This window comes from Aphelocoma coerulescens, chromosome 5 (genome assembly GCF_041296385.1).
Source record: "Aphelocoma coerulescens isolate FSJ_1873_10779 chromosome 5, UR_Acoe_1.0, whole genome shotgun sequence".
NCBI lineage: Eukaryota > Metazoa > Chordata > Aves > Passeriformes > Corvidae > Aphelocoma > Aphelocoma coerulescens.
This window is the reverse complement of record NC_091019.1, coordinates 59,910,871-60,033,293: the sequence shown is the minus strand read 5'-3', so window position 1 is coordinate 60,033,293 and position 122,423 is coordinate 59,910,871. Positions and strand designations below refer to the sequence as shown.

Sequence of the window (122,423 nt, the reverse complement as noted above, 5' to 3'; positions counted from 1 at the left end):
TCAGCACTCCCCATGGGTCTCCCCAGAGGCAAAACTTGGGTTTTGCTGCTCCGCAGATTCCGAGTTTCAGCAGGCTCTCAGTGGAAGCTTGCTGGCCTGGCTGGGTTTGTGCCACAGCCCAAGCACTGCTGACCCCAGAGCTGGAGCTGCAGCAGGGGTGTGAAGGCTTGAGTTACAGCAATCCATCAGCTGCTCATCCTCTTGCAAGCCCCACTGCTCTTCTGCTATCAATCATGTGGGAGCCCAGGGTGGGTTGGCAGCCCAGTTGCTCCCAATGTGGCAGGTTAGCAGGGTGTCAGCACCACAGGGGAGCCCTGAGCCTGCGGGGCCTGAATGCAGCCACCGGAGCTGGGACCTTCCACATCCAAAACAGTCTTTGGGATGGGCATCAGGATCTGTCCCATCTCTTCCTATCATTTTTGGGGTAGTTGAGGGGCCAGCATCAGGGCAAAGCAGCCAAAATCTCATTCAAGGTTTGTGCTTAGTCATGGAAATGCTTCAGAAAACCCCATTTGCTGCAGTGAGCAACCTTTTGTCCGATATTTATGCAGTATCTGTTAGAGAGTGGGGAGAGGAGTTTGCAACAGGCTGCCAGGGAAAAAAGGGAACAGGGTTAGGCTGGTGTGGGATGTGTATGAACATTGCACAGCCTCAGGCTGGCCTCCAAAGCAGCCACCACCCTTTACATCCCCAACCATCTGATTTTGTAAGGGTAGAGACTGTCCCATCTGCAGCAGCAGCATCATGCTGAGCAGCTTTTGGGCTGCCCAGAGCCAGAGCAGAGCACAGCCAAGCCAGGTACCAGCTTTGTACCCAAAGTTCTTGCCTGCTGCATCTTCCCAGTCATGCTGCCAGCTTCATTTTTCCAAATGGCTTTATTTTGCCTCTAATGTCCTTGTTCGGAGTAATTTTTTTACTACTATTTTTTCTTTGTTTTATTGCTTTTCCACGCAGCCTGATCCCAGCCTCTCAGACGAGCACAGCCAAAATCACACCAATACATCACCATAATCAGATCTGATTGCAGGGGCTCTGTGGGAGCCAAGGCACTGAGCGAGGGCTAACAGGTTTATTGATCACAGCAGAGTGACAGCTCTCTCTAGCACAGGATTTAGCTCCTAGGTGGGCTCTAATACGTACATGTGTTTTTTCTCACTGGCAAAAGCAATGTGTAAATATTCTGCTGTTAATGATACAGGTCTGTTCCTGGTTAATAAATGGGGAACCAAAAAGATTGAAGAGAATGTCTTGCCTTCTAAAGCCTCATGACTGATCCTAATGCCCTGTCCTTTTTCTATCAATCAAGGCTGATTGGCAAAGCTTTTTAATTCAAGTCTCTAAGCAGGATGATCAGCATTTACTTAGCTTGTGTTGATTTCCACTTGACCAGGCTGCTCTGGAGTAAGGTATCACCTTATAGTGCAAACCCTCTTACAAGGGATAAAGAAACTGAGACCACCTCCATCCTCCTCATTAATGATCCTCCTGAGCAGCTCTTGGTGTGGATTGGGGAATGGGGTCCCACAGGAGGTGGGCAGGCTCCCAGTGAGGACCGTGGCTCCGAGGGCAGAGGGAAGAGCACAGGGCACTCCTGTGGCCCCAGCCCAGCTGTGGTGCTGGCTCGTGGCAGCCCAGCCCCGGCCCCCCGAATCCCCAGCGCTGGTTCCAGGCACGGTGCGTGGCCTGGGACTGAGTCCCAGAGCTGCTGCAATGTAAAACAAACCTGGCAGCAGGAGCCTGCAGCCTGTGGCACATCCCCCCTGGCTATTTTTAGCTGCTTTTCCAGAGAAACAAGGCTTATGCAACCTGCCTGCAAGTGCAGAGGCTCTGGCTACTGCTCACCACAGCTCCTCCACCTCTTGGATGGGATAGTTGCTCCAGGATGAGTTTAACAATGCTACTGGAGAGGGCAAGCCTATGGAGCTGCAACACAACACAAGCAACCCACAGAGCTGGACCATGAGCTCTGCCACTTGCAGGGTGATGAATTCCTCCCAGTGTTTCTTCTGTCACCTGTACCTGAGCACCCAGCCTGGGCTGCCCAGCAAGGAGAGCAGGGAGACAGAAACATGGAATGCAACTAGGCTAAGACTTAACAAAATGACTCATTTTTACGGACTGAAGTTGTTTGCTTACAAAATGTTGTTCTGTAAGGTCCTGTTTCTGGACCAGATGGAAGATGAGAGTGGTGGTTTGGCATTGCAGGGGTGATGCTCCCAGGGCTGGTTTTGCCTCACTGGCTTCATAAAGCACATCCAGAATGTGCAGAGAGCACTGCAGATTTTACACAGAGCATTTTTACTTGATACAAAAAAGAGGAACTTTTTTCCTCAGGTACTATATTTAGATCTTTTATGTGGAATAAGAGTTTGTGTTGTCTCTTCAAGAAAAGTAGAGACTGCTGAGCCCCTGGGAGCGGGGGAGCCTGGAGCTAGGCAGGACCACTGTAAATGTTTCAAGGGGCTCAGGACCCATCTCCAGCCAAGACTTCCATGGCATGAGGAAGCCTTCAGTGCCTGGGAAAAGTCCACAAGGCTGTTGGGGCAGTAGTCTGATGCCTTGTGACATTCCCTACTGCTACAGCCATGCTCCAGCTGCAAATATCCATCCTATTTGTAGTTCAAAACAAAAGCAAAGCTCTTGTCTGCAGGACAGCAATCAAAGGCAGCTTGGGCCATTTCTCAGCCCCTCTAGTTTTGCCAGGAAGCAGCACACACTGCTGTGAAACTCCAGACTGAGCCATAGGGGTGAGACGGGAGTTAAAGGGAGCCATCTGTGCAGGTTAGGAACCATTTCCTTCCCTTTAACCAGTTTTGGGACAGCTGGGTCGTTCTGAGATACAAGGAAGAGTGCCTGGTCTTTGTGCCACCTGGAGATGTCAAATCCCACACAGCAGCATCCAATATGGAACAGCTCAACAGTATTTCAGGTCATTAAACTGATGCAGTGCTCAGCCCTCCCACCAGCCATTTGTGCACAGATCACAGGTGCTCTAGATCCAATAAATTCTCCTAAAATTTCTGAAAAGTGAAAAGTTTCTGCTGCCAAACAATAAAAGTATTAGACAATTGTTCCAAGCTTCTGTGTACACTGATATTCCTGCTAGGCTACAAAACACATTATTAAGCACAGAAAGGGTATTGTGCTAATGCTACAAAAGGTATAAAACCAGCCTGAGTCTGAGTACTCAGAAAGCTGCTTATCTGCTCCTTTGGACTAAGAAGACTCAATGCCTTTCAGTTATTAAAAGGGCTGAATTATGTCTTGGTCTAAACTTGGAAGTCAGAGAAGCCACAGACCTCTCCAAGACCTATGAAGGAAGTAAAGCCCTGTAAATCCCAGCTCAGCTTTTCAGAAAGAGCATTTGACTCCAGGAGGGATCCCTCTTTTGTTTGTTTGCTTGTTTGTCTCCAACCAAGCTTATTCTCAAGCGATTTGCACTGACACCCAGTATGGACTTGGACTTCTCCAGAGCTTCAAGAAAGGATTGTGCCATCCCAGGTGAGGACAGATGGATGTGCAGGGAGGGACTCAATGCCAACCCCGTGCTTGATTCCCTCCCATCATCAAGCCACCAAACAGCCTTTTACAAGGGACATTGTTTTCACCTGAAAATATGGGGACTGGGAGGCTCCATCTCCAACCTAATGACCAACCTAGTGCAGCCCTGGGATCTTAGAGGTCCCAGCATCAGAGCCAATCCTTCCACTGGCAAGCTGCAAAAGCTTTGTAAATCAAGGGTGTGTTTGTGGAACACCAGCCCTGGGTAACAGCCAAGGTCCTGAAGGTAAAGGGATGATATGGAAATACAGCAGACCTCAGGGATACTGGATATATTTTCTATTTGCAGATTTATGTGCCTGTCCTGGCATGTGTTTTTTGTCATGCATGCAGCATGAGCCCTGGATTTGACACTTTAAATCGAGGAACAAAGGACTGTAACAGTAGAGGGGGCTAAATTGAATTGAATTAATTTGTTTATCCTGCAAATCAACATCTGCTCAGACGTATTTCTTTCAACTCTGAAGTTGTCATAACGGAATATTTTGCCTTCTGCTCAGTCTAATTATAGATGCATGAGCCAAAAGCTCTTAATTTTGCTCACAGCCATCAGTGGGAGCTTTTCTGTAACACAACTAAACCAAGGCTCTTTCTCAGGAAGGTGTTTTCCCCAGGGAGTTGTGTTGGTACCCATCTATGGGGACATTTTTGCACTGAATTCATTGAAAAGCTGCTTTTCAGCACTGATGGAGAAGACCATTACAGAAGAAGACACAGCATCCCAAAGGGTCAGTTCTGCTCAAGCAGGGATGGGAGGAAGTGCTTGGAGGCACACAGCTCTGTCACCATCACTCTGCAGTGCCCAGGAGGAGATGGACTTGTGTCACAGCACAAAACAGAGCACCCCCCACCTCTGAGGGCCCCAGAAAGGATCATAACTCCATAAGTGTCCAGCATGAAAACCTTTCCTCTATCCTCAGATCATCATAGGATCCTAGAATGGTTTGTGTTGGAAGGGATCTTCACGATCAACCAGTTCCAACCCCCTGCCATGGACAGGGACACCTTCCTCTAGATCAAGCTGCTCCAAGCCCTATCCAACCTGGTCTTGAACAGTTCCAGGGATATGCAGCTACAGACTTTCCTGGCAACCTGTGCTAGTGCCTCCCCACTCTCACAGGGAAGAATATGCCAGGGTAGCTCCTGCAGGATGGAGCTGCCCAGGCTGGGGCAACCATGGGGCTGGCAAATCCCCCCAGCCCACACAGACATGGCCAGATGTTCAGTGGCATCAGCCTGAGGAGCCTGAGCCAGGTGCAGCCTTGTCCCCACACCTTTGACCAGCAAGTGTGTGACCTTATGAATCACAGTTGCATTTCTGATCACTTCAAACTATATCTAACCTTTTTCTGCCACCACCTAAAGAAGTCCAGGTATTCCACTCTGTAATAATAGAGAATTGTGGTTTAATCCTTTCAGGAAATATGAGGCATCGCCACTTCAAAAGGTCTCTGAAAGCAGAGGGGAATTTTCAGCTACTCGCTGATGGAAATTACATGGTTTTATTTGCCAAATCAGGGCCAAACCAGGTTGGATGCAAATAAATACAGCTCTGTTGTTTCCAGAGAAGGGTCTCTGTTGACTTACCCTACACAGAAAGATAGAATGACTTTTCTTTGCCTTGATTGTTTTGGCACAGCTCTGGGTGCAACAGCTTACTAAGAACTGTCAACACCAAAATCCAGATCTGCTATTGACTAAAATGAGCACTCACAGTGTTTCCAGAACTTCTGGCCACAGACCCCACAAGAAAAAGGACATGAGGATAGAAATGTGAAGAGAAACTACTCTTCCCTCCCTCCAGAGCCATACCTGTCTCTGAGCTCCCTGCAGGACCTTTTTTCCGGTCAGGAGAATGTCTCCAGCATCTGTCAGTGGTTGCTCCCAGTGCAGTCCTGCCCTGAGGCTCCTCAAGATGTTGTCTGCCTGCCTATTGCTGCTGCTGCTTATCAGCAGCCCTGGCTTGAGGCTTGAGCAGTGCATGGCCATTATTTCCTCTGTAGAGTTGCAGAGTTGGGTAAAACAAGAAGCTTTTTCCAGTGTTTGATATTCACAGATGGGGATTGCAAAGTAATTAGCTCCCCTATCTGAAGTCAGCTTCAGCACACCTGGGGCTTCTTTAAGTAAGGCTTATTTAAAAAGACCATCATTAGCAGCACTGGGCCTCACACCATTTAAAGGTTTTTTCAGAGAGGCTTGAAGAGGTGAAGAGTTTTTGCCCTTAAGTCACAGATTTGAGTGTTTTTCTCTCCTCTAGAAATATGGCCTGGAAAACACAGCTGCTGAGAGCAATCCCAGTGCAGGGTCTGTATTGGCTTACACAGAGGAGGGATCAGGATGGATGTTTAACTTCTCTCCATGTGCCTACAGCACCTTCCTTACCAGCTGTCTCTGGATCCTCTGTCAGAGTGGTTGCCTCAGAGGTTTCACGCTTGGGTATGATATACTGGACCAGAACTTACAGCAAAAGTTTAATATTGCCACTTAAATATAAAGAAAACATTAAAAAAAAAATCCCCTGAAAACCAGCCCACCCATTCACACCAGGTAGCTCAGTTGCAGGTTCATCCTCCAGAAACCTTGGAAGGGCTCAAGACCCTGAGTGAGAGCAAATGCAGGAGCAGTCCAAATCCTGTAAAATGTGGAATAAGCAGCTGGAGGGCAGTTAGTGCTGTAGTTAACAATACAGCAGATTCTGCCTGGTAAATGGGCACGAGAGACCCAGGACAAAGCGACATGGAAAACCTCCTTGTTCCTCCAGACACTGGAAAATCCATTTCTCTGACCAGTGCCTGGGTGGTCTGTTCAGTTGGATTTTAAGTTCTAGTGAACAAGGATAAAAGGTATGAAGTTGAGCAGGAATGTGCCTGGTGAAACCCTGGCCTATGCCAGACAATTCACAAGTTTTTGTGGGGCCAGGATTTGGCTCTCTTCCAGCTGGCCTGTGTCTGTACTCCTGTGTTAGGAGAGTGGCAGTGGCTGGATGTAACTGGTGTGCCCCAAATATCTGCAGGACTTTCTCTGCAAGTGGCACAGGCTTTCTCCAAGATGAAAGGCTGGGGAAACCAAGGTAGCACTTAATCAGTATCCTCTCCCAGAGAGTGAGCAGGAATTTGGAGCACTTGAATAGTCCATCCTCAAAGAATCTTTTCCAGGTCTGACTCTGATCCTGGTGCATGCTGAGACAGGACTATGTGAATTCGTAATCAGTGCTGTAGACATGATTTAAGGCCCTATAATATGTATCTCACTATCACATCACAATGCTTTGCATTGAGGAGCTCCAAGTACTGTGTTTTTGTGCATATAGCCTGCATCTCAGATAACTCACTCCACTGTGAAAGAACTGTCCTTTCAAACAAGTCCTTAGCTAATCTGCATCCCCAGATAACCCAGGGGTCACCCCAGAGTATCAGCTATGTGTGTGGAACCATGGGGACAGGGTGGCAAGTATCCAGTCTCCTCCTTCCTTGAAGCCTCCACCATCCCTTCCTGCTCCCACCTCCTTCCACAAAAAGCCAACTTTTCTGCAGTCCCCATCTCCCTTCCCGTGTGCAGCAGGTGGGAGATGGCACAGCAGAGCTGACAGCATCTCAAGCTGCTCACAGTTACCTTCTGGTCCAGTTTTGTTTCTACATGTAACTGGTGCTGAGCAGGGTTCATTGCAGGGACTCCAAGGGACAGTCAGTGTGGTGGCAGACTGCAGCTGCCAGCAGCTCGTATGGGGAGGGTGGAAAGATGGGAAAAGTCACAAGCTGGGCCCTAAAACTGTGCTGAAAAACTAAATAACTAATTCTTTCTCTACTGCTCATGTTGCCCTCTCAGAACTAACTCTGTCCAGACGATCTTCCTGAGTCTTTTTTTCTTGTTTCCATTCAGAGTGCAAACAGTAAAGCCTTCCTGATGCCAATTTCCACTCCAGCCTACAGAAGCCTGGCAGAGAAACTGAGCATTTACAGGGATGCTTCCTGCAGCCAAGAGCCTAAAATTAGACTTTTAATGCCACTGCCAGCACCTGAGAGGTGACCTGGTTTTCAGAAGTGGGGGGAAATGTCAAAGCCTGGTCCATGTAAGGCTCAGTGCTCCATGACAGCAGCTGAGTCTGCAGCTGCTCCAGATCAGCTGCTTAAAGCCTGGTGTGTGCCAGTCAGACGGGCCTGCAGCACAGAAAACCCAACTGTCCTCTCCTTAGGGGACCTACCTGCAGAGCTGTGTCATCTGTGGCAGATTTATACACCCACCTTGCCTCCTCCAACCCCTTCTCACTCACAAAAATGTCCGATCATCCCTTTTAAGTTCTGCTGTTGAACAACATGGCACACACGTTTGTTCTGCTGGCGAGGTAATGGCATCATGTATTTGCAAACATCAGCTCATGGGCATTTCCCAGGCTATGGGGTCTATTTAAAACCATAAAATGTATTTCAAGACTTCCAAATGAGCCAAAGGAATAGCTCCCTGGCCAGCAGCAGTGATGCTGCTGGGTATACACAAGGCCAGCCAGCTTTGGCAAGACAGTGACACATAAAACCTCTTTTACAACAAAAAACCAGTGAGTGAATCAACCCCTCTGCACATGCTGCACCTTGGGGCCTGTGTTTGTTTTTGGCCAAGGTCATCACATGAATTATATCCTCATTGCAGGGTTTGTTAGAAAGGTCTTTGAAAGCAGATGGGATTGTGAAACACTCCTTTAATACACCTAATGCATTGCAAATAGCAGTGAAAAAACTGACAGCAGGCTGGAATGCTGAGAAAATTGCTTTGCTAAACTAAAGTGTTTAAAATAAACTTTAATGTTATTGATTTTAACCCATGTCGGGAAGCTGAAGCAAGAAACATTCTTTCTAGTGTAAATGAGTTCTGCTTCAAGTCTCTGTGAAATTGAAAAAAGCCACAACACAGGGAGTAAGAATTAATCTGTGAAAAACTGGAGATGTGTGAGCACGTCAGGAGAAAATAAACACAGGCTGGGCATCCCTTACTTGCTCTGGTTTTATTATTTTCTTTCACCAAGAAATATGAGCATCCTGGCTTATACTATGTGCCCCAGCTGGATGAGGCACGCGGGCAGCCAAAGCCCACTATCCACTGTCCTTTGGGCAGGGAGAGTTCATGTAAAGCTTGTGCCAGGCAGAACCAAAGGGCCATTGCCTGTCCTGGAACTGAGCCAGGACCCTTCCAGAAAACGCCTCGTTTGGTTTCCATTGCAAAGTCACCTCCACGTCTTTGGTAGCTCCTGTAAATGCCACAGGGAGGTGGTGTCCCATGGTTCAGTCACTGAATCTGAACTGGCACAAGCACTGTTCGCCCACCAGGGAAGGGCAATGGGAAAGGGGGGACGACGACGACGACGACGCTGTGATCACATCAAATTGTCTGTTCAAGCTGCGAAATGAGAAATCAGCACTTTCTGGAGCAATGCCTGCAGACAGCTGCTAAGCCTCTGGCCTTCATCTCATCCCCATCTCGCCGGGGATGTGGGAGTTCTCTTTGCACCACTACAGTGAGGGAGGCACAGCAGTGACAATCTCGGTCGGTGGCTGAGGTAAGTGTGGGGGTGAGGGTTAGACCGAGCTGTACCGGGGGTTCCCCAAGCCGGGAACAGCCCCGGGCCCCGGCAGGTCCAGCAGCGAACCAGGCGAGGAGGGGGCGGTGCCGGGAGCTCCCGAGGGAGGCTCAAACGCGCCGGGGAGCGGCGAACGGGCAAAACCGGACAAAAACCGGGCGAACGGCTAGCGGGCAAATGGTAAGGAATTGGGCTGATGGGAATTCGGGCATGGCACGTGGCCCAGCAGCTGGCCCCGGGGTTGGTGCGGCAGTCTGTAGGGCAGTTCGCAGGGCAGTTCGCCCAGCAGCCCGAGCACGCAGGGCAAGCCAGAAGGGCTCCTCTCTGACCACCCTGCAACAGCCAAGAGAGGCAGCAAACAGACTCCTGGTGTGGAAGGATGAGCATGCAGAGCTCCTTTCAGCCATCCCATCTCAGGGTAAGCTAGCACAGCGTAGCTGCCCCATGGATGCACGGCTGACGGCTGTGCCACGCTGGCATGAGCAGTGTGCCTGGTGGGTCAGGCCCATTGGACACCAGTCCTGCCAAGCAGAGTGGAGGGGCAGCCAGACCCATCCCTGGGCACTGGGAAACCCCCTGTGCTACCTCTCTGTGTCCTTTGGATCATCCCTCCTGCCCCAGAAGCTGGCACTGATGGAAGCTGCCAGGGCTTCTCCACCCGTGGCTGTTTCTTGTATAAGCAGGTAGTCACTTGCCTTCAGGGGTGAGAGTAGAACATAATACACTCTCCCAGGAGCTTTTCTACTTTTCGACCTTCCTCTGATCCCATACGCCCTTTCTGGCTGGGCAAGTTCCATTTCTGCTTAGGGGCTGTGTTGTGCCCATCCACCTCCATTCCATGGTGACCCAAGCTAAACACACAATGTTTGAAGAGCCAAAGAAACTCTATCAAAATGAGAGCTGGGAAATGCAGCCTCCTGCCCAGGCCATGTCACAGAGCTGGCTGGGAGTGGGGTCTTTGAAGTGACCTCGCATTTGAGGCTACAATGCTCCATCCTGCCTCATGTCCCAGTCTCCTTGCAGGGGCCCTGAACTGAGCAGAGGGTCAGATTTGAAAAGGCTGCTTGCTCGCTTCTTTTTCCTGGAAATCTCCCAGCCAGCTGCTGCTGCGGCCTTGTCTTGTTTGGCTTACAAGGTCTGATAGGATCAGAGCCCAAGATAGTACCCAGATAGGCCAAAATGACTGGTGTCATCTGCTCCTTGCTTGTAGGAACAAGCTCCCTAAGACCTGATGGTGACAGGTCTGTGGGGTCCCCCTGGCCATAACACCCTTCTCTGCAGAGGATGTTGCTGACACATCTTCTAGACCCCTCCTTTCAAAAGAGCAGAGAATAACCCTGCATTTATCTCCAGGCTTTAATAGGCATTGTAATGCAAAGCAGCTGCTCAGCCCCTGAGGGATCTGTGCTCTCCTTTTGGCTCAGTCTCGGCGCATGAAAGCAAGATAAAACCAAAATCTCCTGATGAAACATCCCTGCTGGACTGAGGAACTGGGGACCCATGATGGGAGTGCAGAACACCCAGCCCCATCTTGGGTTGGACAGCACAGTGGTGTCATCCTGTATTGTGACTTGATCTCTCTCTGCCATAACCCTACTCCACTTTCCTGCAGCAGCTGAGGCTTTGGTGCTTTGCTTTTTGCACGTATCAATACAACCCTGCTGGATAGTAAATCCTACCTCACGTCTGAGTTTTTAAAAATGCATGTGAGTGTGCATCATTTCTGTGAGTCTGTTTGAATCAGCAATGCCCCTGGTGTTGGATTACAGGGATATTTGATGGGTAAATAATAATAATAATAATAATAGTATAAAAATAAATTTGTTTAGGATAATGACTAGTCTGTGGGTGGTCACTGCAGTCAGGACCCCACGTGACAACATCCCCCCATCCTGTCCCATCCTAGGGTGTGCTGGTGGCTGTGGGACTACCTCCGTTTGGAATCAAAGTGCCAACTGTGGGCCAAAAATGGCAGAGCACAGCATAAAAAAGAGGGTGCAATTTGGCCCTGGAGATGTATTTTTAGACTTTCTATTTTGGACTACTCATCTCTAGCATAACATCTGTTGGATCATTTTATAGCTGTGATTGTTTACTGGTGACCGGCTGACACTGACACTGCAGGGATTTGATAATAGTAGCTTTTCTGTGTATCTGTGGATACGTGTTACTGGAAGACAGTGGGGATGGGTGAATGAGCTGTGCTTAAGCACCACAGCAAAGAGAATAAATTTTTAAATCAATCACTTTCTTGCTACTTCTAGGATCGTCTTGTCTGCAAAAGACAAAAGAAGGGATCTCTAGGCTTGTGTTTGCTGTTCAGAGATTACCTTGAATTTGACCCTTCTGCTCAGTTTACTCTGTTGAAGCTGCTGAAATTGTCATGTCCTAATGCCACAGAGTCAATTAATCCCAACTTCGCAGTTGCAACTCTGTCCAGGGACTCCATGGTTTCTGCACTGTCAGTTCCTGTGAAAGCCTTATCTGCAGGGCACATCACAGAAAGGAGAGTGGGGGCGTTTTAAATTATAAAATTGTGGTTTATTACAACAAAAAGGAGGGATAAAGAGAGAGAAAGGAAGAGAGGATGGGCAGTTTCCATGAGAGGAGAATCAATTCGGGCAGAATTTCCAGCAAGGCACATTTAGAGGCGGTGTGTAATTGAGATTACATTGATTTTCCTCCATTTACTGTAAGGTAACTGCGAGTGAAACTGTAACAGGAAACTTAGAAATGCTCTTCACAGAAGCTATATTTAGGCAGACACACTGACATGATACCACTGAATAAAATAAACATGCAGGAGACAACCAGTCCTGAGAGACTTTCAGCTCCATCCGCCTGACATGAGCAAGGGGAATGCATTATTCCCAAGCCATCTATGTGACCTTTACTGAAGGAACCTATAGAAGCAAGCAGGCTGCTGGGCACCTTGGGTAAACCGGGAGGCATCTCCCTTAAACACAAGGGGTTTGCCCTTCCCTGCTAAAACAAAATGCCTTCTAGCTGGCTGAAGCACAGCTCCTCTGGCTGCTGTTCCCTTTTATAACAGGATAATTTATGGCTTGTTGTCAGCAGAAAGAGCAACAATTTGTTTGCTGCGCAGGCTGGAAGAGATGAGTTTTCTCAGAAGTCTGGGTGATTTTTGGAATTAGGGGGCAGCTGCTTCTTTAAAGTCTCTGGCATGGTCTCCTGTGTGAAATTAAGCTGTGCATGAGGTACAGCCGCCTGGTCTCACTGATGCTATCAGAGTGCACACAAGGGCCTGATTTTTTGATGGGGCACCCAAAGCTTTATCCAATTGCCTATGCCAAATTCCCTATTGCTTCTCTACCCCTGGCAAGGGACACCATTTCCCAAAAAGCATGGTTCCCAAAGTTCCAGGGAAAGAGAGCAACCCTGTGCCCCAAGAGCTCTGATGGATTTTAGGTCCTGTTAGGGTCCAGACCAATCGTGGAAAAGTCACTTAACTCCCTGTAAGAAGGAGTGATGATACTTTCCCTCCTCCCAGTCTACACATGACACACACTACGTAAATATTTAGTATTTGAGCCTACTAATGCTTGCTGGAGCAGCACGAGTGAATATCAGATCTGCAAACATTAAATCCAGGAATGCAGCTGAGAACGCTGTTTATTTTTATCAGCTAAGTGCACACCTTCTCCCCTTGGCTGCAAAGACTGCTCTGTGATGGAAAGCAAAAGCATAAAATATCTGAAAAAATTTCAAGTTATTTCTCCTTGCACAATGGCCACATTGCAGTTACCTTCCACAGGCTCCTCCACGAAAACAGCTCTCAATCAATAGTCTGCTTCTGCATCTGGAGGAAAGGTGCAGCAGCAAATCCCACTGGTGATACAGCAGCCCGATCTCTGTATCCAGCATACCCACTTAGGTGGCACCAGACCCCTGGCAAGGCTATAGGGTGGCTAATGCAATTAAGGTAGAGAAATTCAGTACAAATGAAACCCCCAGGAGTACCAGCTCATCATGTGAGATAAGATGGGCAGGGTGCAAATAGCCTGGATTTCTGATTAGAACCAATTCAGCACAATGGGGCTGGTGGACTACAATAAGGACTTGCACAATCCAGATTCTGGAACCATATGTTTTATTGAGAATACAAGAAACCAGGGATAAATGCACTGACTCTCCCTACTGAGGGTATCTTCACTAACTACATAGTAACTACTTATCTACTGGTGCGGAGTAAGTGCACTATCTACATAATAACTACTAAAACATGAACTACTCCTAATACATACAGAGTATCTCATCAGGTGAGAGCCCCCACAGGCTCTGCTCTGTGTGTCGGGATTCCTCTCCAGGACTTTTCCTTGCCACAGCATTGTTTCCTTTGTCATTTGCAGTCTCACCCATGTTGCTGCTGGAGTATTTCTCCCGGCCACTGCTCACTGGCCCAAAAAAGAGGAGAAAGCACCACACCAAGAGCAGGAGCAGGACTGCAGCAGCAGCCCAGAATGGCCGCTGCTTCAAGGCATCCCAGAGCGTGACTCCCCAGGAATTCCACTCTGCTCCCGGGTTGCCTGCTCCAGCTCCCGCAGCAGCCGAATCCTCTCCCGCCCCTGGAACTTGGCATGCACTTCCATGTGCAGGTGTGTCTCCTTCTCCAGCCCATCCCTGACCACCTGCAGGTAAGGCTGTGCACAAGCCACACCAGGAAGATGATGGCCACCACGGCCTACAGGACAAGGGAAACAAGGGGCGAGGGAGGCTCTGAGGGATATAGGAGGAGGAGAGGAAGTGGGGATAGGAGCCTCAGGGAAGTGGGGGCAGGAAGGAGAGGGAGCCAGGCAGCTGGCAGGCACCAAAGCCCAACCGCTGCCACAGCCACAGCAGCAGCTGCTGTGTGCTGTGCCCAAAGAGCTCCTGTGAGGGACTGGGCACTGGGTGCCAGGGGGAAGCACTATCTCAGATGCCCAAGTTTGTGCTCCAGCTCTCATCCAGCTCAGTCTCCAGACTGTGTGCACACTCAACATTTGCCCAGGCTGGACTGGGGCAGCATTGCCTGCTGCTGCTATTATGAGCTGCCCCTCATTTTGATGTCCTTTGTGATGGCACTGGTACAAGAGACATCATAGGCTGACCAGCCCTGCCCTTTGTCCCACCCCAGCTCAGCCCCTCACAATGGCCCTGAGCAACCACAGCCTTGACACCCACAAAATGCAGAGCCACTGCTCCAGATTGGGCCCCCAGGGCTTCCCTTTACGGAACAGGACTCCCGAACTCCTGTCATGGATAAAACTGGACAACGTGACCCAGAGATGCTTTGCTCCTTTATATCCCCTGTGATGAGATGGGATCAGTTCCCTTGGTGCTGATGCCTGCGCTTGTGAGGGTGCTCTTGGGGCCTTGGGTACAAGGCCTGAGGTTTGATACAAGGCCTCATGTTTGATACAAGGCCCCAAGTTTCATACAAGCCTCAGCAAGGCCACTGGCGAAGGCAAAGAGCCATCTCAGACACCTCTTTGGGAAAGTGGTGCTGTCTGTGCAGCACCAGAAGCTTGATGCAAGGAACCCTCTGATTAGGAGCCCACAGGCATTGGTGGCACCTGGATATCTTGAAATAGGAGAAAGGGCATGCTCCAGTGGTAGCACTGTCAGGAGATGACGTGATGGGGCATGATGCTGCGGGAGGGAATTGGAGCCTGCAGAAGGGTGAAACAAGCATGAGGAGTTTCGGACACCACACAAGCCGTCGAGTGCCATCTGCTGCTGTCTGGAGATGATGTGAGCTCTGCAAAGGGCACGACACTTAGGGGTCTACCTAATATGGAAGAAAAAGCAGGAATGAGCTCAGTGGTGCTGCATCTGCTCTCCCAAGCTAAGGAGGAGGAAGGAAGGGGTCTGGCAATTGTATAGATCCACCAGCTGGCTCAGCACAGTCCCAGCGCAGACATCAGCCCTGCCCCAGCTCTGCTTAAGAACATCTTTCCTGGTGGTGTTTTTCTTGCCACCAGAGTTTAATGATGTTTTGTGAGGTTTTTGGAGACAGGTGTCTGCTGCCCTTTCTCTCCTCACTGCAGAGCTGTAGGGTGACATTTTTTGCTGCTGCCTGGCTGGCTGGTTGTCTTAGCCCTCCCCGGCACCCTGCAGGGCTTTTAGCAGTGGAGAGAGCAGAGCATTGTTGGCAAATGGCTTCCAGGTGCAAAGGAGGATCTATAGCTCCCAAAATAAGTGGATTGTGCCCTTTTAGTCCCCGTGGACCAAACCCAGATCCATACAGAGTGATTCTGAAGCTGCTTCGGCAGTGTTCACTGCTTGCACAATTCTTCTTTGCCTTCTCTGGATGGATGGAGCTGCTGCACCAGGATGTGACCTATGGGCCCCCAAGGGAACCTCAATGGAAAAAGGGCGTTTGAGACACAGATACCTTCTCTCCTCCAGCACAGCCCACAGCTCCCCAAATCATGCCTTAAATCGTGGCAGGGTTTTGCCTGAAGACAGAGGAGACATCCAGGAGCAGCCAAGCAGTGAAAATCCTCATATCCATGCCTGACTCAAGGAAATGCAACTCCTTACTTTGGTTTCCTTCCTGCTTGACCATCCCATAAGTGCAAAGTGAGGTCCAGCTCTGGTGTCCATGCCTTGACTAGGGGGCATGGTGAGCTCTACCTACAGGGCTGAGGCTGCTGGGTTACTTTACTCTCAGGCAATGCTTGATGTGCAATTTTTGAGCAAGTGCTCCAGTGATTATTTCATTACAGCATCATGTGAGTTTGGCCCCTTCTGTCATTCCCTTAAGAAAGACTGACTCAGTGAGGAGAGCAGGTTCATTTGTCAGTGGTGTAACAGCTGCAGTTAAACACAGTTCCCATTCCCACTGTGCAGCTGACCAGCTTGTTCACAGGCCTGCCCTGATCACCCAGCCACGATGCCATTGCCTGGTCTATGCAGCACCTAGCACTGAAAAGAGTGATTTCTGAAATATGGGTGCATCACAGAAACAATGTGACAGTTTCTGGATGGAAAATTCTTTGATTTCTTATGCCAGAACCCACCTTGTGCATTGCAAACACTTTTCTTCCTCATTGAGAGGGAAAGCAAACAACAAAATTGCTTTTTTTCCCACCTAGCTGGGTCTTTGGATACTGTGAGCTACTTCACGGCGTAATTTCCCTGGCCCCACCAGCAGCAGGACAGGTCTGGGCAGAATTCATCCCCAGTGCTGGGGATGGGGGATACCAGAGGAGCAGTGCTGGGGCTTGGTATGGGGGCAGGGGCGGAGGGACCGGCACGTGCCACCTCTGCCAGCAGCACCTGCTCATGTGTGAGTCAACTGCAGGGCGGGAGGCTCTTGAGAGAACATAAGAAGGAAAGCAGATATTTAAGAAATTAGTCACAAACATAATGGCCTAATCAAGAGCCTGTTGGAGGCATTTGGGTTCCATTTCACCAGAGGCTGCTCCAGCCACCTGGGCCAAGATGTGAGGATCAGGGGTCTTGTTCAACATCGTGGCTGGTTCTTGACATTCCTGCATCCCTGCACACCTCATCCTGTGCCAGCACCGGGGAAAATCCCTCCTGACACATACCTGCCCATGCAGCATGTCTGTGAGCCAGCCTAGGAAACTGATCCAGCTGGAAAATAACACAGGGAAGGAGAAAAAACCCCTACATTTTCCCCACAACCAACTCTGATCTCTGACATTGTCCTCACCAGACCCCAGTACCCTTCCAGGTGCATGACCAAGAGAATGGAGCAATTTGCAAGGAGGGAAGAGTGGGAAGGGATTTTTGGCTGAAACTCAGCATGGCCAGAGCTAATGAGCTCTGAGAGGCAGGTTGTCACACCACCCTGCACCAAGCTGATACCTGGGTCACCATGGTCATCCATGTGGGCATCACCTTGAGGCCTCCAAAGGCTCCAAAAGACACAACACAGGGGCGGCCTCCCCTCCCTTGCACTGCCTGATGCTCCTTTAGCTGCTGCTGTAGATCATAACTTCAGGTCATATTTGTCTTCATAATGATGACCTGGGTACCTTGACCAACCAAGGAAACAGAGGGATGAGATGCTGAAAACATTCGATGTTTGTGCTGTTCACATTTGGCAACTTCAGTGCAAAATGAACATTGGAGTTAAACCAAGTGCAAGCACTGAACGGGGAAGGAAGGATTATTGCATGAACAAAGAAAATTCAGAGGGAATCATGTGAACATAAGAATCCAGAAGCTGAAAGGAGTTGTAATAATAGCTGTCTACTTCATTTCAGGTTCTGTCTGGAATATATTTTAGTTATAGATAGGAACAGAGGCACACTGCTATTAGTCAATTTAGTCGAAACATTTCTGCTGAGACATTTTTGCTGTAAGTAACTAGAAATTTTACTATAAAAGAGTGTTTCTCTATTCCATAAAAGAAACTAGCTTTTCCTGAAGAGAGCCAAAATGTTTCACTGAAGCTAAAACTTCTTTTTGTCAAAAAATATCTCAGTTGGAAAAGGGCAGGAAGAGATAAGGAGAGGATTTTCTTAGTCTGCTCTAGCCATTAACCACTTTGCGGCTTCATATCTTGATTTCATGACCTCTAATAAAAAGTTAAGCTACGGAACGAGTCCCCGCATGATGAAATTATTTTTTTCTGTCTCTACAAAACGCTTCAGTAGATGTTTGGCACAATGCAGGAAGTTCTGATAAGAGATACTGCCAATAAATTCCCAGCTGCATTAGGATGTAAATATAAAAGACAAGTATTACCAAAAAAAAAACCCCAAACAAGAGTAACAATTTATGTTAAGAGCATTCAGAATAAAAAAAAAAAAAAAAAAGTAGTTGGTGTAAACAAAACTAGAGGTTTGAATTAGATCTCTAGTTTGGTTAGTCCAACTACTTCAATCTGGCTCAGGAAATAAAGGCAGAATCTGGCTTTTTCAGTGTACACCTACCATTTGATTATCAGGACTGTGAAAATGTGCTATCAAACTTAAATTGTTACTTCTCATCTGCTGCCTGAATGCAAACCCTTTGCACAAAGAAGTAAGACTATGTGGCTACATTTTCCTTGCAGTAAAACAAATGGGAACAAGGAGGGAATAAAAGCCACCAGCAAAACCTACTCCTTCTGTTTAAAATTATAGATGTAAGCAAAGAGCCCAGGGAGCAGCCCATATTAGGCAAAGTGCACTCTTTTCTTGTAAAAAGTTTGAAGAATTGAAGGTCTGCTCTCCCCACTTACGACCGTCAGCGTGCTTGTGTACTGGGAATGAAAACAAGAGGAGATGTGAGGATACGGAGTGAGAGGAGGGGCTGTCAGCTCCCGGCTGCAGGGACTGAGCGGAGGATGGGGCGATGAGACCTGCACAGGGGGAAATCATGGGGTCACCCGGGCTCCAGCATGGTCCTCATGGCTGAGCTGGCGCCAGCATCACTGCTGCACCCACTCTGCAACCAAGGGAGGACCTTCTGGCCGGGGGGGGGTGCAGGGAGAGCCCCATCCCAGGGGCTTGCCCAGGTTGCCCGCCTCTGTGCTGCTGGTGTCAGACCATGCTCAGCCCCATGCCTCACGTCGCTTTGCTTGGCAGCTCAGCAAAGAGTCCCTTGTGCTCCTGAAGCACCACCAGACAGACTGTGCCCACCCAAGACAGAGCACTCTGCCTGTGATGACAAAACCAAAGCTTGTTTTAGCTCTGGGAGCCTCACTGTACCGGACAGCACTGGGTAGCCTAGCAAGGACATGGCAAGAAATCCAACCTGTCCAAAGCACCATGTAATGCTACACCTGCATCAGGCTCCCAGGTATGATTTCTGCCAGCTCTGCAGCTGAAAATGTGCTTTCTGGTATCTGGTCTCTATCAAGCTTCAGGGATCAGATTGGTTTATGAACCTGCTTATATTAAGAGCAAACAATTTATCACTGTGGATTTTCTGTGGAGTTGACTCGCTGTTCCTCTGGTTCCACAGCTACCTACTCCTGAGAGCTCAAACCTCAACCCAAGGCTTCTGGGAGCTGTGCAGCATGTGGTGACTCTGTGGGTACCTCTCCCTCCTTCTGCCCTCAAGACACAACTCAGATCTGGCATTTTTAACCTTTCTTTTTAATTTTCTGTCATGCAAGGTGGATCACAAACATCACATAAAGGGTTCTGGTGTATAATATGAGTGAGAATGGTGCACTCTCTATGCTTTACACAATATCCTTCTTTACATGCCATGGCTTTTGGGTTGGGTACACCACTATCAATAAGGTGTGTTTTTTTCCAGATAGACTCCACATGGCATACCGTATGTTTAAAATTGCTGCATCAACAAATCAAAGTAAACAACCTTCTCTCCCTTGAGAGATGATGAAAAACATAAATTATGTAGTCTTTAAACAAATGGTAAAGAGTTTCCTTATTAGGCTTCAGGGTCCTGTGTGTGTATATGCCCATTGTAAAATCCTTGTCATTCCTGGGTCTGTAGGTCTGTATAATGTTCCTCACAGGTTCAATTGAGTGGTCAGCATACCAGACTTGGGCTGGGGGATTTGACATTGACCCACACACACACACATCCATGCACAAATATATATATATATATATATATATATATATATATATATATATATATATATATATATATGCATATATATATATGTATATATATATAAACTACAGTGAAAAGTGAAAATCTCTGCTGTTTCTTTTGCAAAAATATTATTGATGGTGAAAACTTGCCTTGCTTTCAGGAGCATTTTTTCTTCCATTTCCCTTCTGTATTATTTTCGCCATTTCTTGGCTTGCATCTTACATTTAACATTTTACTTTACCAGGTAAGAAAAACACATCATCCCTGGCTGAGGACACAACTTTGTCCTTCCCATCCATGTGAGCTCTAGTCCACCTCCATGTCCCTCAGACAATGGACACAGCCACATCCTCACCCACTGCTTTTCCCAGCCCACCACTTTTTCCTGGCCACAGCCACCAAAGCACCTGGAAATCAGGAAAGATCTTGGTTGAAAACTGAAAAAGGACATGGAAAACACTGACTAAAATTGTATCAGCTGCTTTGCTCAGTCTCCCCATGGCCAGCTGGGCTGTGGCAGATATCTGGGTGAGCTTCTGAGGGGCAGTGGATGGGTGCTGTGCTCACTTCCCCAGGCTGGCCATGGCTGTGACCATCACCTACCTGAGAGCACCTGCAAGTGTGAGAGTCACAGCACCAGCCCTTCCCTTAATAAATAATTTTGCTTAAGCAAATAGCACCAAGTTCATTGTACTCATTATGGGAATTATCTTGAATAAGGCAAATACTGAGGTTATCAGAGAGATATGTCTTATCTAAGGCAAATGGGAATTTTTAGGGGGGTCATCACTGTTGACTAATTAAACATGTTCCTGATGGGATGTCTGGCATGTACTTATCCATGGAAATGCCTCACTTTTTCTGGTTAGCCTTTGAGAACCAAAGCACGTCCTGGTCTCTTGCCCAACTTCTATTTCCCATGCAGTTACCTGTTATCTCAAAGCAAATGTGCAACAGAGGAGGAGAACCAACAAGAACTCTCCAAACTGGGGTGCTGGACCACAGCTGGGCCTCCAAGTATTGCAGCAACACAAGTAAGAATTGTGTGTAGCCAAATGGACTCAATATCTCACCATCCTGGCCATTCTCCACCTCCTTTCTACAGAAGCTTTCAGGCCACCATTCTGCCGTGTCTCATCTGAGAGGTAACTGACATTAAAGATAGAAAATCTTTCAAGTTACCTTAGCTGAGTCAATGGACAGCCATCCCAGGATCAACCCACGAAACTGCAATCTGAGGATAATTTTTTCCCCCCCTCTTACTTCTCATGGACTGGTAAGGAACAGTTTCTATCTTTAAAACTATAAATAGGACTGGAAAACCATGTACTGCACAGGTAAATCAGCAGCACTAAGGATGTCTTCAACTACATCAACACCTCAATTTTCATGACTCATTCAGACCAGTTGCTATTTGCAGTAGCTGAGCGGGTTGCCAGCTTTGAGGAGCCCACCTGCATGACTCCCTGAGAGACCTGGTGACATTACCTCTTTTGGAAAGCTGAAAAAATGAGAAACTAGGATATTAAGATTGAAATTGCTACTTCCCCAATTACTAAGAGTGCTCAGCTTGAGATTTTTCTGAATATTCCATATTTCATAGCACCAAGCAGATATTGTGGTTTGAACATAAAGACTTTGCACTGCCTGTGAGCACTCAGACATCAGGACATCTGCAGGGTGCCCTTACATCCCTGCTGAAGCACAGCCAAGTCAGTGGATATCACCCACCTCTCCCCTCTCTTCCCACCCTTAGTACACCTGTACACGCCTGTTCAGCAGACCCAGGGGGACAGGAGAGACAAGAGAGCAAAAAGCAAATGACTGATGCCCAGGGACTTCACCTCAGCTCTTCATGTGGAAGGCACTCAGATGCTACAAAGTGTGGTTGCAATGTATCACAGTAAAATAAATGAGTGTCTCATGCTGGGCATAGAGAAAATGAGGAATGCACCAAAAAAGTGCATGTGAGTAATTTGCCACATACTTTGTGCAGCTTGCATGAGGGAGGTGCAGGGAAGAGATAATTTTTCCAGCCTGGTGTTGGAACACCCTCCTCACACCATCTGTTCTCCCTCATCTAACCCACCACCTGCTTTCCTCAGCAGTCACTGAAAGAGCCCCCCAGAGCCCTGTGTGCTCCCAGTGGGTCCCCAGCCCCTCCTGGAGTGCAAAGACTGAGAGCTGGAGGGAAGTAGCACAGAGCACAGCACGTGAGGAATGTCCCACCTTCTCTTGCAGCTGGAATCACCTCGTGTCCAGGAGCAAAAGAGAAAGAAATCACCTCTGTCACTGCCACAGAGCAGGGTTTGACCCTGTACCCCATTTGGCTGCCCGTCCCCAGGCTGTGGCAGAAACCAGGGAGCACATGGCACACGGACACCAAGTTGTTCACCATGCCATAGGAACACTGGCCATGTGGGAGATATCCCAGCTGATGAATATAGCCTTGGCCAGATGGAACAGTGTCTTGATGAAAACAAGTCTTTGAGTTTAGTTAAGGAGGTTGTTTTCAATTAAATGTGCATTTCCTAAGGTGATGAGTAATTTGAAGGTGATTTTTGGCTTTGATCTCTCAGCACAAACTGCAGTTGACTTCTTTAAATCCCTGCTCTTTAAGTGCACCAAGGTAAGACTATCCACAGTTTCTTCCCTGCTTCTGGCACTATCAGTCTTTCCTGGTGCCACAAAATTTTTATCTGATTACTCCTAGTCAGATGTCCCTACCCACAGCATGGGGTTGGAACAGGATGAACTTTAAGGTCTTTTCCAACTCAAACAGTTCTGTTATTCTATGATTCTAATTTTACTTGTCCCACCTGGTGAGAATTCCCTGGAGTACCAGCCCTCATGTCCTCACCCTTGGCTTTGAAGCAGAAAGGCTAATTATCTGGAAAAGTGAAAAAACTTATTTACTGTGAAAAAACAAAGAAACAAAGCAGCTCATGCAAGGAAAGCTAGAGATAAGCATTTAAAAATCCTAAATACCTGACATTTTACCTGAGTTGAGATTTTTCTGCCTCTGCTAATTCAACACACTTTGACATAACATTAGGGACCTGACTCCTGTTCCATTTATCTCACTGAAATAAATAAAAAAGAATAAATCCATTCTATTCTGAGGAATGAAACCATTGTTAAAAGGGCTGGAGGTCACCAGTAGGCGTATCAAATCCAGGCAAATTTACATGGTGTAGGAGTCCCCAGCTTTTGAGCCACAGTGTAGCTATTAAGTGAAGGATCAGGGGTTCATTATTTTAATTTGGCACTCGGTACAAGGTAGCAGGTGACTGGGGAGCACGCTCAAGCAATCGCTGTGAGTCAGATTTAACTCATGCTTTCTTTGAGGGCTGCTTACCATTATCTCCCCCAGAAACCTTTTCAGGCATCAGGGTCGGGGGAACATGCACCACAACGCTCCCTCCCCATGGATGGAGGGATGGAGAGTGAGATGGAGCGGGACGTCGATGCCTGCACAGCCACAGCCACAGCCACAGCCACACCCAGCCGAACCAGGCTGGGCTCTGCAGGAAGCAGCCCCTCTGTGCACCAGCAGAGCTCCAAAGCCCCATTTCAGCATCTCCTACCCAGGAGGGAAACTGCTGCCCATCTCTGCCCTCCCAGGACTGCTCAGGCTGGAGCAGGACCAATAAAGAGATGCTGTTTACATCTCCACTTCGTCACTCTGAATCTCAGGAGAGTTATGGGGTATATTTTGCTTTCATGTGCTGTGTTCCTGAGGCGCATCCTACATTTCCTGCTCTTGCTTTTGCCTGTGCATGCATTGCCTCTGTGGATACTGCCTTAGCTTTATCCCAGCTAAGCTTTTTTATCTGGACTCTGCTGTTTATTGCTTAATACATCCCCATATAGTCATTTGGCTGCTGAACACAAGCCTTGTGAAAGGAAGAAAAGAAGTGGAAGGGCACTTAAAGTAGATTTAAAGACTTATTACAGTAACCAGCAGTTCGTGCCAGATACTATATAGCTAAAGCACTGAACAGGATTTCAAAACCTACCATAACCCAGAGATTTCAGGCTGATTTTTCTGTTATTTCTCTATTCACCATTACTAGCTCAAAAAAGTGCTTTTCAGTGTATAGGCCTGTATCAGTACTACTTTTGCACATGGGTTAAAAGAAAGACCCCAAGCACAAGGGCAAAAGCCTCCAGTGGAGATGTGACTTTGCAGGTCTGCCCTTCCAAGCAGGTCCCTGGCAGTGCTGGTGGCTGGAGGAAATGCTCTCCTGAATGCTCAGGGAGGAGGGGCAGCACCCATGACCTAGCAGTCTGCCACAGAGAAGAGCTGCTAATGGCATTTCTTATCCCTTGGCAAAAGCTGCTGCTGATAGTAATTTCCATTTCCACCCATTCCCACTTCCTATTAGGCCATTTTGTCTCCTGCAGCAAAGCAGAATAAAATATTTGTGCTGCTGGAACACAGTCACCTCAGCGGCCAGCAAAGCAAGCCCTGCAGTGCAACTTACTTAGAAAGCTATTGTCATGATTTAGAGATATTCTGGTATTTTTTTTTTTGCTTCTTCCTCACTCATCCTTCTTCATCGTTCTGTGTTTTGCCACCAGGACTGCTGTCATAATTTCTGGTTTCCACCACAGGCAGAGGCACCTGTAGTGACCAGCTCTATCCTGTGTGTGGCTCAGCCTGAGCTGACACCTGAACGGCTTTTGGAGAAACAACCTGCTCCATCAGGTCACAGTGCTTCCTCCACAGTCATGGGAGGACTTGGAAATAGTATAAATATTTCTGTGTCCAGTATTCAGATCTGGGAAGGGGGCTTACAATCCCAAATCAGGCACCGTACCTCTCCAAAGTGCTTTCTCAACCATCCCAGCTTGCAGACCCTGCCTTCCCAGGAGGTCCCCAGAGGGAAGCCAAGGATTTGCATTGCTTATCCTACAGATCCATGTCCATGTTGTTTGGTGTTTAGGTCAGGTGTGCCAGCTCAATGGATGGATGGAATGGTGAGAGCGTTAGGGAAGCCTTTGGGGTCATGGTGACTCTTTATGGTCACACTGTAGTCACTTCTCCTGCACTGGGTGAGCCCCAGCTCTGAATCTGGCCATGTACCATGTTTTATCTCCCAAAAGGTGTGTGCAAAAGACAGCTCTCCTGATGCAGCAGCACTGTTCCTTGCCTTCTCTTCCTGGGACAGAGGGCAGGCAGACAGGAATGGGCTGCAGAGCCAGGCTTGGAACCCCTCAGAGGGCAGTGGAGTTTAGATGTCTGTTCATTCAGTCTGCAGTGAAGGCAGAGCCTATTTGAAAACCTGGATTTCAGCAGGGCTCAAAAAGTCAAAAGTGAAGACATCCCGTGGTTTAAATAGGGCATGTCTAACTTAAATGTTCTCTCAGAAAAGAGTTTACCTTTTCATCCTTCCGCCACGAGCCAGAAGGCAAGGATCAGTCCCCTCCATTTTCCCTCTATTGTACAGCCCCCTCTGAAAGATTATTAGACCCTCAGGGATGTTTAGATACACTGGTGATGGGCACATCTTGAACTCCTCACAAAAATAAATTTGCTATGACTGTTATAAATTAGTCGGGGATTTATTATCTTTACAGCCCAAAGCTCCACCTCTTTGGTGCCTGTGTTGGTTTGAATATGACTCGGAGGCCCAGTGTCAAACCTGAGCTTTGAATAGGATCCCACAAAGCATTTGCTTCCTTCTGATCCCAAACATGATGGCAAGTGCCCAGCAAGTGAGTCAGTGAGGTTCTGTGAATCTGTTTATCAGACAGCAACAATCATTTGTGGAAGTGTCTTTGGTAGCAACAGAAGAGTCTATTTGATGGTAGCACTGACTAATGTAAATGAGGATTAATTAATGTTTTCCTGCAGTGATGTTGGCACTGATAGTGCCTTATTCATGTAATTTAATTTCTATTGACAGGCTGCTAATGGAAATGGATAGCAATGGGTGTCTCTTCCATCAGGCACGCTCTGCCACAAAAATAATTCTCTGAACTGGCAGTTGGACTCATTCATTGCTGGAAATGTGAGGCAGTAAAAGAGGATGAGTCAGAAATGGGAAACAAAGGGACTTATTGTCTAATTCACAGCAGTCCTCTCCCAGGTATCTGAACCAGGATAAATTTGGGAGTTCAGGTCTGTTTTGGGCTTAACTGCTCCTGACACTTAGCTTCAATTTAGCCCCAAAGCACGGATGTGCAGCTTCACAGTGGGAAGGAGCATATTCAGAGTGGGCAGGTGGATGTGCAGGCAGTCCCACAGCTCAGGGCACAGGAGGGGAGAGGCTCAGCTCCGGATCTCTGGCTCCCTGGCAGCCCAGCACAGGGGCCAGGGAGGAAGGGTCAAGCAGGGTTAACACTCACCAAGTCGGGTCATTCCCTCCCCCTGGAGAAATCCGAAGCAGTCCCTGCTTTGAACAGGGCCCCAGGAAAGCCACTGGTGTTATTCTAAAGCAGTAACCAGAAACAAACTGCTGTTGTTCAGTCAGGGATGGTTTGAGTTCAGCGAAAGACTCAGGCTGGGACGCCCCTATGGATGAGAAAAACATGCCAGTTTCCTTCCAGTGTTCAACTCCACATTGTCCTCAATTGCTCCCCTCAATGTTTTGAAGTTGGAGACTTGCTGCTCCTGAGAAATCATGGAAGTAGGAAAGCAGAAAGAAATACTCCTGGTGAAAAAACATCTTCCCTCTTAGCTAAGTAAGTAATGTACAAAATTTAGTTGTCCTGGGTTAAACCGTGACACACATACAATTTTTTTTCCCGGTTCTATGTAAATAATTTTGCATATTGCTTACTTTTTGAGCAAAGATACACTTTCTAAGTCTCCTTTTGCCCATGGGATGAATTTCTAAGGGACTGCAGTTTTATCCTGTATTGAGGAAGCTCCATGCAAGGATTACTGAAAGATCTCCTGGGAAACTGGGGAATTACCATCCCATCAGAGCCTGACACATGCCATCACCCCTCTCCTTGCAGAACTGAATGGCAGGGAACCATCTTTCAACATCTCTGTATCTTCAAACCCCACCAAATGTCTGACACTGAAGAAATTTTAGTTGTTGAAGGTCTTCCTATGATCACCCTGAAATATTCATGACCCCATTTTCTCACACTCTTGCTTATATCACAGTCAGTAGAAAAATACTTTGAAATATGAAATGTGCCTGTTCATAGTAAGTGGTAGGGCTGGAACAAGAGCAACACAGCAACCTGCCCCGACCAGCCTGGAAACAAGGCACAGCATCACCGCTGTGAGAGGCAGGAGCAGCCCCAGGAAGAGCCCCGTGGCCGGCAGCTGCCCCACAATTCTGCCTGTCCCCACACGAAAGGGCCTGCAGCTCTCCTTCTAATCTGATCACCCATTTACCTGCTCGCCATTAGCATTTGCTTAATCCTCATGCCTTCACTGCACTCCATCCTTGTCCTCTCAAAGCAGAGCAATAACCTCTCCCCTCGGGGCATTCTGCTGCTGCTATCCCCATTCTCTGTCCAAACCGGAGGCTTTAGTTTGATGCTTCTGCTGTGCTGTCATTGCAGCAGGAGCGAGGAGAGTCTGGCACCTTGGAAAATGAAATCTATGCCATCTAAAGTCAAGCATCCAGAAGCAGGGAATACTGAAGCTGTGAGGGGCTGTGATGCCCAATTGAATCGCAGTGGTTCCCCCTGCATCAGTGTCTGGGTCTGGGTGAGATCAGCTGGACTCAGAGCTGTGCCCTGGGTGGTGTCAGCACAGATGTGGCAGCCCAGCCTGCACAAGCCTTCCCAATGCCCTGGTAGCTGAAACCATCACTACATATAATTTACGTATAATTTATTCCCCACTGCCTTCTGGGGTCTACTTGCTGCTTTGAGCAAGGAGGCCCCAGCAGTGGGGATCAGAGTCCCTGTTTGCCACCATGGCACACTCAGATGAGGAGCCAAACCTGCTGAGAGTGCCCAGGAGGCCATCCACACCGGGCTGGGATGCAGTGGTGTTCCCCATCCCTTCTCCCACTGACGCTGAAACAATGGTAAATGTGCCAGGAGGCGGGAGTGGAAACAGCTCCCCAGCACCATGCTCAAGGCACTCCCAAGGAAAGCCCTCTGCATTTATAACTGAACAGATGTGGAAAGATTTGGGGGAATAGTGACAAGAGCACAGGGCTTTCTTCTCCCTGCCATTACACAAGGCCAGGGTTCTGTGGAAGTACAGTGACCCTCGTCAGACAAGCTCACATGGTTAGAGAAAACAGGGAAGTTTAGAGCTCTAAAATCCCTTCTTTGGGTTTGAAAGAGAAGGAGCAGTTCCAGTCTAGGTATAGCTGACCACAACTTATGGAGTTTAATTTTGTTAATTACTCAAGGTAAGTGAAAAGAAGGGTTAGCACCTGCACAGAAGGGAGGACTGTTAACAAGATGATCAGGCTAGGGGAAAAAAAAAGGCAAAAATTACTGCCTAAGGAAGGGAGAAAGGTTAGTTCAAGGTAAGACCTGAGGAAAAGTGTTAATAACAGCCTGCAGAATCCTCGGCCTTTTGCAGTCAGCAGAGCTATGGAGGCTGGCTCCCAGGCTCACCTTTGTCTCAGAGGTATTTCTCCCCTTTGCCCTCCCTTCCTACAAGCCCCTGCCTGCACAAAGTCCCGAGCGTGCCAGCTGTGACCGGACACCTATTGTGCTCCCTAAGGGGCAGAGGGGATGGCGTTTGGACCTGTCCCTCCTCTGAAGTGCTCTAATTAGGTGACTACGGAAAGTGACTTCAGTCCACCTCCTGCCCCCTCCCTGCCTGGGGCAGGGAGCCGAGCAGCAGTCCTGGCCCCTTTTAATGGGAATGCCAAATGAGGAGTGTACACTAGGTCTTCTCTTTCCTCTTTCAGCATCTTACAGCCACATGTTGCAGCTGCTGCCTGGATTGGGGTCCTCACTGCCAACAACATCCTAAACCTCCATAGTGCTCTGGCAGCAGGCAGGGGCAAGCAGGAATTCCATCCAAACTGGAGGCATGCAGGGGATGTGTGGAAGAGTGGTCTATGCATTCATGTGCTGGATTCCAGCTGTGTGCTGTAGGATGCTGGATGCCCAGTGCTCAATGCTCCCAGTCTGTGCTCTGGCCATGCCTGCACGTGCTCCTTCTCCGTGGATTTGGCTGTGCTGAGGACTCATTGGCTAATTTTACAGGGCTGCCTGAAGGTTTTGTGACAAGGTACAACAGCCATGGAACATCACTGCTTGGAGATCTTGTGCTGAGGCTGAGCATCAGCCTGCCCCTGCCCGAGCAGTGGTGGGTGCCCAGCAGCACCTCTGTGGAGGTCTTGAAAGCGGCACGGCTATGGAGGCTGGGCAGCTCTGTGGTGGGCAGAAGAGGTTTAGCTGTAGTGGTTCCTCTTATTTTTCTCACCAGTATCCCTTGCTGGACAGAGCTGACAGGGGCTCTGCAGCAGGTGATGTCCCACTGGAAGCACAGGGTTTCCCAGAGGCTGGCAGATGCCACACTGCTGGAACTGAAATGGTTGCATGGATGATGGGACATGTTTTCTGAAAGTCACTTTTGCACTGTTAGGTGGTTCTGCATTTTGGGCATTGACAATCATCTTAAAAACCACTCCCACACATTTGATCCCTGAGAGGCTGAGCACTGAGCTTCTATCTGCAAGCTCCAGCATTTTCTGCTGGGGTACCAATAATTTATTCCCCCACCTCGTGCATTTGGTGCTTGATAAGTCCACGTACTGACCTCTGTGAACATGGTCATTTAGATCATCTGTCAAGGGGATGTGACTCAGGACTCACTTTTTGCTGGATCCATCGAGAGCACGTAGCAGCGTCTGACGAGCACGCTTGCTGATTTTCTGATAATAATACCATGTCACCCTACATCTTCAACACTCCCATCCCACACAGGCTTTCCATATCTGTTTCACTTACAGAACACAATAATTATGTGTTTCACACGTGAAGTTACGATGGCAGCCCAGCATTATTCAGCTGGCGGTGTTTCAGCACTGGTTGTAGTCTACTCTCGCCGCCTGAGAGGTAAACAAACAGCCTATTTAATGAGTACCAAATTCTGTCAATGCTGGTAGTTGCTATGGTGAGAATTCCCAGCACGACGCTGCAGCCCTTGGTCACTCCAGGCAGAGAAACCTGGGCGTTTCGGATCACAACACTCTGTTTACCGAGGTAGGTCTGAAACGCATCGGAGGGCAGGGGTGGAGGCTGCTGGAGCGGGGAGCCTGCTAAGGAAACTGCCAGAAACAAACACTCATGGATGGGAAGATGCAGGAATAATCAGAAAACCAGCTCAGGTCAGCAGCACCGGATTCAGCGCTGGCTCAGAGCTGCTCAGTTGCTGTTGCATTGGTATTTTTCAGGGCAACCCAGAGCGTGCAGGGATCCAGAGCACAAAATCCCTGGGCACAGCAGTCAGCAAAGGCACCAACCAGCAGCTGCAGATGGAGGAATATCTGTGCTTTCAGCCCTTGGGGAAGGCTGTGCAGAAGAGATGAGAGAGCTGATAGCACTTAGCTTGATCTGCCTGCTGCATCCTCGCTGCTCCAGGAAGATTGCAGGCTCCAGGGCTGTCAAGCCGTCAACTTTCACTTGGTTTGACAACAAACTCACTTCACATACATGGTTACACTTAAAGAAAATAAGAGGAAGAAAAAAAGAAAGCTGTTGGAGCTAGCAATGCCCACAGATGCTTCCTAGAAGTAGAACGTTATTTTGTGATCTGGCACCAACATTTTAGCAGCCTATAAAAGGTAAAGTTGGTACTACAGCCAGCCATTTGTACTGTACAAATAAGAGCTGTGAATATATTCTGGAAGCAATGTCAAAGAGGACCAGATGGGAAATGAGCAGCATTCATTCTAATTTAACAAAGACAGCTAACCCAGAATATGCATTAACATGTAGCATTTTTCATCTGCCTCCATTCAGAACAGATTCTCAGTATCATTTCCAAGGAGAGGAAATTGAAGGAATACTTACTCCTTGGTGGATTACTGTTCTCTCATAATTGGAGAAGTTTGGCATTCGAAGCTAGGTGTAATATGTTTTCCCTGGAAATGTATGCAAGGACACAATACACCCACAAACCCCGTGTTCGGGCATGCAGCCAGCTCCGTATGTTTTGGTCCATGCTGGATGGATCCAGGGTTTCAGAGGCCTTGGGCACGTTGCTGGCCTGCAGAGAGAGTTTTCACAAGGCAGGGCAGTGAGGGGATGCTGTGCCAGTCCTACAGAGGGTTTGACACCGCAGCCAAGGGGGTCTCTCTCCAACCTCAGGTCAGTTTGCACATTTCAGTGACAGCAGGTCTGATTCCCTGTTTCTTTGCATATGGACAACATGGCTTGTGTGTGACATATGCTTTAGACACATGCTTTGAGGGCTGAACCCAAATTTGAAGGCTACCAAACCCTAGATGTAGATTTAACAAATGCAAACTCATTTTTGACTCTTCCAGGAGGCATTGAGTAGGGTGAGCCTGTTTGAAGGGAGGGATCCCAGGGTACAATATGCTGAAGCATTTCTTCATGTGTTTAGTAGAACCTCTGATCCTATTTTTAAACAAAGCACTATTTCCATTCCCTCTATTTTTTTTGTTTTTCTTCAAATATTTAGAAGGGATTAACCACAGAAAACAAGCCACATCCTGATTTTTTTTTCCCTGCATAAATTAAATCTTTTTATTCAAAATTGTTCATTACTGGAACCTCTCTCAACTTCCTCAACTTCCAAGTTCCTTTGTGTAGCGTTTCTCTTTTTGAAGACCAGAATTGCCACAGTTTCCCCAAACCCCCCATCCTCACACATCACAAAGCCAAAGTTTTGTGCCATTCTGCTCAGTGGAGCTCTGCATTTAACACGTACCATTAATTTACAATGAACAAACAGGTAGCAGCTCTGTTCCACAGCACTCTTCCCTGGTCTGGGACAAATGCACAGACACAACCCACGCTGGCTCCTGGAGCTTTCTGCTGCTCAGCACTGTTTTCTCAATATTTTTGGCATCCCCTGGGCCAAATTCTACCCCATGAGCAGCCTGTCCTGATCCAATCATGGGGAGTTCTGCTGCACAGCCTCTCTTTTAATAACAGCAAGCAGACTGAAAGCCTGAAAACCAGTTGAGGTCAGACCAGATCACCACCAAGTTCCTGTCTGACCTTGAAAACCTGATAAAAATGCACAGGTCTGGCTGCAAGTTGACACTGTACACAAAATGCTTTCAGTACAGATGCAGTACCTGGTTTAATGGATCCCTTTGGTCCCTCAGCTTTATCTATGCAGAATCCCATTTGGAGAGACTACTTGTAACTCCTGGCCAGTGGTCTGCATCTGCACAAATCCCCTTCCTATCTCTCAGTAATACTTACAGTATGCTGCTTATAGTATGCCAAGAAGTCACTTTCAGAAGCCAAATAGGATCTCCAACTTCCCAGGCTAAGGTTTGGCCCTCAGTCCCAGGGACAGTTGTGCTGGCTTTGCTTGGTAGGAAACCTTGTGCACCAGGGACAGACCAAATCCAGCAGCAGTCCCTGGCTAAGGTCTGCTGCCAGCAGCACATCAACCCCACAAAATCATCCCAATCTCTGCTCCTGCAGCTCTGGGATTCTGCCCCTGCACCCCTGGAACAGGGTCAGTACATGCCCTGTGCAGTTCGCTGTGAACAACACAGCAGAGGCTGCTGGAAGTGCTGGCAGCCTGTTTCACTCCCTGCTTCATCACTGCTTTGTGTGCTGAGCAGGCATAACCTGGTTATCGGTGAGGGAAGCAAGGCACAGGCTTTGAGAATTTTATAAAACAGCCCTGAACACTGTGAGACTGCTGCTGTGTGAGTATTCCAGGAATTGTCACCACCAGGAACAAATACAGCTGGAAAAAAAATCTTAACCTGCAATTACATGCAATACAGTGCACCAAATCCTCCACACTTCACAACCTTTGTTTCCTATGCATTCAGCTTCTGCAAAGCTAAGGTGGAGGTTGTCCCCTGTTCATTAGGGCTGGGGTAATGACTTACAAGGGCTCCTGAAATCGTTGGCTAGGGCAAGGGAAGCAGCATGAATTTTATAGGCAAGAAACACTAATAATCTTTCTCCCTTCCTCTAAAATCCTCCCTCACCCCTCCCCTCCCGGAACAAACACACTTTTTAAAAGGCTTTTAAATAATCTCGTGTTCCTTAACAAAATTACAGCAGCAGTTTCCTCCTTTAATAGCACTCTTCTTCTTAGTAATCTTGTTTTAGCTACAGTTTTTGATGGAGAGTGCTGGTAGATGAATCATCTCTCACCCCTCTTGGGTTATTTTGCCTGGCTTCAGGAAGAAGGAATTCTGTTTTGGAGCAAAGTCTCCTGTTCAGAAGAGGAAGCTCTCATTCATGTGTGCTTTTAACTAGAAGTGATAAAAAATTTTATTTGAATGGTTAATTGGGGCCTAAATAGATGAATTGTGAATGTCAATCTGATCCATCCCCGTGGATGGCATGGTCCTGTCTCCCAGTCACTCATCTCAAATGAATTGAGCTGTCTTCTGCAAGCTCAAGGTCTGCTCCTGCACATCACCTTCTTATGGAAAGCACTGGAAGGCACTGGCTGAAGGACAATCAGAGACTGACTGAGATCCCAGTGTTAATGGAGACAGGTGGACGAGTATTTTAGTTTAAGAGCTATGATATGCACAATTACTTCTCTGACAACCTCAGCCAGAGAGAAGTCCAAATAGAAAATGTTTATAAAATTTGTTTTGCAAAAGGTAAAAGGCTGGAGGTGTCAGTGAGAGAAATGGAGGATCGCATGAACATGTAATCAGATACAATTGCACATTGAAGAGCAATTCAAATAAATTAATTAGTAACTGGAAAAACCTATAAGAATATTATAGTTACTGTCCTATTTTTTTACCTTCCTTAAATCAGTGTCACTGTGTAAGTGCACTAACAGATCTTTGCACTGGAAGAGCTTCTCTGGTGCCTCTCCGCTGCTGAGGCTGGACTGGCACGATGCTCACACTGGTTCATCCCCAGGTCATATTCAGCAGTGCCAGGTACAGATCTGCACCTCCTCAGGTCTGACTGCTTTACCACAAATTGTGTTACAGTGGTCTCTACGTGACAGAGGATGCTAACAAAAAGCAATCCCTACTCCTCCAGTGCTGGTTAGGTTTTCCAGGTCACCAGAAATAATGAACATTATCAGCTGCTGTGAAAGAGTCTAATATCAGTGAGGAGTGCATGAACCCTGCTCTACTGACAGTGAGTAGGATGCTCTCAAAAAAGGTGGAATAATAATTTTAAATAACTCATATTTTTTATTCCCTCATCTACTATACTCTCCATCTTACTCACATTTCAGTTTAACAAGGTGTGAGCTGGTCAAGCCCAGCCACATGGCTAATGTGGAGAAAGGAATGCCTTTGTATGGAGAGAAAATTATTATTTTATCTATGTAAATATACCACAATATATTGCACCATAGAAAATTATTGCATGGACAGATGTCTGCTTTCCTCCCTACTCACTGAATATGTTCTTTCCACAGACACAAACATTTTATTGCATTTTCCTCAATTCTGCCACCGCCCCTTAGCAGGAAAACAGCACCTTCTGGTCAGCAAGAGCTTCTGCTCTGACAAGTGGTGCAGACACAGAAGAGGGATGCCAGACCTCCCTCCTCTCACAGCAGATCACCAAAGATGCCAGTGGCTTAGTCTGAATCTAGAGTAGGTTTCGATTAGATAAACTGCTAACTGCATCTTGGGTAATTTCCTATGATTTTTCCATGGGAATCAGAGATCTGATATGTTGGCAGTTGTCTAGACTCAACATATCCAGAGTGGTTTTCTTAGCATTGGTCAGGCCAATTCATGGATTAAAGGAGGAAGGGAAAATTCCTTCCATGCATAAAGCACTAGCTGCTTTGGTCACGAGTGGCATCAGCTACTTATAACTCTATTCCTGGAAATGAATGCATGGCTGTCCAGGTGGTATCATCAAGAAGGTTTTGGCTTGCTTGAACCTGGATGTTCCAAGAAAAAGAGCTGGTCTTCAGAGCTAGCATTCAATGCAAGACTGGAAGAGCATCTCTGTGCCCTGACCTGCTGAATCAATGCAACTAGGATCCACAAGGACTGATTTCAGAAGGGAACAGGTAAATACAAGCATCAAGTACTTGGGCAGAGCCATTATAAATGGGGGGAAATAACATTACTCATTAGAAAATCATTGGAGGGCTGCTGAAGAGGTTAAGGGATCACCTGATGGAATCATACAAACAGCATAAGGAATAAATAAGAAGAGATTAAAATCTTGGTGCTTTATCAAAATTAGGACTAAGTTTGACCAAAGAGAGCAACCACTTATTTCATGCAAGAGGAATGCAGCTTGGGTGAAAATGACCATGAAACAACATAGTTCACAAGCCATAGGAAAGGAAAAAAGGAAAACAGCAAAATAAATACAATGGACTTCCAGAAACCATATTTCAAAAACCACAGTACTGATAATAAGTCTCAGAGAAAAGAGAATTCAGGAAAGTTTGCAGCACCTTAAAGAAACAATGGCAAGGACATCAGTCCAAACAATTCCAGCAGAGCAGGGAAAGCAGCTTTTGTAAGAGACAAACTATTTGCTTAAAACATGACCACTTAATTGACTTGTAATGAAAGAAATGTTTTTTTCAGAAAATTGAGAGATTCACTGGCATGGGAATGTAAATGCACACGCTGAAAAAGGTAGGGACCAAACAAGAAAAATCAAGATGCAAAAAGAAATGCAAACCAACAGGATCAAGAGCACATCAAGAAAACATAAAATACATTATCAGGGATGTAAAGGCCATCTATCAGAAGAACTATTCAACAGGGAAGAAAAGCACCTGCCTTCTTCACCACAGCTTTCAGTAAAAAGACAATTGTACTGGAATAGTTTACACTGTTGGTGCCATGGATGACAGGGAAAGATCTCAGTCGAGGAAGAAGAAAGAATAAGTAAAGAATACTTGCCTTGATTACATACAATGTGCTTAGACTGCTTGTTAAAGCAATCTCACGGCTGTTGACAGCTCTCTGGGATCCCACAGAGAACCAACAAGGTGTCAGAATACTGCAGAAGTGAGACATAACTCCTTTTTAGAAAAGGAAGGAGCTTAAGAATATGGCACAAGCTAACACCATTGGAATTTACAGAGAAAATTGGAATAAAGAAATGTTCTATAAACATCTGGAAAACATGGAAATTAGTAATGGCTAACACAAATTTGTTAGATCACCTAGATATTTTTCCTAAAGCTCCAAGACTAAACAGATGCTCAATGGATGGCAAACCAAACAGAAGTCAACAACACTATGCTGTTGCAAAAAAAAAAAAAAAAAAAAAGAGAGAAGGAAAAAAAATTATTTAAGCAAGCATCATGTGGCACATATGGCCAGGAATGATTTCTGCCTGGTCTGCAATGTGTTCCTCTCATCTCATCCAGAGCTGCAAAGATCTCACTGGAACTCTGTGTCCGGTCTGGGGCACTGGAATTTTAGTTAGTTGAGGAACCAGGGCAGAGGGACTACAGTGGGACCACAAAAATGATGAGGGGTCTAGAAAATATGGTCAACAATCATGTAAGACCCCAAAAATATTATTTTTTTCAATTGTAGAAGAGAGACATCAGAGAAAGGCACAACATCAGTCTTCAAATATATAAATGGTAGCAGCAGAGAGGAAGGGAACTTGCTGAGCTCCACATCTATTGCAAACAGGTCAAGAAGTGGGATCAAGATGTAGTGATGCAGCAGCATGCATTTTCTGATGGTTAACCATTAGAACAGGTTATTACAGCTAAGAAATTTCTATCTGAGGATGTTTTTGCAAGAAGCAGGCACTTTTTGTCCTTGTGGAATGGGATAAACTAGACAATCTCTGGACATCCCTTCTGAGCTTGCTTTGTGTGATTCATGCACCAGGAGAGCCATGGGCAGGTGTTTCTTTGAGGATGACTGCAATGAACCTGAGGAGCAAAGGCTGGCTGTAGGTAGCAGACACAGCATGCAGCATGGTTCAGCCAGTTTTGAACAAGTCTTCTCTGATGGGCTGCTTTCTGAAAACCCACAAAGAAGTCAAGCCACTAGGAGAGCAAGAACTTCACTTTTAAGAGAGTGGATTGTGTCTGAGAAGTGAGCTGAGCTGGTTTTCTAATTTTTTTTTTCCTGAGTCACCAGTTAACAATTCCACCCTCACCCCAAGTGTTCCCATTTAAGCCGGGCTCACACACAGGTGGTGATGAGCTGGGAAGAGCTCTTCAAGGCTGTGTTCAGTGGCTCTCCTTTGCTTTATCAATATTGCTGGCCTTTAGTACCCAGCTGTACAAACTGTGTCCAACTGTCTTCTCGGGCCAGACTCAGCACATGCTTCTGCTGGCAGAAGACCAGGCCCCAAAAGCAGAAGGCATGCCAGCTGCAGAGTTAAAACGATAGGAAACCACCTCTTTTCTGCTCTAAAGCCCACAGAGACCAGTGCCAGATCAGAGCTGGGCAACCACTGAAATAGGAAAGGGTGCTGCCAAGATCTCAGCTCCTTTCCTGGCACAACTTCCATCAGGCATAACTTTACTTTCCTAGTAGTAGTCAGGAAGGAAGACAAATATAAGCACTACCTTATGCCTTCTCCACCTGGTCTTCTCTTGGGCTGTACAAGCAGCTCAATCCTAACTGAGAGAAGCCACTCCCAGGTCTTATCCTGGATGATATTTTAAACCAACATCTTCGCAGTTCAGGTCTGGTTTGCTTCCATGAAGAGCAAGCACATCCATGTAACACACTTGTTAAAAACATTACACAAGCCATATAAACCCAACAGGACTCTTCAGTCAAAGTCAAGGGACAAGTCTTTACCCTGCCAAGTCCAGAGCAAAACTAAAAATACCTTACTCCAGCCGAGTTACACAAAGAAGAGAGAAAGAAAATTCTTCTCAGCTGGTTACCCTCTAACTCTGTTCCTGAGCAGTATTCTCCATCCATATCCTTAACCCTGGCCCACAAGGCTTCACATGGAGAAGGAAGCAGAGAAATTAATTCTTCACAGCTGGTTCTGTCCTGCAATGCCTTGCTCTCAAGGACAGGCAGCTGTAGCCTTTCTGGCCACAAAGGGAGGGTTAACTCCTACCCTGCCAATTTTCAGATGGACATCATCCAAAGTGATCTTCTTGCCTTTAACTTTGCCAAGTGGACACATTCTGGCCTAGGTAAGTGAGATGTATGTCCATGTCCATATGCATACAGATAAATTATATCCCTATACCTCTAAGGCACATGGATAAACCCCACCACTTCCTAGCTGCTGAGATCCTCCAGGGATATTTTACACAAATGATTTAATGAGCATACTTGCAAAGGATTTGCATGCAGGCATAACCTTAGCACAAGTGCACGGCTCGAGCACAAAAGCTAAAATCCTGTCCCAGAGGGCTGGGAATTAGGAGGTGCGGGATGGTGGCATTCCACCCTGCCTGGGACTGGTGGTGAGTGCATCCCTCCCCCTGCCACGGGGAAAGATGTTCTGCAGTCCTGTCCCCTGTGCAGGATGAGTAACTGCTGACTGCACGTTCAAACCCCTGTTAAAGTCAACCATGAGTTTTTTCAGCCTTATTTTCACCCTTCTTTCATGCACAGCCCCTCTGCTATAGCCATCAGGAGTTTCCAGAGAAAAGAGAAGGAGCAGCAGCAGGAGGACACAAGAGTGTAGGAATGGGAGGATATTTATGGGGTTTTTTATCTGGATCTTGACAGCCCTTGTTCTGGTGAGGAGGGAGCAAAAGAACAGCACCTCAAAACTTGTGCTCAGCATAGGGAAATTTATATCAGCTCCTCCTGAGCAGCAGGCAGGTGCCTGCCTGCATGGGACTGCATGGACAGCCCTGGGACCCAACACAAAGGCACAAGGACCTTTCTCTGGGAAAGATGAGGGGATGATGAGCCCACAGAGGGGAAGCAAAGGTCTCAGCCTCACCCAGTGGAAAAAGGACGGCTGCTGGCGCAGGGTGCAGCCAGATGCAGGATGGCCGAGGGAGGCAGCGGGTTGGGTGACAGCAGGCTGGGCTGCAGGTGTGGGTGTAAGAGGAGACACTTGCTTGCTTACACTTGGCAGCCAGGGCTTTGAGCAGGCCTGGGAGCGTGCAGCTGATTGGGAATGAGTTATGGAGCCAGCCGCCTCTGGCGTGCTTGCTCAGAGAGGGGGAAGCCCAGTCCTGAGAGCTGTCCTGCGCCAGGGGCCCAGAGCCCCGGAAATGCCGGAGGAAAAGGGGGAAAATCCTGCCACTGCACTCCTGGATGCAGGAGTTTGGTGGCCTGTTGGAAATGACCAATGACCAAGGCACCCAAAGACTGCATAGGGTGTTTTGCTTTTCATCTTACCTAACTTCATCTCCATCCAAATGCTAGCAGGAGGCAGCCCTGGTGGGAAGGCAGGGGCTGGACTGCCCTCTTTCAGGGCTGGTCACACATGGGTTATCTGATGCACATTGTCCAAGATGCAAGGGACGTCTCCTCTTAACCTTGCTCAGCATTCACCTCCGGATCTGGTCACTAGGCTTTTTTAAAAGCTCAAAATTCATTTTTTAAGAAATAATTTTGCTACATTACCTGAAAACCATCACTATCTGTGTGTAACTGTAATGAACCAGCTTTCTGTACCCAAAGAAGAATAGAGTGAAATTCCACAGCACTCGAAAAATAATAACCACAGCAAGAGAACTAAGGAGTTCAAGCTGAAAATGGGGCTGCAGCACCAAGAAGAATAAAATGAAAATTTCCCCAAGCAGAGAGAATGGCTGGAAATAGCTGCACCTCCCCTCTCTGATCCTGTGAAGTCAGGTTACAGTGAGAAAAGGCATTTTAAAATGGCACCAGAGTTTCTGAGTACCATAGAATACTTACAAAGGCAAAACTAAAGCAAAAAGAGAGCACGCAGTGGGCTCAAGGTAACAAAGAAATTCTGTGATACAGCAGGTAACTGAGCTTGGCTCTGTAGAGACTGAGCATATGCTGTAACTACTGGATCATCTTTCTTCTGTATTACATTTGCTTAGCTCGGTGATAAAAATATATGTCTTCCTCCACAGGCCTATTGACCACATAGTGATGAAGGTAGACTGTGAGGTTTTATGTTTGTTTATCATGATACATGCAAACAAAATACCTGTCTTGCAAAATATTTTGGCTGCCATCCACCACATAATAATCTTTAGGCAGAAAGCTCGTCTAAGAAACTCTTTCCCTTCAGACACCAGAAGAGTAATTAAAACCTAAAAAGTGTATGCCTGTCCATTTGGAGGCCAGTAAGCAGCTCAGCTGGGCAAAGAGTATGGGCTCAGTAGAGTTTCTGATTAACAAAATGTAGCAACTTTAATATAAGACCTCAACCCACCATAACAACCCTCCCTCCGCTCTCCCCCCTTTCCCTCTGCCGCCTTCTAAAGGTGGTTATCCCAGAGGTTATCTTAACCAAAAAAATGCTTGAATGCAGTTATCTTGGGAGGCACAGTTTCAAAGAGAGGACACATAAAATAATTAAAAGCAATATTCACCTATCCACTTCAGAGAGCTCCTGTTTGAGCTCCAAAGGGATGAGAGGGAAAGTAAGGGATGCTTCCCGGAGAGCAAGTAAGGTGAACCAGGACAGCAGAGGGGTAGGCTCAGGACAGTGGGGAAGATAGGAAACTGGAGCAGATTGTGGCAAGTGGGAGACGTGGTGGGGAAGGAGAAGCAGGTCTGTAGGTGGGGAAGCAGGAAAGCAAGGGGGGCGGGGCGGACAAGAGGATTTTGGAGAGCAGCTAGCCAGCTGGCACACATATAGCAGCTGCTGCTGTGTCAGCCTAGGAGAGTAGCTGCAGCTGCACGCTGGCCATGAATAGCAGAGGAGCAGCGTGCCGGCTGGCTGCTGGAGGGACGGGGGCAGCGGGGCGCTGAAAAGGCAGGGGGAGGCTCTCCGAAAGCTTTTCTGCTCAGGGCAACTTGACAGCCCTTTGATTTCTGAGCTGTTTGTTCTCCAATTGTCCACTCCGGTGGATGATCGGTACGAAAGAGTTAAATGGGGAGAGAGGTGAGGGAGAGAAACAGTAGGAAAACTTAGGTCCTAAGTGCAGATCTGGGCTTTGATAGTGTATCCATAGCATGCAGTTGTCTGGATGTATAGCTTTCATAGCTGTCAGCGGGGATCAAAATCACAGGGTGCTTAAACTAAGCGCGCGGTTACCCTCATATTTGCTTCAGCCACCACTGGAGGAGGACATGATCCACCACTTGGCCATCTGTTCTGTGCGCCGCACATGTCACTCTACAAGCCCTCCTGTGTGAGCTCCTACGGGGCTGTGGGTTCACACCCCCTTTGTGCCTCCACATGAGCGTGGGCGCGCACACCCCAAGCACTATTCCACAGACACATGTGGTTCTGCACAGCTGGGGGTGCGTGCACCCCACACGCTCCTCTGGGGCTCTGGGTGTTCCCAGCCTCAGTGTTCCTCTGGAACCACGGGTGCATCCACTCCACGCACGCCTCCACAACTGTGGGCACACACACCACGCATGTTCTTTCACTACCATGGATGATCCCATGCTGTTCTCCTCTATGGCTACATCTGCACACACCTTGCACTTACACGACTGCAGGCACAGCCAACCGGGGCCGCCCTCCGCGGCTGAGTGCACGCTGTTCCTCCGCAGCTGTAGGTGATTCCCCCTTGAGTACTACCCCACAGCTGTAGGTGATCTTTACTTGAGCACTACTTTTTATCTGTCGGCGTTCCCACCCTGAGCACTCCTGCACAGCTGTAGGTGATTCCCCCCAGCACTCCTGCACAGCGATGCCAACTCCTGCGTTATTGGGGTACTTCCACCCCGAGCATTCCCTGGCTGTGTGTGCTTTTCCATGCATGTCTGCACACTCCCTGGGCAGTTCCACATCTTCGTGGGCGCACACAACCCCTGCTCCATCGCAAGCAGAGGTGTACCCACCCTACACCCTCCTCCTCCTCCACGGCCGCACACATCCCGTGGCTATTCCTCCGACACCGCGGGTTGGGTGTCCACCCCACACCTATCAATACACGGGTGCGTGCCCCCCACCCGCACTCCTCCGCGCCTGCGGGAGTCCCGCATCTCTCATCCCCCTCCACCACCTGGGGCTGACAGACCCCGCTGCGGGCAGGGCGGAGCGAGAGCCGCCCGCCGCCCTTTAAGAGCCACGGCGGGAGCGGCGCTGGCCCCACCCGCCGGCCGCGGGGCCGGGCCGTCCCCCTCATTAATATGAAGGCAGCGGCCGCGGCGGCGAATGGGTAATGAAGCTGTCACTCCGGCACCTACTTGTTGGGTGTCCGCGGAGCCGAGGCGCACAGAGGGCGAGCGGAGCCCGCGGGAGGGGAGCGGCGGCGGCGGCGGCGGAGCGCTCCGGGCGGCCCCGCCGGCAGCCCATGCCCTGCGCCCCCCGGCGCGCTGCGGGCGGCTCCCCCACCGCCCATGCCGCGAGCGGCCGCCGGTCCGTGGCCGGTGGGCTCGGCGGGCTCCTCTGAGGCGGCGGCGCGGAGCAGCAGCGGGAGCAGGAGGCATGCGGGGCGCCGGCCGGCCGAGCCGGGCCCCCCGCGCCGCCGCGCTCGGCCTGGCGCTGCTCCTCGCCTCCTGCGTGCAGGTAGGGACGGGGCGCGGGGGGCTGCGCTCCGGCCGCGGGGCGCCGCGGCTGCCTTTTCCCTTCTCCCCGCTCCCTTTGCACCTTGCTCGTTTCTTGTTTATATTTATATCTCTAACACTGCGTGCATATGTGGATGAATATGTACGCGATATGTATTGCCGCGGCGGGGTTAAACCCACAGCCGGCGAAAGTTGTCGTGGGGAGCCGGGGACCCGCAGCCCCGCGCTGCCCCCGGCCGCAGTAGTAACGAGGCTGTCTCCCCTTCGGTTTTTATTTTTAGGTGTCCCGGTCCACGGGCTATTTCGAGCTGCAGCTTAACTCGGTGCGGAATGTAAACGGCGAGTTGTTCAATGGGGAATGCTGCGATGGCACGAAAAGCCCCGAGAACCTGGACTGCTCCCGGGACGAGTGCGACACTTACGTGAAAGTCTGCCTCAAGGAATATCAGGCCAAGATCACCCCGGTCGGACCCTGCAACTACGGATTCGGATCTACCCCCGTTCTCGGTGGAAATATTTTCTATTTGAACAGCAACAAATACTCCCACCAAGGCAGAACCCCCGAGACGGGCAGGATTGTTATTCCCTTCCAGTTCGCGTGGCCGGTAGGTTGTTAATCGCGCTCTCGTTATCACCCTTTTTTTGTGTGCTGTTCCCCCCCCGCGCCCTCTCCCGTCGGTGCCGCTCCCGCTCCCCCGTTATTGAGCGGGGCCAGCTGCCGGGGCGCTGCCTTGGGCGCGGCCGCCGCTTCCCGGGGCTGCGGGGCACGGCCGGCGGCGCGGGGAGCGGAGGCGGCTGCGCGGCGGGGGCCACCGCAGGCGGTGGGTGCTGCGGGAGCCGGCTGCAGGCTGGCTGGGTGAGGGGCCGCGGCCGGCGGTGGCCGGAACGCGAGCGGCGGAAAGCAGGAAAATCACAATAACGGGGAGAACACCCCCCTCTCTCTGTCTCTGTCTCTCTCTCTCTCTCCCCACCCGCGCAGCGGAGCCCGACGGCGCGGCCGCGGCGCGGGGCTGCCCCCGGCAGGGGGCGCTGGCGGCGGGCGCAGCGCGCGGGCCGGGGCGCGTGCCGCGGCTCGCGCAGGGCGGGGCGCGCGCGCCGGGGGGTCCCAGCACCTGCGGGGGGCGGGGCCCCGCACCTGGGCCGGGCGCGCGCTCCCGCCGCTCCCGCCGCTCCCGCGATGGAGCCGGAGCTGCCGCCTCCAGCAGCTTTGGCTCGGCAGGGAGCAGCCGGCTCCGAGCCCCGGCCCTGACCCCGCGCACACCGGCTGCGTGCCGGCGTTTTGTGTGTTGGTGCGTGCGAGACCCGCGGCCGCCCCCGCTGCGCCCTTCGCTCCGCGGCTCGGGGCTTTCAGCGGCTCGCCCCCGCAGTGCGCTGTTACCTCGGTCCCCGCCACCTTGTGCGCCGCACACAGAACGCTCTGGGTTGGAAGGGACCTTAAAGACCATTTCGTTCCAACCCCGCTGCTGTGCGCAGGGACACCTTCCACTGGCCCCGGCTGCTCAGAGCCCCATCCAGCCTGGCTTGGAACACTTCCAGGGATGGGGCATCAGCGGGGGCTGCAGGCCAGTGCAAGTGCTTGTCCTTGGAGACTGAATGCTTCCTTCTCTTTTGGGGGTGCTGGATGTGGACAGTGCCCGGCGCTGGGGAGCGGTGGGTGGGAGGGGAGGGAGGCTGGGCTCCCTGCCCGGCTGCAGGCAGGTAGGATCCTGCAGGGAGTTTTACAGCTGTTGCCCTGAGCCCTTCCAAGTGGGCCACGGGGTGATAGCTGGCAAGCTGCGAGGTGCTGAGGAATGGGGATGGTGCAGTGCCCCGGCTCGGTGGGGAGATGTGTATCGGAAGCCTGGGTACCTGTGGATTGCATTTGGCACCGAGTGACCAACAGATGAAATGGCCCTTGCTGACCGCTCAGGCCGTAGCTCAAGGGGTCTCAGTCACTTGAAGAATGCTTGCTAGGAATGGGTAGGGACAAAAATGCTTTATTTGCATTCAGGCTAAAAGAAGCCAATCTACATAAATCATTTCACTTTCTGTGCTACCAGAGACCCTCCAAGCTGATGCTCATACCCCTCAAATTAAGGACTGACTGAGTTTGCTGCAGTTAAATGTTTAAAAATAAAGACGGTACAACAGATAAAGTTTTCCATGCAGAGGCATTTAAGTTCTGGTTGCCGGGTCGGGGTGTTTTGATGGCCTTTGGTCCTGTGCCCTCTTGAACTTGGAAATGTCCCTGTTAAGAGGTATAGTCGATACCATAAACCCAGGGTATTTAGAACTGTGTTCTTAAGTTATAAGATCAAAGAGAAAATTCAGATTCTTTCTCCTCTTTATTGGCCATTTAATACAGACTTGATGAAATTGTAAACTCTTCAGTAGGAGATTTCAGTAACATTAGCACCTCAAACTTTATTATGTTATCTGCATGAGGAAGTAAAGGTAACTTAACTCACACTTTTATTTTGCCAGTTTCTAGCATTGCTACTTGAAACACGAGGAGAGTTTGATAATCCTTGCGCTGCAGGTCCCTAAACCCAGCCTTCTTTGAATTTTTCTCTGTTGGAATAAGCACATTCTTACCTTGCAGCTGCCGGATATTGTTGTTCTGCGCTCACCCAGTCCTAAGTAAGGCCTGTTTGACCTGCCTCTTGCAGGTGAACTAATGCAGTGTCTCCAGCCCACACTGCCCTGTCTGCTGCTGTTTCTTGTACCATTGCCTCCAGCATTTTAAGGGAATTGAAATACTTGGGGTATTTTTTTTCCCCACCATTTTTTCCTGCAGCTGTTGCAAAGCAGGCTGTAATTTTATTTAAACAGTGCCACTGCAGTCTAGTGGGTGGTTAGCTGATTTTTGGATGCTTTACTGAATACTCTCTCAGCCCACCCTGGTTTCTAAAAATAAGCTGTGGAGTAGCTTTACTTAAAACAGTCTGTGGATGCACCTTTGGAAAGAAGCCCCTCCTGTATGTTGTAGTTTGGTCTTGAACTCTGTGTGTTCAGTCTGTTGATGGGGAACGTGGCATCTTTGTTGGAGCTGTGCAAAAGCTGTGTAGTCTTTGCAAGGAGAGGCTTAATTGTAGTGCTAGTTTATCACAAGGAGTTTCTGAAGTAGATTGAGTTCCTGGGTTATGTTTCAACTCCCTGGGGTAATTTCAAAATTATTCTCAAATAGTTTTCTTTCTCTATTCGAGTTTGCAAATGAGAAACAACAATATGGACATAGTCTTTTCATATGACATTTATTTTTGCTGTACAACAGTAATGAAGTTACTGTTTCTTTAATATGATGGGAAGGAGCAAGAGTAAACAAACCTGGAAATTGTGTCCTTCACTTAGGAAACAAATTTGCTTTGGTGTTCGCAGTGAGCAAAGGGTTTATTTCAGTAGTTCTAGCTTGAATTTTTAAGCCTCACAGTAATGAAAACCAGCATGAGTATATGCAGACTTCTTGGTGAACCTCATCTGAATGATAACTTCCTCACTTAAAGACTAGTGTAGTAATGTATAAATTGCTTGGGGGGGTTCTTGAAGTCTGTGTGATACTACAGTGTCCCAAGCTAGCAGTAGCTGTAAAGCAAGTAATTTCTTGGACAGTGATTTGTTTTGTTTTAGTGATTGTCCTTTTTAATTTTATGAGGCAAAATTTTTCGGTTTGGACAAGTGTCTCTGCTGTAAAGCTGCAGTACCAGAGTTCAGCAACTTCCAGTGTTTGAAACAGTGTCAGTTATACAGTTTATTCCTATTTCCTGTCTTTTTTTTTTTTTTTTTTGATATCATTAGTCTGATCTCTGATTTTCAAGAGGGAGCTTGGGATAGTGCCAGAAAGTTCTTAAAATTGCTACCTTGGGATACATCATCCACAGAAATCTGGCAGTGGGAGAGGCTGAGGAACAGCTAGAACAATACAGCTGTCTTCTTCACCCACCTACCTCACATTTTTTTTCTTTGCCTCCTGCTGTAAAACTTGAAGCTTCATGCTTTTTTGAGATTGTTAACAAACAAATGATGCAATTAAAATTTATGTGCAACTTTAAAACAAAGAAGTCAGAAGAATTCAAGTAGCTTTGAAGAATTGATTCTGATCAGTTACAGTTTTGGCTTGTTAGTCTTGAGCATTTTTATTTTTTTCCTAGCACAAAGCTGTTTGTTCAGACACTGAAGCTTCAGAAATACCTGGCACATTAATATTTATCAATAGCCATTGGCAGAATTTTAGATGTGGGGTTAATTGAAGGTTGCTTCTGAAGAGGGTGTTTTAAAGTTAGTCGTTCTGCAGGATGGGTTACGTGGAACCATTTCTTGTAGTCCTTTGCAAGATGGCATGAAATGGAGTTGTGTGTGGTTTTTCCCTCCACCCTGTTCTTTCCCTCAGGGAATTCAGAGTTTTTCCTGCACCGTAAATATTGGTTATGGCATCCGTTACTTCAGTTAATTAGTCATAGAAAGGAATTGTTCTGACTAGTTGTGGATGTTGAAATCGTGTATTACAGTATGCATCATTAGCTCCTCTCAGCCCCTGTTTTTGAGATCCTGGTGTGACTGACAGGCAGTGCACTGCACCCATGGGTACGGTATGCTCTGAACTCCCCAGGTGAACTTCAGAGTTCAGGGCCTTGGAGATAAGAAGCAGAAACAAGCATTTTCACCTCTCCTTTCCTTGGTGCTTAGCTAGGAGTCTGTGTAACCAATCTGATGGAGAGGTGGTAGAGGTTCAGGCAGCCCTTGCAAATTGCTTGGGTAAAGGGTGCCTTAAGGTTTTTTCCTATTTAGAGTGTGATTGTAGCACCTCTCTCTAAACTTCTTAAGTAATGTTAATGTCCAAGTAGATAAAAAATGTGTGTAATTTTAATGTCCAGTCTCTGTGTGAGTTTCATCCATATGCAGTCCATGTGTGAGCCTCATCCAAATGCCTGGAGGGGTTCAGTTTTGATTTAAAACATACATAGGAGTGTGAACCATCAAAAATTTAAAGCTGTTAAGAGGATAGCTTGGTGGCTGCAGCAGTAAATGTTAAATTTCTTAGAAAGCAACCTGTCCCCTACCCTGCCAAATCCTGAGCAGGAATACTTGACCTTACAACTTTTATTAATGGGTACAGCATTCTGCTTGGCACTTTCACGTCTGCTTAACTTTGGGATTCTGCATCAAACTCTCCCAGTCCTTTTAATTTGAGAAATGAAGGTGGTTGGGCCCTGGAAGATGTCTGCTGTTCAAGCTTATTATCTGGGATCCTTGGTGCCTCTAGGGAACTAGATAGCCTGGCTGTAGGAAATGCTCTTGTCTATTTTTGTTTGGCTGATAGATCCACAGTTGGTCTACCTCCTGTCTCAACACAGCCATCACTGCTCTCTGATCAGGATCTTGAGGCTTTGTAATGAAAATATCCTGGATTAGATTACTCTCTGCTCCCTGATAGAGTAAACATGCATCCTGTCATCTTGGATGACACCCCATCGGGACAGATATGCTTAAATTAGGCAGGTTAAAGTTAGGCCATTTAGCACTGGAAAAGGTACTTGTGCATGGCTGTACCAGAGGAACAGTAGGTATGGTTTTTCTCGTGAAAAAGATTACAATTTGACAAATGAAACATCAAGGGAGACACAGCAAGCTTTACCTGTAATTAGTTGTTCTTTGCTCCATTGAAACTCCTTCTTAAGGAAAGTGCTTGCAAAAGCACGGTTCCAAGCAAGACCTGAGGAATAAGAAGTGAGAGCAAGACCTCATGCCAGAATGTAAAATTCATCTGGTAGTGATGGGCCATGATGTATATGCATCACACCTCATTAGCACAGGAAATCAGCATGGAAAAAATAATGTAGTTGATAGCTGCATATTGATGATCTAATAAATGTTTAATGTCTTATTTACCAGTAGCCTTTTTCCCCCCAGGTGGAAGGCTTGGCTGACTATACTTGACTATTTTTTTTCTATTTTTCCCCCACCTGAACTTGGTGCATGCTTACTACCTCTGCCTGATGGGCTTGTCAGCAGACTCTAGGACTCCTGTGGAGCTGCCATGCCAAAATATTTCTTATTGTCCAATTCACAGACAAATACACTGGGAAGTAGAAAACATGCATCCATGTTTTCTCAGTTTTGGGGAGGTAGATTATGGAACTTATATGCTTTCACCTGCTCTGTACTGTATTTGTCTTGCAGCCTTTTTGATCAGAAACAAAAGGTTGAGGAAATGGTTTATTATAAAAATTATGTCCCTTTGCTCTCAAGTGACACAAATGCAAAGGGTAGCTTTCAGGTTTTGTTTTGCTCTTTCTTAAAAGAAGAAAATGGGGTGATGTTTTAGAGAGTGACTTCAGCAATGCTGGGTAGTGACAACTCCAGTTGATTTCAATAGCAGCTGCAGGTGTCACCTCTAAAAAAGAACCAAGGCCTTAATGGTGACCACTTCAGAACCACTCTTTGAAAAAGGGATTTATTATTGGCATGCTGTGTGTGCCAGCAACTATTTGCAGCTTGCCCAGAATAGAAAGTCTAAAGACTTAAGTTTCATGTAACTATAGGAAATCTGTCTTCTAATTTTAAGCAGAAGTGCTCTTTGCACTCTTAATCTTTCATGCGTTCATGTCATTAAATCTAGAATTTCTTATTCTTTGAAATAAATATGCCTCAAAGGACAGTATTCTGCTAACTATTTAAACTTTAAGGTATAAAGTTCTGGGGGTTTTTTGAATGTCACAGAGATGGTCAGATAGTAAAGAACACTTCTATTTATACTCCTTGAAAGCTTCCTTAAATAAACATGTGCTTATTTATTGGAAACACTGAGGCTGAAGTCAAAACTTGCAGATGAAGTCCCTCATCTCCCAGCCACTGAGACTGTGCTTGTACACCTTTTGTCAGCTCTCTAATCTTTATTCCAGAAGGTGCTCCAGCCAGCCTATCTATGAAATGCTACACTCCTAGCCACACAGCTGGTGTGGGCATTAAATCTTTGACTGAAAATGGAATAGGTATTAAAGTAGTCAGGATTACTCTTACACGAGAGGATGTGAGCAGGAGAAGCAGAGCATATTTGATTCACTGCAGTGCAGTGATGTCTTTGTAGCACTGTCTCTGGGCTGTTTAAATATGTTCCAAATGCTGTTTTCTCAGTTTAAAAATCTGCATAGGAAAGGTTTGCTTGGAGACATGACCACTTGTAGCTTTAACCTTAAACAATCAGGTTTATCTTGGATGTAGTTGGGGTAAAACTATAATTGGTTGTGTTATATCAGACTTCTGATATTTGGCCTAATTAGGCTGTGTTCCCACTGTATTTTAGGTGGCTTGAGTGATCCTGTGAGGTTCAAGTGTTAGTGTAGATGTTGAAGAGCTTTGTGTGGCAGAAGCTGCTTTCTGTGTTTGAGGCTACTGCGTGTATTTCTTGTGCAAATGTAGCTTGCTTTGAGAGCTATTTGGGTTCACTGTTTTTCATCACAAAAACTGCAAAAAATTAAGCTTTAGTCAAACAGTAAATGATGTGAAATAACTACATTTTCTGGATATAAAAAATGCCAAAACTTATGTAGCAAATTTTTTGTGTATTTGGGGTTGATAGGTATTTTTGCCACAAAGTTTTTCTTGTATGAGAAGGAGATTTGAGACAGATGTGTAAGGTAAATCGTGATTTTGTTTTTTAGCTTTGAAAATTACTTTTGTCTTGTCCCCTGTGGGCCAGTGGCTGTCTGGCCCCTCTGTCGAGCAATGCCTTCGAGTTACTGCGTGTAGGTGAGATGAGAGGAATTCATCTTTTTTTGTGTAGTCTGACTCCTCTTCTTGTTTTTCCTCTAGGTGTTGCTTTGTGTTGGCTCTGAAATACATGCTATGAACATACTTTAAAAACTACCCTAAGTTCATAAAGCAGCTATGATCATATCGTATACTTAGTCATCTGCAGGAGCTTTAGGTTATTGTGTGCCAGAAAGCTTCCCTCCCTGCTCTCCTGAAAACAAGCCCAATGTTTTGTCAACTCTGTGTGGGTCCTGCTTGCGTTGCCTGCTCTGTTTCAGAGCTGCTCAACCTGGTGAAGAGGCTAGAAAGTGACCCTGCCTTTTCTGCCAGCACACCCATTTGCTTTCCCTTGTTCCTCTCCAGTTCTAGCTGCAGTAATCCTCTGATCTGGAAGGAGCTTGAGAGCATCAGTTCGGAAGCAGAGAGGCTGCTTCAAGGAGTGAGGAATAAGGGTGTCCTGGCAGTGTATCTGGCTCCTTGATGTTTATCCATTTGCCTACCTGAAGGATAGTTGCTACTGTTCCTTGGCAGTGACTCCACCATTCCCTCCCTCTTCTGTGCTGTGATAAACCTTTGATGGGCTTTTTGCTAGAAATCTGCTCTGGCTTGGGTTAGTGGGTGTCTAAAACGGGTCAACCTCCGGTCAGAGGTGACTGCTGGCAGTCATGTGCTGTGTCCATTCAGTGCTTTTGAGCTGCTCAGCTCTCACAGGAGCAGGAGGTGGAGGTGTAGCCTGACCACCCCCACCCTACCCCTGCTCCCAGGGCTGGGGGATGAACCAGTGTGGGTAGCTGAGAGCATCTTTGCCCGTTCATGTTGGGCAGCACTGACCTTCTGCTTCCCGTGGGGTGGTGGGGCTCCCTCAGAGCTGCTCCTTCCCCTGTGTGCACCCAGGGAGACCTGCTGGGAGGGAGAGAGCTGAGGAGAACAGTGTGATGGCTCTGGTGTAGGTCACCTTGAGTCAGGGAGGGATGGCCATCCCTGATTTAACCACAGTCTTTAGTGCCTTTGCTTACTGTACAGGGAAAAAATACTCTACGTAAATGATTTGAGTGCTGTCTTCAGCAGAGTCTGTCATGTGCCCATTGATACTACAGACAAGGAATGATGCTAGGCTAGGAGTGAACAGATGAGTTTATTTTTTGATTACTCCAGTGCTTTTGCCTTCTTTTTTCTGGTTTGATGGCCAGATTTTGCTCAAAGGTAGTTAATTTTAGAAATCCAATGTGTGCAACATAGCAGACACATTTCAGCATCACCAAAGATTTAAATACCATTCAGCTCTAAGAGAAATGCTTGCTATTTGCCTGAAATATCTCTACTGCTGCTTTTGATATTAACCATTTTTCTTGTAATTATATTTAGGGAAGGATTTACAGTTATAAAATGTTGTTTAAGAGTTTAGTTATACCTTATGCTCATTTGTTAAACTATTCCCAAGGGTTTTCTTTATAGATGTAGCTAGCCTTTAATTTGTATATAAAGGAGAAAAATTAAATATTTATTATTACTGTTTCAGATGCTAAATAAAGTGTAAAAAGCATATTTAACATGAGGATCTTCTGATAACAAGAACTCTGACCTGAAGCATGTAGTAAGCCTGGATTTTATCTGTGGTTGCAATGACTGTTTGCTCCTCAATAGAAGCTACACTAGATGGAAGGGACAAGGCATTTCAAGGCTAAATGGGAATCTTAGGCTTACTTGATTAGAGCTTGCAGAGGTTGCTAAGAAACAGCCTAATAGTCCTTGAGTAACCAATTATATGCCCCTTGGACAGATGCACTGGTGCTCATTCTCTGAACTTGCTTGGTTTTTTTTTTTTGTTTTTGTTTTGTTTTGTTTTTTTGTGGTTTTTTTTTTGGGTTTATTTTTTTAAATCTGAGATAAGGCTGGAGTATTAGTACACAAACTACAATCTGTTTACATCCTGCTTTGGTCTTGGAAGTCCTGATATCTTGCTCCCAGCAGGATGTGTTCTGGTGGGCTTTGTTTAGTATGTTACTATTTGATTATTATAACATTTAAATTATTCTTGCAGTGCCTCTTCTACTTCCACAGAGTTCACTGTGTCTGGTCTCTCCCGTGCTTTCTAGTACTGTGAACATACCAGCTTGAATAACTTCAAGCATATAACATTCACACTGGATAAATTTTACATTTTCAGACTCTTATTCAGTAGGAAATACTAATACTAATGCAATATCCTGTGGTAGGTAGAAAAATGCTTGCTTTTGGGTAGAGCTAGCTTTCCTTACCCCTTCATGCAAATGGGAGAGAATTTTTGTATGAGCTAACAGTTAACTAAAACATCAAATAGAGTTATTTCCTTTCTCCTTCTTCTTTTTTTTTTTTTCCTGCATATGTATGATTCTGTTTATAGCATTGTAAAGGTCAACAGTCTACTTTAAGACAGAATCTACACTTTTAGTGTAAATAGGTCCTGGATTCCAGCTGGAGAACTTAAGATCTAATTAGGGAACTTCTTCATACTTGGAAGACTTGATTGACATGTGCTTTAAGCAGTTAAGTTGAGAAATATTTAAATAGCTTAATTATTGATCTTCAATTAATCTACTGAAGTAGAAGTTTTTTAGGATGTGCAATTTTTGGTTCTACTTAGTGTTCTTCCTATTGACTGAGAACAATTTTAACAGCACTGGGTCTGTGCTACTGCTTAATAGTTTTAGTTACTGTTCATTTCTCTTACACAATTAAAAAAAAAATAGAGGTGATTTTAATAGTTCTGACTCTTATGGTACAGTGACATGATTTTCCTTGTGTCACAACATGGAATTTTTACTGTAACTGGCTACATGTAATCAGCAAAGTCTGAAAGTCAGACCATGCTTACTTGGACTGTGAAGAGCAGGTATATCCATGTGCTGCCCCTCAGTAATGACTGGTTTTTGCACACCACAATGACCTGATAGCACCCCTGTGTTGGTTATAAACTGTTGTTTAAATCATACGTTTATATGTAGGCCCAGAATATTTTAGTGTTATGTTTGGCTGTTGGATACCTTTGTAGAATAGAGTATTTTTCCATGATTCACCTACATGTATTGGTGCTTTCTCCTATCAGAAAGTGAGGAAGGGAGGGAAGTAGGGAAAATGAAGTGCTTAGACTTGCACAGACATGTAAGGTGTCGGTTGTCAAATATTTAGTGCTCCTGCAGTGCCTTCTGATGTTTGCTGTTCAGCTGTGATAACTTCAGGGTTGTGGAGTGACTACCCAGCTATAAACCACACATCTCTTGTTCTGGAAGAGGTGAAGGTAAAGTGGTTGCCCAAACCCAGCTGGTGGCAATTCTTCAGGGGTTGATTTCCAGAATTCAGGTTCCCTTTATCTCACACTCTGTGTCCTGGACTCGGACTGAGGGCTGTCAGAACGTTAATTGTCACAGGGCTCAGGCAGAAGTGCAAACTGCTGCATGTCACCAGAGCTTGTCAAGCTGCTCATATCTACTCCCAGATCACTGCAAATGTAAGGTAAACAAAATAAGCTTGGCTTGTGGCAGCTTGCTATCAGTGATAATTTGTTTGTCCCTAAGTCATTAGGATGGACTTTAAAGATTTGGTACTCCGTGAATCTTCAGCTTGCCAAGGAATCTGGAGAATTCAGAACAGCAGGGAGTTGGTGGCAAATGAAGTGCTGAAACTGTAAAGTGGTCACTAGGACCTACTCTTGAGTTATGACTCCAGCTTTGGGCTAACAAAATTACTCTCTGGCTTTTTTTAATGTTAGCCTACTCTTTCCACGGCTTTGTTCTGTTCTCCATTGATACTCATCCTGATGAGGAAAGCTGTAATATTGTTACCCACCAAAGGAATAACTAGGGGTCAACAATGAAATAAATTTGAAGACTTGCTGACATCATCTCCCTGTCATAGCTTCCAGATCCATGTCAGTGGGAGGAGAAGGGAAAAAATAGAGAAGCATTCTGAATTTACATGCTTAGAGTAAATTTATAGGGCATGTGCTTACTTTCAAAGGCTGTTTCATGTACTTTGCTACCCTTGTTACAAAGCTCTCCTTGCTAAGGTGTGCTCATTTGTGGGCTTTGTCTGATTTGTAATAATATAAAGCTATATCAGATCCTCTCCAGTTTACATGAATCTGAAAGATATGGTTGGATATTGAAGTTCTGATGCTGCTTCGTTATGGTGGGATTGATCATGTCTTGGTTGTCATATATTCAAGTAGATAGCTTGGAATTGTGGCCAACATATGCTATTTTATGCTGTGTTTCTTTGCACTGTAAGCAATTAATTTTTAATAGTAATTAAGTCCAGTGCAGTGGTTGGTGCTGCAAACATGTGATAAAGATTTACTGTAGCCACAAAGTACTGTTCAGAAGATTCAGTCCTGCTCCTGGAATACGATAGAAGCACTTGTTTCAGGAATGGGTTTATAAACTTAGCTTTTTCACAGCTAAACTCTGGCTCTACCATGTATATTTAACTGTGTGCATAATCCCTGTTTAATCCTTTATTCAAGTTCCTTGCATGTGTTGATCTACATGAAAGAACTTGAACCTACTCTTAGAGTGGTGACTCTTATTTTTCTGTTCAACTGATTCCTGTAAATTTACAGAGAACTAAAATAAGGTGTTTTATTTCTGTTTGCTTCCCTGTCAACCTCTTTAGCATGTGCAGAATTTGAAAACTGAGCTGGTGTTTCGCTTGGGGCTGAAATGAAGGACAGTTTAGGTGTGTTATCCCTTTCTTTTGGATTAATGACACTTCTGTTACTAGCCATGAACAGGTTTACATTCTGTTTGATAAGTCTCTTGTGGAAATGTGAAGTTCAAATTGACTGAAACTGTTGTGGGACTCATGTAGCAATAAAATAGAAACATTTGTGTTTCTTAATGTTGAAAAGGCCTGGGGTGATACCTGTGCCCAGAACCAAAGCCATGGGAGGAAAATGATGGATCTTGTTTAGAGCTGCATGAGGGCTCAGTCTGTCAGCTGCTGCCATCACTGTGGGCCAGTGGAGTCTTGGCTTCATGTCCCCTTTCAGCTGTGGCTGCTGCTGCCCAAGGAGCTCTAGGGGTGACTCAGTTGGGTAGGACTGATGAGGGAATTGAAGAGGACTTAGAAAAACATTGCCACAATCTCTGCTCCCTTAGGAGCAGCGGTTGAGTGTGGGCCTCTCCTCTTCCTAAGGCAAGACATCTAGGGCTCATTAGCTGGAATTGGTTTTGTGGGCCTTTGCCTTTTCAAAAACAAAGGGAAAGATTGCAGTGCTATCAACAACTAACATTATTTAAAGGGTTTAAGATTAAAACACTTTTCTCTTTTCCTGGGGACTTTGCATACATAGAACTTGGGGGCATATCTGTTTTTTTATAAATTTGCTTAACTTCTTAGTATGCATATTTCCAATACAAAAGAGAGTGCATGCAGGTGTTCTGTGTTCAGAACAATAATTAAAGTATGTTATTACATAGTTAGTTTAATTCCCTCTTGACTTCAAGTTGAAATTATAATGATGCATGGCTCCAAGTGCCCAGAGGACACTAATATCCATGCCACATGGAGTGCAGAGGGGAGGGGAAGAGCAGTATTAATTACTAGTCCATCTTTGAATTCTAAATATTAGCATAAAACAAGCCTTGCACTAACTGTTAATGGGTCTTCATGGTTGTTACATCCACTTCAAAAGAGACAATCTAGCTACACTTTCATTAATGCAACAAGAAAGTGTGTGTATAATGGGCTTAATTTATCTTGGACTTCTTCCAAAACTTTAGGAAAAGAGTAAGACATGGATACTTGGTTAATATCAAGTTTGTCTAAAACAGTTCAAAGGTGGTAGCAAGGCTGAGAGCTTCCACTTAAATCTAATAGAGTGATGCTCAGATGGTCCACAACTGTCTGCCTGGCACTGTACTTGTACATGTCTATCTAAACGTCTTTTCTCTAATTTCATCAATATTTTCTTCTGTTCTTTGCTATTGGATTAACTGGGTGGATCTCTGGAAACTCTTACTGCCAGCTCCAGCTGTGGGGGAGAGGACTGGAGCTTATTAACTGTGAAGTCATGAAAGTATCTGAAGATGTAGCTGGTTTATTTCCTTTAACGAAATGATCAGACAAAATGTCTGTTGACACTTAATCCTATGATCCTCTATCTAAAACAGTGGATTCTGATTTTTTTTTGTCCACTAAAACTAGCAAAGAAACATCTACTGGAATTGCTACTCTGTTTCCTAGTATGTAATTTCTGATTCAATATCGATTTCTAATCCCAAAAATCAACACCTTGTGTTCTCCCTGAATAGGATGGAAGGCTGTTATTTATGGTTCAAGCGCATTTTCAGGATTGATGCGCGTGGGGTTAATTTCATTTTCCTTTCTGCTGCTTTTGCTCTAGAGCTCTCAGAAAGGGAAATGTAACTGGGGGGTGTTAACTAGGCTCTCCTGTTTGAGAGTGAGAATACAAACTGATAGCTGTTTGGCAATTATCAGGTAGACTACTAGGAGGTTTTCTCTTCCTTTTGTATGGTTGTAGTGTTCCATACCAAATCCTATTGCTTTGGATGGTAGCTGTTATACTTAAAATAGTGTTGGTAATTGGCTGGCTTCTCTACTATCTAATTTCTTCTAAGGTGGAGAAGGAAAGCTTGCTGATGCTATTTTATATTTCAATATGCTTTTGAGAAAGCTCACTGGGACAGGCACAGTAACAGCCATATCAAAGGATACCCAAATATTTGTTAACTTTTAATCAGAGTACATAAAGTTTTAGTGTATGTAGATAGCTTGGGTAAATTAGCAGAGGGGAGCTGTGCCTGTAGGAAGGATGACTAATGGTTCTTCTGTAACTCTTTTGTATTCTGTGCTCACCGTGAGCTCTGACCAGCTACTTGAAACAAAGAAAAGTGATGAGCAGGGTGGTTTAAGACTGTTTTCAGGTGGATTTTACTTTGTGTACGTCATGGTGTCAGTTTTTCTTTCACAGTGGTACTGTATGAACAGAGCATCGCTGTGCTCAGGCTGCTGGGACGAGCTTTCCTTTTTTGAGGCCACATGCCTCAAGCTTTTTATGGGATGTCAGGCCTCTGCCCAGCAGATCCAAGGATCATCTCCAAGATTTTTCTGCCATGTTCTTTGTTGCAGATTGGAATAGGAATGGTGAGCTGGGCTTCCTTTACCTGGAAGAAAAGCAGTTTCCCAGAGTTGTCAAATGGTATTGAGTTTCTGCAAGTCTTTTCCCATGACTTGTTAGAGACCTGCAGGAGAAGGTCTTACGTGCATACTGACCAAAACTTTAAAGGCATTTTTTTCCTTACTGGAGAGTGTGAAAAAGTACAAATGAGAAAGATTACCAGCAGTAGGTTTACCTCTATATAGGTATGGCTCCAGAAGGCCTGTGATGTCTTAATTCCTGCTTCTCTGCTCCTGTTTATTTTGGTCTAAAATATGTTTCCTGAGGTCACTAAGGATTTTGGTCTCTGCTCAGATTCTGAATCTGTGTCATCTGAGGCCTGGGCTGAGCCTGTAGCAACTGTCAGTCACACAGATATTGAGGCAGACCCAAATGGCTAAAAGGATATATCTACTGTTTCCACTTATCAGGAGTGCTCTAGGGATCCACGTAGAGGATCTAGAATCATATTTTGGAAATCTAGATAATTAACCTGGTTTGCTCTGAAGAGACTGATTCTTCCAGTAGTTTGTGTCTGGGATCTTGTGTAATGATGAGGATTCCTTACATTATTTCAAGATGTGTTTTATGGAGAGTAGTGCTGCATTTTGGGTGGTTCAAGCAACAGCAAGTCTGTGACTGGTTTTTGCTTTTTATTGCCTTTCAGCTTTTAAGTTCTAGAGTTTTTTTAGCTGTTATTTTCAGACTGTCACAGATGCTCTTGCCTTCACAGCTTCTGTGCCAGTCATGCTAACCTAATCTTCACCTTTCCTATTCTGTTCTTCCCCTAATTCTCCCTGGAGAGCAAAGATGATGTTTTGAAAGCTGTTTTGTTCCTTAAACTGGTTCCTGAGTGGCTGAGAGGCCCAGATTTTAATTTCTTGCTTGCTCTTCAGCTGGTATGCAATGACAAGTCTGGCTGGTGTGACACTTGGCTCAGTGACACACGTAGACGGTGCAGAATCACTTTCTTAGTGGAGGAAGGTTAATTAGGAATGGCACCAGCCTTCTTCTGTGCCCCATAGAAGCCAGTAGGAGTTGGTTTTGGCTAGTGTAAATAGAACAGCTAAAGTTTGGAGATGAATTGTGAAGTTATTTCAGTTATTTTCCTGTGTAAACCTTGGTTTACCATCTTCCCCAAAACAAGTACTGGTTTTCTTATAGTTAAACCAGGATTCTTGTCACAAATGTGCTGATGAATTTTTGTGTGAAAAATTGCTGTGAAATCATTAAGCTTTGTATTTCACTTGACACTTGTCAATCTTCCTCTAGTGAAATAAGTGCTTGCTGTATTTGAGCATTTCTGTTGTCTTGCTTTGAATGACAGTATGTTCTGCTTTGTGTCACCTGACTTAATCACTATTAAAAGACTGTCTGGATTAACTTTTCCTCAGGGGAAGTTTCAGAAGCCTACGGTCCTCTAAACCTTTATTCTAAATAATAAGATCTCCCAGTTAGTAGCTTTAGCTCAGCTTGCCTTTTTTATCTGAACAGCATTTGTTGCATATACTGCAACAGGTACCTGACTGAATAGAATGCATGGGTTGGTGATTTCTGCATTTGTCCTACTTCATGCGACACTTCAGTACTGCAGAAAGGAGAATCTTGATTAGATTTTTCAATTATGTCTTCTTCTGTCATGGTTTTTAAAGAGGAGATATAATTATAAATCTGATTTAGAACTGCTTTGTTTCTCCTGGCTTCCTTTTCTTCCTCAGACACTCCTTGGTCACAATTTTCGTCATTGTGGGATAGATGGTAATGGCTCAGGCAGGTGTGCAAGATTCCAGAGTGTAATTGTGTTATTTATTTTAGCACTTTTTTGTTTTAATGTCAGCCATCAGAAAAAGTGAAATACTTGCTTCAGAACCACACCTGTGCTGGGACTGGAGTTCAGGGAATGTGAACAAATACTCAGTGGAGGTTAATGGCAAGAATATAGAAAACTGCTTGTCATTGTCCCTAGCTTTGTCTTCAACCTGGGAGCCTCCAGAAATAGTCTCTCTGAAGTATTTGTGCCAGTTTGCCCTTGGACCCACAAAACTCTTAAAACCACTTTTCCCTGGGGCCACCTGTGTAGCGTTCTGCCTAAACTGCAGTCTTCTCTGACTTCATTTCTCCTGGCTGTGACTCCTGTTAGCTTATTTTCTTACCTTTTAGTTCTTGCCAAGACCATGGAAATAGATTATCTACTCCTGACCCATTCCCAGGGCTTTTTGAAGCATTTAGGCTTCTGTCACACACTCCTGTTGTGTCTTTTCCAGGCTGAGGAGTTTTGGCCAACTTTTTCATTTCTCTGATGGAAATAACTTGATCCTTTGTTCCTCCTTCTTGCATTTCCCTGGACCTTTGATTTCTGCAGCCCCCCTCCTGGAAGATTTTTGTTTTTCTTTAACTTTTTTTCCTATCCAGGGTGCTCTTTTCAACAGACTTCTGAATATTAAGTAGTTAAGACATGGATGAGAGTGGGAGGCAGATCTCTTACTGTGATCAAAGAACTTGTGTTGAGTTTGTGAAGGGAACTCGCTTAGCTAGGAAAAGCTAGATGACTTAGGTGGATTGAAGGAGTAGCTGGTTATGGAACTGGCAAGTCAAAAGATGTATTTAGTGAAACCTTGCTTATCAATACAGATTTGCACAGAAGAACAAGGTCACAGGTGTCATTAACCCAGGGTTATGAAGTGCTCTATGAAAATTAGTTTACATTCAACAAGGTTGGAAGTTAAAATGAGATTTGCAACACTGTAATCCTTATTATGACAGTTGGTACAAAGAATTCTGAAAGATACCATGAAAAGAGAAAAGAATAAGAAGTTGTTAAAAGACCATCTATAATGTCATTGTTCTAGTAACAACAATAAAGTTACTGGTCATTCATCTAGGATGAAATTGATTATTTTTTCATAAGCATTAAACTTACTTATTCAGTTGGGAAAAAAATAATCTCTTTCCTCCTTGATGTACTGGTTAGTTCTATAAGCCAATACTTTTGTTGAGACTTGTGTCACAGAGGATCTGCGTAGAAACGGCATAAACAGAAGGCATTTGCAGTAAAATAGAAGTATTTCAAGAAAACTGACAGCTTATAGCATGGATTGGTATTAAACATTGATATTCTTGGTGGAAAAATCTCAAGAAAGGCAAGTTATCATGGGAGTCCTGAGTAGCTGAATTTTCACTGATGCTTTTTTTGCTTGGTTCTGAAAGAATAGGGAAAACAGATGATTTGGAAGTCAATCCTGTGGTGCTTGCTCAAATTTAAGTGGCCACAGTTGGCAGCTCGGACTTCATGGTTGGAACTTAATCTCTTGACACAGCAGAGATGTGTACATGCTGGAATCAGGGGAAGGGGGATGGATAGGGTGGGGATGAATAGCAGACAGCTATAAAAAGCAGAGGCAAGCATTACTTCTGCTCCCTTGGACTAGCATTACTGCTCTGTGTGTAATGGTGAAAGGCACTGCTTTAGAATAGGGAGGGGCTCTTCTAGGAGCTGAGAGCAGCCAGCAGATGAGCTCTTCTTCGGATGAAATCCTCACCTGACTGCTGCCTGGTCACATCTCCTGAAGGTTTTCTAAATGAGAAGCTAATGGCTTGCTCCTGGTGCTGTGAAAACTGTTACTGGGGTGCCTGTTTCCTTTTTCCTCAGGGATGCTGCTGCCCTGGAGCAGCAGCTGGCTGACAGGTGCTATCAGAGGTCAGGGCCAGTGCTGAACCAAATGCCTCATCTCTGACTTGCCATTTGTCACAAGGTTGACTTGGCTGAGATTTGCTTTTGAGTTTCTGTCTAGGGTGCTAAGTTACAAGAAGCTTGTGGAGTCTTTATTCCCATGGTTTAGCTTCTCATACATAGATGGATCTCCAGAGGGCTCTCACTTTGCTTTTATGTGGTCTGAGGTGACTGTATTAACGTCCTGCCTTGAGGAGCTCTAGTCTGTCAAGGCATTTAGGCCTTCTGTGAAAATGGGTCACTGTTTCTACAGGCATTAGCTAAAGCTAGTGTGTGACTTTAAGATGATTTTAAGAACTCCACAGCCAAAATGTTTGCTGTTCCATGATATATAAAGGTCCCTTCACATTGAGAAATTCCTGCTGCATTCTGCCATTGCAAGAGGATCAGAGTATCTTCAAACTCTCACCTGAAGATCTTAGTACAAATGTATTCTCTGGTAAGGTATGTCAGGATCCTGGTAGTTTGATCACCCTGGAGTGAAGCATACTGCTCCCATTTCATAAAACACTAGGCACTGCCAAATAGGTGTTGTGATACCCCTTTGAGTTCCTCCTTCAAGCTGTTTTATCTTTCAGATGCATGCAGCTGGTTGTTGGTAGGATTCTTCCACCTAGTTGCTGGGTAATTTTCTTTGCCTGGAGTGAGTCTCTACCTGGGTGTTAAATTTGATATATTAACTCCAGGACTGACTCTTATTCACCTGTTGTTTTTATTTGTGCTCTTTTTGCAATGAAGTGATCTTAATAGTCTAGATTTCCCTCTGCCACCCCCATATGCACACACATACACACCCCTCCAGCTTAGGTTTTGCTTAGTTTGGTGGAGGAGTGGAATGAGTGTTAAGACTCATGTAGGTGGAGATATCAGCCTGTTGTCTGTTAACCATGGCAAAAAATAGCCCCTCTCACCCCTCCCTGGTTTTGCAGACTTCCTAAAGATTGTCAGGTGGGGCTAATTCATAAAGAGTTCCCCTCACACAACACTAGGGCTCCAGAGTTTGTAAACATCATCCTGCTTTTGTGACTGGGCCAAGAGGAATATAACTGCAGTAATTGCTCTCAAATAGAAAGCTTCAGCTTGCTCAACTGCTTTCTGCTATCTGCTGCTGATGTTTGCAGGACTCCAACCCAGCCTTCCACTCGTAGCAAAATGGGTTTGTTTGGCCCTGGTTTACAAAGGGAAGGCTTTTGTTTAAGACCCACTATGCTTGCTCCTTAAATGAAAAATGAGGATTTGGAGGATGGGCATCTTTATGATTTGCATGGTGGATGGTGTCTGAATTCAGCAGACAAGCTTCTTGCATGCAAGTGGCTGACATATCCTTCAAGTTTCAAAAAAAGCCCCTTACCCTGTCCCTGCTCCCAACCCCCATGTTCCCCCCAAATGGGGATGATTTATTCCTTCAGTAAAGGTCCCTATTATGACTTTATAATGTCTGTTTCTAAAAGATAAACCTTCAGACTGTCTGTCTGCACTTAAGCCTGTATTGACACTGTGTCCTGGATCTTCTCAGAATCTTTCTTCATTTCTTCCTTATTCACTTTCCACCTCTGGGTTATTCATGAGGAAGTTGTATGAACTCACTGCAGAGTTCCTGGGGAAGGAAATGGAATATGCTGGCCTTGAAGTCAGCTTTTTCCATGGCAAGCAGGCTGCCTGGGGGAGGGGAGAGGTGCTGAAACCATAAAAGGGGGGCAAGCCCCCCAGACCTGAGCTTGCCTCACTTGACTCAAAGTTCCTTAGGAAAGCAAGTATGAGAATTGACTGTGCTGATCAAGACTTAGTGGACTTGGCTGCAAGAAATATTGGTGCTGGCTAACATGTTCCAGAAGTTGCAGAAATTAACCTGCAGTAAGACTAGTGATATGCTATCCAGTGTTTGGACAGTTGAAATGTTTGAGTACAAATGTTGCCTGTGCTTGATTGAGGTTTGAAAAGAATCAGTATTTCCTAGTGATGAGACCCTGCATTTACTGTGTGACTGTGGAACAGGAAGATAAGATGGGCTTGGGATTTGTTTAGGAGCCACACTTTTTTAATACTTCATAGCTGATTCTTAAAACATTTTTCCCTGTAGAAAATCCAGTCAGTCCTTTTATTCATGTGAAATTAATAATTTTTTGTCTGTTAGCATAAAAGTCACCACAGAATGGTATTGATGCAGAAAACTTCAAGTATTGATTTCAGCTCAACCTTCACCTTTTGCATTTTTCAGACTGTTGGTTGGAGAATCTAAGTTCTATACCTGACTGAAAGTGTTGTCATCAGATTGTTCATCTTTCTTGGGATGAAAAGTCTGACATGACTAGTTTACAAAAAAAAAAAAAACCCTACCTCTTGAATGTTGATTTTCAGATATCAAGGTAATAGTAATAGGTCATGAAAAGACAGTGCCAAACCAATATTACAGGTCTTGTTTCCCCCCTCCCCAGAAAGGAGGTCGCTGGGATAATATGGGGAGTGTTTTGTTTAGTGTAAACAGTGGAATAATGCTTTGAAGTTGCTTGTGTCAACACCAGTCCTGAGAAAAAGAACACAACTGAGGCAGCATCACCAGGATAAACAGACTTAATTTGTATCTTTCCAAGCTACTTGGCATATCTGTTTAGTTAACTCCTATGAAGTGGCTCTTGCATAAGCTGTGCTCTTCTGCAGAAGTGTGCTGATGCTCTTCTGACTCGTAGCCTTTAACATCTTCTGAGTCCTGGCTTGATGAGCACAAATGCTGTTGTTTGTGTGTTTAATTCTTTACAGAAGATAAAGCTAGACACCAAAATCAGTAGAATCAAGTCTATTTTCAGTACTGGTGCTCACCCCAATCCCCTCCCCCTCCAATGTGTGCCATGGTCACTTTAAAAATATTTTCTAAATATTTTGCTAGTATTGGTTGAAGTGAACAATAGATTCTACTTCACACAGCTTTTTGTATGTATCAGAACAGACTGGAATATGCATGTCCTGCTGTTCTATCAGCCTGCAGCAAGAGTTGTGTGCAGGTTAAAGAAGCAGGTGTGGTGGTGTGTGTATTCTGCATAAGGCTCAAGATTTTGGGGCATTCTTAGGATACTTGTGTTGCGTTTTTTGTTAGATTTATGCATTAACTTGAACACACATCAACAGTCTCTGTGGAGAACGTGTTCTTAAATAACTTTTAAGTGAGTCTGTTCATATTAAAGATACATCAAAGAGCCAAAACACTGCTGGATGATGTGAGGGGGTTAAAGATTTGCTGTATGGGTAGTCCTTAGGTTCTGGACAAGAGCTAAATTAATGCAAGTTCTGTTGCTGTTTTCTGTAAGCACAATTTAAGAAAGATGTCTGCTGTCAATGTCTCTGCTATAGATGAGTTACTCTCAGTTGGTGTTAGTATGTCCTGGGTAGTCTGTTAGACTTTCTGTAGATACTTTCATAAAATAAGTATGGCCATTACAAAGCTGAAAATATCCTTAAAAATTTATATCCATTAGTGTTATTGAAATTTAGTTCTTACTCTGGTTATTGGGTGAGGTTACTCTCGGGGTGAGCCATATGGATGTTAAAATTTCCACTAATAAATCATTTTGGTAGTAAAACGTGTTTCTGATAATTGAGCCATAACTGGGAAGCTCTCAATGCAGCATACTATGAACATATTTAGTAACACAGATGCTTTTCTTGTAAGTTTTCAGCTGTCGTTTTAAAGTGAAGTGCAAAATTCAAAGAAACATAAGCAGATCTACTGCAAGACTTGATGCATGTGGTAGTGGGCAAAACTGGTTTTTTCGAACGAGTGGGTTAAGAGCCAGTTTTCTCTTTTGAGGTGTACAGCTGTAGTACGATGATGCATTGCACTACCACAGGGAGGAATTCCTCTTTGAAGTTATTGACCAGCTGGAGATGAGGAAGAGTGACAAGCTGGGTTGGTATCTTCTCTAGAGGTAAAATAGCCATAAAAATCAGTTTTATGGTTGCATTCTTGCTGTGTCTGTTGGGGTATTTGAAGTGTGGCTGTGTAACGCAGTAGAGACCAGGAAGTTGCACAACTGAGATCTGTCCCAGCTGAAATTGATGGTCCAGTAAATACACATTTGTCTATCAATACTGTGTAATGCCATTCGATTAACATCTCTAATCTCCTGCAAGTGTGACTGCAAGCCTTTCTAAAAGGTTACCCTCCAAGTGCTTCTTCATGTGTCAACAGCCAAGTGCCATAACAGTAGACACAGGGAAGTGAAAGGATTTAAAAGTCTGTGTCTTGTCTTTGCTGTGTAGGTTCTTTAAACTTGTTGGGGGTGGGTTGTGGTTCTTGGTGGTGACCAGTGGGAGGATGGTAAAAGCAAATGCTGGAGACCAGACCTGGAGCTTGCAAAGCCACGAGGAGGCAGCACGGGCTGTGTGGGCTCCTCCAAATTTTGGAGGAGCAGCTCTACACCAGAGTCATAGTTGCTCATAATGTGACACTGAACTCTGCCATAAATCAAGTCCCTCCTGATGGGAGAGAATTTTCTAGAAGTCTTTGCAAGGAGTTTCAAAGATAAACCGAGACTTTTCCTTGAGTTTCAGTGCTGCTGGATAGTTGTTTATTAAGTCTTATCAGAGGAACAGAGCCACTGGTGTGACCCAGGTACAGCATAGAGCACAGAAAGCAGGAGAGAAGTCTAATTATCAAGATTTACACAGCCTTTTAAAGATAATTTAACCAATAGTTACTATAAATGTATATTATTTTCCCTTTCCTACCAATTATTCAGTAACACGGGCAGGAACTGCGGAATTCTCTATCCAATCATTCCAAACTACTTTTACTGCAGAACATGGAGTAGTAGAAGAAGGAGAAGAAGGTTTAGAGAACAACAATCCTCCATTTTGATATTTTTTACTCTTATCTATTTACTACAAAGAGAAGCCCAAAACCTCTAAATTTTTCACCCTGTGACAATCTTACAGAGTAGTCTATCACCTAATTCACATCACTGTATTTTCTAGTTCCTGTCTGATCATTGGTAATTTTTTCCAAGGTTGGAGGTTAAAACAGTGTTGTTCAGGGGGGTAAGAACCCTTAAAAAGAGGCAGAGAAATATTCTCGGCACTCTGGGGTCCTACAATAATATACTATTAAGTTTTTATAAGATTGTAAAGCAATATTTTCTGCTCCAGAGACTATGCCAACTTAGACCATGAGATTTGCCCCCAGAGATGTGGGATTTCTTGTTTTAAGCATCTTAAAATGAGTAGAGCATCCCCATTAACACTGTCCAGCATGATCATGCTGGAACAGTGTGTTGCATGGAACTCTCTTTACCCACAGAAATTCCTTAGCATCCTGGGCAAGGATACAAATCTGCTTTCAAATGGTGTTATGGGAAAGCATAGATGACTGGTCTGTTTCCTAAGACAGCAAGTCTAGCTCAATTTTTTTCTGACTTTTATGGGCAGTCAGATGCAACAGCCAATTTGTAATAGGAAAGACCAGCACTCGCATAAGATAAGTGAATGAGCATCTGCAAGCACTTGAGCACTGGTCTCTACTTCTAGTAGAAATCAATGGAACACAGGAAAACTAAGGGATATGTTAGAAGGTAAGTAGTTAAAAGTGGAAGATGTGGATAACTTTGGACCTTTCACTGATTTGCAGAGTTCTGCCTAGATTAGTTCGTAATTTTGATGCAAAATAAGGAGACATGCAGTTGCCAGTAGGGCAGTACTATATAGAACTTATTTTCTCAACTGTTGAATGTGTGGGTGAGGTAGCAGTTAGGAAGAGGAGTTGCAGGTAGTGTTTTCAGAGTACAGTAGAATCCTATCCTGCTTCCCTAAGTGCTGAGGCTGGGGGCGGGGCAGTGCAGGGAGTTGGAGGGCAAAGCTACTAAAATGCTCCACTAATATTTGTCTTCAAAACTTGGGTGGAGTTGTGAGCTGTGCTGTCACACCTCAGAGGCAGAGGCCTTTGCTTTCTCAGCTGATCTCTCTCAGTTGTCCATTCCCAAGGGCTGTACAACCTCAAGTATGCCTCTGTCCAGTATGGTCACTGCTGAGCTCCCTTTTCCCTTCTTTTCTTGAGTCTAATCTAAATAGTCACCACTAAACCTGTTTCTGTTTCAGTCGTGTGAAATCATTTTCCCTAGAATACGTCTGAAGCTGAAAATACAGTACAAAGTTTCAAAGGCTGAGTTGTGGTTTGTATGTTAATGTAACTGAGCAATAGGAAAATAAGCACTCAAGTGCATTTCTGGGTAGAACAAACTCTCCTGTAGTCATGGAAGACCTCAAACAGCCCTTCTGATTGGGGTGCTGCACTGATCTTATTGTTGCTGCTGTTCTAAAATGGGGAGGTTTCAGTGTTATGATTAAGCCTCCTTGGTGTGGAGTTGAGGGGTGTATAAAGCACATAGGAGCCATCTCAAAATAAAAACACACATCTCTTGATGTAACAGTAAAATAGTCCTGATGATTGTGTGAAAGGTGGATGAGTTCTTACGTAATTCTCTTCCAAAGAAGGTCCTTGCAATTTCTTGGCTGAATGTCCCCATATCCATGTGAATTTATAGATCATTAGGCTGTGAATTGTGCACACATTAGGGCTTGGCTCTGCATAAAGATATCTATAGGAGGGTTTTAGGATAGTGGTGCAATAACTCTTTTCTTGATGGTTTTTCCTTGTTTTTGAATGTATGTGAGGATCTCAATGTTGCTTGTAGCAGTTGGAAGCTATCAAAGCTGAAATGGTTGGACAGCTATTCTTGTTAAACTCAAAACAGTTAAAAATTACCTGTATGCATAAGGTAACATTTTTCTATATAAGTTCAGTATTTGAATATCAACATCTGTCCTACCTATTTTATCATAAACCAAGTGAAATGCCTGCAGCCTTGGTTTAGTGAAGTAAAGCCTTCATGTTTTTTTTCTAAATAGTTTTAAAACTGTCTGAAATCATGGGGTTTTTTTCTCTCCTCGGGAAAGTACAGTACCAGGTGTGCTTACTGTAATAATTGTTTCTGCTGTGTGTTTTGTAGGTCTATTTTTCATGCTAGCCTTCCATGAGTCAGAAGTTTAAATTTTTGATAGATGCAGGGTGAATTGTTTCTTCTTTAGATATGTTTTTCTGTAAAACAGATCTGGTATAGGCTTTTCTTCCATGTGCTCCCTAAAGGATGGCTCTCATTCCTTTCTAGGGGAGGTGGTTCATTTGTTTAAGTCTTAGATATCCCAGATGTTTCCCAAGGTTCAGAACCTCATTTCATTTAAACCTTTTAGGACTGCTTCTGAAAAGGATTTCTGTGGCTAGGCAAAGCTGAGAATTAGATGCAGTGGGAGGAGAGTAATAATAATTCAATCCTCAATGTGTGTGTGTGGAATGTTTTTGTTTTGCTGTTAGCATGGCTTGTCCCACAATTTTTAATGCTGTTATATTTCATGCTTTTGAGAAGATGCCTTCAAGGGCTTTCACACGACAACAGAGAAATGAAATTTTCAACTGCTTCCAGTTGGCTTTCTTGTAGCAGTAAAATCTGCTTATTTCAAATCAGTTTGTCTGGTTATAACAGTTTTTTATTACTGTCTAATTGGTGTCTTGGTTTTTTTTTCAGAGATCGTTCACATTAATATTAGAAGCGTGGGATTGGGATAATGATACGAAAGCTGGTGAGTATTTATGTAAAGCTTGGAGCTTGTGCTTATTCTGTGCTGTATGTGTGCAGCAGGATACAGTTTTCCCCCTCCCCAATTTGCAATCAGCCATCCCTCCAAATCAGCTCTAGGTAAACCTGTTGTTGAGTAAAGGGCATGTACAAATCCAAACAGTGAGGAACTGGGAAAAATTATTGCTATATAAGAAAAAGAAGGTACAATTGTAAATGAAGGGTGTAATTAACACATGGCTTCTGATAATTACCTCTAAAAATGTTTACAAACCATGGTAGGCCCTTTTTTTAAAAAAAAAAAAGGAGCTAATCTGTAGAGTTGCACTTCAAATTCTCCTCAGTCTGCCTGTGACCATGCTGTGCAATAATTTCCATGATCAGGTGAAGAAGTAAATATTCTTGCTCCCCATAAGGGAACTGTGCTTCATGTTCTTGATGAAAGTGTTGTAAATCGTGGTATGATCCCTCTCAAGTACTGGAACTTACCTTGCATTTTCAGTCTGTAAAAGCTAATACTCTGTGTCAAAGCAGGGTTATTTATCTGAAGTCAAAGCAAGATTATTGTATAAATACTTGAAAATCATATCAAGGTGCTGGTTGCCATAATGCTGCCAAAGGAGGACTCCAGCTTGAACCTACTCTTTGTACATGGTTTACAAATATGTCTTAAAATAATTGATGCCTCTGGCTACAAGAAAAAAATGAACCTCAGACTTGCATTGTGGTTATTGATGGACAATTAATTTCGGTTGGGATCAGTGTAGAGGAAGGTAAGTGTTTGAACATTAAGATAGCAAAGAGGTTATGTATGCCCCAAATCATCATCATTTCTAATTATCAATTCCATGCTCTGCTGCTTCACTGACCACCTTTATCAAAATGCATCAAGCATAAAAACATGGCAAAGCTGAATTAATGTTAAGGCTGTGTTAGAGTCTGAAGGTCCTTTTTCTTGAAGACTGTTGTCAGTCCCACTTGCACTTTCCTAATTCAGAGCTTTTTCTAACATACTCTAATGATAGACAAAGTAATGAGTTTGTAGTTTGTTTCTGAACCCTTCTTCTGTTAGAATTAAGCTTATTTTGTCTTGTTAAACAGCTCCTTCAGCCTTTTTCTATTGGCTATGTTTTCTTTGCATCTCTGGTATTAATGTTGCTGCAACCCTTCAGATGAGTTGGTCCACAGCCTTCTTGAATGGCACTTCCCAAAGCTGTGAGTGGTATTCAAAATGAGATCTTGTCTGCTGAGCAGAGTAAGCCTAAATCTTGAATAAGTTTAGATACCCTGCATTGTAAGAGATTGGAGGAATCCTCTTGAATGCTTTGTTAAAAAAGTACTACGTGATGTTAATTTAAATGGTTTCCAGCTTGGGAATAATTTAACTAGGGGCACCCAATACAGCAAATACTAGAATATTCATGCCCTATTTACAGAGGGCAAATCAACTCATGAGATGATGTAGGAAGGACTGAACATGAAGAGCCAGCCTATCCTGTATATCATCTGCCTGCATTTAAGTGCTGGATTTCATTTTTTAATTAGCTTTTTAGTAAATAATAGTATTGTAACTTTCTGTTTATTTCTTAGAATTTGCAGAATCCTCTTGCAAATCTGTAGCTTTAAACCCCAGATTTCTTTTCAATACACTTGATAAGAGGACAGTCACCTCAGGCTTGTGTTAAGTCTTTGTTATGCATTTTAGTTTAACATGCTCTAACAAATCTCTTTACTTGCATTCATTTTTTCCCCCTGAACTTCAGGCCAACAGGATATAGAGTGTCTTCTGGAGGCCTAGTGTGCCATCTCCTTGAATTAGCAGTTTTTATGAACTCTGGGAGGGTATATAAGTGTCAGATTACAGTTTAGCTCTATGAGAAACTGCTGATGGAAAGTGAACTTCCCTTTAATTTAGGCTGCCAGAGAGAGGTACTGCAAAGTTGTTTTGCATCTGAAATCTAGAAGGCTTGTCAGGTGAATTTAGGAAGGCTTTCTTGGCCTGTAATTTGGCAGAAGACTAGCTGAATGCTTGTCTTGGTTAAATGTTTTTATAGTTTGTTTACTGATTCTGTGATAGAGATATGTTGCTTTGCTGTTCTTCAGTTTAGGCTTTCAATGTAATATTCCTAGGAAGAACTCAGAATTCTCAGTGCTGAAGGTTTGCTGCTTTTTTTTTTTTTCTCCTTTTGAGTGATCTTGGCAGAGAGCCCTCCAGTGAGTTTTGCCTTGTGAATCTGTCAAGACGCAAAGATGCTACACTTATATTTTTGCAAGCACCACTGAACTGCCAAGCAGGCACAGATCAGTAAAAATTCACATGTTAGAGAAGAGGAAAGGGAATACAGCAACTGCTCCAGAGAAAAGACAATATCTGATCCTGGAGGGGTGCAGTGAATGTCTGTGGAAAGCTTAACTCCCTGTCAGTCCTGAGTGCTGTGCTGATCTGGGGATCAGGTTACATGTATCTTCTGTTGCTACTGTAAGAAAGATTAATCAAAGTAATTGCCAGAGTCTGTTTATAAGCTGATTAATTAGTTCTAGAGTCAGATTTTGCTTTTCTTTAATGGGGATGAGTAAGGCTGAAAGTTAAATGTAGGTTCTGTGTTCCAGTTTAGACTCCCAAGTGGGTATTAAAAACCAAAACAAACCAAAAACCCCCCATCCAAAACAAAACAACCTCCCTAACAAAATAAAAACAGAACAATAGCAACAACAACAATAAACAACAAAACCCAAACAAAACAACAGGCAAACAAAAAACTCCTCCAAAACCTAGAAAGAGGGGCTTCCAGTGAACAACTTGAAGGTTCTAGAACATTTGTTATCCTTCCCTCCCTCTGTGTCCAAGCATCCTGTGTTCTTCTTGCACTCAGTGAGAGCAAGGCAGGGGGACTCAGAGCTGATCTGTGAAGTACCATCTCAAGAACAAGTCTGCCAGGGCAAATGTTTCCCTGTACAAATTCTTAGAGGATCCTTCAGCCCCCGATTCCTGAACTACTACTGTGTTTTTCTGCTCCTCTGCACAGCAGGGTTGGCTCAGGGCAGTGTAGTGTTACCACTTGTTTGCTTTGGGAGGGTGGAAGAGGAAGGGGAGAGGAAACTGGCGTAGATACAAAGTCACTGCAAAGGGCCTGTTCGCTGTCATCTGTCACAGCAGTTGTGCTTTCCAGGTAAGTCAGTTGACTTGGCACACTTCAGAACTCAGCAGAGGCCTTGGCAAGGCCCAACCCAGCCCTGCCATGACAAAGCAAGCTGGAATCTTCACGTGTGAAGTAACTTTCCATTTGACCCTGTCTGCTGCAGGGATGCAGTGCTTGCTTTCCTCCTTCCCATTCATCTGTGGGCTACTAATCATCTGTCCTTAGGTTTTTGGAAATGGGGGCTTGAAAAAAAAGGCTGAGGAGTATGTGCTTTCTGAGATGAGCATCTCCTGCTCCTTTGGATGTGAAGTTCATGTGATACCCCTGTGTTCCCTTACAACTACCAGCATCACCTTTTGTACAGCCTTGTTGGGGATGTCTGACCTCTGCTAAGGGTCAGGGTGCTGATGGGCAGAGTTGCACAGTTAAATACCCTCCAGATAAGGCTTTCTCTTCCAAAAATTAGATGCTCCTAAAAATCAGATGCTCTGGGAACATTAATTAAAGAACTACCTTTTAGCCATCATCTCCTTTTGTGCAAACATCTGTACCACTATCTGCTTTTCTAGAGAGACTTCTAGAAAACTTATTAATCAAGGAAATTGCTTGGGGGCTGTGTGTATGTAAGTTTGAGTAATGAATGATGCTTTTTTGACCATTAACAAGAAAAATTCAGTTATGCCTTTTCTGAGGGCTAAAATTAACGAGTGTGAATCCCTAAGGTGAACTTCTATGGCAAAGTCAGATGCAGGGAGCAAGCTTGTCTCATCAAAACAGTTACGTGAGAGAGACTGAATATCTTCAGACACACTCTGGTATTGTGGGGGAGGGAGGAGAAACCTTGACAAACACGTTCCTCCCTGTGTTTACAGATCACTCTGGAAGATGTACCTTCTGCCTAGGATCAGTGTTAAATTTGAAATTAAACAGAACTCTCGTACTTTGGTACTTAAAAATTTAGTATTAGAAATGAAATGGCTTGGAGCTGCTTCCCTGATGCCTTTTGTGGTTCAGGGTAAATTATTTGGCTTGCTTATTTAGGCTGTTAAGCCCTGCTTACACTGATACAAGCTTGAGAAAAAACCCTTAAGACTCTTAATACATTCCTTTTCAGAGGAGCTGGTGAAGATAAAGTTTGAGTGTTCAAAAAGATGAAAAGAGCACTCTTGGGTTATTTCCCCTGTTCTTGACCCTGGGTATCAAGAGGTCTGTTCTGCATAGGTATATTTGCAGTAGCTGTAATGCTTGTTCCAGTTGTTTAACTGGGTCTGATGAATCTCCATTAGCCTGAAGATGCCTGATAAGAGTTTTTTTATATAAGCCACTCCTTTAATCTCAGGACCTGTTCTTCAGTCCATCTGATGCACTTTGAGGAAACACTTTCACATCAGTGGCTGCTGCAGCTGTTTTTAAGGAGCCTCTGTTGCTTATAGCAGGAAGGCAGCTCTATAATGTGTATTTGCTATTTGTTCAAATTTCCCTAACCATCCGGTCATTCAGCATGTTTTCCTTTATAGTTTTTCAGGTCAATAGTCATTAAGGGAAAATAAGATTATTAAAGGAGGCTGAAATCTGCCCAGGGAAGTGGTGAAGTCACCATCCCTGGAAATATTTGAAAGACATGTAGATGTGGCACTTGGGGACATGGTTTAGTGGAGACCTTGGCAGTGCAGGGTTAATGGTTGGACTTGATGACCTTAAAGGTCTTGTCCAACCTAAACAATCCTGTGAGTCTATCTAATCATTAAAATTTCAATGGTGACTGGTGTGATAAATATCTTATTGGTCAAAAATAAAATGCAGGCGGCCTTTTCTATCTTGCATGTTCTGCTGGAGGCTTAAAGAAGAGGGATGGGCTTCAGTGTGTCTTGGCCAGCCATGAAATGTTTTATGCAGTCTAGTCCAAGCAAGCATGCAGCTTATATATGACAATACCACTTTTAATAATAAAGCTGAGAGTTACTATGGGGTCTTAATAACTGGACTACCTTTCAATGCTTCATTAAAAGGGGTTCCTTTTAAGTTCAATATTCTTTCATTTCAAGAGGAAACATTTTTATTGAAGCAAGCTTGAAAAAATATATAAAAAGAGTAAAATACTTTGCAGAGCCTGATACTTCTGTAACTTTTCCCTTAATGTTGGAGGGGATGAAAATTGTCACTTTAGTCCTTTTACATGCTGAAGGGAAAATGACACTTTGGTAAGAGATGCACGGGATACTTCTAAACTGTCAATAACTTTCTGGTTGAGAAACAGTCACTCCTTGGGTTTTGTTTTCTAAACAGATGAGGTTAATGAGTTCTAGAAAGCAACTAGGTAGGTAAAATGCATTTGCTGAAGGAGATAGCTTAGTATTACTTGCTACCAGCTTGGCATGTTCTATATTATTAATAATTTGAACTTCAGGCCTTTTCTCACTACCATTTCAGCCTCTTGCTGTGTGCAAGTTTTTGGTTATTAATTTCTTTCAACATGTACTTTACAGAATCTTTATTTAAAGAAAATGGGTGCTGAAGCTCTGCACTGGCAATACTGTAGATATTTTATAAATGGATATGGAATTAAGATGTGCAGGTGAAGCTTCTGTACCTTTTTCTCATCCTTAAATAGTGTTTGGACTTCCAGATGCAACTTGCAGTCACCTAGAAAAGCTGTAGAGTAGGGTGGTACCAGATTTGAATGGTGAAACCATTAGAAAACTCCTGCCACTGGGGCTACTCACTGTCTACCCTTACCCTTCCCCTATTGTGCTTTGCTTATTCTCAGTATTTGCTAAAGCAGTTGTATAATTTATTGTACTGGCTATAATTGTCTCACCTTCTGGTATTGAAGCTTCTATGAAAAGAATTATATGGATGAAGATACAAAAGGATATTCATATAAATGAAAATACTTTGTGTTGGCAGTTTCTACACTCTTACAGCCTAAAATCTTCCTGTGCCCTGGGATAGGTAATGCTTTGTGCAGGTTTGGCCTCAGTGAGTGGAGCCTGGCAGGAGCAGAGCTGCTGCTTTCCGTGGGGATGAGGCAGGATGCTCACAGAGTGTGCTGCAACAGGGATCACAGTTATCAGGAATTTCACTGGGAGTGAGGATAAGCAGGATACAGAGATGAGAATGGCCCTTGACAATCCTGGGTTCACTTGTTTATTTCTTCTCGAAATGTCAAATATGAGCTGTGCAGTGTTCTGTGGAATGGTTGTTAAAGATGTTTTGCTTTTATTTTAGAGAGAATGATAAAATGGAAACAAGCCAGTTTATGTACATCATGCAAGCCTACCAGAGCAGTCACTATTGCTCAGTAATTTCATAGCAAATTGAATATATTGTGTTTTGCTTTGTTTTTAAAATTAAACTTACAGCAGAGAACTTTATCTCAGCTATGAGATACTGCAGATCTTGCAATTTTATAAGAACAAAAAGGATGCAAGAAGAGCCTCAGATCAAGATAAAGCTGCTAGTTGTCAGCATGTGGGTGTGGTATGTTTGGCTGCCTTGAAAAATAAGCTATTTCCTATGGATTATGTTCCAGAGTTTTTTAATATTTCCTTTGGGACACTTTTTTAAATTGGCCTTCCTGTAATGAACTTTCCAAGGCAAAGGAAAATTCAGTTATACAGTAGATCTTTATCATCCTAACATTTTCTTTACATGGTTTTCCCTTAACCACTTGAGTACTTGTGTTTGGATTCCCTATGTCCTTGTGTGCTATCAAACTTAACCCCCTGTTGAATTTACCTTTCTTTCCAAAAAGGTGAAAACTTGTTGATAGAACGAGTGGCACATGCTGGCATGATCAACCCAGAAGATCGATGGAAGACCCTACAAATCAATGGCCCTGTTGCCCATTTTGAAGTGCAAATAAGGGTGAAGTGTGACGAAAATTACTACAGTGCACTGTGTAACAAGTTCTGTGGCCCTCGAGATGACTTTGTTGGTCACTACACGTGTGATCAAAATGGAAACAAAGCCTGCATGGAAGGTTGGATGGGAGAAGAATGCAAACAAGGTAGTTTGTTTCCTTTGTCTTGGATTAGCCCTGGTGGATGTAGAATAAGTGTAAACTGCACTAGGTGTTTCTGTGGTGTCAATGCTGTAGCATATTGATTTTACCACATACAGCCTTTGTCCTTTCAATCTAAATCTTTATTTAAAACATGCTCTGTGAAGAGTGGAACACAGGATCTAGTGTTGCTTCTGGTGTGTGCTGTGGACACACCTAAACAAATTTAGTATTCAAAACAGTGAAACATCTTTTTACTGGTTGACTTTATTCAATGGTGGTGTTTCTCCAAAGCAAAATGATGTATTACATCTGTTAATGTAAGATTTTATTAAAGTGAGATCATCACTAATACAGTAGACTTTAATCCTATAAAAATGTCCTCATAACACTGTTTCTGCAGATGAAAAAGTTTTAAGTGTAAAGTGTGCAAAGCTGAAAGCTTTTTGATAACTCTTAATGGGAACAGAAATTCAAGTGTAGTTGTCTCTTTTAATATACCACTCAATCAAGTCTCTGCATTTTGCCTTCAGTAATTAGTGCTAAAATTATTTGACATACTCTTCTTTCTGCTGAGGGCTTCTTGGTTTTGTTTCCTGTTCCTTTTCAGTAAAAAGCTTGTTAATGATGAGAAGGACCATTTTTAGGGCTTACTCAAGGTCATGTATCACTTAAAGTTTGGGATTTCCAGCATTATACCAGGTTTTAAAACAACTGTATTTTATAAAAGTTTTGCTCTTGCTGCAAAGCCTTTTGGCTGTAATGGTGCTGTGTTTTGTGAAATAACTGTCTGGAAGCAACAACTGTTGGAACATGGCAAAAGGCAATCTGCTTTGCACACACAGCAGACAGGCTAAATGACAGGAGCCCTACCTGAGCTGCTCCAGATTGCTGCTGTACTAATGGATACCTGGCTGCCCAGACTGATGGCTAAATCTTTTTGTGTCTACAGCTGTGTGTAAACAAGGATGTAATTTGCTCCATGGGGGCTGCAGTGTACCTGGGGAATGCAAGTAAGTCTGCATGCTTGAGTATCTTCTGGTTTGTTTTTTTTTGGGAGCACTGATTTCTCTGGTGTCCTCCATGTATGATGCTACTTTTAAAAAGTCTGCTTTAAGATGGAAAAATTCTGTACCAGCACATGGATGGAAATGGATTTGAAGTAGAATGTCATGTGTGTAACAACTGTATATACTCTAAACTGTTTGGTGATGCTATTCTGTTTTTTGCCTGAACAGATTTGCTTTGTGAAGTTCAAAACTGTGCCTTTATCAAATGAGAAAAATCTATATTTTTATTATTATTATTATTTTCAAAATCTTTAGGAATTTTAATCTCTGTATATTTTTGTCTCAAATGAAAAGAGCAGCTTGTTCTTTGGACTGTTAGACTAGGAAATGCTCATATATATATTTGGTGATAAAAATATATATTGAGTGCTCTATATATTTATATATATATTTACTGTGAGTATGAGTTGAGTATATATATATATACTCAATATATATTTTTATCACCAAAATATAGTAAATTTTGCTATTCCAAGAAAAAAAGGGTTTTGGTAATAATAGAGATACAGTAGCAACCTCAACCTAAACTTTCCACCCCAGGTAAATTTTTTTGGTCCCTAAATATGAGAGAACAGAGTGAAATACTCCCTTAACTTCATGATGCAGCTTAAGTAGACTGTGATAGCAAGGGCAGTTGATTGTTTTCCTGTAAAGGTTCAGGCATTCAATGTAGTAGGTCAAGGGGAAATGGGTGTTATTTTTACACTGGCTGTTGAAGAAATGGGACAGGTCTACTTGCAAGTTTGGGATCCTGTGTAAGTTGTTGAGTTTATTTGTGGTTAGAGTGGCATGCACCATTGTAAGGGTGCATTCACACAGAGGTTCCTTAGCATTCTGTGTTGAACCTGCTTGATTGGAAGGATGTGAAACTGAGCTGTGGCTGCCAGAACCCCTGAGAGCTGACAAATACCACTTTGTGGCAAGCTGTGACAGTTTAATGCAATTTGGCTTCATCCTTCTGACTACTACAGCCTCCACAGAAGTGGCAGAAATAGAATGCAGATAGTTCAGCTTTGCTGGGCTTAGAGCGAAGCTGGGGTTGAGGTGCCAGTTCATGAGCTGTGGTAGGTGACATGCAGACAAGTCCCATCCTGCTGCAGAGCCTCCTGTTTTTAACAGTGGGAGATGGCTGATAAAGTAAGCCTTAAATCATTGCACCACAGAGTGGTTTCTTACTGCCCTGAAACTTCCATCAGATGCTGCTGACTTCTTGGAAGGTATGTTGCATTGTAACTCTCTGATCTGACTGAAATCTGTAAATTTGAGGTGCAGTGCTTCAGTTTGTGTGTGGTTTCACTTCTCAAGCTATAAGATTTCCTTTAAAAGATTTTTTTCAAGGCAGATGATGGCTTCCTTTTTGTGTAAGAAGGAATATTTTATGTTAGTTATTTGTGAATTTTTTTGTATCACTAAATATCTTCCTTGTGATTTCAAGTATTGGGTGCCCCTATGGTCAGGCATCTTTTTGTTACAAGTAGAGATTGTGGTTGAGAGCTGGGCCAGTATCATTTCTGCCTGAGGAAGAAGCACTCCTTCCCTTAAGACTTCCAAGAATGCATTTGTTCCACTTGAGAGCTTATTTTAATGAATTTTGATTCATGTAAGGGTTTCTGGTGTCCTGTAGGTGTCAAAGTAGAATCCTAGGAACCTGTGAACATTTGCTTTTCAAATGCAGGAAGTCTTTGACTAAATATGTAAAAGAAACAGATTTAAGCAAATACAAAGCAGTACCTTTATTTGGTTGGGCTTTTTTTTTGGCTGGGGGTGGGTGGGTCAGAGGGGTTGGCAGTTTCCTTTTTAACTTCCATTTCTCTGTGGTTCCAGCTGTGTCTGAGACAGGCAGAAGCTGGAGAGTAGCAGGGAGGTTTCAAGAAGGGAATATAAAGCCTTTGAAGCTGAGGGGGCTGGGTGGCTGTTACCTTTTCCAAGGTGCCTGTCAATAGGTGGTCTCACACGAGTGAAGCCTTTCCTTGCAGCCTGGAGCTGATGCAAAGAAGCATCTGGTGTTGTAAGTCCAGGTGTTCCCTTGAAACCTGCCCAACTAAACTGAGCTCACAAAACTAACCTGGAGTCTATTGAAGGACTCTGTCCGGGTATCTTCTACTTTGTTGGGTGGATTCTCTCATTTGAAAGTAAGTCCTGAGGGAAGGAATAGTGGACTGTATGCAGTTTACCTTGTTTCTTGATGCCTTGATGCTCAGATCAGATCCATGATCAGCAAGCTGAAGGAGACCAGTGGCTTTTCTGTGTGTGGCCACTCTTTGCAGTATTGCAGAAAGTTCTCAGCTATCTCTTTAATGGTGATTTGGTAGCTTGAGTGTGTTCACGCAGCTGTCTTTAAATTGTATTCTGTCATAGCTATTAGACTATATTGGAAATGTTGCTTTTAACCAAAATGGATAATTACTTTCTGTAGAAAAATGATGCTTGCCTAAAAATAAACAAGGCTTACAGACATGACCTTTATCTTTAGCAGTACAAAGGAAGCTGTTATTTAAAAGAAACTGCTATGTTTGGTGCTGTTGAATTTTAATCTAGATGTCTTCATCCGGGTTTCTGGACAGCTGCCACTGTAATTTAACAGGTGAAAACAATGTCCTTTTTTAATTCAGAAAGAAAATGAAAATGTGAGAAAAAACATGGGTGTGAGGTATTTGGGAACCAGCTGGTGCCAGAAGCTACTTAACTGCCAAAATTGGCAGTGCTGTTAGTAAATAGAAAAGCTGGAAAATGGTTTCCATCTTCAACTTGCATGAACATGGAGGTAAGTTAGGCAGAGGCTCCAAGGCCTCAACCAAGGTCTCAAGAAAAGATCTACCCTCCATTTTTTATGTTCCAATGTAATTTAGAGCTGTTCTTGGATTAAAAGTTACGCTAAAATCAGAAGTAGCTAAATGACCTCAGGCTGTTAATAAAGGCTATGTCACTGGTTCTGGTTGTGCATCATCTGTTGGTCAAGTTCATGCACCCATTTGCTTTGAGAAAGTTAGTGTTGAGATGTTTTTCCATTTCTTCTGTTGAGTTTCTATCAAAATGGAAAATAAGTAGGGATGACCAGATGTTTCAAAATGACCTGATAGAGGAAATGATTTTGTGGTGTGGCTGTGTCTAGGTGATGGGTTTTTGTCATTGTGGAGGCAATTCAGCAAAACCAAGAATTTCCTCAATAAAGATGAAAAATACATCCTTGAGGATAGCAAAAGCAACTCAGTTGAGTCTTGCAAGCATAGAAAATGCTACCATCCTAAAGAGAAAACAAACCAGTCTTTATCCATAGTGCATAAAGGAAAACAATAAACTTTGGTCTGTAGTGGTCTTTTTCTTTATTGACTTCACCAGACCAAAGTAGTAGGAGGGATTATCAAAGACACAACAATTGCAGAGCCCTGATGCTGGTGCTTTTTGTATGTTTTTATATCATTTAAAGTACTTTGTTAAATTCCATTAAGCTGTCTAGAGGAAAATGAAGTTTGATCTAATGGCTCATATCTGGCTTGGATTCAATGACCATATGAAATTAGCAAAGTTGAATATAGAGGAACCATCAGTGACAGTCTCTCTCCTCGATTAAAACTGCTGAGCTGGGTATGTTTGGTACCTCTCATAAACTGTCACTAGGCTTAGCAGCTCAATCTTTCACTTCCTTGTTATCCAGAGTGGTATGGCTTTGGTTGTGGTCCAGATATGCCTCATATCTGGCCTACACTGTCATAGTCCTGCCAGGATGATGGTATTTTCAGAAGTCTTTCTACTTTTCCCATTGCCTTTCAATGTTTGTTTCTCATCTAAAGCAAAACAAAAGGGGTGAAATCCCTAACAGTGCTCAGCTTGTGTTCTGGAGCCATGGTAAGAGCTGGGTTTTGTCCTGGGAAAGGCCAGTCTTACTTTCCACAACTGGTACAAAAGTTTCTTTAGAATGTGCAGACTAACTGAAAGGAGTTAGAAATGGGATCATTAATAGTACTCTAATGTGAATTCTGTGCAAGGTGAAGAAAGCAAACGTACTTATTTCAAAAGAACTTTTAAAATAAATTAAGGTTGGTGTGCTTTGAACTGACTTGTTCTAGAACTATATGTGACAGTTTTAGTTCTACAGTTTTGGTGATTTTATGTTTGTTTGGTTTTGTTTAAACATGTACCTTATCTTTGTCCTAATGGAAAAGTTCTCTCAAGATTTCTGTCCAGTGCCAGACCTTCTGTAGTCCTTGTATTCCCCTTCAGCAGTCCAGCAGTGCCTTCAAGGGCTGTGGGCATCTCCCAAGTGATTTTGCTCCCTTCATCTGTCACTTTAAGGGCCAAACCCTGCTCAACTATTATTCAATACTTTCTTTAGAGTTGCAGGGACAAAAGCTGGAGCTGCAAAATGAGCTACAGCTACCTGGAGTATTGGGGGTATAACTGTTCTGGAGAGTCTTTGTTAAATCTTCGACTTCTCAGAGGCTATCCAATATCATCAATATCTCACTTGTGGTTTTGTGATGGTTGGGTGGATAACATGTTTAACATCAGCACTGGGGAGCTCTGTCTAAATTTTTTTTTTTTTTTAAAAAAAGCTGAGCAGCTGGATTTTTGTAAACTTATTCTTGGGTATAAGGTGATGTGGTGAGGCTTTTCAAAACAGGTTGTTATTGGAAGACTGTAGAGGACTAGCAAAAGGTCACAGCTGAAAAAAAGAAGGAAATAAAATTCCTGCTTCTAAAAATTGGGAGAAACTAAGAGGTGGGCATCTTCCACAGTTGTTCCAGAATGGAATTATGAGAAATCTCATAGGCTGCTCCGAGCAGTAAACTAGAAAACAAAACCATGTTTAGGCAGTGTGCTTAGCTGCTTGGGCACCTGACCACTTCAATTCCTGCAGCTCTGGACTGCCTGAAGCCCCTAAAGAGCATGAGGCTGCTGTTTGGCCCCGCAGGAATGCACTTGGTACCAGGACTGGGACATCTCCTGTCTCCTCTTTGGTGTGAGATATCCTATCACAGCTTCAGGTTTCAAAGATCTTATAAAATTCTTGCAATTGCTGTGTCTTTCGTCATGTTAAGTTCTCTTGCCTGTTGTTATAACCAGTGTGCTTTTATTATTGTTTCTTTTGTCCTAATGGTGAGCCCTTAGGGAATATTGGCAGGAGTTTCACAAGCAGACACCTTAAGTTAGGCAAAGAATCCCATGTTTTGCTGCTTTATTGGTCAAGGAACTGAGGCATGCTCTGCATTCACTTGCTTGTGAGTGGGTAGGAAGATACGGAACATATCCTAAAGGTGTGAATCTGCATCCAGGAGATGTGAGGTGTGCAGGAAGTAAAAACATGTAGTGCTTGAACTTGTGTCTACAACAGTGTGGGGAGTGCAGCTGAACTAGAACAGTAGATCAAAGCAGCACAGAGAACCCAGTATCATACTCCAAACACTTCAGGGCTTTAAATTTTAGACTCTCTAGTCTGTTCTTGTGGCCTGAATGCCTGTTTGCAGCTGGAACATGTTGGGTGTGCTCCTGGCATACATTGTCTGACATTACCTGAGTTTAACCTAAGAGGAATCCAATTCCTTTGTTCCAAAGCAGCTCTGTGATGTGAACTAACACACCATCAACAGGAACGATCAGGCAGTTCATGTAAAAATGCATGTTCCTGGTGTGAACTAATGCAAATACTGGCACACCCTTAGAGCCACTTATGTAAGTTAACTGAGCAATGTTCTGCCTAAAAACATTTGAACCATCCCCTCTTTTAACTTGTTCTCAAAACTCTACGTAGTAATGGAGTGACACTGTTAGCTTTCAATAACTTCCTTTATTAGAGGAGAAAAACGTTTCTAGGGAAAGGTTTGTCTCTTTCAGTGTGATAAGAATGCTGGGGGTGAGAGGAAAAGATAATAAGCTTTCAGGTAATGAAATTATTTGAGTTCATTAATGAGCATGTTTTCCTTTGCTATTCACAAAATTGTCTTGCCTGTTTAGAAGGTAAGAAAGTGGGCAAAGTGTTTCTGTGACAAGTATTAATGAATGAGTACTGTACTACTTATTAACCTTGAATCCAGATGCTCAGAAGTGTAGGATCTAACAGCTGGACAATATTGCTGCCTGCTGTGCAACAAGTAATCTCCTAAAAGTTTAAACAGACTTTCTTATGGTTATTTTAAGTAAATAACTAATATAAAGCTATTGTTCTGGCCTTTGCAACACCATCCTGTTCACGTCAGTAGAAAATTTAGTGGTTTTCTATTTAAGAGGGTTATTTCTCCCCCACCTCTGAATGATGCATTTTGCTTCTGCTCTTAATGTCACTGTTTTGCTTTGTTTTCCTGTGTGTTAAGTGTTTTGGCCCCGGCTTCCACTTGAAACATGATTGGGAGAAGCTCCCTCCAAAACGTCTGCTTATGAAAAGGTGTATGAATACGTCACAATGATGTTCTCTTCACTCTTTGCAGGATGTGCAATATATCAGTAAGGTATAACCTGTGATGTTCAAAGGCTTACACCACATTGCCTACATCATCCCTAAGATTTTTAAAATTTATTTTTAGGCCCCATATTCTGGTGTTGCCTTCAGAAATAGACTTCACTTTGGTGGCTTAGGTGTATTTGTGCGTGAAGTGCTGACAAAGCTCTGTAAGTAGGTGTAGAACAGCATTTATTTAGGTATCCCCTCATTCTCATGAATTACAGAGCTTTTTGTAAGGTTTACCAGCATAGATTAGTGACTGGATGAGATGTGCAATGCGAAATTCCTCAGCTGAACTTTCTGCACAGAAGGATCAGGACTCTCAAATAACCAGAAGTGATTGAACCAGGAGAGTAAACCATGTGGGAAGATACTACCAAAGAGCTGAGTTTAAGCTGGCCATTGAGAGAGCACCCTGACTTTCTGCTGTTAGCAGAGGCATCCTCATTTTGGATAAGGAGGAGTTAATCATGCAAGGTGCTGAGTGGTTCACAGACCATCAGGATCTGGGGTACATCTCTTCACCTTTCCACATCCCTTCTATAACTGCCACTGTAGGATTTGGCATAAAGTCACGGAGTCTGGACAGCATTTCCAGGGTCATCTAGTCCCACCTCTTTGCCCAAGGAGGTCTAGTCAGACCAGATTGCTCAGGGCCTTTCCTCACAATGATTCCTCCTGTTTTACATACAGCAACATGGGATCTTTTGAACAGCTTGTTCCATCTGATTTGGAAATGCTCAATTTCATCTAAGCTCTCAATAATTATAACACAAACTTCCTCAGAGGAAAGCAAAGGCCAGTCAGCTTTTTCTGTAATTATATCTCTTTCAGAAGAACATAAGGAAAACATATTTCTGTAGAAAAATCTGCTTTATTGGACTTGATGAGGTTAGGTTTTTACTGGCCCCAGGAAAAATTAAACCCCCAAATATTCTGTTTCATTCTCTTTTTCCTACTTCCCCCTGCCTCTGAGTACATAAGTACCTTTGAACTGTGTATAGTGATGAGTGTTTTTGTAGGATTCCCTGATGCTAAATTTACTACTTTAAACACACTGAGATTTACTGTAGAAAGACCTTTTTCCTTATCCTGAAATTTAGCTGTTTGAAGCCCCACTGAGCTGAATTATTGTGGCTTTATCTGCTTGTCAATGACAGCAGTGTGTTTTCTGCACAGTTGCAGGTTTTCTAATCTGAAGATTTGAAGTCTTATCTGAATTTTTTTGCTAATGTTAACTCCTGCCACCTCCACTTCCTCCAGCCTTGTTTGAGTTCTCATTTTCCTATTATCACCAGGCTTTCATCTAAGGAAAATGGAAACTGTGAAGCATGCCTGTAGAATTACCAGATCTATTCTCCAAATTCTTGGTTTCAAGATAACCAACAATTGTTCTTCTCTCCCTATTACACTTTGTCTGTGTTAATTCTGACCCAAAGGGATGCTTCGGTCTGGAAGCAGATGCCTGTGCTTCAGCCTTCCATCAGGAAGTTACTAAACTGTAACAATCTATTTATGGTAGCTTCTTTGTACTGCTAATAACCCAGGCAAGGGCTAAGATTAAGCCAGGTCTGATTTTTTTTTGCATGTGCTGGATTGTGAAGACGAGTTTGAGCTGATGAAGTCAGCAGAGGGGAAGGACAAAGGAAGTAGAATCTTGATTCCAATAAGAATTTTCTTTGTCTGTTGAACAATGAGAATCCTTATAGATTCTCTATATTTGGCTTTCTTATTTTGTCAGATGTGAAATATTTAGAATTGGAATTTAGTTGATGCTCAACTGGGATGGGAGGGCAGGGAAGAAGTAACTTTAGCCCCACTATTAGCTGCATTGGCAGTTTCCTTTTGGCTTTTGCACAAGTGGTTGGTACTTGAAAAGGAATTCTGCCTTGGGTTTTTTGGTTTTTTTTTTCCTAAATGATGTTGAATTTGTGTTTGTACCTTTTGGGCTTCTCATAGTGAATCATTAACCATTTTCATACTTGTTTTTTGTCTTGATATTTTTGTCATAAACTACATACCCATACCCATAAATGACATACATACCCATTTCTGGGTTGGTTTACCTTTATTGATCCCATCTTGCTCTTAGGGGGAGCTGAGATCCATGTAAGCATTATCTTTTCAGAAGGAAGTGGAATTAACGCTGCTCTAGCACCTGTTAATGTAGGATGCGACCAGACTTCCTGTTCAAGAGGAAATCCTAATTTATTCTTCCTTGTAAACTGAAGGCTGATCAGCTTACCACATAGTAACCTTTTGACTTGTAAACACTGTGTTCCTTTGGACTGCTTTTAGCCTCTAGAAATGATTTCCCTCAGGCTTGGTGGAAACTTTAACAGTAAACTTTGGCTATGTTGAAGATCATGAAAAAGCAGCAACCTTTTTTCTGCTGAAGTAATTTTAATGCCATCAAGCATACCTGCAAACTCGAGTAGGTGCCTAAGATGCCTTCAAGTTCTAGAAGGGAGCTGTATTTTTCTTTGTACTCTTAAGCACCGCTGCAGCGTTGAACAAAGTTTTTATCCATTGGCTGGGGAGAATAAATTGAGTTATTGTGATTATTTGCTTTGTGATACAGACTTTCAGCTCTTGAAAATGCTTGTTGTATGTGGGTGGGGAGTTGGCTCTGGCTGGGATAGTCATGGTGAATCACTGGCAGTAGTGCCAGGTTTGGCATGGATGAAGATTTGGGTTGAGGCCAGTAAAGTGAGTTGCAATGCTTTTTTTATTGTTTATTATCATCCTCTGAAAAGATTTTTCTTGAGGAGGATTTGTGCTTGAGGAGGAAGGAAGAGATCAAATTTAGCAGGAGCAGTATTTGTTTCCTCTTGCTGCTGCTGCAGCCAAAGAAAGAGGCTTCCAAAATACGAGTGTTCTCCAGGCTTCCGCCAGCCCTGCTCAGAGGAGCAGTCGAGGCCTCTGGGCTTGGGTACTCACCTGAGGCTCTCCTTGCAGATCTGCAGCTGGGAGCTTTTCAGGGCAGGAGCAGGTACTGGGACATGAGCTCAAAGTAGTTCTAGAACTTCATATGAAAAGAATGGTCTTGCAGAGATCTGCCTCTAGATTCTTTCTGCCAATGTAAATAGTAAGAATTTAAATACTGTGCTGCCAGCACAGCTTGTTCTGTTCCTCTGGCAATTGATCCAGCTTACTGAAACAGTGGAAGAGGATTGATTCACAAGGAACCAAGACTCCTCATTTATACTTCTCTTCCTTGTCTTCTCTCACTGCCCCCTTTCCCCCCCCCAAGACTTAATTTATTTTCTGTTCTTTTATACTATTCAAATCATGTGGGTAATAGAATGGTAGTGTTTAATCTAAAAAATGTAGTTTGATTTCTAATGTTTTTTCTTCCTCTAGGCAATAGGGCTGCACTGTTGTGTGTGGGCCCAACTCCCATTCAGTGTGATTTTATGCATCTCTTTGTTGCTAGTATGTCTCTTGAATTCTGTATAAAATACTCTCTTAACAGGCAGAACATTTCTTTTGTTGGCCCAAAAGAACAAGCTTACTATTTCTTGGTACTTAAAATATGTGTGAAATATAAATATATGTTAAATCATTAGCCTATCCTCCCCCCCATAAGTTCAGATTTTAATACTTTTCTGTAGCATAAACAGTTGCTTCTTTAGAAGAGTTCTGTTACAGATTAATGTAAAGATACTGGTCTCAGAAGAAATCTTGGGGAAAAAATTCAACTCTAAAACAAGTGAATTGTTAATGGCTTTTGTTTCTGTTCTTGCTCCCCCTTTCTCCAAAGAGTACTTTTTCCATAGTGTCAGTAGAGAACGCTGAGGGTATAAGGGAATAAATCTGTGAAAAAAGGTTTTCTTGAGAAACCAGGCCTTGAGAAATTTGTCAAGACTGCTGCTTCTCTGGCTGCCCTGGTCTTTTGAGGCTGTAGCACTCTAGAGCAAATTGGCTATTCTTTTGAAATCTCTCTTCACAGAAGAACACTATAGTGCTTGATGCAGTAAGCTAGCAGTCTCCTTCTGAAAATCAATTTCAGCTCTCTTGTATCAATCACAATTTTTGTCCTAGTGTGAGATGATTATGTGAAGATGGGACGTCTTGTGAAAGAACAACTAATTCATGTCCAGTTCTCATAACGTGTAGTGCTTGGCAGTGTTTGTTGCCATGTTGTGTAGCACATTTGAGCAGGATCAGTTCCTGTAAGGATCTTCAACAGGACTAGTTGTGTCCCTTCTAAACAGGATAAATAAAGTTTTGTTATCTGTTGCACATTGAACAGTTGACCTTGTTCTTGAGAATGGTAAGTGTAGTGTTGTAAATACATGTAATGCTGATCATGAAGCATCATGTTGCTAACTTTTAACATGTGAACTTACATCTTAGGTGTCATTATGGTTGGCAAGGACAGTTCTGTGATGAGTGTGTCCGCTACCCAGGCTGTGCTCATGGGAGCTGTAATGAACCATGGCAGTGTAATTGTGAAACCAACTGGGGTGGCCTGCTCTGTAACAAAGGTACTTAACATTAATGTACAGGAAAAATAAGTTAAGTTGCATGATTAACTGATAACTCATTAACCCTTTTTTTTTTCCTGCTAGTGTGCAACTACCTGAGTGTTTCTGTGCCTTAATTCTTGTGTGGCAGATGGTGCCTAGGCATCAGAAGTATAGGAAGTTCAAGACAAAAGGCTTGGAATTGTCCTGACTCTTCTAACTCCTGCAGTTGTCTCTTGTTCATTCTTCCCTGTTCTGTGGATAGTTACCAGATCACAGGCTAGCCATTGGAATATGGGGATGATGTGGGTGAAGGATGTTCGAGCCAGAAAGGCATCTGTGTGTCTGACTAGGGATTAAAACGGTGAGATCTGTTCCCTGCTGACTGACCCTTTTCTCTGTGCAGATCTGAATTACTGTGGGAATCACCACCCCTGCCTGAACGGCGGCACCTGCATGAACACCGAGCCCGATGAGTATCGCTGTGCCTGCCCCGACGGCTACTCGGGAAAGAACTGCGAGATTGGTACTTTGGGATATTGCATCTCTCTTTGCACATCTGCAGCTGGTTTAGGCACTCCTACATTTCAGTCAGGATATGCTCCATCTCTCCTGTCTAGTGCCTTAGCCTGGCTGTTCAAAAAAATCACTGAAGACAACAGAAACGCTGCACCAGTTTCCCTTTAGATAAGACTGAGAATATTTGGCTTCTCTTCCTTAATCCAAACATGCAGTTGGGCTGTAGTCTCATGAAATAGGTTACACATGTGGCTTTCCCTGTTGCCTGTCTCCCTGCTGCCCATTTTCTTGTCTTCTAGCTTGTTGGCAAACATGCATCTTTTCCAAGCTGGGGGCTAAGAAAGGTGGAGGTGATGAACTCTTCAGTTTCTACTCTGATGTGGGGTTTTGGCCCAATTTTTTAGTTGTCTGAATGTGTTGACTATCCTTTTTAATCAACTGAAATGTAATCTTTTAATTACGGGACTTCTAATACATTTGGATTAATAATGAAAGGTTAACTGCTATGGAAATGTGCTCAAACCCTCTTACAGAGTCACCTTAAACAGTTTGAACAAAAAGTGTCTTCCTTGTGCTTGTTGGTGAAATGGAGGAGAGCATTTAAACCGCATTTGATGAAGTATGGCTTTGACTTGAGTCTAACAGATCTGTCTCTTGAAAAACTGCTTCCTATCTCAACCACAGTATGAAGATAGCATGTTGCTTTTTTCTATCTATATGTATTACACAAAGACCAAAATGTTCACGTTCTGGGGATAATTTTGGTCTTTGGAGACTTTTCTTGATTATTCTCACTTTGGAGGCAAATGGGCAAGTGTGCAGTTTCTAGTTCTTTCATATTTTGCTTTAAAGATTTGATGTTTGGAGAGAAGAATTGAAACTTTTGATCCTACTTTTTCACATGTAGTGTTCAGTTGGGTGTTCTGGTTCTTTATCATGATGGGTTGTTAAATCCTTCTTTTAAAATATGATATTTACAGTCTTCTCATGATGAATTTTGCTGTTCCTTGATAGCTAAAAGTTTAGGTGGAAAGAACCCTTGCCTTTTTTCCACCTCACTGCTTGGCCTTAAATTCACTAAACTGTTATCAGCAGAAGGTTTTCAGAGTTAATCAGGATGTAGATCTTTGAACCTCACAAAGTGCTATGTGGTATTAAAGATACCATCAAAACTTGAATTTTGCTTCAGCTGGTAGAATGTGATGTAAAGTTTAGGCTAAAATGCATGAAATCTTGTCATAACTTGCCCTGAAAGCTGTGGGGGAGTAGCCTGGCTTTTCAGGTGAGGAGGCAGTGAAAAAAAGAGCCATTATACTTGCTGAGATCTGCAGTGATTTTTAACAGTAGGGATGGTATGTGAGCTGCTTTAGGTACTGGTACGAAAAGCTTCCTTGGCTTCTGAGAGGGGAAGTTACCGAAAAGAAGTTTCAAAAACGTTGTCCCTCCTCAACCTGATGGTTGCTTTGTGCAGCCTCTGCAGTGTTACAGCCCTACATGGAGTGACAACGAGCAGCCCTGCCTGTAAGCACCTCTGTTCCCTGCTGTTTCCAAGGAACGGTGTTAGAGTGAAGCTAAACAGACCTTTGATACTTAAAACTGCTACAGCTGTTCAGACCCCTGCTTACAGCATATCTGTTTTGTCTCACTGAATTTAAAAGAAATGCTGGAGTACTCTGGAAGTGCATGGCTGGAAGCAGAGTGTTAATGGGGAATTTTGCTGGTTCCTGGGGTATTGAAATAGTGACCTGTCTGTGCTGAGGCTTTCTAGTCATTAGGTAGGAAGGATGGTACATCTTCAGTAAAATCCTGCTTCAGTTTCTTACTGGGAATCTTAACTCTCTGCAGGGGGGAGAGGAAGGCTCCAAACTTCTGTGCTGGCATCTCTCCACTGCAATTTTCTTGGTTACTTTTAGCCAATGCAACTTTTAAGTGCAAGTTCTCCTTAATTGGTACTGGAAGAGTATTTAGCAGGAATTTCTTTCCTTCTTTCTCCCCAGCTGAGCATGCTTGTGTATCTAATCCCTGTGCTAATGGTGGAATTTGTCACGAGATTTCATCAGGCTTCAAGTGTCACTGCCCATCGGGGTGGAGTGGACCAACATGTGCTATTGGTGGGTATGCTTAGGCTGGTGACTGACCTGTTGGGTTGGAAGGGTTGATGAGGCTTTCTTGGTGATATCACGCTCTGTGTGTTTGGAATTTGGTGGTAGTTTTTTACTTTCCCTGTCTTTTAACAGCTGAGCATTGGCAGAGTGAAAAGAGGAGGGTTCTGTGCAGCCCACAGTGTTGACTCGATGCAGTTGAGATCTGTTATCAGAAAGTTATCAAAAGCATAGCTGGACCATATCCAAAAGCTTGTTTGACAATTCCTGACTCCTTAGCCACTCTAAAGCAAAATACAGAATGGTTTAATTTTGAGAAATAGAAATGTGAAGGTCAGAGGTTCTCCCCTTCTTTAGTAGTAGAAGTGTAGATTTGCACACTTAAATGCTTAAGTGTCTGATTCAGAGGACAGAGAAGTGGTTGAAATGTATTGTGGGACGATAATTAGTTTACATGTTGCCTGTGATTTGGAGCACAGGTGGCTTACCTGTCTTTAAACAGCAACTATTCTCAAAAAAAAAAAAAACAAACCAACCAAAAAACCCTGAAAATTACCAACCACAAAGCCAAAACTGGCTAAATTTGTGTCATGAATCTAGGAATATGACTTTCAATGAACATGCAAATCATAGGTAGCTTAGCTGATTCTTCTTTGCTGTTTGCAGATCTTCTCTCTCTCAGGGAGGTGAGAAAAGCCTAAGTAAAAATTAGGTTAGAAACGTTAGTCTGTTCCTAAGCTTGTTTGTTTGAACATTCTCCCCCTTCATCTCAAACTAACTTTGAAGCAGAACCTGTTTTAAGCCAAGCCTTAGGCCGTGTAATGGAAGGCCCCCTTTGACTTTGCAGATATTGATGAGTGTGCCTCGAACCCCTGTGCTCAAGGAGGGACCTGCATTGATGGTGTCAATGCATTCGAGTGTATTTGTCCACAACAGTGGATTGGAGCAACTTGCCAGCTTGGTAAGTAATTCTAAAGCTTTGGAGACCACTGGAGGTTATTCCTAAACAGTGAATAACTGTGTGTGTCTGGCATGGTGTTTATTGAAGAAAACATGGAATGTGTGTGTTATTAGTATCTTAGATCCTCTTTAGCAGATCTTAAAGCCAGAAGTTTCAAATGGATCTGTAACTATTTAAGCCCCAACTTCAGCTAACTTGTAACAGTTCCTTTAGAATGCCCCATAACTTTTCTGTTGCAAAATGCAGCGTTGGTGATGGTAGCTCCTTCTCCATGGTGGCAGAACAGTGACTAAGCTTGTGGAGGCCAGGGAAGGGGTTTGCCCTGACTAACAAATTGCCTTTTTGAGTTTTGGCAAAGGGAAGAGTAAGATAACGTGCATGTGCTACTATAGGCAAGTGTGCATTCAAGTCCTGTGGTATGTAAATGGTTTTAGTGCCCTACCAGTGTATAATATGAGCTTCTGATGCTTGGATTGCATGGACACTTTGCTTGGTGCTGTGGTAATCTGTTTCTGGGTTTGTTCTTTATTCTATTCTTTATTTTCTCTTCTTTCACAGATGCTAATGAGTGTGAGGGGAAACCCTGTGTTAATGCTTACTCTTGCAAAAATCTCATTGGTGGATATTACTGTGACTGCATTCCAGGATGGACAGGAGTAAATTGTCATATCAGTTAGTATTTCTTTAGTATGTATGTTGACAGTAGGATGCTTTGTTCTTAAAAAAAAAAAAAGTCATGATGAGTGATAGTATACATACTTTCACAAGAAAAAAAAAACCTGTTGTCAGGATTTTTCTAACTTCTAGCAATGTAAATTGAAAATATGGTTTGAAAATTTATTTTAAAAGGTAATTGGTATTAAAGTGAGCTTAGATATACACTTAACTAATAAATCTCTTGACTCTTACATGTTTCTGAATTATATATACTGATTCAATTTAAAATACTTTAAAGTTAAAATGTTAGATGTTAAATTAACTGATATTGATACCTCACTTTTAATACACTGTAGTAGAAATATAGAATGTAATTTTCTATTAGATATTTTTTAAAAATAGAGATCTCTTAAGGCATCAAGAATCCTTCCTTTCCATTGAAACATCTAGAAAAAAACCTTTTTGAAAATCACTTTTCTTCATTTTTATGCTAAACCTATACTTTACAGCTTAGTCTTCCAGTATAAATTCTAATGCTTTGCATATTTTATCCATAGATATAAATGACTGTCATGGACAGTGCCAGCATGGAGGGACTTGTAAGGTAACTCTTGTTCATTACATTCCATGTTCAAAATTAGTCTTTCTCTGACTGGTTATGAGTTCTGTAGTTTGCCATTACAGTTTGGTTAATTGAGTTCAAATGTTAGAAATGTAATGCTGCACGTGCAGACTCTTGCACCCATTTCACAAAATAAAATTTTGTGGTGCTACTGCTGCTCGCAAATCCAGAATACCAAAAAACTTGAATTTTTGTGTGCAAGTTTCATCAATAAACAAATGCTTCTACTTCTGCTTCTTTTCCCTGCTCTGTGAAGGATGAAGTGAATGGTTACCACTGCTTATGCCCTCGTGGTTTCACAGGAAAAAACTGTGAGATAGAAACCAACGAGTGTGAAAGCAATCCCTGCCAGAACGGGGGCCGGTGCAAAGACCTGGTGAATGGATTCACTTGCCTGTGTTCCCAGGGATTCTCGGGAGTCTTCTGTGAGGTGAGGGCAGAGCAGACATTACTGCAATGCTTGGCATGGATTGAATTCTTGAAAGAAATATATCTCTGGGTTTAAATGGGAGTAACCCAAGGCTGGAGCGTTGCTGCCTATCGTAGCTGTTACCTGATACTCTGAATAAGCAAATTTGTTGTGCAGTGCTGTCATAGTAGCTGTAAAGCTTGAATTTGCAGCCTGATAAACTGCAAGTTGTTGCACGTAGGTGTTGGCCTTCCTAAGTGTTTTAAGGCTGGAAATATTCCTTAAGCTTGAAATGTTTCCCTTTGTAATTTTCAGGACCTGTGTCCTTTCCTTGCACTAGAGTGCTTTAGGTTTTCATCCTAGTAACTCTGAGGTACATAATTGAATTACCCTTCAAGTAATCCTACTGCTATTGGTAGGAGTATAATAATTATGTATCAGTTATTTATATTATATATAATGGTGATAATTAGCATAATTACTAAAGGCAGGCAGATAGGCAAGTATTGGCTCTCAGAACTTTCTGTTTGAGATCATTTTAGGAACATGTAGTTCTAGTGCTTAAGGATTCAGATCTGAAATATTGAAGTCTTAGTGAGAATTCCTAAAGTCCTTATTGGTAATGAAGGTACTCCTCTTTCTAGGGAGGACATTAAGCTTTTCAGTGTGAAATTATTTTGCATTAAGTATTCACTTTCTGGCTTTTGCTGATAGTCAAATCCATCTGAATCTTATGCTTAGTATCAGCTGGAGGCATTAGACTAGAATGTTGTTGGATTTGTTCCAGAATTTTTTTGTGGAGGATATTGGAGTGATGTCTCTTAAAGACTGAAGTAAGTTCATTCTATGTCATTTGCATCATTAAAGAAGCAGTGCACTCATTTTATTCAAAATTTAAAAGGTCTGCAGATACCAACCAGTTTAATAAAACTGGTGCAGCACCTAATAGTTCATGAACTGTTCCTGCATAAGGATCATAACTTCAGTGCTCTACTCTGGGCTGATTTATACAATACTGTGTAATTAAAGTTTTAGCAAATGTGCTTGAATAATAGGGGAGAGTTGGCTGCTTGCCTTGTGTGTTGCAGGAAATATCTGCCATTGATTCCAGATGCTAAAGTACCAGCTACTGAACTTGCATTGGGAAGGGGAAATTTACACTAATGGAAGGAAACAAATGGAGACATCTGATAGAGGAGATCCGAGAATCTTTCTCAGACCATAGCTATTCTTTTATAGCTTGCTTTGAATGTTCTGTATGAGAGCACGAAATGGTTTGCTGAAAATTTTTCTGTTGCAGCTGGAATTGTATGTGCTCCTCTGAATTAAGTATCTAACACCATTTGTGTTCCTTCTCCTTTGGCTAGCTTTGCATTTTTCTCCTATTTAGCTACTGAACTGCTAAAAATGGGGATCAAAACCACTATTGGACTTAATTTTATGTCTGTAAAGTTGAAAGCTATCTTTCTCCCAAGAGAGATGTGAAGAAGGAAAAACTGACTTGAGAGAAGAAAAGCAATCCTTAAGAATAACAATTTGGAGGAAAGATACTGTGATGTAAAAATATCCCTTTTGAGGCTGCTTTGTGGATTTTGAGACCAATTTAGGGCATCACGAATCAGTGATCTTGTGTGTCAGTCTAAAGCAGAAAGCAGCAGAATTGTTTTGTCACAGCAATGCCTGTGTTAAAGGTTATATATTATGAAGGCAAGCTTTGAATTTTGCTCTCTGGATCAGATGGTCAGAGTTCAAAATGCATCTCGTGTATCTGTGTGTAAATTGGTGTGGTGATGGTATTTGTGAAAATAAGGCCCTGAGCAGCTGGGTCTAACTAGACCTACTTTGAGCAGGAGGTGGGGAGTAGCTGACCTCTAGAGGTCCCTTCCAAGCTGTGTGGTTTTATAATAAATTCTATGTGTTAATTGAGATGGGAAGAGAATTTGCTCTAGGGGATGGGATTTTGTTCAGGTTCTGTGTATTTTAAGTCTCTTGCAGACACAAAGCTGACAAGTGCACTGGTATTTAACTTGCCTTGTAGCACTTGGTACGTGGGTGTGAAGGACAGAGAAGTAACTTATAATGATCCAGAGAAGTTTGCAGTAAGACATCTCCTAATGGCTTAAGTAATTATTTACTGAGTTACTGTAAATGTGCTTATTCAGCCTCCTGCAAAGGAGTATTTTTTAGCAGTGTCAGAAATGCTGTGTATTAGGGTAGAGTAAAGTAAGCTGAAGTTTCTCTGTCTTGCAGGATGGAATGCAATATTTATGATTCATAAACCTTCTTAAAACTTGAGGTTCCTTGTACATTAGCTTCATCTGCATCTTTGGCAAAGCAGATAATGCTGCTTACTCCTGGGAAATGAAGCAGCTGCTGCTAACTGTGGTCTCTCTTACAGATGGATATTGATTTCTGTGAACCTAACCCTTGCCAGAATGGGGCTAAATGTTATGATCTGGGAGGAGATTATTATTGTGCCTGCCCTGATGACTACGATGGAAAAAATTGTTCTCATCTCAAGGACCACTGCAAGAACAATTCTTGTAAAGGTACCTGCTGTTGTCTATAAATCTGTCTTGATGGTGGTGCATTAAAAAAAAAAAAAGGCATTTTGGGGAATAGTGTAATGCAGAAATGTTTTTATTATATTCTCTTAGACTTCATAAAATAGTGAGGCACTGAGAGGAAATGCTCCTTATTTTTATGAAGAGCTAGATGGTGACTTACAGCTAACATGAAATTGTGATTGGTTTTAATTTTTGTAAAACTTCTTTTAGAACTAAAATCTGGTTGGTGATACAGATCATTAGTCTAAAGACTACACTTCTTTTTTTAGTAATAGACAGCTGTACAATAGAAGTCTTCACTAATGCTACCCAAGAAGGAATCCGTTTCATTTCATCCAATGTTTGTGGGCCTCATGGACGGTGTATTAGTCAGCCAGGAGGGAATTTCACTTGTGCCTGTGACAGAGGTTTTACTGGAACATACTGTCATGAAAGTAAGTAGGAGCTTGTAAAAGATTATTCTTTTTGCTCTAGATTTATTTTAAAGTTAATGTTACAAAGCTTTGTACCATAAAATAAAACATTCAGATTTCAGTAAAGTTGCATAAAGCACTGTTTCAGATGTACTGCTTGAAATTGTTTCTTCTGGTAGCAGTCTTTGTAGTGGTTTACACTTCCTCTGTGAAAGAAAACTGGTTTTAATCCAACTTCGATGTAAATGTGTCTGTACCCACTACCTTTATGTACAGTCTTATGAGTCATGGATTTCTCCAACATGAGAATGATAAAAAAGGGACCAGAACATGTATTGCTGGTCTGAGTGTTTTTTAAACCCCTGGATATTTTTGCTGGGTTAACTTAGTGCTCTGGTTTGACTTGCTACATGAGAGACAATACAGCCAGAAGCCCCACCAGGCTTGAAAACAGATGTTTGAGCTTTTCTTTTGCATGTACAAATGCAGTAATAACTTTGTGCTGCTTTTCCTAGAGACACAAGTGTAGAGCACTCTTCTGAGTAGGTGAAAACAGCCTTGAGCAATAATTGTTGACTTTTGTTGTAGATATCAATGATTGTCTTGGGAAACCTTGCAAGAATGGTGGGACATGTATCGATGAAGTTGATTCATTTAGATGTTTCTGTTCAAGTGGCTGGGAAGGAGAACTGTGTGATACAAGTGAGTACTGCTCAGTGTTGCAGGGCCAAATGATGCACATTTGTTGTAACAGATGGTTGGTATGTACTTAATAATGGGTTAGTTTCTTTGTTCTGTAATTAAGTCTTGTTTGCAGAAGTATTTTCAGAAATAACTTCAGGTAGCTGCTCTAAAAGCCTCAGTGCCTTTAATAAGAGCAGAATCTGATTCTCTGGTATAGTTCAGCATTTATCTCAGGAGGAGAGAACTTTTTGTCCTGGGGATAGGCAAAAGTGTTGGCCAAGCAGTGAAATAGACCTGTTCATGGAAGACACCTCAGAGGAAACTGCAGTAGTTTCTTTTTCTGGTATGAATGAAGCCTCTTCTACAGCATGATGGCAAGGGCTTGCTGAGACTTATTACAGGACATGCATCAATTAAGATGTGAAATACAAACTGAGCAGTTTTTGGCAGCTATTGCTGTCAAAAGAGCTTTTGTGTGGTCTGGATGAAGTTTGTTCTGGAATACTTACGTTCCACCCATTAAAATGTTTGTCTCAAGTGAAAGGAGCTTTCTCTAAAATCCATGTTTGTGAAAGTATGTTTATATGCGTATATGTGATTAAGCCACCTCTGATGGCTGTAACTCTGTGCTTTGAAACATAGAACAGAAGAAGGGAGCCTTAAATGTCTCTTGTTGGTGTCCTGGGTTGGGGCTCCTTTTCAGGACATTGTGGTCCCCACTAGAAAGCTCTTTCTGAAGTTCAGAATACAGCTGTTTGTAAAAACAAAGCAACTTTGGTGCTCTACTGAGAAGCCACACTGTATGGTCCTTCTAAGCTGTCAGAAAGTCACAACTCATGTTGTTCTGTATTAAATCAGAGTATTTTCCATGCATGTATAAAGATAACCTCATAATAATTAGGACTGCTGTCTTCCTAAATAGTACAAAATTTATTTTCTTTTTAAATAAATATTTTCTGTTTTCTCCTGGCCTTGGCTGGGATAGATCATCTAATCTGAATAACTGGTTTTTTTTTAGATTTCAATGACTGTTCTCCTAACCCATGTCACAACGGTGGCCGATGCATTGATTTGGTAAATGACTTCTATTGTGAGTGTAAGAATGACTGGAAAGGCAAAACTTGTCATTCACGTAAGTGTTCCTTGCTTTGATCTTTAGATTACCCAAAGATTTATTTTCTTCTTGTGGTACTGGAGTTCCTGAAATTTAAAACAAAACAATTGCAGTGAAAAAATAGGTGCACTTTCATTACCCCTTCCAGTTTCCCAGTCACAAAATGGAACATTTAAAAAATGCATCCCTTCATGTAGCAAAACAGTTTCATGAGAGATGTCCTTAGAGTCCATTCTTTGGGTTGTTTATTGTAATACAGAAAGTGGAACAATGTGTTTCTGATACTGGTGCATTTAAATACGAAGCCTCCTTAATTTGTGATTAAAAAGTACCTGTTTCTAACATTCAGCCAGACCAATGGCAATTAAAACTGCTCTGTTGTGGTGTGCAGGTGAATACCAGTGTGATGCAAACACTTGCAGTAATGGTGGAACATGCTATGATGATGGAGACACATTCCGCTGCTCGTGTCCTCCAGAGTGGATAGGAAGTACTTGCAACACTGGTAAGCTTTTTAAATTGTCTACAATGAAGTCAGAAGAAGCAGAGAAGTGTTTAAATAATCAGCTGTTTAGTAAAGAGGCACACTGTTCTGGCTGGCTGGTTCAAAGCTGTTCCAGTTGGGTGGTGACTGAAATTTAAGTAATTTCTTCCACTCACCTGACATGATACTGATTTTTAGGAAGCTATTCTCCTCTGGCTGCTTATATGGTCTTTTCCATAGCTTCTCTCCTAAGCAGTTTTAGAAAACTTGGACTTGTGTCTTGACTTCTCTATTAGTGTTTAGAGGCCCTGTGTAAAAGTTTTCCTGGGAACTTAATCCCCTGCTTGGCTTGCAGAGCCATAAGATTTGTGATCATGAGGTGTATGAGCAGGAATGCCCAGGAACAATGAAATGAAGTGGTTCTTCCTGGGGCATTTGCAGGGTTTACTGCCTGTTGTAGGGAACCATTTGTGATTTTTTTTCTTTAGAGACTGAATGTAGTATCTGTGGTGTATCTTTCTGAAAATGAAACTTCCATTTTGATCAGGAAGTCGAATGAAGATAAGTTAGTGCAGTTTTTCTACTTTTTAGATGCAATTGCAGCTTTTAATCAAAAACTGAGATTTAAATACTAATATTTTATTGTGAAGAACACCTCATGGCCTGGGTAACTCAATGCCAAAGTAATAATTTAGCAGTACTTGAAGAATGCTTACACAGATGGGGCAGAAAGGAGGTAATTCTTTTTTAATAAAATTTCAGGTTTGGTTAAATGATTGAATTGGGATGATGGTGAAGGTAGGTGAGAGACTGTTATGTGATGTATTTTAGGAGTTTTTTGACCTCTTTTTAAGTTTTTAACTGTTGGCTTAAATACTGTGTAGGATTGTGATCTTGACACATCCAGATGATAGGGTACTCTTTGTCTTATGGGCTAATAGAGACTTTTTCTGTTTTCAAAGCTAAAAACAGCAGCTGTATTCTAAACCCTTGCATGAATGGTGGAACATGTGTTGGCAGTGGAGACTCCTTCTCGTGCATCTGCAAAGAAGGGTGGGAAGGACGCACATGCACACAGAGTAAGGATTTTCTCCTTTCTTCCCCTGCATCCCCCTGGGATATTGGGAGTGTCTGGCAGAGAGCTGTTAACTGAGACAAAGCAAGTTTATGGGGTTCATGTGCCAAAATATCTGAATCATTCAGAGTGGGAGGTAGGTAAAGAAGACGATGCTCGAGTAATGAATGAAGAGTTTGTCATGCTGCTTTTTGCATCCAGTCTCTGCCAAAATAAGACTCTCAGCCTTCTATAAAAATACAATTTTTGGAAATGTGTGCAGAGCTGAAAAAACTACTCACAGAAATAATAATTTTAATAATGAAAAGTATCTGGAAAGGCAGACAGTGGAGTATAAGCCATTTTCTTTGAGGATAGCAGTTAATTACTTTGACATACCAAGACAATGAATTGGTTAGGTGGAGTAAAGCCTGAAACTTTGATTTCCCCCCTCCCCAGGTGTAACATTGGTAGTGGGAGGGAAGCTCTTAAATTTTTTTACTGTTTTTACTCCGCCTACTGTTGATATAAATGATAATTGAACTTCCTTTGCAAGCGTGGAAGAAAACATTCAGTTCTGTATATTTTTCTTATCAAATATATTGTCTTCTGAACTATAGTGCTGTCTATTAGAAAATAAATTGTGCCCCTATTTACACTAGTCTATATTCTTTTTTTCTAGACACCAATGACTGCAACCCTCATCCATGGTAAGTGCACAAACTCCAGTCCTGTACCTATTGTGAAAATAAAAATAAGCACAGTAATATGGATTTACATTACAGATTAGAACTATTTTTACTCTAAAATAATTGAAGCCAGCCTCTGTAAAATATCTTACAACCATTTTTTTTTTTGCTATGCCTTATCTATTCCTTGACAGTGACAAAGATTACAAAACAATCCTGAGTTGATTCATGTATAACCAAGTAAAAGTATTTTAGTGTCGTCTCCATGGTGGAACTGATTAGTAAATTACAGTGATATGAAGTGAATCACATATGATGACATTTGAAGTATTTGTAATTGGATAGGATAAAAAATGAGAAATCAAAACCTGTTTGTTTACAGTAAATAATTTTAAATAATATAAAAATGTCCTGTTGGACCAATTACTATGTATAAACGTGTTTAAAAACAAAACTGAATTTTGGAAGATAAAATGGGAATATTTTAAATATAGAGATTGATATTTATGGTTGAAGGGGAAAAAACTGATGTGTGGATGAAACAATCTACCTTATTATCTTTCTCAGTTGTCCACTCTGATGCCATAATTCATGCTTCATGTATTAAAAAAAGAACCAAACTTGGGCTTTCTTTGTGTTCACTTGAAAGTGCTGTTCCACCTCTGAGTTCTGTGAATGCACTTCCTCATGCACCCGTAGGATGTTGCTGTTTTAACCTCTGACTTGCTAAGCAATAATGATATTTATCTATCATTACATTTTCTCTATTGATAGGAATAAATTGTCCCCCTGAAGAGCAGCAGAAGCTTTAATTATCAAAGCTTTAATTGAATTTAAATGAAACAATGTAGGCTTGTTAACTAGACTTTTTTGTTTACAGTTACAACGGAGGGATCTGTGTTGATGGAGTGAACTGGTTCCGATGTGAATGCGCCCCTGGCTTTGCTGGTCCTGACTGCAGAATTAGTAAGTACCTGCATGGGTAGAGACCTGGATGGGTGTACCACTGCACAAATTGGAAAGAGCACCTGATGACTCTTTTTACATTAGCTCAGCTGAATTCTAAATAATGAAGCAGAAGCCACCTGTTAGCTAGGTACTGATACCTTGTAAATAATGGCAGGTTGGGGTCTGTTACTCATTTCATTAAATGGCACTGAAGTGAGTTGGCTTTTAAATCATGCTTAAAGACTTCATTGCTGGCTTTTCTTGGATAATTCTGACATTTCTGTGGTGCTGGCTTCATAGAAGCTTAAGTTTTAAATATTTCTGTTGATAAACATCTTGTTGGTAAAGATGACATATCTGTATGTGTTTTACTGAACATTAGAAACCAAAATCCCCAGAGACATTGCAAATGGAAACAAAAACGTTGTGAGTGTAGTGCTGGCATGTGAATAACAGAAGTATGATAAAGGTCTTCCAAAGCTAGAAAACAAACTTGTTACACTGCAATTGTTCTGAAGGATAGAGGCTGAAAAGAAGGGAGAAAAACAGACCCTAAAACTCTGTTGAAGTGTTGTGGAACAATCTGGTGGGGGGAGTTTTGTTGTTTGGTTGGTTTTTTGGGTTGTTTTGTTTTTGTCTTTTCAATGGAATTTTACCATTTTGACTTGAATGGATATATACTTTAGTTTTACTTTCTGCTTTGGAAGATCAGACTTCCAATCTTCTGTAGCCTCAAGGCTTTTGGGCTTGGTCCTTCCACTCCATCAGTATGGTGATGTGCTTTCAAGTTGAGACTTCAGCCTCATTCTGGCATAGAGAAGACAAGCCAGCAGCTCTGGTTGGAGGGCAGCTGCAGCCCTTGTGGAAGCATCAGCTCAGCGGTGTCTCGATACAGAACCAGGGATGGCAGATCATTGTGTGTCTAGATCCAGATACCCAGAAAGGGATATTGAATTCTCCTTGGCTGCTCCTCTTCCCCTTAAGGCTAGGATGTCACAAATACAAATACTGTGCATTTGTAATGGAGCTGCAGACATTTTTTACTTGTTTAGACTGGTCTAGATGGAAGGAGTAGCTGACAAAAACACCTTTTATGGCTAATGCAGAAACAGAGTTAAGTCACCTTTTTCAGCATACAGAGGCTGAAGAATCTTAAATCTATATAGCTTGAAGACAGGAGGAAAGAGTAGTTAAACCCTGTTGAAGTTTAGATCTTGTGTATTTGCTTAAAACTTCATCTTAGTGCACTTTTGAAGGAAGCAACAATTGGGTTGTTTTCCATTGCCTACATGTGCAACTGTCTCACTACTGCCATTTATTGTGTTCACTTTCAAAGTCCTGTACTTTAAACTGAGCTGATGCTGTGTATGACACAAGAACTGGTGTGTAAACAGTTTTTGAGGGGTTGGAAAGGGCATTTATATTCAGTGGAAGGAAACCTTTCAAAAGATGCTTTGGAAGAGAAAGGTTCTGGTTGAAGATGAAGCAGTTGGTGCTTATGGCTCACAACTTGAAAAGTTGGTTTCTGTTGCATAAATCAGTATTGGTCACTTCTCCAGAATAACAAATGGCACGTTGCTGTCCCTCTGAATGGATCATGCTTCCGTGCCTTTTTCCATTGGCTTCTGTGGCTAAGACTCTGCATCTTTGAAGGGTTTAAGAGGTTTCTGTGCTAAGTGTCTGTGTACTAAATTAATCTATCCACTATTTGAAGGTTATTAATGTTCAGCAAATGTGTGTTACAAAGTAAACTGTTATTGTTCTGCCTTATGGTCATTTGTATTGCAGTAAATCACTTTTTTGAGCATTGTTGAGCAAGTTCATTGTTCAGCTCCTGCACTTGATAACTTCATGAAAGCACATGCTCTTGTATGAAGCCTAAATGTCTGAGATCAGTGCCAGAACAGGATGTGGGACTTGTTCTGTAGCTGAATGTGGAGAAGGCATTAACACCTTCAGCTGTCCAACACCTCTGCTCTGAGATGAGTCAGCATATGACTGCTATTTTGATTACCAGAACTTCAATTAGGGTGCAATTACAAGAAATCTATTACAGGTTATTGCTGAAATGGCAGAACTGTTTAATTACAAGATTAATTCTGAAGCCACACTGTCCTTGCTTTAAAGAAAGGAGGTATTGTTAGATTACACCTCAGTAAATTATTAATTACAATATTTTGTGTCCTTGTCACTGATTTTTACCTTTTTTTCTGTCCAGATATTGATGAATGCCAGTCTTCTCCTTGTGGATATGGAGCCACCTGTATAGATGAAATAAATGGATACCGATGCACTTGTCCCCCTGGAAGAATTGGTCCTAGATGCCAAGAAGGTATTCCTATATCTGCTATCAACCTTTACCCAAAAAACAATAGGGCACAATGTAGCCCGTATCAAGTTTATGTACAGCAGTCTGATATGTAAGGAAGAGTAGCTAATATTTTTAATTTAAATTTGTATAGTATTTATAACTTGAAGAGGTGAAGTGTCTGACTTTTTTTCCCCCTTAGTGATTGGAATTGGAAAGCCTTGCCAGCTTAAAGGAATGACCTTTCCCCATGGCAGCCGGTGGGAACAGGAGTGCAACAGCTGCCACTGTTTGGATGGACGTATTGACTGCACCAAGGTAGGCATTTTGGCCTATCTTCTTAAATTCCTGTGGCTGGAGCAAACTCATTGTTCTTCATGCACAAGTTAGTCTTTGTCTCCTCTAAATTTCCTTTGTTTAAAAAATATTTTTTAAAAAGTGGCTTCCTGTAAAAGTACTTATGGATTGTCTTTATAATCATAAGCTACTGCCCTGCTCCCTACCTGCTAGAACAGGCTCTCTAGACCACTTGTTGCAGAAAATGAAATGTGAGTTGGCATAGAGTAAAGGGTAAATAAATCACACTGCTGAAGCTTTGAAAACACAGTTTTAGAGCTCCTAATTTTGTGAAATTAGGATGTGTAGGAAGAAGTTTTTTCAGTGGGTATTTTTGTATTGTCCTTCAGCAGCTTTATGAATTGACAGATTTCAATCTTTGTATATATTATGGACTAGATCCTGGTGGTTTTGTGACTGAGGAAAAGCAAGACCTCAATGCAGATGGAACATGTGCTGTAAATGCAACTCATCCATGTGTGGTATTTGGTTTCTTCCATGTGTAATGGCACAACTGCACTTTCTTGCTGACAATTGTGCTTTAAGAAATCTCTAAGTTCCTGTACCAATAGCTGTAGAGTGCTATGCAGGATCTTAAAGGCTACATGGAATTGTAGAACATCCTGAATTGGAAAGGGCCCACAAGGATCATCCAAGTCCAGCTCCTGGAATGGAGCTGTATTTGGAAACTTGCTGCACCCCAGTAATTTGTGGGTACCAGCAAACTGTTTTCTTCTGGGAGCATGGTTGGAGTGGCTGTGCTTATCACCAGTGTGCATCAGCTCTTAACATATTCAGCATTCTCTGGCAGGGGTCTCAGTGTAAATATTGAAGAAGTTAATCTTTGTGGGGATACTACTTTCTAGATTAGAGACACCTAGAGGACTAGATTAAAATAAATGCTTAAACTTTGGTATAACTCAGTTATGTGGGACAAATTCATAAACTTCTAAGGAGATGTGCCCAGTTAGTGGTTCCTTGGATTATCTTTGCACAGTTTTTTACTCTTCTGTCTGCACAAAATGTCCTCATTTTGTGGAAGAGCAGCTCCATCTGCTACTAAGACTACAGCAGTATCAAAACACAGATATTTTGCAGGCAGCAGTAGCTCATGACCATCCTATGTGAATTGCTTATTTTGATTTGATGTGTAAGAGCAGCTACCTGCAACAGTGCTTTGTTCTTTTTAATTTCTAGGTGTGGTGTGGAAAAAAGCCTTGTCTGTTACACAAATACTGGGATAATTCAAATAACCAGTGTCCCATGGGTCAAGAATGCCAGGAAAAGTACATGCAATGCTTTCAGCCACCGTGCACGGACTGGGGAGAATGCAGTGCCTCTGAACCTCTGCCTACCAATATCAAGTGTCTGCCTAATTCTGGGTACTTGGACAATGACTGTGCTAGAATTACTTTAATTTTTAATGGAGACAAAGTCCCCCAGGTGAGAATGGAATTATTAATGAAGTGTGGCACTATATGTAGGGATCTATTCTATGTCACAGCATGCAAGATTAAGGTTTCTAGTATGACTCCTTGCTATTAGAAGCTTGCAAATTTTATTACTGGACTCCTCTGTTGCTTTTAATTGTGCTTTGTCTAAAGGGTGAGGCAAAATTAGGGTTTGTACTGAATATTTTATTTTCTTGAGTCTTGAAGAACTATTTACACTTCAAGATGGGCTCAGACTGTACTAACATATAATCATGCAAGCTCAGTTTTTTGTCTTTCATTCCAAAACCCTGTTCTTCACTTTTCTGCCCTTTCTTGCTGCCTTCATCAGTTCTTAGCAACTGCTAGAACTCTGAAGATCCTTATTTTTACATGCTATTTTTTACTTGAACTAAAATTACACAATCTCCTTTGCTTCTAACAGGGCACTACAACAGAAAATATCTGTTCTGAAATCCGATATTTACCAGCTACTAGGACTGTTTCTAGGGACAGAACTCTGATAATATTATGTGATCCATCTTACTCCACAGAGAACGCAGTGGAAGTTGCTATTGTAAGTATGAGACTTGTGTGTGTGTGTGTGTGTGTATATATATATAAATGTATTTTCTTATTAGTTTTTCTGGGGAAGAAGTTGTTCAAGCTTGTTTCACTTGAATGCAGGTGGAGCAATCTGTGGCTTAGTCTTGTCTGCAAAGCAATTTTGTGATCTCACAATTTCCTACACTGCCAGAGAGCTGAAACTGCAGGTTTTGTTAATGACAGACAGCTACTACAGCCTCATGATAAATTACTCTAAAGACTAGTTCAGCCCAAATTAGTGAACGGGTGCCTACTTGTTCTGTCAGAAATCTGGAGCTATTGACCTTCTCAGTAAGGAGATAGGGTTACAGGTGGCTGGATTGCTCTCATGAAGAGGTTTCTGCTGTGCATTTAGAGTATGGCTGCTTCAGGGAATTCTTTACATATAAGGTACTAAGTGAGAAGTGGAAGAAGGTGCAAGTTGAGTAAATAAAAGTAACTATTGCCCTAATGAGCTAAAGACTTGCTTTGGATGCATTTACAGCTCAATCACGTGATGCTTGTGTATAGCTTAGTTTTCAAGCAAGAGTTAATTTTCATGGTAAATGGTTATCCAGGCAGAAGCTGGACTGTCTGTCTCGACTAGTGCTGTAAAGAGCATGCTGAGCCACAATGGGAGCAAAGTGTAGGGTATAAATAGAGCAGACTGTTATTAGTCCAAGCTTCTATCTAGATAATCCACATCTTGAACTGCTCCAAACTATGACTAAGTTTAGCTCATCAATTTAAGTAACATGGAAGTCACTGCCTTTCCTTTGAGGTATGCTAAATTAACAAGTAGGTGTGCTACCCACCAAGTCTGACACTGCATCTGCAGTTGGGGTAGAGCCAGCCATGCTGTTGCTGTGGTAAGCTTTTAGAGAACTGTTTGTAGCTACTGTCAAACAAATTCAACTGAGTGAACTCAATTAAGATGTCGCTGGATTTAAAAAGTACATTTCCATGGTTAGGTGAGTGCAATAACTTCTTGTTTTCCCCTGTCACTCCATTTAGTCCTTTGTCCCACACCGAGATGAACAAGATAACAGCCTCATTCAGAATGCTGCTAATACAATAGTGAATGCCATCACCAAGCGACAGAACAGCACGGTTATGTTGGCAGTAACTGAAGTCAAAGTTGAGACCATCGTTGTTGGGAATTCATCATCAGGTAAGGTTCCAATGCACACCTCCTCTGTTGTGTTTTCTGTTCCCCTGCTGTCAGGCTTCTCATATCTTTCTTTACACACTGGAGAAAATGATCCACCAGATTATGTCTTTAGTTGCTGTTACTAACTGAAGAGAAAGCGGCTTTGAAATCAAGATTCTGTGCTTGTGTGCTAGTTTAAACTTAACCTCATCCCTAATGTGATGTACCCAGATACTCTTGCCATAGTTTTGGCTCTGACTTCCAGCCCAGCTCTCCAGTCTAAGCACACCTTTCACAAGATCAGGAGCTGTTCTCATGTGCAGTTCCAATCCTGTCTAATTCTCCTACATTAACCTTAAGCCAACCTCAGCCCTTGATGCTGCTGCACTGAGGCTGTGAGGAAATGAAAATATGGGGAGAGGGAAGGTGTGGTGTGATACCAATCTCTTCTGAAGTGCATGTGTGCTATTTATTTACCTTAACAAGAGTTAAAGTTGTCTAGTTTCTTCCAATACTTGGCCATGATTACGTAAAACTCCACTCTCTTCTTCAACATGTGTTTCTCACTAGTGCACAGCTGGCTTAAAATGTAGTGTTTGTTCCTCTTAAAGAGGATATAGTGTGATTGGAGACCTTTATCTCTGAATGCTGGCTCTCCAAAAGCTGTGCCAAAGTAAGCTATTGAAGATTTTGCATGCCTGTGTTCCTGCCTGGGGGAGGCAGGAGACAGGCTTGTGGAAGACCGCTGGTAGGCTCAAGTTCAACTAAGCCCCAGAGTGAAAATCTTACAATGGTAGGAGGCTCTCCCAGCTTTTTCCTAGGCCTCCCCAACATAATCTTCTGGAAGATCTTCCACCCATAGTCCAAACAATTAGCAGATTGCCTGGTTCCACTTCCCTTGCATTTTCCTTCTAGGAAATGCCTTTCATCTGTTAAAGTCTTGGCAAATGTGCTGTTTCCTCAGCTCTCCTGAAGGAGTGTGCCTGCTTTGTGCTTGCCTTGAACAGCAGTTGTGTAGAAGATAAGGAATCAGGCTGGGGTTTTCACATACCTCAGCCTCTGGTTTTTCTGATTGCATATTAAATTCTAAGGCTAAAGGGATGCAGATTATTTTGCCTCCCACCTCAATAAGATTTAAAGATTCTCCTAAAATAGTGGATTAATTTAGGTTCTCTTGCAAAATGATCTCCAGACTCATCATTTTAATATGGATGCTCAGTATGGACCAATGGCCCCTAGTTCTTTAAACTGAGTTGTTACAAGGCAAACTGTAACCTGGACACTCACGTTTTTTTATTTGGTTTGCTTTATTGCTACCCCTTAATTGGGTGAGGTGGGTGGAACCTATCAGAAAATGTGGTGTAAAGCCCTCTGCATTGAGAATCTGATTTCTGTGGGATGCTCAAGTGTCTGGGTGGAGACGATCATTTAGATGCTTCATTGATTTCCTCAAGCTTTACGAAAAAGTAGTCTGAATTTGGAATCTGTATGCCAAAAATTCTGTATAAAGAACCTGTTACTAAGTAAACTTGGATCCATGGTCATATGATGAAATAATAGCTGTGATAGCAGTGAGAATGCGAGCTTTGTATCTAATCTTGGAGAAGCTGTTATGAAGAGCTCCTTTTTCTTTGAAGTATTTCCCCCCTTCATGATTTAATGTTAGGTTGCTTATGAAAAATCAGGAGAGAATAGCAGTTGCTCATGTGAGTGCAATCCTTCCCTGAACTGTTAAAATACAATTTTGAGATCCCTTGAGGCCAACAGTGTTGGCAGTTTACTCACCCTCCTTCACCAAAAGGAAATGTTTGAGAATGTGTAACATTCCACATAAGAATGTGCTCAGAAGACACTTGAACGTTGGAGCAAACGACTGTGGTGTCAAAACATTGGTTGTTTTTGTATAGTCATTTCCAGGTTATTCTGTAAGCAGATGTCTTAAAACTGCTGAGGGAGTTTATGTTTGGATCAGGCATTAGAGTGGTGGGTTGACAGCATTTGTCTACAGAGCGGTTGAACAATTATGTTACTCTCTAAAAAAACAAAGCACCTCATTTTCTGTTGCCTCTTCATGTGTGAACTTTTGCTTATCAAGAAGAATAGAAGAAAGTTGTTATTCTCTCCTAGCTGTACAGCTCTTGAGGAAGGGGAGAAGAAGGAGTCCAAAATTTTCAGAAATATTTTCCTAGAGAAATGATCTGTGTCTGTGTGGCTGGGAGAAGACTGTAGTGAGGTTTGCATTGGGAGTGTGGAGAAAAGCAGTTGCCGCAACAACTTTTGTTTGTTCATTGAGTGGTGAAAACTCTTCTCTCCAGGGACAATATTTTGGTATTTCATCCTGAGGTAGAACAGGAACATGCTGAAGAATGCATGATCAATTTGGTTAAGTAGCTCTAACCTGAATGTTTTTGGAGATCATTGATGAAGAAATGTCTATAGACATTGATGGTAAAGGACTGTTCTTTCTGATGATAAATGCAGGATGTATTTGTGGTGCAAGTGCCAGTACTTCTAGAGCAACTTAAAGGCACAGTACTCCACTGCCTGCCTCCTGCTAGGATAAGGTTTTTCTTAGGAGTGATTACTCAGGTTTTCTGGGCCAACTTTGCTTAGATGCTTGAGAAAGATGCTACTTAATAAAACCAGTTTGTCTGTTGGAGGGGGGAAAAAAGACCTCAAATGGCGCTTTCCTCCCTCATCATTAATCACATAAAACTAAACTAGTAAAGAGCACTTCCAGAGGGACCTGGTGCGTTCAGGCAGTTGTTATTGTGCTATAAAGACATCTTGCTTCCTTTCTCCTAAAAATGGTTCAGGGGATCACCTGTAGTTGAGTATGAATACTTTCCTTGCAAATGTCCAGCGCTATATATCTTGTTCTGTTAACTCAAGACTTTATTTCTTTCCATTTGCCCTCTAGATTATTTGGTTCCAATTCTTTGTGCGGTATTTAGCATTGTGTGGCTGACTTGTATAATCATCTGCGTGTGGTGGACTCGGAAGAGAAGAAAAGAGAGAGAGAGAAGCCGTCCTCCCAGAGAAGAGGGTGCCAATAACCAGTGGGCACCTTTAAATCCCATAAGAAATCCTATAGACAGATCTTACAGTAACAAAGACATTCGTTATGAATGCAAAAACTTCATATCTCCTCAAAAGAGAACTTGTGATGCAGTAGAGGAGTATGTAGAGTATGAGGAAGAGGAGGATGAAGAGGAGGAAAGAGATGAGGAAATGGACAAATTCCTCTCTCACAAACTCGCAAAGCCTTTGCCGACAAAGGTGTCTGACACATCAGAGAGCAGTCCAGTAAAGAAATCCCATCAAATAGGCAAAATGGACAACAGATCTGTAAAAAATGTGAATGCATCAAACTTTGAAGGCAGTAGAGACTAACCTGTATTTGGGATGTAGGCAGACTGCGCCTGCGCTTGCTGGGGAGGGGAAAAATTGACATCTCCACTTTGCATCAAGGACTAAAAATATCTGGAGTCAAATGTTCATAGTTTCTTTATTTTGCGTAAAAAAAATAAATAAAAATAATAAATAAAATTTATTTTGTTTCTTTAGCCTTGTATAAATTATTCAATGACTGTCAGATGAAAAAAAAATGAGTAATCTTTGATAGTTGCTATTTTTGTAAAGTTTACTTATAATACACTCGCTGTGTGGCAGAGGAGAGGTTGTATTTTCAATATGTGTAAAGTTTATTACAAAAGACTGTACACTGTTTACAGAATGTATTTCTTTTTATTACTTGCTCTAATTTAATGGTGGCTTTAAAACCTCCTGGTTGAGGAAATTGTGTGAACTTTAAACTGCTTTCTTGACTTTGAATCTCTATTAATGGCAGCTCACTGCACTTGTTACGTTAGTAGCTTCTGTAAGATTTTTTCCAAATTTGCCTTACACACTTTGTAATAGGAACAAAAAAAAAAAATTATAGAGATCTTTCAACTGTGGTTTAAAAGTGGCCTTTTTATTTCTGTTTAATTACTTTAGAATTGCAGTATTGAAGCATGTGACAAGTGCCTTGAGATTAAACTTTTTCTATAGCAACTGTCAAAGACTGCCATATCAATATAGTAAAATTGTGAGAACTCTAGGTTCCCCAACTGACACAGTTTATTTTCTAATAGTGAAAGTGCTTTTGTGTAAATATGTACATATTAAATGAATCACTCTGTATATTTGATTTAATAAGTTAAATATTTTGGTCTTTTTTTTTTTTTTTTTTTACATGTCATTCCTTTTAATTTATGTTGCAGAAAAGGAGGTTCTATGGCAGTTTATAAGACTTTTTTTGGTATTATGTCCAGATTAGAAAATGATGTTAATACAATCAATGTTAGGAATCTGTTGGTCATTTGTATTTACATAGGAACATAACCACTTACGTGTAAATAGATCCAGAAATGTTTGTTTATCCCCATGTTCAGCCCATCTCAAGAACACTAACGGGTGCATCTACTGTACAGTACCAACATAGAGAGGCATTGTTTTTTCTTTTGTGAATATGTTAATTACATGTGGTATTACTTTTTTTTTTGCGTTTAAATACAGGCCTAATGAAGGGAACAATATTTTCCTCAATCTTGTTTCTGTTGTGCTTTATTCATCTTTCGCTCTAAAGGGAAAAGGCTGGCAAGCTCAGAGGATGGGAGTACCTCAGTAGAAATTGGTTAAATGTTGTGGAAAGCTTATGCTTTTTTTTTTTTTTTTTTTAAGGCTTTTATTATTGCTGTTAACTGGGCAGACTATAAGTTTATTTTAATTACTGAAGAAGCATAACACTACGTACACCTAGTTACCCTACCACTGAGAGGAACGGATGTCTGAGAGTGTAAACTCTGGCCCACGAGCAATGTAAACATGAATGTTTTGAAACCAGTTACTTTATACAGGAATGCAGGATTTGCTTTGCAGGATCATCTGTTTTAGTACATTTTTTTGACATGTTCTTAAAAAAAAAACCTTTCAGAAAAGAAACTATTTATTAAAGCATTTTATAATGATGTTTGTTGTAACTTTTTTACTTGTGCTAAATATTCAAAACTTATTTTGATAACCTGGTTAGGAGTTAGTTTAGAAAAGGGTACTATCCTTCTCATGTTCCCCACTATAATCCTGAGTATTTAAACCAAAAACACTTTTTTTCTGCTACTCTTGTAACTTTTTGTACTGTAATGCTGCTGTCTTCCATAATCTAATAAAATGATTCCCTCATTGTGTGTAAGATACTTCAGATCGTTGTTTGCTTTCTAAGCTCTTGCAGCTCGGATGTGAGCAGGCTAAACAGAGGAGGAGTGAAAGTCCTGGTTTAATTCCCGGTACTTCCCGTAACCCGAGCTCGGCAGCCTTGTCCCGCGCCCACGGCCGTGCCACTGCCAGCCTGCGGAGGAGGTGCTGTCCACATGTGCCTTAGAGACACCTCTAGCTCCCAAACTGGAGCTCTCCCTGCAAAGCACCAGGGCTGTGTTCAGCTGCCAGGACCGGAGGGTCTGTGTGGGTCCCGTCCAGCTCGGGATATTCTGTGATTGTGTGCTCCATGCTCATGCTTTGCAGTGGTCTTCTCTCTGGCTGCTCAGTGGAGCCTTGTCTGAGCAGAGTTTGCTTCCTTGGGTAAGAAGAGGGCTGGCTGAGCATGCAGGGGCCCGAGGAGCTATCCTTGCCCAATTGAGTTGGATTTTGAAGTAATATCTTTCTCTGTGCTGCAGCCCTTCAGATCTTTTGCATGACATGCTCCAATCTCAGTTCAGAAGGTCTATGCCTGTTTCTGTAACTGTTCCTTTGTAAAGGATATTTTATGTAGTAAAATATGGATTCCTGTGAAATAATATGGAATATAAAAGTTGATTTTTTTCCTGGTAGTTATCAGCCTATGAGGCAGAATTCTAGATTCTAGCAGAGCTTTTATTCCAGTCATCATATAGCTACTTTTTATTGCTTTTCTTGGAGTATTTGCTGTCTTTATCTTGATAGAAACAGCTCTCAGCTAAGTCAGTTCTCAAAATCAAATTCTTATGTTTCTCAAAAGGAGAAATAATAGATTTATATACATACGGAATAAGGTCCGTATGTTCTGTCATGTAGCCATGAGCTGGCTCACTGCTCCCAAAGGTGCTAATTCTGCTTCTTCCCAGTACTGAAGTAGCATGTAAAATAAAGGGGGTGCAACAGTGGTCATCACCCACTGTTCTAAGCAAAGGGTCTGGTCCCATGTCCAGGACTCATTCCTGTGGATTCACAAAACCACCACAGGCAAATGTTCCATTTTGTAGTGCTCTTTCCTTGCCAAAACCAAGAATTATTTGATGCCTCCTTCATGCGATAGGTGAGTTATGTACACTGAGATACGTGAAACAAGATGAATAAGATCAGGAGGATAAACAAAAAGTTAACTTTCTGACTTCCACAAATTAACCTTGATTGATTTATGCAGATTTTATATGCTGCTTGTAAATTACTTGTATGTCTCCACATGCCTTATCTCACCTTATTCAGTAATTTTGTTTCCTCTTGATTTCTTTTTACAGGAGATGTTGAACTCTTACATCTCGACTTCATGCTGATATACATGTGCTAAGCATTATGGTGCTGCCAGAATCCTCTCTGTTACACAAACTACATAATGAGGCAAACTAATAAATGGGCTCTTGTGATCTTTCTAAGCAATGAGTAGTTCTGGGTTAATTTTTCTTGTCTGATGCTCTTTCCAAGACCTGATGTTAACCTGAAACACCTGCTGAGCTCAACTTTTTTTTGGCCATTTGCTGTTGTCTGGTTTGTTCTCCAGCAGGCCACGTAATTATTCCTCTTCACATCAGACTGTGCTTGGATGGAAAGTTAACGTATCCAGCAAAATAACTCACTCTGCCCATACATTTTCAAGCACAAGCTAAGGGTTGAAAGGCATTTCAGTCACTGCCTTGAGAGCTGCAGAGGACACTAGTTGCAGTTCTAGTTGTGAGGAAACTTGGACAATAGGGATGGGGTTAGTGTGTAACAAACTTGCCCAGGAATTTGTGTTAGAGGTACGATATGTGAGACTGAATTGAAGTGCCTCATTGTTCTTGAGTGCTGGTGGGCTGTCCTAGTGCTTTGGCTACACTGGAGAAAGGATGAGCCTGAAGAATTCAAGTAGCCTGTGAGCTGTCCTGGGCAGTTGGCATCCCTTAGGCAGTCTAGCAGTGACCTTTGGAGGAGGTCCTTGTGGGTAAGGGGGTAGAGGTTGTCTTTGTTCTTCCTCCATTCTCAGCGTCAAAGTAGGTGCTTGTATCGCTCTTAGAATACTGCTCTCGCTGTGAAAAAATTATGTGACTCTCAGACTCTGTTCAGTGCTGCAAAGCACTCTCTGACTAGCCCTGTGTCCTTATTTCATCACAGGTGGTAGAATAAAGAATGGGCTTATAAAACAGTAAAGGAACAAAAGGTCCCCTTGAGAATGAGAGATGATTAAATCCTTCCCAAGTTCATCCTTGTTTCTGTATGAATATGTGGAACTTTTTGCTTTTGCTATGTATACATTATGCTATGTTTTTTCAGAGTGACAGGGACTTAGTGCAAAAATATCTCTTCTTCAACCACTTGGTCGTAAACATGTGCTTGCAATCAAAAGTTTATAGATGAATGCCATAGGTAATATTCCTAGGTAGGAAGTCCTTTTTTTTCATGAGAATCATTAAGTTTCACAGTTCATTGGGTCACCTTTTCCCTTGCAAAAGCTAGATTGCATCCCTCTAGGAAATCTAGATGGTTTAAATGAATCTCCTTTTTATATTGTATTTACAATTTCTAGAGCAAGAAGAAACAGACAATCTATAAGGCAGTGTGCATTACAAATGAGCTGAACAGGGACCCACCTGTCCTGCTTCAAAGTGAATAATCTGGGGGGTTTTTGCAGACAATCAGCATGATTTCATTGAAATCTTTCTCAAAGGGCACTTTGGGCTATCTTTATGAAAGGAGTACATAAATCAGCAATCTTGAAGGACCAATGAGCTAGTCTTTGGAAGCTCAGAAGAAAAGCTCTATTTAATTTTTTTCCCTGGCAACAAAGCTGCTTCAATTTTTTTTCTAGATGGGAAAAAAAATCTTGGAGAATATTTGCAATATTTAAGAGATGTTACAGTTTTGCTCATATTAATGTACTCAATCCATATTACTCTTTATAACCACGGAGACACAAGGAATGAATGTGTGCTTTGCTGAAGTTAAACTAAGATTTCTTGTTTCCAGTGGTGGATAAGGCAGAAGGATTACTTTGCATGTGTAAATGTGACACCCTGTAAGGATGCAAGACTGTGAATAGGGAGGCACAATGTTTTCTGACCTCTGGGTTCCCAAGAGAGGCTGTTGCTTTCAAATGTTCTGGCAAAACAGGAACCACACAGCCAACCAAACGCAAATCCTTCAGCCCTGTTTGGTAGGGAGAGACTTGGTAACTTGTGGGTCTTCCCCAGCTGCTATCCTATCTTTTCTCCCACCCATCTGAAGGAGGCTTGGGTTGGAGGGGACTTCTCGCTGTGGCAGATTTGCTGTGCTGATAGGCTGTGAAAGGAGGTTGGGCAGGGAGCTGTGGAGCAGGTTTGGAAACTGCTGTGGCAGCGGCCTACAGAAGGCACTTTGAAGGCTTGGCCATCTGCCTGCAGGCATAACTCTGGGCATAACCCCACCTATTCATTAATGAAGCCCCACCTGTGGGTGGAAGTTGCTCAGCTGACAGCTGTACTGGTGCAGATCAAAGGTCCATCTACTGTAGCATCCCCTGTCCTGCAGTGGCCGGTGGAAGATGCCTACAGAAAGTGCAAGACAGCAGCATATTGCAGCAGGAGCCCTTCTCACACCCATCCAGCTCTTTTGGTCAGCAGTTTAGGGACATATTTGATAGTCACCCCTCCTCTGCAGCATCATATGTAGCACATTTTTAAGCTGCAGGCCACCACAACATCATGTGGCAATGAGTTCCACAGCTTGCATCATGAATTGGGTGGAAAAGCGCTTAATTCTGTTTCTTGTGAACCTGCTCATCGATAGGTAATGTGAAAACAGCCAGCAGTTGTTCCCTCTCCACCATCTCCACAACATTTGGGATTTACAGTGCAGACACCACTTTCTCCTTAAATCTTGGGGTTCAAAGTCACAGTCTCTTCTGTTTCCACTAGCAGAGTGCTGTTCCACGTCTCCAGCTGGTTCTTTGATATGACCTCTGTGCCCTTCCAAATTATTCTTTGTCCCTTTGGAGTCAGGTTGACCAAACTGAACAGCATCTGATGCATGGACACCCCACACAGGCCAGCACTGTCTTATAACCTGTTCAGATCCTTTCTTGACCATTCCTGGTGGGCTGGTTACTTTTTGGTCCATGTTGGCTTCAAGACTGATTAGAAAGAAGACATGGTTGTTTCATACCTTGGCTCTGCATACTCCTGGTTCTTGTTAGAGCAAAGCTGTGTGAATCCCCCTCTTCTGAGTGCTAGGGGCCCCTTGAGAAGCTCGGTCTACCATGACTGTTGGCACGGAGCAGCACTGGGGTGTGGGGTTCCACACTGGGCCTGAGCATTGTGATCTTGTTTGTTTGGGGCAGGGGGGAGTGGAGGGATATGTCAATGACAAGGATTTGTGCACACCAGGCAGTAGAGGAATGAACCCTGCAGCCTGGCTAGCAGGAAGGAGGCTGAAAAGGATGTGGGCATCAGCGAGTGTGGAAGAAGACTGTGTTTTGGGGAGTGCTACATCAGTAAGATCTAGAGGTGAGGGCTGGGTAGCTACCATGTTGCATTGGTTCATCCCTCTTCAATTTCTCTGCTGCTGAAAAGCTGTGCCACAAGTCACAGCTGGCACTGACTGTCTCAAAAGTGGTGTATCCACAGCCCTGCACTCTTCAAGGTGAGGCCAAAAGGGCCACATCAACGCTGCACCACCAACACTTGTGGTTTGCTGCTGGAGACGCAGAAGGGAGAAGGAGGAAGGGGTGGGTAGCTGGTGGCCATTGTCCCATGCCCAGCCCTGGGCAGACATGCGGCTGCTCAAACCATGAGGAGAGCAGCCCAGGAGGCTTCTCCCCACCATTATCTATCAGAGAGCATCAGCTCTGTTTCATCAGTGGGCTGCCTCTTATGAAAAGCTTACCCATGTCTGAGAACTGCTTCAGACAGGTCACTGTTTTAAGAGCAGAAGAAATCCTCTGGCAGGGCTTTTCTATGTCCTGATACCTGCAAGTGCTGGGAAAAGCAGCTCAAAATTAGTTTTGTGTATCTTGGAGTTATAGTTTCAAATAAACATGTACATGTAGCATCATTTCAAAATAGTGTGTGATAGCTGTTGGGGAGAGGGGGATTGTCCCTGCTTTTGTACCCTTTTTGTCTGTGGGCCCTGGACCTGACCTCTCCATGGATTAGAAATTCAGGGACAGTTTGTTTCTCCTTTTGCCATGTGGCTTACCTAAGTGCTTCCCTCTTTGGTGGTCCCCTCACTGATGTATGTCTACATGACTGGGCTCCACTCCAAAATCCTCCATGTGTTACTTGCAAGGAGGTGCAAAGGGGTGAGAGAAAGGGCTGTTCAGTGCTGAATCCCCCAGTCAGCCTGTGCAGGGACTGTGCCAGCCAGCCCTTGCTCTGGCCAAGGTGACATCCCTGACCTGCTCTGCCTTCCGTGGGGCTAAAACTCCCCCAGACAGGGCTGGTCCCTCTGCAGGGCACCACAGGATCAGCTGCTGCAGCATTTTCTCATCCCCACTTCCCAAAAGAAAACAGAAATGGTGAGTGCAGCAGCTTCTCAACAGGAGGCAAAACTGCTGGAATTGAACACTTGGGCAAGTTAAAAGGTGAGCATGGATCAGCAGGCCCTCCTCTCTGTTTCTCTTCACTTTTTTTTTTTTTTTTAATTAAATGATAAGCAAAAAAAAAAAGAAAAGAAAAAATTTGACAGTGAAGAGCTCTGCTCTCTCGAGACATTCTTGAAGCATGCACTGGGAAGTGCCAGAGTGCTGCCTAGGCTCCCTGGGTTACTGGGATGTGCCTGGATGCCACCCTCAGCCTGGTGAGGCTCCCTGGCATGGTGGCACAGAGAGAGCCCTCATGCATGGTCCCAAGGTCCCAAAGACACTGCAGGTCCCCAGGGAGGTGTTCTGACAGTCTGCTGACATCACTTTCAGTGCAGATAAACCAGTGAGGTTATCTCAAGTGCAGCAATATCCTCTAAAAAAGTGAGGAGGAGAACCCTCTTTGCACTGTGTGACACTGGATAAAAACCTGTTAATGGGCAGTGCTGGTGGGAGCAGAAACCCAGCACCTTCTACGGGCATTGCGTGGCAGCAGCCTGGGTGTGTGGGACCCGCAGCTCAGGGCAGTGGAGGGAGCACATGGCCAACATTTTCCAGCCTGGGTGTTTGAATTTTGCTCTATATTTAGTGCCCTGAATGAGTGCTTTGATTCGCAGTGTTTCCAAGCACCTGCTGCTTCCATTGACTCTGGTGGTCTATATGGGTCCCAGCAATCCTCGGGGTTAAGCTGCTCTATCTACATGCCTAAATTTGGGTACTAAAGGTTGGGAGCTGCGGGTGCTATATTCTGCTGGGGTTTGTGTTTCTCCTGCTGTGGGGCACAGTGCTAAACTGGGGTTTGTGGGCACCATGTTTTCAAAACAAGAGTGGCTTTGATTTGCCAGTTTCTGGTTTGGCTCACCCGAGCGATTAATCGTTTATCAGACCAGAGAGAGATTAAAACCTCTAGAAATAAAAGCTGAATATAGGCTGGCTGCAGCAGATGCCTGACACGCACAGTGTCCCTGCTGCAGGACCTCTCTCTTGCAGTGGGAGCATTTTCCAAGGCCTGTCCCCTGCACACCCAGTGGAAAGGCCAAGCTCTAAAGCTGAATGTGACCACCCCCCTGTCAAAACCTCCCACTGACTGTGAGAGCTCAGTGGGGTGCTGCTACAAGTAGAGCCTGGGCTGGCCTTTTAAGGAGCCCTGGTCTGGAACTGGGCATAAACACTTTTCCCTTTCATGCTCATTTCCAGGGCAGGTAATTTATGTGCCTTGGTAAGCACTGGCAACCATGTCCATGCTTCTGTCCCTTTGTAATATCCTGTTGTTGCTTTCCAGAGAAAAATACCAGCAGACATTCAAGGTTACTTCCTTGGCATGCTCTGTGTGTTTTCAGCCTGATTGTATCTGCACTGCGTAGACGTTTCCTGACATGCTGTATCTCCCCCGCTCTTGCATCACAGGCTGAGCATTAGCTGTGCATGCTTTGCTGCAGCAGACCTTTCCTTTCTGACCACAGCCCCAGCTGTCTTTCAGAGGCTTGCTTCCAGCTACGTTCCCTCCTTTGTCCCACTCCCAGATTGCTCCTCAGACACTTCCTGGTGCTCGATAAACCTTGAAGCAGGTCTTTCTATAGAGCAGGAGATGATGAGTGAGCATGGCATGGATCAGATGCTCACACAGGTGCTGGAAAGGGCCCCCACCTCTCTTATTTCAAGACAAATGACATCTCTCAAAGGTGGCTTTAAAGAGTAACCCTCATGGCAGGCTGACAGCTCCCAGATGTTGTCCTCGGTCTCTGCAGCACCTGGACGAGGAGCAGCCCCAGGATCCTGGTGTGTGCCTGGTTCACTGACCTGGCACTGCTCCTTTTGCTCATCCGGACCTTGAGAAGTGTGAGTCCAGGTTTGTTGTTCCTCATTGCTCCAGGATGCCTTGACATTCCTTGAGGAGATCAGAGCTCATTCCCATCTCCACTGTGAGGCCTGGGCTGTGGCAGCGTGGTCCAGCCCCAGCACAGAGCCTGTATCGCGCGTGATGCTGCAGATGAAAGCTGTTGTTTGTTTACAAGCTCTCCTCAATTAGAACTCATTTGCTGCTCACACACTATATTTAAAAGCTCGTGTTTAAATCAGCGCTGGTGATTTAGGAGTGCCTGTTTTGTTTTCTTTCCTAGATACATACGATAATTCCTCCACCTGTTAAAAATCTGTTGCTAATATTTGCTGTCAGGTTTCTTTTTTTTTTTTTTTGTCCCCTGCCAGGACAGCTGGAGGCCTGCAGGTGTTTATTTAACTCTAGCTGTTTGCTTCTCATAAATTTCCCTGCCTGAAAATCCATTTGGGATCAGGCAGAAAAAAGCTCTGCAATCATGCTGGATTTGATTAAAATAGACAGAAATTTCAGTTTGGGCATTTTGGCAGCTCTGGATCTCTTCAGAGCCACTCTCAGTGAGACTCTCCAACATGCAGCCCCAGTGGTATGGAGGGGATAAGTTCATGTCCCAGTGTCCTGGCCAGTGGAAGTGTCCCAAGTTGTGGGGCAGGGCAGGAGCTCTTCCCATGGGACGCTTCCCTGAGCACCATCCATCCTCAGAGACCTGCTCCAAGAGAGCCACTGCACCATCCCTCTGGGGTTTATGTGACCTTCTAGCCTTAATTTCTGCAGGTCAGCTGAGTAGGGAAAAGTAGGATTTGAAAAATTTTTTCTCAAGGTTATTGTTTTTACAACTTTCCTGTAATTGTTTTTCTATTCTCTTCATTCTTCATTAATTTTGTTAATTCGTTTCAAACTTGTTATCTGTTGTCTATGTATACCTTTCTCAGAATATCAAATCAATCAGATTTGCCCATGGGAGGACGACTTTCATCCTTTCAAGAAAAGTTTTGTTCAGATTGCAAAACTCTTGATGTAGTATTGGGTTTGTGTGCACTTGTTTTACTGCACCTTTCCATGAATGAAACATGTGAGAGCTCCTGAGCCAAATTCCAGTGTAAACTTAGGAAACTCAGGGGAAGCCCAGGATGAGAAGACAAACTTCCTCACCATGCAGATGAGCTGATCCAGCAAGCTTCCAAGGAACAGGAGCACACCCAAACTTTGAAACCTATGGCTTTGGGTTTCATCAGGCATTTGTTTCAACTAAACCCTGGCCTGTCATGGTGGTATTTGTAGAATTACCCCTTTTTATATTTTTTTGTCCACTGACTGAATTTTAATGAAATGGAATGTTTGCAGAGATCAAGATGGATTTTCCAATGGGCTGTGAACTGGGATGTTCCCATGAATGTATCTGATTGGGGGACACATTTGTTTCTTCCAGACCTCTGGGCCTTCCCTGCATTTCATGCTTTAGCCAAACGCCAAGTGCTGATCCCCATTTCCCTCTTCCACACTTTGGAAATCAGCAGAATCATTCTGGATTCTCTGCAATGTGCATGAAAATATTCTTTTGTTCCTTTCATAATTTTTAGAACAACTTGAATGTCTTCAGGGATTCAGTCAGGAAACATAATCTTGAATAAGATAGAAACAAGAAAGTCAAGTCCTTGTTGTATCTTCCATGCTATTTCCATCTCCAATGTATTTCCTCTCTCAAATTGCTTCTCTCCAGAGTCACACTCTGCCAGAGATAACTAGGTGGCAGTGAGTGAAGAAAGGAACAGCATTGTCTACAGCTTTGAACCATGAATAGCCCTCGGAAAAACAGCAACAGAGAGATACAAGCTCAGGTTGATAAAGCAGGTTGCCAAGTGACTGAAGACTTGATCCTGTTTCACTGAAGTTGGCGGTGAACTCCCACAGATGTCACTTTTATCACTGCTCCCAGCCCATCTTGGGTGCCATCCACCAGCAGCCCGGGCAGAGCGTGGGCAGAGCGTGGCTGTGAGGAGGTCTGTGGGGATGGGGCTGGATTTGCTGGTGCAGCCTCCTTCTGCTGCAGCTGCAGGGGCCAGAATATCCAGCACCCACATGAAGCAACTTGGGTCACCTGAGGTTCAGCATTGTGCTGATGCTGTGCAGTGTCTTTTGGCTTTGTGCTGCTGGCAGAGTAAGCACAGATGCACACCCATATATACATCATATTTATGTACATCAGGGCCTCAAAGTTGTAAGGAAAAGTCCCAGCAACAGCTGCCGTTGACCAGTCCCTGTTGATGAAGAGTGAGGCCCTGAGCTCTCCATCGATACTGAAATTCATCCTCAGTTCTGGTTCCATCAGCAAAAGCCACCTGGCTGTATTGATCCACCCCTCAGATGGCACAACAGGCTGATCCCATGCAAAGGGGTCACGTCCTTGGCCCACACCAGATCGCCAGGTGATGGAAGAAAATGAAGCAGTTTAAGGCCATTTCAACAGCAGCCCACTTCCCTCCTTCCCTTTTCTGCCCAGTTGGTACACACGACATGAAACATCGGGCAGCCCTGCAGCACAGCCCCTCACTGCTGTCACCGAGACCAGTCCTCAAAACCCTGCCCAGTGTCAGCCAGCAAAGAGAAACCACTTCATTTTGGTGCCTCTGAGGGGGCTAGATGAATAGCTGAACTGCAGCAGTCTAATGGATTTTGGAGGGGGGCGGGAAGCAGGACGGGACATGCAACAATTTGCAGGGAGGCGTGTGGGGAAATGTTGTTGCAGCGATGAGGAGCGGGAGATGGAGTAACAATGGCTCCAGTTTACATTGTGCTGTGCTGGTGCTGTGATCTGCTGCCAAGATCAACCCTGGAGAGAGGAACTTGAAAATAACACGAATAGTGTGGCAAGAGAGATACCCTACAGCATATCCTGCTCCCTCGGACTTTGCCTTTGAGTCAGGAGTGAAATATTGGAGCTATTGTGGTGAAGTGAGACTTAAAAATAGAAGGAAAAATTGCCGCTTTTTTTTTTTTTTTTCCTCCAAGGGGACATTAATTGTTTTTAAGTTGTGCTACTTCTAGTTTGAGTCAAGGAGGAAAACACTTCAAGGCATTGAAAGGGCT

General features: G+C 43.5%; 1 protein-coding gene and 2 long non-coding RNA genes across 4 annotated transcripts; 2 read left to right on the top strand and 1 right to left on the bottom strand.

Annotated features, from left to right (window-relative positions):
* Positions 1 to 8,240: 8,240 nt before the first annotated feature.
* LOC138110885 (uncharacterized) lies at positions 8,241 to 13,790 on the top strand. Its single transcript, XR_011151141.1, has 2 exons — positions 8,241 to 9,310; positions 13,501 to 13,790. It is a non-coding gene; the product is annotated as an uncharacterized lncRNA (long non-coding RNA).
* A 13,188-nt stretch (positions 13,791 to 26,978) lies between these two features.
* Positions 26,979 to 37,704, bottom strand: LOC138111916 (uncharacterized). Its single transcript, XR_011151495.1, has 3 exons — positions 37,541 to 37,704; positions 30,620 to 30,815; positions 26,979 to 30,268 (listed from the first exon to the last, which is right to left on the bottom strand). It is a non-coding gene; the product is annotated as an uncharacterized lncRNA (long non-coding RNA).
* Positions 37,705 to 41,941: 4,237 nt separating this feature from the next.
* On the top strand, positions 41,942 to 111,914 carry JAG2 (jagged canonical Notch ligand 2). Of its 2 annotated transcripts, XM_069018454.1 has the most exons (26): positions 41,942 to 42,295; positions 42,576 to 42,899; positions 68,477 to 68,531; positions 75,422 to 75,676; positions 76,623 to 76,683; positions 87,536 to 87,666; positions 88,052 to 88,171; positions 90,162 to 90,275; positions 91,114 to 91,227; positions 91,786 to 91,899; positions 92,442 to 92,488; positions 92,763 to 92,936; positions 95,314 to 95,464; positions 95,752 to 95,916; positions 96,484 to 96,597; positions 97,598 to 97,711; positions 98,085 to 98,198; positions 99,140 to 99,256; positions 99,914 to 99,941; positions 100,801 to 100,886; positions 103,087 to 103,200; positions 103,379 to 103,494; positions 104,710 to 104,955; positions 105,388 to 105,519; positions 106,542 to 106,698; positions 109,598 to 111,914. In XM_069018454.1, exons 1-26 carry the CDS (start codon positions 41,942 to 41,944, stop codon positions 110,068 to 110,070), a joined length of 3,990 nt encoding a protein of 1,329 aa, XP_068874555.1. In that variant the 3' UTR covers positions 110,071 to 111,914. The 2 variants fall into 2 exon arrangements, with proteins under 2 accessions (XP_068874555.1, XP_068874556.1); XM_069018455.1 differs by lacking the exon at positions 91,786 to 91,899 and having other exon boundaries at positions 42,136 to 42,295.
* The last annotated feature ends 10,509 nt before the right edge of the window (positions 111,915 to 122,423 follow it).

Coding starts and splice junctions, on each gene's coding strand:
- JAG2 (XM_069018454.1), top strand. CDS start 41,942: ATGGGTAATGAAGCTGTCACTCCGGCACCTACTTGTTGGGTGTCCGCG. Junction 42,900..68,476: donor CCTTCCAGTTCGCGTGGCCG/GTAGGTTGTTAA, acceptor TTTTTTTTTCAG/AGATCGTTCACATTAATATT. Junction 105,520..106,541: donor ACGCAGTGGAAGTTGCTATT/GTAAGTATGAGA, acceptor CACTCCATTTAG/TCCTTTGTCCCACACCGAGA.